This window comes from Indicator indicator, chromosome 7 (assembly GCF_027791375.1).
Source record: "Indicator indicator isolate 239-I01 chromosome 7, UM_Iind_1.1, whole genome shotgun sequence".
Taxonomy (NCBI): Eukaryota; Metazoa; Chordata; class Aves; order Piciformes; family Indicatoridae; genus Indicator; species Indicator indicator.
The window spans coordinates 320,246-464,127 of NC_072016.1; the positions used below are offsets into that span (position 1 = coordinate 320,246).

The 143,882-nt window shown below is 46.5% G+C and overlaps 1 protein-coding gene across 1 annotated transcript; it reads left to right on the forward strand.

The window, feature by feature from the left end:
* The first annotated feature begins 42,136 nt into the window (after nucleotides 1-42,136).
* CPXM2 (carboxypeptidase X, M14 family member 2) lies at nucleotides 42,137-115,190 on the forward strand. The gene is made up of 13 exons (XM_054382227.1): nucleotides 42,137-42,476; nucleotides 71,588-71,697; nucleotides 76,067-76,206; nucleotides 87,958-88,042; nucleotides 88,536-88,686; nucleotides 95,746-95,834; nucleotides 101,105-101,228; nucleotides 102,634-102,830; nucleotides 103,703-103,879; nucleotides 104,787-105,084; nucleotides 108,374-108,513; nucleotides 109,011-109,110; nucleotides 114,937-115,190. Exons 1-13 carry the CDS (start codon nucleotides 42,146-42,148, stop codon nucleotides 115,188-115,190), a joined length of 2,196 nt encoding a protein of 731 aa, XP_054238202.1. The 5' UTR covers nucleotides 42,137-42,145.
* Nucleotides 115,191-143,882: the final 28,692 nt, after the last annotated feature.

The window sequence follows — 143,882 nt, forward strand, 5'->3', positions numbered from 1 at the left end:
AGCAGACTGTGCCACTGCCATTCACTGGCTTCACTCCAGCCTCACAGCACAGTCTGCATAGAATGAGGATCACCTCAAGTTCTCCCAGTCCCCTTTACCTTTCTATTGGCAGGTTTAGCTGTGAAAGGTGGCAACATTTTTGTTATTATCCCCTGGAGCACTAAGCTAACCTGCAGCCCCAGCCAGTGATTTGCTAAGGAACTGGACTTACTGCCAAGAGAGCAAATGTTCATGCTTGCCAGAGCATAGCAGTGGTTCCTTGCAGAGCCCTCACAAAACGTGTCTCATAGTGTGTTCTCTCCTATCTCTGCTGAACAGAAGCAATCAGGCAGAGGTGAGGCTTCCCTGAGTGCAAAGCCACCAAGGAAAGAGCCATTTCCAAATTTCTCACTGCTGTTGTGGAAGAATATGAAATGTGTTTCCTGCAAGGCCTTGTGTCTCTGGGCCAAGCATCTTGGTGTACTGGGAGGAGCAGAGTCGAAGCAAAGGATGTGGTGCTGAGGCCAACAGGCAGTGTCAAGGATGGTGTGTCGGTGTGAGCTGAAATTCCCCCCCCCCCAACAATAACCAGGCTAACCCAGTCTGGAAGCAAATGAAAAGCTGTATTTACAAGCAGAGTCTAAAATCTACAATGAAATGCAATGAATATGTACAAATATACAAAATTCACGACTTTCACAAATATATACAATCAACAGAAAAGCACAACCGATCTCCCTTTGCTTCCCCCCAAGGGGACCCTCCCAAAGGGGCCTCCCTCTCCCAGAAGCTTCCCCCCAGACCCCCCTGGACAGAGAAGCAGAGCTAGTTAAGCAGAAAGTTGTTAACTTAGCTGCCAAGATCAGTACGTGTTATCTTCAGCCAGAAGAGAAGAAGAAACAGCAGCCAGACAGCCCAGCAACTGCCCCCACTGCCGAACGCAGAATGTGCCGAATGCCTACTTTGTTTTGGGTAATAGTTCTTAAACATTTCTATCTATCCAATGGAAGTGTTTAGAACAATCGTTATTTTGCTTTCTTACACCCAATAGTGACTTATTTACATTCATTTCACTTTCTCTGTTCTGAACTTTGCAAGGAAAAAATTAAAAAGACAGTTTCAAACCATCACAGTCCACCCCTTCTAAACAATTCCATTGGCTGCTACTACCATTTATCTAATCTAAAATAATATCTACAACAATAGGTGAGTAAAGATCATAGTCCATTCTGGCTATCTCAGATGTAGATGATTCAAAAGAGTCAAATCACAGGAAAAACAGCAAACAGCTTGTTTCCTCGCAGATGGAGCGAAGAAAGGAACAGGGACTCTCAGGTGGCTCAGGGCTCTCAGGGTTCGTGCACCGTAGATCTCATGGTCTCTCCTCTTGGGCGCGATGCTGTATCTGCGCAACACTCTGACTTTAACCTCTCTCAGCCAAAGTCAGATTTCTTTGTGGAATACACTGAATTTCACCATTTTCTTGCATCACCCAATAGGTGTGACCAGGACCTTCAGCAGAAACCACCCCTCGGACAGGTTTGGCCTCTCCTGAAGGAGAAAATACCCAAACCGTTTTGCCTAACAGATTCTTTTCTCTGATAACAGGAACTCTTTCACCTTCCTCCTTTCGCAACAAATCTGATTGGGCAGGTCCAGCTCGATTCACTGAACCTCTGCTATTCACTAACCAGGTTGCTTGTGCTAAATGTTTCTCCCAGTTTTTCAAAGATCCACCCCCTATGGCTTTGAGAGTGGTTTTCAGCAAACCGTTGTAGCGTTCGATCTTCCCTGCAGCTGGTGCATAGTAGGGAATGTGGAATATCCACTCGATGCCGTGCTCTTTGGCCCAGTTTTTTACAAGATTGTTCTTGAAATGAGTTCCGTTGTCTGACTCAATCCTCTCTGGAGTTCCGTGTCTCCACAGGATTTGTCTTTCCAGATCAAGAATGGTGTTACGTGCAGTTGCATGAGGAACTGGATAAGTTTCCAGCCATCCAGTACTTGCCAGAATAGTAGCATAATTAGGAGGAGCAAGCTTAATGAGCTTTTTGGCAAGGCCTGTTCCAACAGGAATTCCATCAGGATTCAGAGTCTTATGATCTCCATACATTACTTCTCTCACAGCAAATTCTCTCAGACACTTGATTCCCTCATCTATTGTGGTCCAAGGCTTAGGGTTCCATGGTAAATCATCTCTGCTGGGGTACCTCAGCGAGACTGCCAGTAGGAGGCATGCCCACAGAGAAACTTTACCAATGCACTTGCCTAGGTGCCTGTCTATGCCTGTATCCTTTGAGAGCATCCCCAACTGAGAGGCCGACTTGTCGCCTACCACCAATGCTGGGGCTCCCATATCAAAACACCTGGCTAGCCAAGACTGGACTGGCTCATTATCTCCTCTGATGTAATCCTTCCTCACATGTCTAATTTCCTTTCTGGGTGCATTAGCTGACTGTATGTCATCCTCATCATCCTCATCATCATCATCATCGTCATCCTAAGGTTGCTGTCCCCATATTCCTATTGTAATCCTCCGTTGAATTTCCTTGAGTTCAGAGGCTCTGCCAGCAGTTGCTAATCTACCAGGGTCTACACCCTGACCTACATCTCCATCATCCATGTGGGGTCTCAAGAGGTCTACCAGAGTTTTAAGGCTAACCCTCTCTTCCTCATCAGAAGGATCTTTCTTAACAGAGGGACCCTGAGTAGAAGGACCCTCATCTCCATCTGCACCATCTCCTGCAGCATCTGCATCTCCTCCTGCAGCTCCTTTACGCTTTCTGGTTACAGTGGCCACCAAATTTACTGGCTTGGTTTTCACATTCACAGCAGAGTTGGAAGAGCAAGTAGCCTTATGTCTTTCTTGACACAGTGCTATCAGTAGCCATATGATTATTCCAAGAAGCAACAAAATTAAGATTAAGGCTAGCACAAGATATCTAGGGTACCACTGGTTCCAAAGACCCTCTGTAGTTGTAAGAGGAGTAACAAACTCAAATGTGTCTGCTAGCAGATCCATAGTTGAGTTACCATAGCTTCTTAGCCCAATAAGACCACAACAGAATTCACCAACATTCAGTAACTTGTTCTTAACCCAAAGAAATGACTTATATGCCACATATCTCACAATCTTGTCTATCATGCAGGAAACAGCCCATCTGTAAACAATCACACTGATAATAGATGAAATAGAATGACTCAGAATCCAAAACAGCTTCATTTTGCTTCCTAATCTGAGCAGAAATAAATCACAAGCAATCGAGCCCCACGTTGGGCGCCAAAAATAAAAAGTGTGTCGGTGTGAGCTGAAATTCCCCCCCCCCCACCCCCAACAATAACCAGGCTAGCCCAGTCTGGAAGCAAATGAAAAGCTGTATTTACAAGCAGAGTCTAAAATCTACAATGAAATGCAATGAATATGTACAAATATACAAAATTCACGACATTCACAAATATATACAATCAACAGAAAAGCACAACCGATCTCCCTTTGCTTCCCCCCAAGGGGACCCTCCCAAAGGGGCCTCTCTCTCTCCCAGGAGCTTCCCCCCAGACCCCCCTGGACAGAGAAGCAGAGTTAGTTAAGCAGAAAGTTGTTAACTTAGCTGCCAAGGTCAGTACGTGTTATCTTCAGCCAGAAGAGAAGAAGAAACAGCAGCCAGACAGCCCAGCAACTGCCCCCACTGCCGAACGCAGAATGTGCAGAATGCCTACTTTGTTTTGGGTAATAGTTCTTAAACATTTCTATCTATCCAATGGAAGTGTTTAGAACAATCGTTATTTTGCTTTCTTACACCCAATGGTGACTTATTTACATTCTTTCACTTTCTCTGTTCTGAACTTTGCAAGGAAAAAATTAAAAAGACAGTTTCAAACCATCACAGATGGCCAGTGGTGGTTTGCTGTCTGTCGAGTGCAGAGCACACACCTGTACGCTTCAGCCTAATAAACCAAAGAGCAAGGATGAGGCTATCACAGCCCTGAACATCTCCTGCTGCCAACAACTTCAGCTGAGCCAAACATTCTTACTACAGGCCAGGCACAAGGGAGCCACAGTCACTCCTGCTTGGCACTGCAGGACACCCATCCCCGTGCTGCAGGACACCCATCCCCGTGCTGCAGGACACCCATGCCTGTGCTGCAGGACACACATCCCCGTGCTGCAGGACACCCATCCCCGTGCTGCAGGACACACATCTCTGTGCTGCAGGACACACATCCCCGTGCTGAAGGACACATCCCTGTGCTGTGGTACCATCTGGTGGTGGGCGGTGGAGAAACAAATGGCAGGAGCCGAAACAAAGCAAGAGTCATGCTCACAGCAACAACTTGCCCCTGCAGCTCTGGAGCTGGGGTTCTCGTGGAGAAGCACTGACTCTGCACAGCCCCAGAAACATAAAATCGTATAATTTAGGTTGGAAAATGGCTTTAAAGACTATCGGAGTCCAAGCATTAACCCAGCACTTCCAACTCCACCACTGCAGGTCCCTCAGCACCACAGCTACAGGGCTTTGGGATTCCTCCAGGCACGGGGACTCCACCAACCCCCCAGGCAGCCTCCTCCAGTGCCTGACAACCCTTTTAAGGAGAAATTGTTCCTAATGTCCAGACTAAAGCTCAGCTGGTGCAACATGAGACTGTTTCCTCTTGTCCCATCACTCACTAGTTGTTCCTCTGGTAGTACTTCCAGTCATCACCAGGCAGTCATTCCAGAGCAGCTGCTGTACCACTGTCAGGTGGGGGCCTGGCAATCCCAGTTGGCAGAGAAGCTGCCAACAATACCATCCTGTCTGTCCATACCAACGCTCCACTTGCAATCAGGGGAAAGATCTCACCAGCAGCTGAAGCCAGTGAGATGCTCAGCCTTGGTTTTGGCAGTGCCCTGCTGAGAGTCCTTGCTTTAAGTCGTCACAGCTCTTGTAAAAAATTGCCTGTTCTCTGGGCTGCCTCAGGCAATAGAAAGCCCCTGAAAGTGATAGCCAGCATGGTAGGGGCCAAATGGCCTGCCAGGCTGAAAGGTGCTGGGCAAGTGAGAGGCCTGCTGTGTGCACTAACCCACAACTAGCAGAAGGTAAGGTGGGTAAGAGGCATGGAGAGTAATCACCCTGTCACAATCCAGGGGACAGACACTTTCCTTCCCTCAGCCTTGTCATTGCTCAGCAGACATTTGCTTGTGAAAAGACCCCTCTAGGGGTCTTGGTGTCTCTGCAGCTGGGCTGGCAGGGGCAGGGGCTGTTGGGACACCAGAATCTTCATGTGCCCATCTGCTTTCTCCTGCTGTCACCCACCAAATGAACTTCTCTCCAACCAGGTATGCAGGAAGAAGGAGTGAGCTTTGTGTTCACATCTGTATCAGGGTGACTGCATTTTGACTACTCTGATACTCTGAGAAGTGAGAAGTCCCAGCCTTGTGATGTGACTGATTCACCACCTCCAGTCCCTGGAGAAACAAGCCCCAGTGGGTGGTGTGAGTGTAGCTGGTTCCTGGCTCCGTACCTCCAGAACAGTCATGTCCTTTGTATTCAGTCTGAAGGTCCACAGAAACCATCAGGAGGGCTGGAAGCCCTCTACTGTGAGGTCAGGCTGAGAGAGGTGATGTGACCCTATAGCAGGGCAAGGAAGCAAAGGTTGCGATCCAAAAGCTGCAGAAAAGGATGGAAGAGAGGGAAAATAAGAAAGGGATCCTGCAGCTGAGCCAAATGAAATCCTGGCACTGTGAGACAAGTCAGCCAGGCAAAATTGCACAGAAGAAAGTAACCCCAAGAAAGATGGCCAAAAAAATAGAGGAAATCAGACAGAGAAATAAGCAGAAAGAGGTGAAGAGCTGTCAGGTGAAAAGTGAGGGCTTTACCACCTGAAAAGGCTTTGGAAAGAAAAATAGTGATATAACCTGGGGAGACTGTTGGCTTGGCTGCAAAGGCATCGACTCACTGCAGACTTGGCTTCTGCTTTGTGTTGCATTGGGAGGCCTAACCTCAGACAGGAGGAATGGGGGTAAGGTCTGCAGAAAGGTGGGTACCTCACCTCCCTCTGCCCCAGCTCCTTCCAGAGTCCAACACTTAAGAAGGAGCAAAGTGTATTAAAGGGAATAGAACTGTTACCGAGGGGAAGATCTGGCAAAAGTGTAACAACAGTGTGCCAGGAGGTGTGTGCAGCTGGCAAAAGTGCAATACACCTTTTATTTTAGACTGGTTGTAGGAAACCACTTGTGTGATTTTGGGTAGTGGGGTGTAATGCTGCTAGTGGAGACAATACGGAGTAGGAGCAGAGAGCCGGGTGCAGCACAGCTCTTGCGGAAACCTGCGGAAATGCGCTGCCACCGCATGCTCCCCGGCTGCAGCTTTGGGGGTCACCAGGCGTTCATCTGCTAGGCACCGGCAAGAGCTGTGGTAAGGCCAGCAGGTGCCACCAGAGGGCAGTGCAGAGCCGAGAGCATGGCCGCAGCCGGGGCTGGGAGAGCTGCTGCGGAGCGGCCGCGTCCAGACGCGCTGCCCTGCGGAGCAGCCACTGCAAAGCACATCCGAGAAGAGGCAAAAGAAACCTGGGGGAAACGAAGGGACATGACTGATGGCGGCTGCCGCCGGGGAGTGGGGGCAAAGCCTGCTGCCCTGGCTCAAAGCCGGCTGCCCTGGCTCAAAGCCGGCTGCCCTGGCAAGAGCTATGCTCAGAAAAGGTCGTTATCAAAGGGCTTCCCCAGAACTGCACCGGGCAGTGGAAGGAAAGCGGCTCTCATCCTGCAGAACACACACAGCTCAGTACAGCTCCGCACAGCTCAGCACAGCTCAGCACAGCTCACAGAATCACAGAAACATGGAATACTTGGAATGGATCAGCTGGTCTGACCTTTCTCTGGAGCTCTTCCAGGCTGTCCACAACACTTTTGTACAACCAGGACCAAAACTAGACATGGAGTTTCAGATGTGGCCTGACAAGTGATGACCAGAGATTATGACTTCTTTATCTCTGCTGCTGATGCTCTTGATGCAGCTCAGCACCATGTTGGCTTTCTCTGCCACAGCAGCACACTATGCCCATGTACTGAGCATTGTAACTCATGCTGACCAGGAATAGTTCATATGTAACTCAGCCTAAGTCACACATAACTCACACACAAATCATCACAACTCAACATAACACAAAGGACACAGAGAGCCAGGCAAAAGGACCAAAGTATGCCCACCAGTACAGCTTGCACACAGCATGGCATCGATGCCATTCACATAGAGTGATTGGTATCACAGATTCACAGATTTGCATTGCATTGGGTTGGAAGGGACCCTCAAAGGTCATCTTGTCCAACCCTTCTGCAGTCAGCAGGGACACCTCCAAACAGATCAGGCTGCCCAAGGCCACATCGAGTCTGATCTTGAATGTCTCCCAGGATGGGGTTTGAATCACAACCCTGGGCAGCCTTTTCCAGTATTTCACCACTGCCATTGTGCAGAACTTCCTCCTGATGTCCAGCCTAAATCTGCCCTACTCCAGTTTCAAACCATTGCCCCTCATCCTATTCAACCCAAATCCCCTTTCTCTCTCCTGCATGATGAGACCAGGGCTGGGGAAGTCCCCACTTTTTAATTCACTCTGATCCATGCTACCAAATACAAATCCTTCTGAAACCTCAATTCAACTAAGATGGATTTTGAAGGAACCAAATGAAAACCCTTATTGCAATGAGCAAACATAAGCCCATCTTCTTTGTGTTTATTATTCCAGTGGAATCTTTAGTCATCCTGTAGCCAGGAAAAGGGCATGGGAACCACTGACCCCCACTGAAAAATCCTCCTTGGGGACTTCCACATTAATTTACAGAATCACAGAATGTTAGAGACTGGAAGAGACCTCCAGAGGTCATCCAGTCCAACCCCCCTGCTAAAGCAGGGTCACCCAGGGTAGTCTGCACAGGAATGCATCCAAGTGGGTTTGGAAAGTCTCCAGAGAAGGAGACTTCACAACCCCTCCAGGTAGCCTGCTCCAGGGCTCTGTCACCCTCACTGTAAAGAAGTTTCTCATGCTGAAATGAAACCTTCTCTATTCAAGTTTGTCTCCATTGTTCCTTGTCTTATTCCTGGAACCACCCAAAGGAGCCTGGCCCCCTCCACTTGACACCCACCCCTCAGATATTGATAGACATTGATAAGATCCCCTCTCAGTCTTCTCTTCTCCACACTAAACTGCCCTAGGGCTCTCAGTGTCTCTTCATAGAGGAGATGCTCAAGTCCCCTAAGCATCCTTGTGGCTCTCCCTTGGACTCTGCCTAGCAGATCTCTGTCTCTCTTGAACTGGGGAGCCCAAAACTGGACACAATATTCCAGGTGAGGTCTTACCAGGGCAGAGCAGAGGGGGGAGAAGAACATCCCTAGCCCTGCTGGCCACACTTTTCTTGCTGCACCCCAGGACCCCATTGGCTCTCTTGGCCACAAGGGCACATTGCTCTCCCATGGAGTATTCAGGTCAGTACTTACTTAAATTATGAAACAGTATTTGTGAAGGGCTGTTGCCTTACTGTGATGTTACCTAACTGAGTGGTGTTGAAGAATGTTTTCCTTCGGTACTATCAACACATGATAAAAAGTTTCTTAGCCTGACCAAAAAAAAAAAAAAAAAAAGCCTTCTACTTTTAAAGAACACCTTCCCAAAAGGTACCTATGAGTCAGTCCTTGATGGTGCTGTGTCATATGGCCCAGGTTGAATCCTGTAGCCTGTTTTCCCAGCCCAGATGTGCGTGGTTTAGTCTGTACTGACTGAAGAGTGGAGTAGGTGATGTTCTGAAGCTGGCAGGTGGTGCTGCAGAGCTGTCCTGTCCTACCTGTGCCTGGGCTTTGGTAACACTGGGTTATGGCAAGTCCTGAATGTACACATTTCCATGAAGCTGGTTTTCAAAAGCTTTCTTCTTTCTCTGTGTGCTACAGCAGTGGCTGCTACCCTGTGCACAGCCTGGCAGGTACCTGTCATTGTGTGATTAAAGCCTGGGGGGGGGCAGGGGACAGCATGGCATAGGCTAGGACAGGCACTTGAAACAGAGTAATTCGGCAAGCAATCCAAACCAGGAGCTTCTGAAGCCAGAGGGTTCAAAGCACTTGGACTAGCATCGGCCTCTAGCAGGACAGCTTAGGGCTCAGCTTGCCGACCCTCACGCCTGGCAAACATCAGCAGACAAACCAGCTGTGCTGGCTTGGCATTGTGCCTAAAGGAACGCTCTCCCTGGGAGGAAAAGCTCACCAGCAGTTCCTTGTCTCATGGAGCAGCTTGGCACTGCAATCAGAACACACAAGTTCTGATTTGCAAACCCAGCCTGGGTATGGGCAGCAGACACAGGTGGCTCCACATGAGCAGAGAGCAGGTCAGGGCTTGCATACAGGCAGGTGGAGAAACTCCTCCACTGCAGGGAACCAGCCTGGTACTTGCTGGCCTGGTGGCTTCCAAGGCCAAGGCAAGGGTGACTGGGAGGGATGTAGCTGATTAGCATAGGTAGCTAGAGCAGTATCCTGAAATTTTTCATACCTGAAGCTTTCCACAAGGCATTGTGAAGGTTGCCAGAAACTGTCTCTTTAAAGCCCAAACCCAAGAAAACATTGGGGGGTGCATGATTTTCTATTCTGGGAAACCCCTTGTTCAGAAAGTGTCCCTTTTCTGCTTAATTTCTGTCCCCTCTCCTCTTTTTCCTGATAATCAGTAGAAGTAGGGCCCCACTGCATTTCATATAAACATCTGCTATTGCACTGGGCTTGCAGCAAGGAAGAGGGCAATTTTCTGTACAATTAGTGCAGAAGGACACCTTCCACTAGACCAGGCTGCTCAAAGTCCCATCCAACCTGACCTACACCCTTATAATTTTGATCATAAACTGGAACAGACACCCACAGCCTCTCTGAGCAGCCTGTTCCAGTGCTTCAGCACCCTCACAGTGAGGGATTTCCGTCTTTGCTGCCTCACAGCACGTTTCAATACCAGAATCCTCTCCTGCATTCTGTTACACAATATTGAAGTATAAATAGTTTTTTTTCTTGAATTACACTCTTTCAGAGCTATTCCACATTTAGGAGAAGGAAAATGTACAGTCAGAGATGCAAGCCCAGAGAATGCTACCTAGGAAAAGCAGCTCTGAGTGAGTCATGATGTGAAGCCTAAGATACCTGAATTGCACATGTGGTGATGTTCATTGCAGTTTAAAAATCATTTCACATGCTTAGAGTCCATTTGAATGGGACTGTAAGGGGTTAAACTCCTCTTTCCAGGATCTGCTGTCTGTTTTCTATCATTCATTGAATGTAACTGGGAAGAGAATTTCCACGTTGTTCCAGCATGGACATCAGGTGAAACCCAGCCCTGCACTGTGTGTTCAACGTGGAGTTTGCACGTGAAGCCTAAGCACAGCTAGGGCTGAGTAGAGCTGAGGGCTTCACATCAGCCACCCCCTCCCCAGCCTAGGTGTGAGCTGTTCTTGTTCTGCTGGCCCCAGCCTGGAGCCCTGCCAGGGAGGGAGACAGTAGCAGGAAGGTTTCCCACAGCAGTGAGCTGTGGAAATCACAGAATGGTGGCGGCTGGAAGGGACCTCTGGAGATCATCTACTCCAACCCCTCTGCTAAAGCAGGGTCCCCCACATCAGGTTTCTCAGGATCACAATGGCCAGGCAGGTTGGGAATCTCTAAGAAGGAGACTCCGCAACCTCTCTGGGCAGCTTGTTCCAGTGCTCCAGCACCCTTGTACCAAAGAGGTTTTTCCCTGTGTCGAGATGGAACTTGCTGTGCTACAGTTTGTTTCTGAAATGCTTTGGAGCTGGCATGTGGGAAGACAAAACAGAAGCTCAGTTGTTTGGCAACCCTTGCAGCAGGATTTTGTTGCTTGATCAGAGGCCAGTACTGCTGGGGACTTAATGCAGCAAAGTCCCTGCACTATTATTCCTTTCCTTGGAGCAAGGATGAAGCAATTCAGAATACAGCCAAACCCTGAGCAGAGCTCTCTGTCTGGAACTAGCAGGCAGCTAGCAGCAGCTCTGTGATTTCTGCTGCCTTGCATTCACCTGCTGGCTGGCTGTGCCTATTGTGTGCCCAGGTTGACCTGCAGAGAAGCACAGCTCTGAGACTTCAAAGGATATAATTTCTGGCTCAGGATTAAATGAAAAATCAATCAACATCACAAGACAGTGTTTTGACTGCAGCCACTTGAAGTTCCACACAGAAAATAAAGGATGCACAAATAATATTACAGACTGGGCAATACAAAATGAAAATATGTGATACAGTAAAATAAGGAAAGAGAAGATTTCTCTATATGTCAGCCCTCCAGACACAAGCAGGAGTGAAGTGCTGGCATCTGCAGAGCCTCTTTCTGCCCTCTGCTACATTCATGCACATTTTGTACAGATGTTCTCTTCTTGGCCCTGCAAGTAGTGCTTAGAAAATAATTCTACTGCTAATCCACTGGGAGGAATAAAATCCTCCTTTGTCCTTTCTGATCACAGGTCAGTGAGATCCAGCAGGCAGAACCAGGGAGAAAGTTTCCAAGGACTAGAAGCAGGAGCTGCATTAATCCTCAGACTGTCAGTCTGGGGGTCACAGATGAGCAGGTCCCATATTGGGTAGGAGATGGTGCCCCTGTATTGCAGCTCAGCAGCATGGATGTCCCTCCTGGAGATAAACCCCAGATGTGCACCATGGCTATGCCTGGTGACTGCACAAGAACAACAGGAGAAGGTGGGGCAGTGCCGAAATCATCCATGGAGAGAACAACAGAGGCTCCTGGGAAGCTCTCCAAAGCTCTGACCCATGCCTCCTCTAGGTATTTACCTTGATGAACAGAATCTTTCTTCCCTGCTGAGGTGTGAGGGTGGAATGGCATGAGGCCCACTCCCTTGCACTGTGGGGATCTGGTGCTTTGCAGAAGCAGCAAGTCCTAGCTATGGGAGCTGTTACCATGGTGGTGGTCCCACCACATGTGGAGGTAAGGTGACAGCTCAGCAGGTCCTGAGCAGAGAGACGTGCACCCAGCACACCTGCTGGGACTGCCTGGTAAGCAGCAAGGTGCTTGGCTGCTGCTAGAAAGGCTTTTCTCACAGCAGCAATTTGCTCTCCCCAGGCAGCAGCTCCATGAGGAAGCTGGGCTGGTTTGAACAGAGGAGGTGCTTCCAGGGTCAGTGCTGAATCTTCCCCACCCCAGGAGAACTTGTCTCCTGGGATCTTGGCCTTGGGATCTTGGTGGTTAGTAAACAGGGCATTTCCAGGTGTATGTATGACAAAAGATTGGAATGCCATAAATGGCTTGTTCAGGTTAAAGAAGAGCTGAGGAACGTACTGGAAATGCATGGAAGTGTATGTGCACACGTGGGAATTATATCCAACAGTAGAGCTGCTGCTCTTGCAGGGAAGTAGAGTAACGGGGAATTTTCCACTTCTCACTTCAATGTGAGGCCAGTCCCACAAAATGTGAGGTTGAGTAAAGTCAAGCTTTTGGGCTGTCCCTTTCCCTGTTATCCACGGGTTTCCTGTTTCATTCTCATGTTTGCCTTCCCAGCCACGCGGCTTAGACATAAACTTCTTTTTCAAAGGCAGATGATACTTTTTACACATGAAATAAGTTCAGCTGATGGACCTCTAAACAAAATATGCACTACCAGGCAACATGTACCAAACTCTTTCCCCAGTGGCATATTTTGTAGTGCTGTTTCTCATGGGCTGGCTCCTCCAAGTGCTCAGTGTACCTTGCTCTCAGGTGGCTGGCTGACCCTCAGCCCTCTTCCAGGATCAAGGAAAGTGCTGGAAGCCTACTCAAGGAACACAAGTCCATGGACTGGTGTCATTCCTGCTGCAGGTGAGTTGATGTTCCTCAGGAGCCAGGTACTTGCATTCATCCCTTCTCACCAGAGATTCTCCTGATACTTTGGAGCCTAAAGCCATGTCTTTGTCTGCTTTCACCACCACAAACACTATACAAATGCATTTTTGTTAGCATCTGAGACAGGAAATACCAAATATATGCTGAGCTAGAGGAGGAGCTGCCAGCACAAGAAAACAGAGCACGCCTTGAACCAATTAGCATCACATATATTCATGCAATGCTTTGATTGTGGTTTCTATTGAAACCCAGAGCCTGCCCAGCTGCACAATGCTATCCTTTTGTGGATGGCAGGACTGGAACTGCCAATCCAATGGTTTGGATTGGTAGTCCAGCAACTTTTTCATGTTGCTTTCTCTAAGGTTAGAGAAGCAGAATGAAGCTGCTCCTGATGGTTTAGAAGGACACAAGTACAAATGTTGTATACCAGCAGCTGAGCAGCAGCTGTACAGGAGAAGTGAGCTGTACACTAGGATCCCTGAGTTTGATATATCGTTTTTTAGAAAATTCAGATCTAAAATTGGAATTGAGATCTGTTTTTCCAATGAAAAATACTTCTGATGCCTGATCTCATTCTGCTTAATGCCTGGGCAGGCTACAGACTGAGTTCTTGTTACTGAGAGACTGTTTATTCGAATCACCACAAAATCACAACTGTCTGCCAACAGAGCACTGGAGGTTTTCTGCTGATGAGGACAAGGACCACATCCACAGTGGCCTGAGTTTGGGGTATGTGATTCCTTGGCTGTATCATTCTAAGTTAGTTAAATAGCACAGTGATTAATCAGAAAATTGGATTAATTTTTCTTTCCTCCAAATGAAGTCAGTGGGACACCTGTCCCTGACTGCAGCTCTGCATCACCACATTCAGTAGGTTGTCCTTGTCATATACCACACAGCATACTCATGGCATCAGTACCTAGCAACCTGGTGGTGAGCTCCCAGACTGTCCCATGTCCTTGTCCCAGGCAGAGAGGGATGCTGAGTAATAACCATGGATTTGTTCCTCAGCAAATGCTGACATCTTATGCTGAGGACCACAGGGTGCTGTGTGCTAAGGTCCAGCAGGGGAAAGCTCTGCAGGAGGTCATCGCCTGGCTCCACAAAACCTGAGCTCTGTGGGTACTGCATCAATTTCTTCCCAGGAAACCTTCACACAAACAGAGTGCACTTCCTCAGCTGGGCCAGGGCAATCAACTTCCTCAGCTGGGCCAGGGCAGTCAACAGCAACCAGGACTCCAAGGGACAGACTGATGAGTGCCACTGAACTCTCCCTGCTGGGCTGATCTTTGTTTTTCTTGACTTCATTTAAAGAAGGTATCTGGATGTGCTTTTGTTGCTGGAACAATCTCTGGAAGGCACACAGTGACTGCAAGCAACAAAGCATCTTTGTTAAAGTACTGTGAGTGACCACCAAGACATGGCTGCAAACTTGAACATGAAATCTGAAGAAGAAACCACAGCCTCATAGTATAGCAAATAGAGAGGATCTGTTGTAACTTGCATGGGAAATTTATTTATGCACTGACGTTTTGAGGCTGTAACTGGGAGTTTTGTGAGAGTAAATACTATTATACAAAGAAAAAGAGAATGTAAGGGCCTGACAACACTGATTCATTACCTTGATTCATTACCTCGATTCATTACCTCGAGGCATTGCCTCGATACATACCTTGATTCATTACCTCAAGGCATTCTGGCATGTAAACAGAAGCCCCCAGACCCACTCCTATGTGCTACTGGACTTGGTCACTGCTTTGCTCTGTCAGCTGGATGAAAGTCAGGCCACTATGTGTTTAAGGACAAAGCTTTTTATTTCAGAAAGCATATTCCCCAGGAAGTCACCAGAGAGCAGCCTGTAGAGTAGCCAGTGCCATGAGCTGAGCTCTGGGGTGACCCTTGCCACAGGAATACAGGGGCAAATGGAATGCATTTGCTCACCAAAGGAACCTCTGCTTTCCTTAGACACTCTGTGATGAAGCCACAAGATACCAGCAGAGTTCTTTGAGAAGAGGATTAAAGGACAGATGTGGTGCTGAGGGGTTGGAAGGGATCTCTCAAGAGCAGACCTTGTTAGGCAGTGGTTGGGCCTCAAAGGTCTCTCCCAACCATTCTATGATTCCATCCAAACCAGCACTGAATTCAGTGACATCTGCATCCAAAATGTGCTTCCCTAAGAACCCCTCAGATGCCTGTCATAAAAGTATTATGACTTTTTCTTGGAGACTCAAGATATTTTTCCCTCTAAACCCTCTCTCTTTCCAATATTGAAATTCACATGTTCTGCCACACACATCTCAGACTCAACCTGTACCACATAGTGGGGAGGGTAAAGAAGACAAACCAGCCAGACAAGTCCAGCTCCCCAAGACAAGGGCAAGTAGGACAACTCACCTTCAGTTAGCCTCTTGTATCTTGGGAACATTTGGGATACTTCTGCTCTGGCATTTTCCCAAAAGCCAAAACTGTCCAGACATGCTAAGAAAAATAAAGAAAAGAGAGAGAGAGAGAACAATCCATTTCATTTCTAACCAGAGCAGGTCAGAAAACACTCTTGCATTTATTTTTCTTGTCCAAGTCCCAAACAATGTTCCTCAACCCTGTTTTGATTTTGTGAGACCAAAGTCAGACAAAGAATGAAAAGCAGCCAAATTTATATTAGATCTCAGGAAGAAATTCTTCACAGCAGGGGTGGTGAGACACAAGCAAAGGTTGCCCAGAGAAGTCGTGGCTGTCCCATCCCTGGAGATGCCCAAGGCCAGGTTGGATGGGGCTTTCAGCAACCTGGGCTAGTAGGAGGTGTCCCTGCCCATGGGAGGGGGTTGGAGCTGGATGAGCTTTAAAGTTCCTTCCAACATAAACCACCCTGTGAATCTATGATCTTCAAGGCCTCTTCCAACTCACCGCATTCTATGATTGAACACTCAATACACATTTCTCAGGGAACATGCTGGTGAGAGTCGATACATGACAACTCTTTTGAAAGTCAGGGGAAACCTTCTTGTTTCAGAAGAATTTGGTGGAGGTTTTTTAAGAAGTGTTTTCCAAAGGCAGTAACCACTTGAGCCTTTCACACTTCTGGTAAAGGGCTGTCACCTTTAAAGATGTCTTCCATGTTTTCTGATTAGCTGGACACAGAATCACTTCAATAATCTTTTTTTTTTTTCTTTCCAGTTTAGATGTGATTTTTATTAAGAACGGCTTTTCCATTAAAATATTCTCTGTTTTCAGTCTTTTCTTAAGTTGGACTCAGTGCTGTAAAGGTAACTCTGAGCTTGTGGACTGCATGGGCTATGGCTTGAGACAAAGTTTGGCCAGTTTATCATTCCAGTGAAGAACCTTTATTAAATATAAGGCAGAGATGGACAAAAAGAACATTATTTTGATGTTTCTGAAAGAAAAGGTCACAGGCTATAGAGCAATGACCAAGATTAAGACACTAAAATTGGAGAAGGTTTCTCACCTCCTCACCTGGCAAAATGCCTAAGATGCAAGGATTTGCCCCTGTCAGTTTGTATCCACAGCACACTCCTGGCTGTTTGGCACAGGCTGAACGCTGTGCAGGCAGCAGATTGAAGCCAGCATCTCACTAAGCTTTTTTCAATAGTGGTCTTGGCCACCACATGCTGAGAAGATGATTTTAATTGTCAGAGAAAGCTGGAAATTGCTGTTCTAACACAGTGCTCTCAGCCAACAGGTTTATTCCCTGTGCTTCTGAACTTGAGATTTAATCCTTTTCCCCTGGAAAAAAATCCCTGACTGCTATAGCTGAAGTATTCTAACCAGAGGAAGGGAGAGAGATGAAAATAGGCAAAGGGAAAAAATACTTTGCCTAACCCTGGCTCATTAATTGAGGTGAGACTGCTAACTGCCTCACGTACTCACTCCTTCATGCCTTTCCTCAGTCACTCACAGCCTCAGTCAACAGAAATGATGTCAGCACACATGGCCTCCCCCTCCACCACTGCCATCTCTGCAGAGCTGGGGCAGCCTGCCCAGCCTTCTCCCCCAGCCTCAGTTGGGGGTTAAAAGTGAACATGTCAAAGTCTGAGAATAGCTTTGGCTGCACATGGGGAAATCAGCAGGGCTCAGTGCAGCACCCTGCTCCTGTGGCACAGTCCCATGGCAAGGCTGCTGGAGGCATGGTGTGGCACAGCTGGCTGGCAGTGGCAGCCACAGCAGGACAAGGTCGCTGATGGATGTGCAGGAATATTTCCTGCATGTTGCAGAACCTGTGCCACTTCGACAGAAGCTGCTATTTTCTTTTGCACTGGCTGGTGCTGAAGATTCCCTAGGGCCCAGTGGCTCTCCAAGCTGGTGAGCTCCTGAGACTGTTAATAATCAGCAGCTATTCCTTTGTGGCTGGGCTGATAGACAGACTGACAGATCTGCCCTCGAGGCAGAAAGTGTTCTGGAACTCTAGCAGCAGCACCAGGGACTGAGTGGGGAGGTGCTGGGCTCTCACAGCTGCCTCCAGTTCTGCAGGGCTGGGGTTGCTGTGTGCTGGTGCAGGGTAAGGGCTGGGCAGAGAAACTGAGCTGCAAACAGCCCCAGTGCTTCTATTTCCTTGCCTTTTCCCAGCAAGCAAGGCCTCCCTCCCAGCTTTCCACGCCAGTGGGGTGGTTTATACTAGTCAATGTAAATTCTATTCCTTACCCCAGTTGTGTGGAAGCTCAGCAGCCCAGCAGGCTGAAGAGAGGTGATGAGTGGATCAAGGAGTTAACCTCCTGGTTAAATGCCACAGTGTGGCACTTGCACCACCAGCTCCCAACATGAAAAATGTGCCCTTATCAAGGAGAGGAGACTGCAGGCTCAGCACTGAGTTACAGTTCTGAGCATAGATCCAGGTCAGCAGTGCAGATGACTGGCTGAAAGCAGTATTTACCTTGCTCCTTAGGCCTGCGTGTGCCAAACTGTACCTGAAGCTGTTCTCCCTTGTGCAAAGGGGAAACTTACATCCAAATGACAGATAAGGCAGACCACAAATCAGCCCTGGAGGAGTAGCTCTGGCACAGGAGCTTTGCTCTGAGTCCACCTGGTGGCTCCTAGGTGGGCTTCTTGCACATTAATGAGGGCTGAAGAGCATCTTACTTCTTTCCTGATGTTCTTGAAGAAGAGACAGATCGTAAGAATGACTAGTGAGGACCAAAGGTTTACTCTATATGTCCTGAGTTCCTTGTGGATTGGCCAGCTGTGGCAGCAGCTCTTGCTGAGCACAGGTTCCTCCAGCACAATCCCCATCGGGAATTGTCTCATGCCATCTTCTTTGGCTCACACCCTTTGCTTTAGCTGCACCAAAACTGTCCCACAGTGAAGCTTGTTGTGTAATGACTTCATAACAAAGGTCCTTGCTGCTCCTATGACATTCATAGGCATGACAAGAAAACACAGCAGGTCAGTGCAGCAGTAAGCACAAAGTGTCTGTCTTCTCCCAGCCTGAGGAGTGCTACTGCACGGAGACACCCCACAGTGAGCTGTGCAGGGCTAGGTGTATCATGTACTGCACTCTGCTTTGCAGCTAGACCCTGGAGAAAGATTCTCTCACTTAAAGAGAGACTATGTCATGACCTTTGTATGCTGAGGATCCATCTGGAGAATTTTAATCACTCAGACAGCATGAATGATTCCAGTTAGCTCCATTCATGATCAATTACAAAGTGTAAGCAGCTTTGCCTTCAGCACAGGCCAGCAGAATATGTACCTCAATAGAAACAGAGCTGTTGGCACTGCATGCTGTAATACCTCTCAAGAGTTATCTTTTTTCTGATATCAATCAGGATATCAACCCAGATCAATACACAGCAGCAGTGACAATGTCAGGATAAACTGGGATTGAGAAGCAATGCAACAGGTTTTCCCATTTATGAACACCACCTTCTATGGACTTCTTAAGAACCACTTTGTGGGATACTCTGCTCCCCTTCACAGAGCAGCACAGTGCCACAACCTCTCCAGCAGCCTGAGTCAATTGTCCTGTTGCTCAGGCCACAAAGGCCAAAAGAGCCAGCACTGACTGAGAAGTTTGCTCTGAAGGGTTTGTAGGGTCCTCTGTCAGCTAAGATGGATCTGCATTACACAGCAGCATTGCTTTTGGTCCCCAGGCAGAGGAACGTACTCAGGTAAGAAGGGGGAAGAAGGAGATGAAATGCATAGGAGAGAGGCATTAGATGGAGAAATTGTAGTTTGGATGGCAATAGAAACAAAGATGGAAGACATCAGAATCACAGAATCACAGAGTGATCTGGGCTGGAAAGGAGCTCCAAAGGTCATCTAGTCCAAGCCCCTCTGCAGTCAGCAGGGACATCCTCCACTAGATCAGGAGGTGTTATGGAATGCTTGTGCTGCCTCCACCCTCTGGAGGTTTTACACACAGCTGTGCATTTCTCACACTCATTAACAGCCACTAGACTCCAAAAAAAAAGAATAGCTGCTTCTGTCTTTTCACAGGCTTGCCAGCTAAGAGACCAAGAAGGTCTCTTTTCCCTTTTCTAAGCATAGAACAGATGAGAGAGAATTTGATTAGCTCTGTAATTTGCAAAGAAGTTTTCAGTGCAGAGACTCTCGATCTTCATTTTGTTAAGTAGGCCAAACCTGAAGTTTCTCATTATAAGGCATCTCTGGTAGGGTTTGAATTATGTACTGCTTTTTAAAAGTTCTTTTAGAAGAACTTCTTTTGCTTCTTTTCCTTCTCTTTGTAGAATTCCATTTCACTATAGAACATCTTACTCCCAATGCCCATGAAAATTAGGGCTTCACACTAGCTGTAAATATCCTGGCTTAAGAGCTTGGAGGTATCACCAGTGCCTGCTACATTCCTCCTGATCCATCTTTCTTATCTAGGAGGCTTTGAGGCCTCACATTTGGTAACATGCAGCCCCCTCAGCCCTGGGGTCTGAGGTACGTGAGGTCACCACTGGTTAGCTTGTTCAAAAGTAAACCAGATACTGTTATGGCCACTGCTTAGAACAGGCTATTGCCATTTTTCCTGTCCCTTTGCCCTGACAAAGATTTTGTTCCCAGTTAAAGCACTGTAAGTGGTGATGTATAGAAAGCAAAAAACCTTTTTCTATCCTCAGATAGTGAGGCAGCTGTGTCCTTTTGCTCTGGAGCAGCTCAATACATTTCCCTGAAAAACTAACTCAGGCTCCCTGCATCTGTAGGAGATTAATAGATTGTACTGCTCATTGTCAGAGGAGCAAATACTGATTCACCAAGACTCACAGACCAGAAAAGGCCAGGAAAGAAAGCATAAAGCCCACAGGTAAGGAAAGGCCACCAGTCACATCCTTGGCTTTGCTGGGAGCTCAGACACAAACTCTGGCATTGCTCTGCACTAATGACCACACAGGATGCAAGCAGCACCAGGCAGGCAGGAGTTACCTCCAGCCCCAGCTGGCTGCACAGCGAAGTGCTGAAGGTGAGCTCCCCTCAGAAGAGGCAGAAGACTCTCACCCTCCCCACACAGCAGATCCTTAGGCCTGGGCACATGCCATGCCTGCCCTTCCCAGGTGAATCTAAGCCCTAAGGGAATGTATTGCACAATCCCACTTGGGCCATGAGTCAGGAATTCAGTGAATAGCTCATCTCTGACTTTCTTTACATACCTCCTGTCACCAGCAGAGTTTGCAAGTTATTTTCTGGAACATTAATTCAGACTGAGGGAAAAAAAAAAATAAAACATTTTCTCATCATTATTTCAAGACTTAATTCTGATCCCAGTGTCTGGAGCTGAACAAAACCATTTCCCTTCATTATAACTCTATGGAAAGATATTTCATCTTCAGCTGCAGCAGAGCCAAAGAGTCTCCACCTCTGCAAGCCTCCTCCATCTTCTGCTTTCCGATCAGAACATGATGAGGCAGTCATGGAGAGATGCAGATACCTACATGGTCTCTGGAAATTCCTGCAGGGGTGATCTTATCAATGGGGATCTTCTCCAAGCTGATCAATTGCTCAAGGGTGGATGTCAAGAGGATGGGGCCAGACTCTTCAGTGGTGCCCAGTGATAGGGCAAGGAGCAAGGGGCACAAACTAGAACACAGGAGGTTCCACCTAAACATGAGGAAAAATTTCTTTCCTGTGAGGGTGCCAGAGCCCTGGAGCAGGCTGCCCAGAAAGGAGGTGGAGTCTCCTTCTCTGGAGAGATTCCAAACCCACCTGGCCACTGGGATCCTGGACAGCCTCCTGTGGGTGACCTCTCCACCTGCCATGCCATGATTCTGTAATTCTGTCAGAGGTTATTTCTTTGTCTCCTCGTTGTAAGAACTTTTCATAGGTTTGGCAAGCTCTGCTACAATGATGCTGATCTGGAGTGGCTGTGGAGCCAGTGTCACTTGGCCCCTGCAGAGTCTGTGGGGTGGAAGTCCCTGCAAATCAGCAGGTCTCAAGTATCTGCACAAATATGGAGACAGCAGCAGCAAAAATCCTGTGTAAGCCTTCTCCCAGAAATCCTTGTGATGGCCTTTGGGATAGCTATGGTAGTGATTAAAACAGTGACAGAGCGTTGATTTGGAATCCTTGATGATTTCCTTGCCAGAGCCAGACTCTGTGCTCTGATGGCAGCAGACATGTGGAGCCAGCAGGTGGTTAAGAGCAGCCTTTATGGGCTAAGCATGACTCAGGTCTGATGCTGATCACATTGGGAAACATGCAGATAGAGCTGGGGCCTGAGAGAAATTGGAGTCCTGTATTCCTGCAAGGGAAAAGTAAATAAATAATGTTCCGTGTCAACAGCCGCAGGAAATGCTTAGATGTCCCCTTTAATTTCCCTCATCAGTCAGTTCAGATTGCTTTTAAATGGGGATCATAGAGGAGACATATGCTCAGAGAGATTCTAAACAGGTGGTTCAGTTGAACAGAGCTGAACTTGCTCCTTAGGAGGCTAATTTTTCCTTGAGGCTGCATTCTGACTGAATTTCCTAGCAGCTGGTGGTCCATTACATCGTGCAAGGGCCATTCCAATGGGCTCCACAATGAAGTGGCAGAACAGCTCGTCTCACCTTCTTCTAATTGCTTAAAACATCTCCATCTGCCAACCAGAGCACAGAGTTCAGCAGGAGCTGTCATGAGGGGAGCTGCTCAGATCAAAGCTAAAGCTTGCTGTGAGATACTCTGCTCCCTACAGAAAGAAAGTCCTCTGTCACAAGACTCAGAAATGTGCTTTGATCTGCCTTTGGCTCTCAGGAGAATGGTCCTTCCCAGGTGGGTTCTCATCCCTCAGTGCTCAAAAATTGTGTGAGCTCTCCCATCCTTCCCTTTAACCTGCAGGGTCCTCTTCTGTGCAGTTGCGGCTCTGCAGCACCAATCGTTTGAAGGAGCTCATGCATGCGGGTCCTGGCTCAGATCACTTTGTGTGTGAAGATCTGCAGGCTTCCAAAAGGAACAGTCAGCTCTGGAAAGCTGCTGGCACTGAAATTCCCACAGCTCTTTTAAGAGAGAAATATTTACAGAGGTCACTTCTTCATCCTGGGAAGGTTGAGAGCCACAGAATCACAGAGTGGTAGGGGTTGGAAGGGACCTCTGAAGATCATCAAGTTCAACCCCATGGTAGATGTTCAGATGCCATGAGTGTGACAGAGAAGCAGCAGCTCTGCAGTACATTGAGAAGGTGCAAAGTGTGGTGTCAGCTCGTCTGCAATCAAATATCCCAGAAGGGAAAACACTCCACTCTCCTGGAGTTGTTTCTTTGTGTGACAGGAGAAGCCAGCCCAAGAACATAGACTGGGAGAATTAGCAACAAGAGTCACTCTGCTGCCTGGGCAGGGTAGCCCAGGAAGGAGAAGCAGTCGTTCACCTGCTCTTGCAAGGGGAACAATTCTGCATCAGCCTCAGCCCAGCGGCAAAATCACCTTGAAGGAAGAGGAGAGCCAGCAGCTGAGTCTAATGGAAGTGCTGGCACTGGGCATGGCATCAACACAGCATGTTGCTCCTCTCAGGAGTGTGTAAATCAAGACCAAATCCATTCTGAGTAAGACTGTTTAGTGTGGAGAAGAGAAGGCTGAGAGGGATCTGATCAGTGTCTATCAATAGCTGAGGGATGGGTGTCAGGAGGAGGGGGCCAGGCTCATTTGAGTGGTGCACAGTGGTAAGACAAGGAACAGTGGGTTCAAACTTGAACACAGAAGATTTCAGCTCAACATAAGGAGAAACTTCTCTACAGTGAGGGTGACAGAGCCCTGGAACAGGCTGCCCAGGGGGGTTGTGGAGTCTCCTTCTCTGGAGACTTTCCAAACCCACCTGGATGCATTCCTGTGCAGACTACCCTAAGTGATCCTGCTTTGGCAGGGGGGTTGGACTGGATGATCTCTTGAGGCCCATTCCAACCTCTAACATTCTGTGATTCTGTGAGAGATAAGATTCTAAACCGCTGCACACAGAAGGGGGAAGGCAAAAGGCCTCAGCTAACAGCTTATGCTCTTTGCAGCCTGCAGCAACAACTCGCAGCGTGAGAGAGGTTTTCTCCAGCAACATCTGGTTCCATAGTGCAAACAAAACAACTGTTTACACAAGGGCATGTGGAAAGGTTTGACAGATGGCATTCACTGAGGAATTTCAAAGAGCTGCCTGTGTTCAGTTTAGACTCAGATATTCCCTGTGTCCCACACGCAGGCTGTGTACATCGTAGCATCATCTTGGGGTGCCTACACGAGACGCTGGGCTGAGCTGTGCCCTCTAACTGGCAGGCTGAGATTAAGCAGAGTTTAACCACAATTGCCACACAGTACAAAGGGCTGCTCAATGTCTTCCACAATAAGTATCAATAACAAATTCAGAAAAAAACTATCCCAAACACTGGCAGAGGACTAGACACCAAATAGATGCTTACAGGCAGCAGCTTCTTGACATGGCATTAGGCATCACACGTTAACACCAAGTTTGGATCCAGAGTGGCATCGAGGCTCCCATCGAGCAGGACCACTTTAGTTGCTTAGAAGGAACACTGGAGCACTTCTCATAGCGCTTGCCCTGCTGAGAGGAGTTGAAGTGTGCCTAATCAGACAGAAGTCAGGTCAATGCCAGAAGCTTGGCTAAGGTTGTGGTGAGCTCAGCCACCCCAGGTGTATAAAGTTTCTGTGTCTATATCATCGTTCTGCTCTTATCTTCCAAGATCCAGAGTCGATGTTGTGACCTCAGGAAGAAAAGATGCATGACTAGGTAACATTTTTTATTACTTAATTACAGATCTATAATGTCTACTCCATGCCCCTATGATAAAACAAAATATCATTTTCCAGTGACCAGGAACCCCAAGTTAGCTGAAATCAGCTGCTTTACCCTGATTTCTCTCCAAATGTTAAGCTCAAAGCTTGGATGGCATTTCCAAATGCTTTGTAAATATATCAGGCTCCTGAACTGGTGTAGCAAAAGCCAAGTCAAACAGGAAAATTCCATGGGCATTTCCATTGGAACAAATTTCCTGCATACCAACATATAAAATGTAAAAATCAGGATCTCGTGAGTGCCCCATGCTCAGCTCACGACATTTCCCATAGAGGAAAGAGAAGCTGTGAATCTGAGATGGAGTTTTATGGTTATCCATTCTGATCACTACACAATGCAGGCTAGAAAGGGACTTTTATTGGGTTATTTCTAAACCAAAATTCATAACTTTTAAAGACATTCTCATTTTTCTAGCATATCTGTCACCACTTAAGTTGCAATAAAGTTTAGTCTTGCAGTTAAAAATTTGCAACTCATTTCTGTTCTGCTTTTTATTCATTTTATCAGTCGTTTTCAGCTACTAGAGCTGAGAATTCCATCGTCTGCTGAGCCAAAAGAGCCCTCTGCTGTTGGGAACCTACTTCCACCAAGGGGGCCTCTAGCCCACAGCCAAGTGTTCAGTTGCACAGTGCAGAGAAACAGAGGGTTTTCAGGTTTGGGTAGGAAATGTTCCCTAGTGTTTGGCAGACAATGTTTCTCGTGGTGGCATCCTTCTTGCAGCTCTGTTCTAGAAGGGCTCTAAAGCTGCCAACGGTTGCATGGGTTGGCATTGCAAAGAGTGGCATTTAGATTGCAGTGAGATTCGGGAACTCTTTCTCCCTTGTCTCCCTTTCTCCATTTTTCCGAGTCTCAGATTTCACTCTGAAATGGTTATCCTTCAAACTGACATTCAGAAAAACAGCTCAGGTTGGGATGTTGTCTTTAGTGTGAACCAAGCAGCCAGGAGCTGTGTGCATGGCACCCTTCACTCTCACAGCGAAGGCATCTTCCTGCAGCATGTTTGATTTTGCTCTGTGTGTGTTGTAGCTTAGCCACTTCATCCAGGGTAGAAGACATGAAGTTACAAAACTGTAAGATGATAGTGCCTGCAGGTCTAGCAAGAGCCCAAGGGCTGAAGCTTTCTAATTCATTTTCATGGCTCTTGTGAAAATACAGCTCTCATGGGGGGTGTGGAAATGGACCTCTGACCAAAGGAGACCACAGGGAGACCACTTTACTGCTTGAAGCTGCAGGTCTGTGTTCATTGACTGTCAGCTATGAGAGTTTTTCTGTTGCAGTGTTGCTACACTCAACCTGACTGCCGGTCCTGGATGCCCTTGGGCTTTCTCTTGCATCACCCAGTTGAATGCTCCATCCTGCTCCAAGGTCTTCCAGAGCAATCCATGGTGAAGCTTGCAAGAAAGAAGGGCCCTTTCTAACAGGTGAGAGCAGTGTCACAGCCTGTTGCATCCCCCTGCCCACCACGAGCAGTAAGGGGCACATAAAAGAAAAGAAAGAAGTGGCAGGGGCCATCTGGCTGTGGACACATGGTTATGGAGTCTGTCATCTCTTCAGCAGCCAGCAGAGTGAATTCATGTAGTGGGAGCCAGGACTGGGGCATCTACTCCAGCAAAGCCAGGCAGCAGAATGAAATACTAATGCCCTCTGCATCAGACTTACAGCAGCTTACACCTCCATGCGCTGCAGTCCTGTGTGATCAGTCCAAAGCAGCAGGCTGTGGCAGCACTGCTGGTTCTCAGCATGAGCTGTGCTGCAGGCTGGGGAGATGAATGTGGATGGTGCTTGCAGCTGCTTTCATCATTAATTACACTTCTGCAGGATCTTATTTAAATGGATCCAGCATGTCTGAGATGATCTCAAGGAAGCGTTCAAGAAGCTGAAAGGAAACAGGGTCCCTGAAGCCACAGGCTGACCTTGGTTTGGTTGCTGTCACCAGTGTCACTGTGGAGATCTCCATGGCTCACTTGGTTTGAACAACAACCTGATCACAAGATCTTCCTCACCTTTTCCTGACATTCAAAGGAGACCCCAGAGTTGGAATCTATTGTCTCAAATCTTCACAGCATGCTAATTGTGCATGTGATTAATTTTGCTAGTTCTCTGGATGCTGTTATCAAACTCCAGTTTAATTCTCTAATTAGCCTGTTTTGTAAATTAATTAGGCTTTTCTATCCATACTGTGAGGGTACGTTCTCTAATAACCTTTGCTGCAGCTGGCATGGCTCATATTCTCATTTTGACAGAGAATAAGGAGGCTGCAGAGATGTGAAGTTCCTCCAATTTCCTGACCCACATTCTTCATTTTCTGACATACAGATTGCTGGTGGGTCAGGAACAGCCCAAAGCCTCAGCTGCCTTCTGCACAGGCAGCAGAGAACTGATGTGGGGAGGCACGTTCGGAGTAGCTGGGTCACCATGGGAGGTCATCAGTCATAGTTTGTATTGCAGGGGTTTATTATGGGATGTAAACTGTCACAATTTCTGTTCTAGGTTTGAGACGTGTTTGGAATGCAGCTACTTCTTGGTGTCTGCCCACACCAGCCCTGCTCAGTGCTGCCCATGGACTTTGGCTGGGTTCCATCTAGTTCCAACCCTCATGCCATGGGCAGGGACACTTTCCTCTAAATCAGGTTGCTCAAAGCTCCATCAAACTTGCCTTTGAACACTTCCAGGGATGTGGCATCCACAGCTTCTCTGGGTGACCTGTTCCAGTGTCTCACCACCCTCACAGTGAAGAATTTCCTTGTGTCTATTTCTAATTTACCCTCTTTCAGTTTAAAGCCACTACCCCTTGTGCTCCCACCACATGCCCTTGTCAAAAAGCGAGGCTAATGCAGCTGGGAGGCTCCAGACCACCCATGGCCGTGGGGTGAACCCCCTGAGAGCAGCAGGCTGTACACACTAACATACTAACAAAAGAGGGGGAGATACAGCACAGCTCATTGGCTGGGAGATGCCCCATCCCTGGAAACATTCTAGGTCCCCTTGGATGGGGCTCTCAGCAAACTGATCCCAGTCACAGATGTCCCTGCTCACTGCAGAGGCGTTGGACTAGATGACTGTCAAAGGTTCCTTCCAATACAAAACATCCTATGCTGCTGTCATCCCACGAACATCGTGGGGAAAGGATGGAAATTGGTGTTTAACAACACAAACCATGAGCTGCCACCATTAGCTGCTCCTGAAGCAGCTGGGAATGCTGAAGTGATCTGAAATAACTGGCAGTGACTCCCCCAGCACATCTGCCCCGAAGCACACACCGAGGGCCTGAGGAAATCTTGGCGTGGATGATGGACAGCACCCTTGGGGTGCCCATCCAAAGCAGACAGGGCTCCACAGCCTTGGGGTGCCCATCCAAGGCAGACAGGGCTCCACAGCCTTAGGGTGCCCATCCAAAGCAGACAGGGCTCCACAGCCTTGGGGTGCCCATCCAAAGCAGACAGGGCTCCACAGCCTTGGGGTGCCCATCCAAGGCAGACAGGGCTCCACAGCCTTGGGGTGCCCATCCAAAGCAGACAGGGCTTCACACTCCTGCAGCTATTCTGACATGAAGATGGCTTCTAGCTTGTTCACTGGGCTGATTCACTGCCCCTTTGGGGGATGTGGTAGCATTTTCCAGGCATCTCCTAAAAATTCCATTTACAGTTTGAATTAATCCATCAGCCCTGGGCTTGTCACAAGATTCATGCTGGAACTCTAACAGGTTTGGACAGGAGGGAATATTTCTAGAATAAACAGAAATGCAATCAGAATGATAGAATGGTAGGGGCTGGGAGGGACCTCTGAAGATCATCTAGTCCAAGGCCCTGCTAATGCAGGTGCACCTGGATCAGGTGGCACATGAAGACATCCAGGCAGTTTTGGAATCTTTCCAGAGAAGGCTCCACAACCTCACTGGGCAGCCTGTTCCAGTGCTCTGTCACCCTCAAAGTCAAGAAGTTTCTCCTTAAGTTCAAGTGAGACCTCCTGTGTTCTCATTTGTTCCCATTGCCCCTTGTCCTATTACTGGCCATGCTCATGACCTCCACCCTTTAGATACTGATCAGCATTTATAAGATCCTCTCCCATACCTATGTTTTCCAGGCTGAGGAGCCCCAGGTGTCTCAGCCTTAATCAAAGAGATGCTCCAGTCCTCAAATCATCCTCATGACCCTCTCTCTCACAGTTCCTTGTCTCTCTTGAACTGGGAAGCCCAGAACTGGGCATGATATTTCCGGTGTGGTCCTCACCAGAGCAGAGTAGAGGGAGCCTGCTCATCTCTCCTCTCATTTGGACCTGCTCATCTCTCCTCTGAATGCAGCCCACAATATCATTGGCCATGAGGGCACATTGCTGGTTCCTGGTGAACTTGTCCCTCATCAAGAAGCAACAGCCCCCCTGAAACTGCATCTCCCCATGGAGAGAAGGCTTCCCACTGGTTGATGCTAATGACCCCACATCACTGTTAGCATTGAGCCCCTTTGCACCTTAGACTTCAGTGATGGCTTGGCCCTTGTTTGTGTGGGGTCGTGATCTGCATCTACCTGGGGGTGCAGCAGCAGCAATCTGAGCTAATCCGCCCTCACCACTCTTTTGTGAGAGATCCCAAGCCACACAGAAAGGTTACTGAACACTGTAGGCACCCACACATGGCACCATTTCCTAAGAAAAAGCTGCCTGATGGCATCACCTTCCAGAGTGGCAGTAGGCATTTTTAGGAGCTCCTGCTGCTTTTGTCTCCCCTAAGCTCCTGTACAGGGAGTTAGACATCCAATTATAGCAATTTTTCCCATCCAGATCATGAGCCTCCTCTTCAGAATTAGCCTGAATTAATGCTAAATTTGGAGAAAGCAGAAGTTACACATCATTATCATGTTTGTCTGGACAAAACCAAATCCCTGACCTCAATTCCAAACCCTCATTAGCAGCACTTGTAAAGGAGGTCAGGCTTCGGTGCCTCCTGCCTGTCACAGCAGACAGCAGCTGTGGTGCCCAGGGCACACTGTCCATCAGGCTCAGGAAGCCAGAAGCTCCACCACTCACCTCTTCTTGATGCTGGGCAAAGACTTGACAATCTACTTTACACCTAAAATGGCAAGGATTCATGGCCAGTGCCTCTGGGAAATCAGCACTGACAGAGCCAACTACCTAGGAGAAGTCCAAATTATACAGACATTGTCCTCCTGTGACAGCAGCTCTGAAGGCAGGAACTCTGAACCTTCCAGAAACCTGACTTCTCCTTTCTCTCCCTTTTCTTTCTTACATCCACGCCCTCCCTCTCCTGAGGTCTACCTAAGAGCTTGTCTGGTGACAGCAGCCTTCAAAATGTGTTTTGCTGGCAGAGTCCACTTGTGCTGGCAGCTTCATCCTTGCTGTTTAGCAGAGATGTGTTTCTTAATGCTCTTCGTGATTAGGTTATTGTACCTAAGGCATGCAATGTACCTTACGGTTATACATTTGCACAGTCACCATCATGTGGGGACAATCTTTTTAGCAGGATCTTTTGTGACAGCAGAAGTGGTGATAGTGTGGAATTAAAAGAGGAGATTTAGACTGGATAGAAGGAAATGATTTCTTACACAGAGGGTGGTGAAACAGTGGCCCACGTTGCCCAGAGATGTGACACAAGCCCTATACCTGGAAACATTCCAGGTCAGGCTGGACAGAGCTCTGAGCAAACTGATCTACCTGAAGATGTCCTTGCTGACTGCAGGGCAGTTGGACTAGGTGACCTCTCAAGGCTCCTTCCAAGCCAACCCAACATGTAACTCTATGATTCTACATAACTTGATTCAACGAACTCTACACTTGAAGCCCTCACGAGTTCTCTTCTGCTATATGCATGAAGCCACTTTTTGAGTAGAACTCCAAACTGTCTCTGTTAGGGGAATATCCTACCCTCAGTGAAAAGGAGAAATGTTCAAGTCTGCTTCATTTCCTTCAGCAAGCACCTTTATGACTCCTTTATTAATAGAGCTGACAGCTCACCAGTTCTTCTTTTCTCTTTGTGGCCCAGCAAAAGCAGGACTGCTCTTCATCACCATTTTAGCCAGGAAATTTGCACTGAGATGAGACCTCAAAAGCTCTCTTAACAGCTGGGAGCCTTTTACAGTCCCTCTTCTAAACAGGATGTCTATAAAACTGGTTGGCATCTTACAAGCTGAAGGTTCTTCAAGAAATAATTTGGAGAACAGACTGCAACCAGGTGAGGCTTTGCTGAACAGATGCCACAATTTTCCCTGCCTTCTCCTGGTCAGGATGGTGGAGTACCACTCACAGTCAGCTTTTTAATTAACAATCCTAATATAAATGTTCCAAACCAAAACCATCTGGTAATATTAAAGTTGTGTTCCCATAGAGTCCCAGCATGCTGGGGGTTGGAAGTGACCTCTGGAGATCAGCTATCCCAACCTCCCCACCAAAGCAGGTGGGAAGGTTGCCCAGACTGCAGTGTCCAAGTGAGTTTGGAATGACTCCAGAGATGGAGACTCCACAACCTCTCTGGGCAGCCTGGAGGCTCTGCCACCCTCAATGTAAAGAAGTTCCTCCTCATGTCTGGATGGAACTTCCTGTGGTCCCCTTTGTGCCCAATATACAAATCCATATTAAATCACAAGTGGATAATGCAAGTGCTCTTATCAGCTGCCTAAAAATGCATTTTTCCCAAGGAGAATAAAGAAAGTCATGTACAGAAAGTTAAGCAACAGAGGCAGGTTCATGCAGCAAGTCAGTGCCAGAGGTCAAAGCATCACAGCTCCGCCAGTCGCTCTCTGTGCTCGTGGCTGGACCATGTGTGGTTGCTAGTGCAAAGAAGCTGGACAAAGGGAAAAGAGACAAGAAGCACTGCTGTGCCTGGGGAAAGGGAGAAAATCAGACCAGAACCAGTTTCCTTTCTTTTGGGCCCTAAATCTGATTTTGAAAGAGTACAGCATTATGGCTGCTCCTCTGTGGAAAGATGAAGAGGAACTCCTGACACTTCACAACTAATACCTTTTGGCATTTTATTTTTAGAAGCACAATTACAGTCTGCTCCACAGAAACAAGGACCACAACTGTCCCATTTGAAACCTTTCTTTAGAGCACAGACATTTATTTTCTGGCAAGGAGATGAAAGAGACTGACAGGCCAAGCAGAAATGTCTGTCTACAAAGGCAGTGTTTCTGTCAGGTTGATAACAAAACCTTCTGGTTCAACTCTGTTTTCTTAGCAAAAAGCAGTTACTGGAAAAAATGAGCACTGTAATAAATGCAGAAGGAAACTACATGAAATGCTGCTCAGTATCTAAAAGGCAGGTGTCAAGAGGATGGGGACAGATTCTTCAGCAGTGCCCAGCCACAGGACAAGGGGCAACAGGCACAAATTGCAATACAGGAGGTTCCAGCTGGACGTGAGGGTGACAGAACACTGGTGCAGGCTGCCCAGAGGGGATGAGGAGTCTCCTCTGGAGAGATTCCAAACCTGCCTGCACATTTTAGCAGGGAGGTTGGACTGGATGATCTCCTGAGGCCCTTCCAACCCTACCATGCTGTGATTCCATGATTCTATGAAACGACAGCGCAAGCAGTAAGGAAAAAAATGACAGAACAAGTGGGTTTCCCGACAGGGAATTGAGACAGGACTCGAGGGGGCCGTGAATCGATGGAGCCTGAAGGAAGTCAGCCTGGCCCAAGGGAGCGCAGGGCTGGCTGGGCACCGCGGGGCTGCGTGCTGGGCAGTGCTGCGCCACCAGCGGCGAGCTGCAGGCAGGAGCTGGGCTCTGTAAACACCACCTCATTAGGCCCTTCTGACAAGAGCACTGCTGTACATTGGAGCTGGGAGCCATGTCTGCACAGGGCTTGAGGCTGCGGGCTGGCAGCTCTCGGGCAGGAGGAGGCTGTGGCTGGCGTCTGAACATCGCAGGCGCCGCCGCTGCTGGCCCTGAGCTGGGTGAGCAATGACAACACTGTTTGCTCAGCAGCAATGGCAGGGGCAATGCTCATGCTTGCACAGGAGTAACTACTGAAATGCTACAAAGTGTAAATCAGCAGCAACTGACACCCACTTCCCACAGCTTTAGAAATTGCAAGGATTCCCCCCCCCCCTCCAGATTCATGATTTTTGGTGGAATTTGGCTGCCTGTCTGGAAATTCCTGAATCTTGCTTTGTCTTTCTCTACCCTACTGCTTTGTTTTAAGCTGCTGATGTTATCCAGGGCATTGTCAACATTGCCTTTTACATATTTCTTTCTTTCATGACAGTCTTAGACAAGTAGGCAGGAGGAATTTACAGGGGATTGGGTGGAATCCTAATAAATATTTTCCACTGCAATTACAAGGTTGGCCTCCTCATACAAATTAGTTATGGAAAAATACACTTAATGCCACTACCCAGATCTTCCAAGATAAGATGAAGCTAACGTTGCTGCCCTGCAGTCCATTAGTCTGGTATGTTCTATGGACCACAGTCAGAAGTGAACCATGTAGAAAGTGGCTGTAAGTGATCCTCTAGCTGACCTGAACCTCTGAAGCTAATTTTCCACTACCAAGGTGAAGATAAATCTGTTGCAGCAGAAGAAGACATTCTAGGCACATCACAGCCTTCTGGCCTGCTGTGCTGGCCCTCAGGTTGCTTGGACACAGTTCACTATGTATTCCTGGAGGCTTGTGGATATGGGAAGGCTCACAACATGGAGTATTTCACACAGGAAAAATGAGACACTGGAAGCCTCTTAGTTTGTCTGTGGGGGTTCTTGAGTGTCTTGAATAATCAATGCTGCCCTGCAGTGAAATGCTGGGACACGAGGAGGTGTATGGCTATGGAAGGGGGATGACCACCAATGAGCCTCACCTGGGCATTCTCCTCCTCCTTACTGGCTTAGAGGCTTTCACCCATATTCACACACTGCCAAGAGACTCAGGACAGAGAATGACTTTCCCACCCTGCTTAAATGATGCTCCCCAAGGTCTCTAAGCAAAAGATCTGCTGAATTGAGAATGAAACAAGGAAAGGATTAAAGAAACCCTAGCTGACAGCTCAGCTTATGGTAAAACTGTGGGGAAGAAGATCTGTTCCCAAAGACTGAATTGAGGATAGTTTATGAAACCAGTCACAATGCTCACAGCTGTTAAACAGCCCAGAAGTTCTTAGCTATGACCATATCCCACACATGGCAACTTCATTGGTAGGACAGGTCTGGTGAGTGAAGTTTTCTTTTCCCTCTGCACTGGAGATGAATCTGTGTGCTTTAACTCCAATGTGCCTACACAAACCTTCCCCTTCCATGACATGCTGCCTGCCTGTCTGGAAGCTCACTTCCGTCAGTCTGCTCCCCTGCCCTGGCTGTCAGCCTTGGGAGGGACGTGGAAAACACACATCAGACACGTTGGAGCAGACAGCAGCTTTGGACTGTCATTGACTCTCTCATGAAAAGAGCAGCAGAAGCACTGCCCTACAATGAGGCATTTTCCACCAGACCTGACACAACATTTTGGCCAGCAGTGGAAGGACTGGAAGGCCACAGTAGCCTTTGGGATAATGCAGAAACAAGAAAAATACCCTGAACTTGTAGTGAGAGTCCTGGGGGGACTTGAGGTGCAGGTAGCATGTGCAGCAGAAAGGATTCTGAGCACAATTTCTTCTTCATCTCCATTCTGTGTCCCCTGCACGGCTCCACTCTAATGACTTGATGCCTATGGCTGCTCCTCTCTAATGACTTGATGCTTCCCTAACACCTTGGTTGGAGGTAATCCAGATGTACAGGGAAGGTGTGAGATGTTGATGTGATCACAGCATTCAGAGGAGTGTTTGCAAGGAACTCCCATAATTGGTAAGACATGCTGACCTCATGTGACTGGCAGCTCATGTGAAACAGATGTCAAGTGCCCTTAAAACTGAACGTTGCCACTCAGCATGAAATAATCAAAACATGTGAGTGCATGAAGCAGCTCCCTGGAGACAGAGGAACTAAGCTTTCATTTTTCCTCCTCTGCTGACAAAGAGGCCTTCAGTAATGGTCCCTGCAAATGATCTGGAACCTTTTGTGAGTATCTGCCAGGATATTGTCCAAAGTTAATAAAATCTGCTTGAGCTGGGCTTGCCATAATCAGTGTGAAGGAAGCAAAACCAGCCTGAGATGCACCATGGGAAGTATGTGGCTAAGTTTCAGTATTTCCAAATTCAGCAACCCAAATGTCAGTGGTACTCTTTATGATGTAACTCTGCCAAAGCCAAGGAGATCTCTAACAGTGCTGAACCTGTTAATGAGTGGGATATACAACCACACTGTGAGAAACAAACTGCCACAGAAATCTTACAGTTTAATCATACAAAGGAGATTAAAAAGGGAGATGTTGGTCTCTTAAAGGTCCTTTTCAATCTAAGCTATTTTATTATTTTTTAAAATTAAATACTTAAAATAGATTAAAAAATACAATGGTCACCATCCTGCTTCCTTGGCAGAATTAGTGCCAAGGACCTGTGTGGAAAACCATGTTGGTGCATTTCACTGCCAATATTAGTGCAGTTCATGGTCAGGTTGGATGGGGCTTTGAGCAGCCTGGTCTCATGAGAGGTGTCCCTGCCTATGGCAGGGAGTCGGAACTAGATGGTTTTTAAGGTTCCTTCCAACCCAACCCACTCTGCAATTCATAGTTCAAACAGCTCAGTATTTGTCATATGAGATGGCAAGAAAACCTCTCTGTAACTTTATAGTTTTTTTCATACCACCTATTGATAAACATTTGCATGGCCTTAAAGCTTCACTTCATCTTTAGAGCCCTTTCAAACAGCTTTGCCCAATGTGCTGGCACAAGCCAATCTTAATGGCTATTAGTCAAGCCCTAACAAGTTGCTGACACAGCTGTGAAATGATATTGGCATATCTGGAGATGTAAGTCTGACAGGGATCTTTGATGCCTTCTGTGAGACAAAGAAAACTCAGTTCAGAGCTTTCCTTTCCCTTGAATTCTTGCACTTCCACTGTTCTACCAAGTGAGTGCCTTATGGAAGGGACTTCCAGCATACTGCCAAAACCATATGATTATGAAGGTAAATAAAACCAGCTCTTCCCACCTTCAAACAAAGATATTAGATATAAATAACAAAAGTCCACTAAATTACGGTGAATCTGTTTGGATTTGGACACAAGCTGAGCAGAGATGTGGTGTTCATGTGGGAGTATCACTGTGTGAATTCATTACCCCAAAGGAATCCCATCCACTTCTACCTGCAAGGAACAGTTTCCTGCTATTCTCTTTAAACCCCAGTCCTTACATACAGGAATGTTAAGAAGTACTCTCTGGTGCTGCTGCATTTGCCAGCTCTATCACATTTAGCACGACAAGCAGCTACTACATTTATGTGTCCCCTTCAGTTCCCACTGGACTTCCTCCGTGGCTTCTCACTGAGGCTGTGTGCACTGAAGCAAGCCCAGGGAAAGAGGCCTTTGAGCAGGTTTCAGACAAACCCCACACTGCATTTCCCTGCTGCTGCCTGGAATGTGTTAAGCATACTGCTCACACTCTGCATGGCACACGTACAGCAATCCTGGTCCAGGAAATACCAGACTGAAATGTGAGAGTTGTTCCTTCTCGAAATGCGAGCACTGGCAGGGGGTGATGTCCATGGGAATTTGCTGGAAGTGGCTGTTTTCCTAGGAGTAAACCAAAAAGGACATTTCAGCTGCATATCACCCACAGCCTGGCTGTGTGCACAGTGGGGACATTTCATTCCATTTCTCCAACTGCTCCATAAAGCTGCTGTCATCCACTCATCTCTCTTGTCCTACTGCTGGCTCAGTCTCACAGCTAAAATAAAATGCACATAAATTTTTCCCATTCCACAACACAAAAACCTCTAGACCATTGCCTAAGGCAGACCTACAGTCTTTCAAATGCTGATAAATCAACCAAAAATGAATAGTACAAAAGTCTTTTGGGTTCTCCTTTTTGCGCTGCTAGCATTATAGACTTTCTAATCACAAGGCAACCTCTTCAGTGCCTTCCCTGTTGACAATCCTGCTGGCTTTGATCCAGCAGCAGTTGCCAAATGTCAGGGCCAGACATTCTGGGGCATGAGGAAATGCTGTCCCCATCACAACAAAAAAACCCCAAACCCTATTGCATTCTTTGCAGAAATGCCAGCCATTCTTTTGAGCTTTGTTTATGTCACTGGTTAATGCTGGCTTTCTTAAAAATGCTGCTGCTGATCTGGTCAGCACAGAAGGACAAAGTAAAGACATCTCTGGAGAAGGGCACACAGAGATTTTTTGTTTCTCCAGCAGAAATGTCCTGGTGCAAATGTATCTGATCTAAACAGCCCTAAATAACAACAATGATGGGTCCAGGCTCTTTTCCACATTCCAAGCACTTCTGCTGTGAGGGGAGCCATCACCTAGAGGGTGAGGTGGGGACGCTCAAAGCATGACAATCCCACAAGTCCACTGCTTGCTGGTAAAAGGGTTCAGGTAGTGAAAATGATGTCATAGCTCAGGGAAGTGCAAGAGAGCAGGGAACTTTTGTTTCCACGGCAATGTGAGCTCGTTCTTCAGATACAGAAGCAGGGTGCTGAATGATTGTCTGAAGGCCACGTTGTCAGCAGAAAAGTTAGAGAGACTGCATGGGGCTGGCTTCCCCCAGAAGGATGTATGCTGCATCTCTAGCCAGTTACCAGAAGGACTCGCTGGAGGAAACAATTGCCTTCAGTTGTGCTATCTGCTTACTTTAGAGTCTGTTTAGCTAAAGGAAACAGCAGGCTGCTCATGGAGGAGGGGAGCATCACTGGTTCTTCTCTAGACTCACTCAGATTTTGTACCCTTATTTGATATACTCAGGGCCAAACATCTTTTGGGCATCCCTCACCTGGTAAAATCATTACATTCCCTCTAAAGTCAAATGCCTCTTAAAAATGAGTGAAATGCCTCCTAATGAGAGCCTGGGTTTATTTACAGTCACTTTTGCAGTAAGAGGCACTCTTTCCGGGATCTGCCTTACCAACAAGTGCAAACAGGCTTACCAACAAGTGCAATGCCTGGAGACCCCAGGGATATCCAGAGGTGAGCAGAAGGCCACCTAACTAGTGTCTGTCTCTGTCACATTTGTAAGAGACAGGCACCTAAGAGACACAGAAATGACTGCATTTCCCATTGTCAGTTTCAGGTTCCTATCTCCTCTGAGATCGTCTGACCTTGTTGACAAGCAGGGCCAAATGCTTCATGCACACCGGAAGATGGCTGTTTAAATAGTGTAATTTCCTTGTCTTGCTCCATGATTTACTACCAATCTGAGCTATAAGGGAGCAGAAACTTCACTGCTGCTGGGAAGTTATTTTTAGTGTCCTTTTCTTGCCAAGCATATAGAAACCTTATGTGCTACCTCAGAAAGTTACCCTGGAACAGCAGTGAGAGAGGGATGCCTATTCCTTCACCTTTTCCTTCCAACCACAAAGCTGTTCTCCAATTCACAAATGGTGCACATATTCCAAAGGAGAAGCTGCAGGGGTCTGCTTGAAGTTGAATTAAGCATAAATGTGCAAGGTGTAGTATAAATACAAAGAGCTTGAATCAGGATGGTTCTTAAACAACCAACTCTGCTTCTCCTCAGTGCAAACTCGTTCCTCAATCTGAACTTCATGAAGTTATGGCTGTTGACAGCCAGACACAGCGAAACCAGGCTGCAGAGGTGTGAGGGAAAACGTGCCACCGGTAGAGCCCAGTTGCCCAGACACAAACCACCAGCTCCATAAAGCCACATCTTGCTAAAACGGTGCACCACAGAATCACTTAAAGGCAGGGGTTGGAAGGGAGCTCTGGAGATCACCTAGTCCATCCCCACTGCTAAAGTGGGTTCATCCAGAGCAGGCTGCCCAGGATTACAATGTCCAGGCATGTCTGGAATCTCTCCAGAGAAGGAGACTCCACAACCTCTCTGGGCAGCCTGCTCCAGGGATCTGGCACCCTCACAGGAAAAATTTGTCTCCTTATGTTCATATGGAACTTCCTGTGTTCTAGTTTGTGCCCATTGCCCCTTGTCCTGTCACTGGACAGCACTGAAAAGAGTCTGCACCCCATCCTCCTGCTCCCCACCCTTTAGATATTGATGAACACTGATCAGGTCCCCTCTGAGTCTGCTCTTCTTCAGGCTCAACAGCCCCAGGGCTCTCAGCTTTTCAAAACAAGAGCTGGGAAACACCATTCCAAGGCAGAAGAAGGGCAGGAAAGGATGGCTCAGGTGTGCCCCCAGGCTGCTGGCACCTGATCATCTCCAGCTCAGGGGTGACGTGGAGACTGGCCAGGCAAAAGATAACTCTATGCCGAGGGGTGAGGGTGAGTTGGGAGAGTCTCTTTATCCAAGGGTGTTGTAGAAACTGGCTCAAAGTGCATGGCTTGAGAAGTGTTAGCTCAGAGGGTAAACCATCATCTTTCAAACAGATACTTCTTGGGAACAGACAAGCACAGCCTTGATCGTTTAAAGACAGCAGCTTGTTGTGTTTCACTGCAGCAACACAAAGATTTAAAGAAAAGTGCAGAACGACTTCCAGGTTACTACTGGCACCAGCCCAGGAGGGGAGGGTGATGCTCCTTACAGTTGTTCTACACAAACACTGCTTTGCTTTATCTCCTTCCACATCAGCTGCAAGTTTTTTAAAAGCTTTTGTGGTCCTTCACAAGCAAAACTAAGGAACAGCACTCAGGCTGAAAACATCTGAGCCTTTGGCAAACTTAAAACTCCCGTGCCACTCCAAGAAGAAAAAACATTTCCTTTCCTGTAAGCTGGATGTTGTTAGGAGCTGACACAGAGGGGGAAAAAAAAAAAGGAAAACAAAAAGTGGTAAAAACATCTTACATGGAGAATGACCAAAATTCTGCACAGAGACAGGCTTCTGTGTGGTTCCAGCTGGCTGGATGCACCCCCGCCAAATGCACCCCTGCTGGAAGGAGCAGCAGTGCATTCACACCCATACCCACCAAAAGCACCACAATGCAAGAGAAAGAACTGTAGAGGAGGTGGTTATTGACACAGGCTGAGACCCAGGAAGACATACTGATAAGTATATTTGGGTGAAGACACCTTTCCCAAGGTGCACACAGAGTGAGAAGAGAGTTCTGCAGGAGGGGAACTGGGTGTAGCACTGCCTTAAGTCCTGCAAAGCACTTTTCTGCACAAAGGGAAGTGTGCAAGGAAAACTGCCACTCCTGGAGTCCCAATTGCTCACCAAGCTTCTCTTCTGGCTCAGGTGTCCCAAGAGGCATGCTCGAGTGTGGCTTCCCCTGGCTCCAGAAATGTGCAAGCTCACATGATGACCTTTTCCCTCACATCAGCCCTTGCAGGGATTCTCAACAACGTGTGGAAGCTTCACTGAGATATTCTCTGCTTTGATGCACCTGCTTGGAATCTGCTAGAAAATTCAGGAACGATTAGGGGCAAGATGAAAGCACCACTGGCACAGGATGTGGCCCCTAGTTTTACCATCAACAGCTCACCTCAGCAGCATGAATGTGAATGATAAGGTCCTGTGAATTGTCACCTGTAGCAAGTAAGTACCTGTCTGATATTGGCAGGAGAAGAGTTTGCTACATGAATCTATAGTCATGCATCTACATATATACAGCTACTATGCACAGTCACCTATTAAAGAGGTGCAAACCCAATCTAGCATGTGTTAAAATACAACAGCCCAAACCCAACCAAGCCCATGTGGCTGTCTCTTTACAGACAAAGCATTGCAAAGCAGAGGAAATACACCATGTTTACATACACACATCCTTGGAAAATACACATGGAAGGTTGCCAAGAGCAAATAATGCACAATCCCCCCAAATCACATCCCCCAGGGACTTAACTGATGAACACTTGTCTCTCTGTGTTATGAAAATATTTCTTGTTGTGCTTGGAAATGTAAATCCTCTTCTGTTTCCATGTATCCTTCTGCCACCACTGCAATGAGTTAAATAATAATTTGCAACTAAAGCAAAAAAGAAAAGAAAAGGCCCAGAGTCATGAATGGTGTTGTGGAAAAGTTCATTTTTCTATTTCTGAGTTGGTGAATGTCCACAGTATTTGCAAAAAAAAAAAAAAAAAGTGGTTGTGTGCAGAAAGTAACAAAGTGATGGCCTTTTTCTGTAGCTTCTGCTTTGCGCTCAGAAACTGGGACCAAGGGAGGAGAGGTCAGAGACATCTACACCAGACAGAACTGGCTGGAAAGTTGGATGTGAAGCAGCTTTCCATCAAATGAAATGTAAGATATACACATATATAATTCAGTAAAATAGTGAACAAGTAAATTATCCTTTATTCTAGTCTCAGGCAATGAAAAATCCTACCTGTAAAATAGAAAAAGTCTTAGCTTTCAGATGTTAAAAGCATAAAACTGAAACAGTGAGAAGTGTCAGTGAAAAGCTGTTTGCACTGATCTAAAAGGAAGGACCATATGCACAATAAAACCATGGCATTGCTTTAGGGATAATGAGTAAGCCAGCAAGGATGACCATTCACTGTACAGTCTTAGAATGGCTAGGGATTGGAAAGGATCTCCAGAGACCACCAAGTCCAACCCTCCTGTCCAAGCAGGATCTCCTAGGGCAGGCCACACAGGAGCATGTCCTGCATGGGACTGGATTACCTGCAGTCTGGAATACCTAGGTACTGGAATATTAGATTATGCCTAGTGTGGTATTAAAGTGCTGAGAAACACACCAAATGTGCCTGCAAAGAATACAGAGTGGGGGGACAGATGTAGCACTTTCAGTTGGCTGAGTGGACAGTGGCAAGCACACCACCACGATGAAAACGTGAGCCAGTGTTTTCAGCACGTGGGTAAGGAGTCCTGGTTCATGTAAGCCAAGTTCTGTCAGCACAGAAGTTTATTTCTGAGATATGAAAAAGATGAAAGAGAAGATTTCCTTCTCAGACAAATTGATCCCATTTGTTGCTGTGGGTTGTGTGTGCGCAGCTGCTATAGTACAGCACATCCCAATCCGTGTGGAAGATGTTTCAGAGAGAACAAAAGTCAGGATCACTCCGAAGAGTGATAAAAAGGGCCTCTGATGAAACATGTCCTTTGTGGCCTTCAGCTGGGCTGAGGCCAGGGAGCTCCCATACAACCTAGGAGAAATCTCTTTTAACTATGCACATGCTCTGAGCTGAGTAGTATTGGTTATGCCATAGAATCACAGGATGGGTTGGACTGGGAGGGACCTTAAGGATCATCTAGTTCCAACCCACCTGCCATGGGCACCTTTCACTAGAACTATGTGTATGTAAACATACATTAAAAACTAATCTATATTTTTATATACAAATGAATATATTATATATAAACTCTATACAATTTACCTATAGAACTGTCCCCCTTCGTTGCAAGGGGAGCTGGACCTTTAAAGCTGTCTTCCAACACATGATTCTATAAAGTTATATAAGGAAGGGAGGCTGAGAGTGGTGCTGGGGAGGGATCTTGCGTTTGTAAAAGCTAAAAAGAAAACAGAACTGGAACTACCATGAAAAGGAACATAGCACACGAGGGACAGAATGAGGGTTATTTGTCACAGACCCGTGCCACACGTACCCAGGTACGTGGCCAGGGTCAAAGCCCAGGCGGCCGAACCCCTCCAGCCGCGGGCAGGGCTCATCCCCGGCTCTGCCTGCCCACCCCCATCTGCAGAGCATCTCCTGGGGGAGGGAAACGCGGGCCGAGAGGCGAAGGCTGGCTGCCAAGTTTACTTTTCTTTGACTAAATGCTCTCTCGGATCAGCCACGAGAGGAGGACTAAAGAGAGTCTCCAGTGATTTAGCGGAAAGCGTATCTCTGTCTTTGGTAGAGAGTGGCAAGAGCCACAACAACAAAATGAAAGGCAGGAGGGGAAAGGCAGCAAGATAAACGCACTGCACAGCCCACCTGCCAAGTGCCGGTGGAGCAGTGCCCTTGTCCGTCTGGCTGGCTGCGGAGCCCGAGGATCACATGCACCCCCGCCCGGCCCCCTCAGTCCTGCTGAGCTCCTCGCAGCTTCGGCGAAGGCAGCCCAAAGCGGAGGCAGGTTTTGCAGCGGGCTCCTCTAGCCCTCTGTGGCTCCTGCAGGGCGGGCCACCGGCTGCTAGGGCTCTCTGGTCTCCAGATAAAAGTTCTGGGACTTGCAGAGGGGATTTCTGCAAAAGCAACAGATGATGATTGCCCTAGGCAAGCAAAGCTCCTGTTGTGCGCAACTCTGCCTCCCTCTCTGCGCCTTTGGGCTGGCATTGCTGGGGGACGTGTGCGGGGCCGTCTCCCTGGACGATCAGGATTACTACCTGCAGGAGATTAGCAACAGGGATCATTATTATTCCTTTCCGTATCCCGGTGAAGAGTTTTTTCCTTCCACGGAGCAACCTGGAGGAGAAGGACCTATCCGTGCTGCAGAGACAGAGGAGCACCCAGGGTTCAAACCGAACAGGAAAGAGTTAAAACCGAAGAAAAGCAACAAAAAAGGAAAAGTTATTCTCGAAACTCCACCAGGTAACTTTCCACTTCCTCCTCCAGCACTTGAACCCCGGTGCATCTCGTGCTGACGGTGACTTGTAGCATTAATGATGATCAGTTAATGGCAGTTTAGTAACCGTAACAGCGGCGCTCGTGGTGAGGGTGACAGCTCATCGACTTTTAATGTCCCACAGAACAGAGCTACGCAGCTTCTGTAGACTTTTTAACTCTTCCCTTACTGAGTAAAGAGATTTCGAAGTGGCAATGTGTTAATTATGCTGCACATGGAGTTTTCCTTCTTAATTACACTTGACAACTGCCTTGCTGATAATGTTGCTGTTCTGTAAGAAAACTGAGGCAGGTTCCGTAGTAAAAGCTTACTGTATATGGTGCCACCTTGCTTTATCCCTTGCCATTTTAGTCTTAAGAGGAGTTCCTAAGTTAATTTTACTTTTAAACCTGTGACCTTTGAGATTTCACTTTAAAGCCCTCCAGAGCAAAGATCTTCCTGTCAAAAACTGAAGCCATAGCAGGCTCAGTTTAATTACTGACCGGTAAAATGAAGACATTCAACAGCAACAGAAATGTCCACCCTTAATTCAGTTTTCCGTTCTCTGCCTTTGATAGGGTGAAAACAGGCAATTAATTGTTTGCAGGTACTTGAGCAACTTTTATCGTCCATTTGCTCTCATTAAGAGCTAATTGCAGCACCCTGAAAGGGGAATAATTTCTTTCTGCATCTCTGTATGGTAGGTACTTCACTAGTTTCAGGACTTTAGGAGTGAGGCTGCCCCATAAACTTCAGAGCTCTAAAATCCCACTCTGCTACAGCTGAACTCTGTTTTATTCACGGCTGGAGCTATGGCACAAAGTTTGCAACTCCGACGGGGGATCAAGGCTTCTAGGGTGGCTTTGGCTTTCCCCAGTCACATCTAGCAGAGAGCAAGCAAAGCATTTGTGATTTCATGTTAGCACTAGCAGAAATTAATTAGCTTTTGATTGGAGAAGGTATGAGCTTTTGCTGTAATTAATAATGATAATAAGAGGCAGTTTCTGAACTCTGGAGACCCATTTGCAGGCAGGCGTTTTGTGCTGCCCATATAACTCAGGGCTGATGTGGTGGGTGACAGCAAACATGGCTTGTCTGGGGGAGCAGACATGAGACATCTGTGCCCACAGCAGCTTCCAAACTGGATATCTCAAGGACTGACTCACTAGGTTTATTGGTTTACTATCTAGCCATGAGCAACCTATGCACTTCAGAACTCCCCAGTTAGGTGCCAGCTCTTTGCTTCTTCAGGAGACAATTTCTTCTGCAGACAACAATCTCCTTCTTTTCTGGACCAACACAGATTTCCAGCTTGTCATGGGCTGTTCTGCAGTTCAGATCTGCTTTCACTTTCCTCTCTGGCTGCTTCCCAATTTCCCCAGCACCATGGCGCCAGACATACTCCACCAAGCATGACAGTGATGAGGATAGCATCCAGTCTGGGAGGGCAATGGTCATTTACTTGTTCTACAGCCACTCTGCTGGGCACCTTACAAGTGCAGAGAAGGCAGCAGACGTATCAATAGCTACCTCTGTCACGATGGAGCGCTCATCCCTTCCAAACCTGGTTTGGTTTATGCTCTGTGGACACATCAGTCCAAAGTTCAAACCCCATGACACAACTACGAATGTTCTAATTTTACAGTGGAATTACATCCATTTTTCTATATTGGCAATTATGGAATTGGAAAAGGAAAATTACCTCTTCAAACCTTCCCCAGAAAACACTCCATTGTGTGACAACCATTTGGCTTCTGCAAGTTTCATCCTCTAAGTGTCTGCTCTTTACTTTCTACCCTATCTGACTGTCTAAATTGAAGGAATCATTTTGCTTCTGCACTCAGGTGAGGTCCTCCCTCAGCCTTCTCCTCTGCCTGAGCATGGCTAAGGACAAAGCCAAGGTGAGCATGGAGAAGTTTGTGAGGCACCACCAAAAGCAGCTGGAAATGGGTCAGTCCCTCTTGCCACAGCAGGTTTGTGCTCTTTCGGCAGAGCCCAGCTCCCAAGCTCTTAGCCTTCACCAGCCATGTGCCACGAGGGGCTTTAAAGCCTATGAGCTGCTGAAAAAAATAGCCAGAGATACAGCAAACAGCTGCTCCCCACCACCACAATGTCATTCCTTGCTCCAGCACATAGAGGCTTGACAGCAGCTCAACAAACTGGCTGTTAGGTGTGCTTCAGTATGGGAAAGCAGCAGATTTCCTCAGGAGCAGCTGAACTGCTTTGACTGCAATAGTCAAAATAAGCCTTAAGGCAAACACCCAGCCAGGAGAACAGTTTCCATTTGGTAGGGATGTCAGTGAGAACAGGAGGGGTTTAGCAGGAACTGTCAGGCAACTTTTACTGCAGACAGTGTCAAAAGCTCTGGTCATGACAGTGGAAATACCTTTCTCCTCTGCCAAGGGCCAGGTCCTGCTGGCTCCAACACTTAGTGCCATGTCACTGTGGCATCAGTGCCACTGGATACAGGGTAGTGAAGTACTGCAACAGGCTGCCTGGAGAGGTGGTGCAGGCTCCATCCCTGGAGACATTCAAGGTCAAATGTGATGGGGCTCTGAGCAACCTCATCTAGTTAAATATGTCCAGTTAAATATGTCTAGTTAAATAAGGCCAGGCTGGATGAGGCTCTGGCGAGCCTGATCTAGTGTGAGGTGTCCCTGCCCATGGCAGGGGGGTTGGAACTAGATGATCCTTGTGGTCTCTTCCAACCCTGACTGATTCTATGATTCTATGATTCTATGTCCCTGCTCACCCCAGGGTGGGGTTGGACAAGATGACCTTCAAGGTTCCCTTCCAACCTGATGCATTCTATGATTCTATGGTATTATTATTATTTGTTATTGTATTATGTAATCACCTATATTATAGGTACAATTACATGCCAATAACATCTCACATTTAACCTGTTAAAAGGACATCTAGAGGTGATAGTAGCAGTTGCCAAACAGATATCCAGAGCTGGCCACTCTAGGTCTGGTTGTGTAAACATGAAGGTTGTGCACACATGTATGCATTTATCTGTTAATACAGATATCCAGAACTGGCAGTCATTTATCAGACATGCAGTAAATGCAGTAATACAGGGGGTTGTGCAGCTTGCTGGCAGCTGGGGCATGTGGGATTAATTAGATGTAGCAAACAATAGCCTGGCTGGGAGCTGGGATGAAGAAATCAGAGGAATGGGAACGTATGATCTGCCCTTTGCCTGAGCAGCTGATACTGATCAGCCCCAGCCAGGAATCAAAGTGAGAATCAGACATAGCATCTGAAGGACATGGCACAGGACAGATGACATAGACTCAGTCTATTTAAGCTAATTCCTGAGCATGGTGAGAATATCACAGAATCACAGAATCCATCTGGTTGGAAGAGACCTCCAAGCTCATCCAGTCCAACCCTCAACCCAGCACTGAGGGGTTCACACTAAACCATGTCCATAAGCACCAGGTCTGAACACTGCTTAAACACCCCTAGCACTGCCCTGGGCAGCCTCTTCCAATGTCTGAGATCTCTCTCTGTGAAAAAATATTTCCTAACATCCAGCCTGAGCCTCCCCTCATGCAGCATGGAACCATTTCCTCCCATCTGACCATGGAGCAGAAGCTGCCCCCTCCTCAATCTGCCCTCCCTTCAGGGAGCTGTAGAGAGCAATGAGGTCTCCCTCAACCTCCTCTTGTCCAGCCTGAACACCCCCAGCTCCCTCAGCCCCTCCTCTCAGCCCAAGGGCTCCAGGCCCTTCTCCAGCCTCGCTGCCCTTCTCTGGACACTCTCCAGCCCCTCAGTGTCCTTCCTGCAGTGAGGGCCCAGAGCTGAACACAGGTGTGGCCTCCCCAGTGCTGAGCACGTGTTAATGTGGAGAGAAATCCCCCTGATACCAGTGGGGTTGCAGTGTTGGTTTGGGTTTTAAAAGATATTATTAGGATCCATATTTGCAAATAGTGGAAGAGAGAAAACCGGCAGTCTGCCTCCTTCCCTTCGAATGACCCCGTCATGAAGTGGGACCAGGTCACCCTTGGAAGGGAAACAGTCAGACTGACAGGTTTCTGTGTATATGTATTTCCATTTTCTAATTCCATCCTTGTTTGTTTAGGCTTCCATCCAAAGCCTTTTCCAGTCTGTGGAAAGAGTCTTGTTAACATCAATGTTTTCCTTTTAGGAGGCCTTTAATGGAGTTGAACACGTTGACCTCTAAGACCATTGAGCCCCATTACTAACCCAGCATAGCTGAGCCCACCATTAAGCCATGTCCTCCTGCACCACATCTACATGGCTTTGGCATCCCTCCACCGAAAGGTTCCCTGGGCAGCCTGCTCAGGGCTTGACAACCCTTTGGTGAAGAAGTTTTCCCTAATGTCCAATCTAAACCTCTCCTTCAGGGGTGATCACTGCCTTTCTCCTGCTGGCTGCTCTCTCTCTCTGATACAGCCCAGCATGCTGTTGGCCACAGGCTGGATCACCTTCAGCCAGCTGTCCATCAGTACCCTCAGGGCTTTCTCCCCTGGGCAGCTTTCCAGACAGTCTTTCCCAAGTGTTCATGGGCTTGTTGTGACCCAAGTGCAGGACCCAGCACTTGTCCTCGATGAACCACACACCACTGGCTTTGGTCAATCCATCCAGCCTGTCCAGATGCCTTTGTAGAGCCTCCCTCCCTTTGAGCAGATCAGTGCTCCTGTCCAACTCGGTGTCATCTGCAAACTTACTGAGGGTGCCCTCAATTCCCTCATGCAGGTCCCTGATAAAGGCAGAGCTCTGGGGATCTCTGTGTATGGCAGTGCTCAGAAGTGATTCTGTATCTTGTACAGGTCTTCCATCCCTGTGCAATCCAACCTATACATGTGCAACAGTCATGGTTTCCTTTGTCAGTCTGTTCCTTTTCCCAGGTTTGATGCAACTCCTCAGCTGCCACACTATTTGTCCCATATTTGGTTGTTTTTGTGTTGTGTTGCCCCTGTTCAGCAATGCAGTTCTTAAAGTTCTGGGGTTGTTGGTTTGGGTTTTTTATTCTTTTATATACAGCTCAAGAATCTTTTGGATGGACCAGGAAAGCAAAAAGAGGCTGAAATGGCCAATGCAAGCAACCATACAATTGTTTCACAGGAAGAACTTGAGTATAAAAATAGTCAGATAGTGAGATGTTTGTCAAGATAGGAGATCGTGGAGGTCTGGAGCCTGATCAGTGAGGGAATGAGGAGGAAAAGCTGAATCACAGAGATGTGGAAAGGTTGTAGTGCAAAATGGTGATGAATCTCAGAATCAATAAGGTTGGAAAGACCTCAAGGATCATCAAGTCCAATCTGTCACATGAAGATCTGAAGAGGGCATGAAGTTAAAACCATGGCAAGTTTGTGGTGTTACTGGCACTTGAATGGTGAATTTGTTCCCTAGACACAATCTAGGAGGAAGAGATATGTGAGGCTGATGTGACACCTTCCACTGTTTGCCCAGGCAGGTGCTAGGGTCACCATCCCTGGAGGTGCTCAAGAAATGTGGGGATGTGGCAATTCAGGACATAGTTTAGTGGCCATGGTGGTCTTAGGTTGACAGCAGGACTCAATGATTTAGAGGTCCAACCCAAACAATTCTGTGATTCCATGGTCTCACAGCTGAAAGCACTTAAGAAGAGCTCAGCCAGACACACCAGGTTTCCAGCTGGAACAGAGTGAAACACAGAAGGAAAAGGTACCCTGTGAGTCACCATGGCTTGCCAAAACTGGGGTTTGGATGGGATTAGCTAAAGCAAAGATGAAAAGGGGGAGACTGAAAACAGACAGGCTAAAGTTGTGCCTAAAGAGTTAGGAGGAAGTCCAGGAGCAAAGAAAGTCATGAAGACATTTGAAGTCCAGCTAGTTGAACTTTGCTGGCATGCTGGAGATGGGACAGTCAGAGCCCTGGATGGGAAGAAGTCATTAGAAGCACTGGCAAGGTGTCTGTGAGTGGAGCACAAGGGCCAAGAGTCAGGCAGGGTGTGCGAGGGACCTAGGGGTGGCAGGGAGCAGAGCCAGCAGCTGCTGTCAGCAGCCTGTCAGCAGCTGAGAGGAAAGGTGTGAAGGGAAATGGGGCTGGAGCTGGAAACAGAAAAGAGTTTCAGGGGGAACAGGAGACAGACTTTCAGGTTAGGGAACTGAACCAGAGGGTTAAACAAAAATTGGGGGATGACATGGAATCATAGAATGTTTTGAGTTGGAAGGGACCTTGAAACATCATCCAGTTCTAACCACTCTGCCATGAGCAGGGTGCTCCCCACTGGGCCAGCTTGCTCAAGGAGCTGTCCAGCCTGACTTTCTACACTTCCAAGGAGGGGGCATCCACAACCTCCCTGGGCAACCTGTCCCACTGTCTCACCCTAATATCCAGTCTGAATCTTCCTCTGTCCAAGTTAAAGCCATTCCCCCTCAACCTATCAATACAAACCCTTGTCAAAAGTCCCCAGCTTTCTTGTAGACCCCCTTGGTGTTCTGGAAGACCACTAAAAGGTCTCCTCTCCAGTCTGAACAGCCTCAGCTCTCACAGCCTGTCCCCTGTAGGAAGGTGCGCCAGCCCTCTGATCATCTGTGTGGCCCCAGTCCTAGCCCATAAGCTGGTACTGAAGTGAAAGCTTTTTAGTGGTGCATGACTCAGATAGGAACAAAGAGGCAGTAAGCAGAGAGGGACCCATATGCTGTGGAATTATCAGCACTATGGTTTCCTAGCCCCTTGGCAGCCTTGTAGCTGCCTTCCCTTCCTGAGCAGCTCAGAGAAAGGGGAGTACTGCTACCACCTAGGATGGAGGTTGTGACTTTAAAGCTTTTATTTAGACGACTTCTATTAGTAGCTGTTACAAATGAACTCATTGGCCCTAGGTGTATATCCCATGAATTTTAATATGACCTGCACCACATCCTGACTGCCAGCTGTGACAAGCAAAGATGAAAACATGTGGCTTTTAATGAACTTGCTTTCATCCACCAGCCTCTATTTTCTCATCAGCACTTCTGCAAACATGTGGAATGCTGGAATGGAACAGGGCCCTTCCATTTAACAGCCCATCCTTTAGAGAATGTCACAGCAAAAGAGCACAAAGGATGACTAAGAGTGAATAATGAGCAATGCCCTCAAAATAGGCTAAAGCTTTTTGATTAGCATCTTTCCTTACCCATGGCTTCAATTAATAGTGTAACATGAGAAAAAAAAAGTGCCAGAATAAACACATTTGATTATGTCAGAGAAGCCATTTTCTATGATAATTCTCCCAGCAGCCTTCTCTGAATTCAAACTAGTTTTTTAGGTGAGAAAAATACCTCTTTAAAAAAGGGATGGTTTCACTGAATAGATTTTAGTAGTATGAACCTGAGTGTAGACTTGTTCTGAGATGCATATCAGAGGTCACTCCTGATTTCAGCTCATTCTTGGGGTTTGGTGTTATTCTCTCCTCAGTGAGCTGGCTGCACAGGCCAGTCCCATGGCTCATAGTCAGATTGCACTTACTTCTGGTTTCTGAGCCTTCGGTCAGCTGTGTTGACTTGAAACCTGTCAAAAGATGAAGTAGTGAAAGATATGGAATCACAGAATTGCTTCAGTTGGAAAGGAGCTGGAAGATCACTGAGTTCCACTCATGCAAAAGGAGGAATTTCTTCCACTTTTGACATCTGAGCCTTTTCTTCCTGGGATTTTTTCCTCGCCCAATTCCTTGTCCATGCAAAAAGCAGACTACCAAGGGACTTGCTGTCTGGTGCAGAGGTGAGGTCTGATTCTCATCCTCCCACCTAGCAGTTGTTTGTGGTGTTAGTATGCAAAGGATTGGTTAGCTCTGGCCTTGTCCAGCCTCTGTCCTGTGTTCTGTAAAACCAGGCTTCTGGACAGGAACACGTCACGTCAGGGAACCAGCCAAACTCTGCTGAAGCCAAAATGCTTTTCGCTTTTCAATCCAGCCATTGCACATTCAAAACACTGCATAGTCCTAAAAGCAGCTCAAACAAACATTCCCTGAGGGAGAGCAGAGGTGACAGGAATGATCACTCATCTTAGCAACAGACACTCACCTTTCATCTTCCTGTCCCTGGGAGCTACCCTAATGGACAGCTGAGTGCAGTTCGGTCCAAGAGACATGAATCAAGGTGAAAGCTGAGTTTCCTCCCTTTGTGCAGGGGGTTTCCTGCAGGGATGGTCATGGCCAGCACATCTGTGCAGCTACATCTCCAGTGTACAGTCGTGGAATCCTAGAATGGTTTGGGCTGGAAGCGGCCTTTAAAGGCCATCTAGTCCAACTGCCCAGTGGTTAGCAGGGACATCTTCCACAAGATGTGGTTGCTCAGGTTGAAATGGAGAGGTTATTTCTCAGTAAGCTGCTTAAGTGAGCTGTCCACATCTGGCAAGAAGAGGGTGTCTGAACAAAGGTGTCCAGAGGATGCTGTGGCCAGGCCCAAGATGTCTCTAACACTACTGCTTACTTTCCTGATGGGAACTTCTTTTCCTAAGCTATCACTTTTCCTAAGCTGATCACTGACCACATCTACCTCTTTCAGGGGCTGCCCTTGCTCCTTTGGAAGCCTTTCTCTGCCTCAAGGCAGAGAAGTAGGCTTCAAAAGGTGGTTTGGATGTGGTGCTTGGGGATATGGTTTAGGGGTGGAACTTGTAGAGCAGGGTTCTCTGCTGGACTTGGTGATCCTCAATGTTTCTGTGATTCTGTGATTGTATTTTTGCAATTCTGATCATGTAATGAAAAACACCTACATGAAACCATTAGTAAATACACTGCAATGCTTTTCATTACTTCTGATGGAAATATTGCTGATTTCCTTGTAGTGCAGCAAAAAGAACATTTATGATTCCATTCCTCTGTGGTTTTATCATCTCAGTGTGGGGAGAAACAGGACACTCTGAATGTCTGCTGTGTGCTGGAAGGGGTAGATCCTCACCAGAGAGGAGCAAGGCATTTTATTCTCTGTGCAGTCACCAGGCAGTGCTAAATTAACTTGACAGGTGTAAAAGAAAAAATGCTTCTCTTTCCTACCCACAGCTAAAAATGGCAACAAAAAAAAGGTGGGAAAAACAAGAAGGGGAATGAAGAGGTGCCGGATGGTGACTCTGAGAGTCAGAGAGCCTTTGAAGACATCAGAGGAAGTGTGTGAGAATCTTCTTTCCTTGGCTTAGCTGTTAATCTCTCTAGCCCTGCTTGAGAGTCCAAAGGAAAGCCTGGGGAATCTTCTGCTGGGTACCTGAGTCTTCCTTTGATGGAAAACTTATTTCTTCTGGTGGGTAACAGCACAGTGGCACTGGTGAGCCAGGATTTGTACAGTGTTATTATTGCCACAGCAATCTACATAATTCCTTTTTGAACAAAAGAGGCTTTGAAGTAACTTTCTGATTCTGGAGGGGTGTTTGAAGGCCCTTTGCTGTACATGGGAGTCAGGTCCAATGCGATGCAAAGTGTACTTTAAAAAGAGTGTCTGGTAAATATTGTATGAGATACCATTGGTGTGCCAGAGCTGGAGAATCAGAGAATCAGAGTCATTTACATTGGAAAAGACCTGCAAGATCATCTAGTCCAAATGTTAACCTTACACTACCAGCTTCACCCCTAAACCATGTTCCTCAGCACATTTGACTCTTGGATTAGGGCGACTGAGTGATTTTCTGTTCCAACAGGAGTGAGCCCCAAACCTGCACTGCCTGGCCTGTGTGGGCTGCTCACAGTATGTCTGCTGGGCTTGGGTGCTGCAGAAAATCACAAAGAGGCTGGCAAGCTTCAGCAGGCTAGAGGGGTTCCAGGAACTTGCTCATGGGTGACAATGAGCAGGATTAATCTCCTCTTTACACTGTGGGAATCCTGTATATGGGCAGATCTGTATATAAGAGCAAACGAGAGAGCTCTGCCCCTGCTTGCACACAGGCATCAGCAGGATGCTCTGGTTGCAAATGTTCTGCTGCATCCAGCAGGCCAAACAAGGAATGCAGTAGCAGTTGTTGCAGCAAGTGTTAGTTTCTACATGAACATTGAACCTGATCAGTGGAGCTCTCTGGTTTGGCTTTTTGCAGTTGATCACAGATCTATTTTGTACTTTTTTTTCTCCAGCTAATTGCCTGACAGCCTTCTTGTACTTCTCCCCATCAGCCTTGGGCTGCCTGTGTATCACACGAGGGCTGTACTAGCAATAGTATTGTTCTGTCACCACCATGAGTCACAAGGACCAGGTTCAACTAACAGTGTAACTTCATGAAGCCAATAGTAAAGGCTTATGTACATATGTAGAGCTAGAAACTGCTAAAAATATGAGAGTTTGGAAAGAGGTGTGAGCTTGAGAACAGCTTGCAGCCTGAGAGAGCAGCTCCTGTTCTTAGCAATACAGCCCCAGGTAGTGACTTGGTCTCCTGGAGGCCGTGGAAGCCGTGGTTGATGCATCTCTTGATGTATCTATCTTTCATTCATTGAAAATAATCATCAGGGCAGGTTTCCTCATCCCCCAGCCCTCAGATTGGAGGATCACACTCATCTTTGTTCTTGTCTTTGCTCTCCAGCTCCCAATCAACCCCTTCTGAGCTTTATCAAAAAGAACTGTCTCCTACAGCATGGTCTGACCCTACTTGCATGCCTTAGGGGCTTAAGGTTCAGCAGCTTCCCTGCAAGATGTGAGTTCCAGACAGCCCTGAGAGTGCTTTAGCCACATGGGACAATGTCCCGTACCATTGTCCTGTCTGGAGGCCACATTTCTCCCAGAGCTTGCTCTGTTGGACATGTTTGCAGTGTACTGATCCCTACAGGAGGCACAGACAGGCAAATGCTCAGTTTTGAAGCCTGACAGATCTGCCTGACATGGCAGATAGATCTTGTTCATCCAGAAGGAGACACTACTGTGTCTAACTTGGTGATCTTGAAGGTCTTTTCCAGCCAAAATGATTCCATGATTTCATAGTCCTACTGGATACACTGGGGTCAGCCTGCACCTGCTCCTTAGTGAGACTTCACCTGGTTTGAGCACTAGAGTCCTGTGTTTAGGTTGTTCCTCTCTCTATTGGGTGTCAATAGCTCATCCAGAGAATGGCTAACAGAGCTTCCTAAAATCTGCCTTGCTTGGTTAGATCATGAGTCTGGAGTGCTTTCTATAGGTGATTTCTTCCCCACACTCCCATGTATCCCAGGGTTAGTAGTTTTCTTGTCATTTTCCTTCTTTTTGGTTCTACAAGGTTGAGCCTCCTGTGGGACCTGAAAGGGAACCTGAAGGGGACCCCCAAGTATGTCTGCTGGACTTCCAGGGTTTTCTCTGGCCTACAGAGGGGCTCAGGAGGATCTGAGGTCCCTGTTGCTCCAGATTTGCCCTTTACCTGTTTCCTGGTATGAACTTTACAAGGCAAAGGAGTCTGCCCTTTCAAGGGGAGAGACAAGAGAGCCAGGAACAAAGCCAAGCATCTCCTTCCTCTAACACATCCAAGTAAGCTGCCTGGGTGCATCACTCAGCAGTGTGCTGGAAGAGGGCTTTGTTTGCAGTGGCAGAGATGGAGGAACATCTTTCTCATTCATTCCCAGAAATTAGAGTATTTTTATGCTCTTCAGATACAGTGTTTCATGGTGACAGCTTTATGGCTCCTCTCTACTTGCAGGGTCCTCCTAACACATCTGTCAAATGAAAGGAGAAGTTCAAAGCGTCTTAGAAGAGCTGATCTCAAATCTGGATGTAAGCACTGCCTGCCATCACCATTACAACCACCCATCATGCCAGACTGGGCTTTAACACCCCACTCCCAGGATATTTTTCACTGGTGCAATGAGTTTGCCCTATTCACAGACAGAGGATGTCTGAACACAGGACCAGATTTCAAAGATTTTCATTGACTTAGAACAGAAACTTCAATTTCATCCAAAAAACCTTTCATATGTGATTGCCTAAAAGCAGAGCTTGGAGCTTCAGCCTTTTACAACATGATTTTTCTCTTTTCCCCCTCAATTACTTATGTACTGTGAAGTTACAGAAAAGATTTCAGAAACAGAATTCTCTTTGCCATCTCAATCTGGATGGCAAGTACCCTGCTCCAGAAGACAGACCCAGTTTTATCCCACAGAGTATTCTAACTGCATTTTCTTTACACACTTGAAATTCCAGACAAAAATTCCATTGAGAACTCTGCCAAGAGCATGTCTGGGCTATTTATGTTTCACATACATGGCTGGAAGGTTAAATATGGTTTATATATGTGGCTGGAGGGTTATATGTGGTTTGCATCCATGGCTGGAGGAATAGAAATTATTTGCATCCATGGCTGGAGGGATATAAATGATTTACATCCATGGCTGGAGGGTTATATGTGGTTTGCATCCATGGCTGGGGGTTATATGTGATTTACATCCATGGCTGGGGGGTTATATGTGGCTTGCATCCATGGCTGGAGGGTTATATGTGGTTTGCATCCATGGCTGGAGGGTTATATATAATTTACATCCATGGCTGGAGGGTTATATGTGGTTTGCCTCCATGTCTGGAGGTTTATATGTGGTTTGCATGCATGTCTGGGGGCTTATATGTGGTTTGCATCCATGTCTGGGGGCTTATATGTGGTTTGCATCCATGGCTGGAGGGTTATATGTGGTTTTCATCCATGGCTGGGGGGTTATATGTGGTTTGCCTCCATGTCTGGGGGGTTATATGTGGTTAGCATCTATGGCTGCGGGGTTATATGTGGTTTGCATCCATGGCTGGGGGGCTATATGTGGTTTGCATCCATGGCTGGGGGGTTATATGTGGTTTGCATCCATGGATGGAGGATAATATATAATTTACATCCATGGCTGGAGGGTTATATATAATTTACATCCATGTCTGGGTGGTTATCTGTGGTTTGCATCCATGGTTGGGGGGTTATATGTGGTTTGCCTCCATGTCTGGGGGGTTATATGTGGTTTTCCTCCATGTCTGGGGGGTTATATGTGGTTTTCATCCATGGCTGGAGGGTTATATGTGGTTTGCATCCATGTCTGGGGGGTTATATATAATTTACATCCATGGCTGGAGGGTTATATATAATTTACATCCATGTCTGGGGGGTTATATGTTGTTTGCCTCCATGTCTGGGGGGTTATATGTGGTTTGCCTCCATGGCTGGGGGTTATATGTGGTTTGCATCCATGGCTGGGAGGTTATATGTAGTTTGCATCCATGTCTGGAGGGTGATATGTGGTTTGCCTCCATGGTTGGGGTGTTATATGTGGTTTGCATCCATGGCTGGAGGGTTATATGTGGTTTGCATCCATGGCTGGAGGGTTATATATAATTTACATCCATGGCTGGGAGTTATATATAATTTACATCCATGGCTGGAGGGTTATATATAATTTACATCCATGGCTGGGAGTTATATATAATTTACATCTATGGTTGGAGGGTTATCTGTGGTTTGCCTCCATGGCTGAGGGGTTATATGTGGTTTGCATCCATGTCTGGAGGGTGATATGTGGTTTGCCTCCATGGTTGGGGCGTTATATGTGGTTTGCATCCATGGCTGGAGGGTTATATGTGGTTTGCATCCATGGCTGGAGGGTTATATATAATTTACAACCATGGCTGGAGGGTTATATGTGGTTTGCATCCATGTCTGGGGGGTTATATGTGGTTTGCATCCATGTCTGGGGGGTTATAATTGGTTTGCATCCATGGCTGGAGGGTTATATATAATTTACATCCATGGCTGGGAGTTATATATAATTTACATCTATGGGTGGAGGGTTATCTGTGGTTTGCCTCCATGGCTGGATGGAATCCTGGGGTTTCCCATAGCAAACATGGCCATGGCTGTGCTCCAAGGTGCAGGGGAGCCAGCAGCATGGGGACATGCCCCTGTCTGCAGTGCATGTCACTAGAACAGGAGGAGGCTTTTCCTAAGGTGAAGCAATGCTCTTATGCTGCTGGGGAATGGAGGAGGATGTGTAGCCAGGGCCAGTTGAAGCCAGGGTCCAGTGCACACCATGCCTAAGACAAGGAGAAGAGCATCTTACAGCTCTTCTGGCAGATACTGTTTTCTCAGAGTGCTTTGGGTGCTTTCAGATCCCAGCAGAGGACTGCAGTCCAAATGTCTTGCAGGCTGGTCAGGTGAGTATCTCATATCTGATCCTGTTTCTCAGCATCAGGTATTTTGTTAGACAGATGTGACAAAAAGAGGTCCAGAAAGGTCTTATGCTGTAGTGGAACAGACAATTGAAGGATCATACATAGAGGCACAGAGCTGTGAGTCCTCTTCCAAAGACCTTTGAAAATGCTGACAAAATGATCCAGGGTACTGCAGAGCTCTGGAGATGCAAGAGGCTCAGAGAAGGAAAATGGATGAATTCCTCAGGTACTTAACATGCAGCCCGGGAGGAATGAGGGTTGAGGTATCTGGTGGTTGGGATCACAAGGAACAGCATCATTTCTCTGCCTGGGCTGAAGTCTTTCTTTCAAAAGAGAAGAAAACCTAAGGGGCAATGTAGTCTTGATCCAATATTTTTGCAAACCTGCTGCTTGTTGCTTAGTGTCTGAAAAACTTCTCCACAATGAGTGATGTCCATTTGCAAACAGCAGTGCAAGCCCACAGTGAACAAGAAGCAAATCTTCCAAGCAGCAGCTGAAAGCACTCAGTGTTATTTTGAATTATTAATTGAAGAGAGAGGGGAAATGTCTTGTTGGTCTGTTTGATGAAGAATCCAGTGCATGCTGAAGGCTAGCAGCAGGTGAAGTGCAAACTACTGCAGGCTGTTACTGCTGATAGAAGACAGCCAGGATGTACCTGGGGGGTTTGGTGCTTAAATGGTGGTGTGAAGCCCCTACACTCTTAGAAGAGGAATGCAGTGGGAAGCTTTGCAAACTATGATTACAAAAATGGCTAGTATGGTGTTAGGCACCTAGAGGGGAGAGAAAATGGCACAGAGCTGTTCCTCTGCAAACCCATTCCACATTTCTCTTCATTAATTCTGAATCTCATATTTTCCCTCTGTGATGGTTTGAAACTGTCTTTTTAATTTTTCCTTGCAAAGTTCAGAACAGAGAAAGTGAAAGAGTGTAAATAAGTCACTATTGGGTGTAAGAAAGCAAAATACTGATTGTTCTAAACACTTCCATTGGATAGACAGAAATGTTTAAGAACTATTACTCAAAACAAAGTGGGCACTCTGCACATTCTGTGTTCTGCAGTGGGGGCAGTTGCTGGGCTGTCTGGCTGCTGTTTTCTTCTTCTTCTCTTCTGGCTGAAGATAACACACACTGACCTTGGCAGCTAAGTTAACAACTTTCTGCTCTAACTAACTCTGCTTTCTGTCCAAGGGGGTTCTGGGGGGAAGCTCCTGGGAGAGGGAGGCCCCTTTGGGAAGGGTCCCCTTTGGGGGGAAGCAAAGGAGATCGGTTGTGCTTTTCTGTTGATTGTATATATTTGTAAATGTTGTGAATTTTGTATATTTGTACATATTCATTGCATTTCATCATAGATTGTAGATTCTGCTTTGTAAATACAGCTTTCACTTGCTTCCAGACTGGGCTAGTCTGGTTATTGTCGGTGGGGGGGGAATTTCAGCTCTCACTGACACACCCTCCTAGTTGAAAAAGTCGAAAAATTTGGGGTCTGTTAGTTTGGGGTTTGTTTTTGTTTTTGTTTTTTTATTATTCTCAGAGAAGCTTGTCTTGAAGCTTTCTCTATTCCACAGCTCTCCAAGTGCAGAACACCTATGCTCAGTAGATACTTCCAGCTGCTGTGAATGGGATAAGCTCCAAGTCATGGCCTGCACTTTTCACATTAGCACATTGATGTTTTGCAGTGGAGACATGGACTCTCTTGGTGACAAATGGGCTATTGCTGGGCACTGTTCAAACATCAGTCTCCAAGTCCTACCAGTTGGGGTGTATCTGAATGCTCTTCTGTGCAGTCCTCATCAGCTCCACAGACTGCTAAATGAATCACAGAGTGGTTTGGGAAAGGCACCTTTCCAGGTCACCTAGTCCAATCACCCTGTAGGGAGCAGGGACATCTGCAATTCGAGTAGGTTGCTCAGTTCATCCTTAATCTTCAGTGCTCTTGCTTCAGCCTTGAGCAAGAGGCTCAATGAGCTTGCTCCTTCCCTGCCCATGGTGGGGGGGTTGGAAGTGGATGATCTTCAAGGTCCCTTCCAGCCCAAACTATTCTGTAATGCTCTGATTCTGGTTATGCATGCAATTTAAAATCCATTAATGACCCACCTCTCGTATCATTTGAAGCTTCTGTCACACTTAGCTTTGAATCAGTGAAACCTCCTCTGTGATAAATGTTTAGCCTGGGATGTTGATCCTTTGCTGGACCGTGGCTGAACTGCTAAACAAACCAGAGAAAATGTTTATATAGAATGAATTCTGGGAAGCTTTTGCAGGCTGCATAAAGCTACAAGATCATAGGAAGCTGGAATAGGGATGAAGGACCTCTGAACACTCAGTCATTTGAGTTGGAGAGGTGCCCACCCTTTGAGCTATTTGTCTGAACCTTGCTTGAACTGTTTCAGTTCCTTTGCTCTGTGCCATGGAGCTGGAGCTCCGTGGCAGTGTCCCTGCTGAACCTCTCGTTCCTCCTCCTGCTCAGTCAGAAATAACGAGAGCCATGTCTTTCTCATGGCATTTTGAGCATTTCTCTTCTTGCAGGCAGGAAGCTCAGAGGCCTCTGGCAGTGCTGAGAGCTCAAAATCTAGAAGATATGAACTGCATCCTGGTGCTTGCTTGGCCTGGAGACATTTCTTTTATTTGATTTTTCTTTTTTTTAGTTCCCTCAATTCAATCTTCCAAGACTAGTTTGAGGGCAGGTAGAGAGGGGTAAATAAAGTGGAGGAATGTGCAAAGAGACCTCTGCAGAACAGACAAGCGAAAGCTGGAAAGTTATCTGGAAGCTGAAATGCTTTACGAAGAGAGCAGAAGCTTTGGGAAGCAGAGCTGGTGAAATGTGGAAAAGAGGAGAGCCTGACTGCAGAGGATGTGGAGTTTCTGAGCCCCTTCAAAATCATCTCTTCTCCAGAAATTCCTTTGGGGAATAACTGATTCCCTTTGCAAGCTGGACTTAGATTTCTTCCTGAGTGGTGCATTTTCCAGTGAAACTCCTGTGCTCCCTAGGGTTTGTATTCCCACAGTGAACCCAAACTCCAGTCACAGACCTCTTCCCAGGAGAAGCATCCCTCCTGCACCCCTCCTTGCACCCCATCAATTTACTTCCCTGCTCCTTCTGTTTTCCCTTATTGCTTCGGGGTGGGTAATGCCCACACTGAATGAATGGCTTTCATTTTCTCAACTCTTAGAGCTTTCATTGTTTCTGGGAGTTTTACTCCTTGTTGCTTTGAACTCTTAAATGCTCTGCTCTCAGAGTACTTCCCAAGGCTGCAACAGCCTTGGGTGCTTTAAAGGCAAGAAGAAAGCTCTGTTATATGAGTTCCTAAGTCTTTTGCTTTTCAGGATATACTTCTGGATATATCAGGATATACTATCTGGGTATATCCACCCAACCTCTAGCTATTCCCTGTGTGCACTTGGCCAATCTTTTTATCCCCTCACTGAAACAGTGTTCCAGTTTGGGGCTTTAAATGTATTAGCCACTCCTGGCTTCTTAGTACTGTCCTTATTAGAAATGCACCTGAAACAGCCAGGCAATTAAAAAACAAAGTCCATCAAAAAGAGTAATGCAGTGAAAAGCAAGCAATTAAACTTGGCTTTCTTTTACTGTGCTCTAGAAAAGACAAACTGATTCTCTTCTCAGGCTTGGGAAGGAGCACAAGGTTGGAGTTCAGGTTAATTGTAACCGCAGAGCTTTGTTCTGCAAACACTGGCTGCCCACTGTGACTCCTGTGCTTTATGATAAGTGTTTGGTTTCATTCATTCCCTCAGTATTTCATATCAAATAATAACAACAGATGTCCAAGCTGACTGCTAGGTGTGCCAGGCATGCCAGGTCTCCATGAAGCTGAGACTTGCCCTGGTTGATTTGAAACCCAGGTTGGATGGATTTTAGGTATTTCCTGTGGCAGGCTCTCTCTATTGGTTGAGCATTTAGCCCAGACGTGCAAGCTGGAGGAGAATGAAGCAGCAGTTGAGCCTGGCCTGTGCAGAGCAGTGACTCACAAATAAAACTTCAAGGGCTGAGCAGTCACTGCCACCCCCTCAGTGATTTTCCACCATAGTGGGCAGCACATTTAGCATCAGGGAATCATTTAGGTTGGAAACCACCTCTAGGATCATTTAGTCCATGCTGGCAAGAGGAGAAGGGAAATTACTTGCAAGGGTTATGAATACAGTTGGCTTGGCAACCTCTGCTAGAATGGTCAGGCTGCCTTTGAGGGTCTTCTTGCTTGTGTGTGGAGGTTTGTTTGCAACTGTGTGTTTGTCTACACAAAGAGCAGGCAAAGTTTAATGTCACTTCTGAGTAGCAGCATGTTCTTTGGGAAGGTGTAAAACTGAGGAGGATTAGTTTTTCACAGGCCAGTGGGAATGGCTCTTGGAAAAACCATCCTTTGCTATCCACCTGGGTGTCATGGCAGATATGGACTCCTCTATTCTGTTGTTGAATGAGCATTTTTAGTTTGAACTGTGAAAAAATGCAAGCTGACATTTCAGCTCCCAGCTGAGCTGACTGATGACTGCTGCCTAAAGGCGTGGCTCATGCTGCTTCATCATGCTGGCTCTCAAGTTTGCTGGCTCCCATCAGAAGCTAATGTGAGAAAGCTAAACTGGTAGAAAACAGCCTACTATGGGACCCATAACTGAAGAGTAAAATGATTCTGTCTTCATCCCTGATTTCCTTGTGCTGGGCTGCTTCATCAAAGGAAGCCAGTGCCTGCTTCAGCAGCATTGCCAGCAGGTTTGCACCTTACAGGAAAGTGACAGAAATGGGGTTTGGTCTGTGCTATAGCTTAACTTGATTACCAGTTGAATAAGCTTGAGTGGTGCTGACTGGGAAGAAGCTGGTTTGAGTCATTCTCAAGTATGAATTTAGCACTTGGGAGTGGAAGTAGCTGTAGTAGTGGTGATAAAATGCAATGGCTCCTCACTACTAACCAGACCTCCTTCACCACCTCGCCAGTTTTCCCTCCTCTGTGTGGTTGGGGGGGCTCCATGTGTGCTGGGGAAAGTGGGAAGCTGAGAACTTCTCAAAGCAGTGCCAGCTCTTGCAGTGAAATTAGGTGCTCTTGGAGAACTGCTGAAGCTCTTCATGTGTCTTTAACCAGCAGGTTTACTACAGCCCCAGGGGTGTAATTCTGATCCTCCTATGTCATTCCTCTGGTTACTTTCCTTGTGCTGTTTGGGATCCCTGTTTTGTTCCAAAATCGTGGCTCTGCTGCAGAATCCTTACAGTTAGCAGAGGTCTTGGCAGATGTGTACTTGCAGGGCTGTGGGCATTTCCCACGTTATTTATGTGTAAGGAATTTCCTGGCTGTGCTGTCACAACTGCATAGTGAATGTGCTGTACCTAGCTATGAATATATTTACTTCTAGAGAAAGTAGCTACTACAGCTTTTGGAGAGGGGGAGGAAAATAATTGCACCAGAAGCCATTTTTATACTCCTACAATTGGTTTTATGCAGTTGTAGTATTTTGGGTAAAATACACTCAAATGGGATTGTTAAAATGGTTAACTTCAGCACTTTTAAAGTGCCTCATTTACTGAGCCAGGGACGTATCCCAAAGAGCTATTTTGGGTTTGTACTTGTTATTGGGATTCCAAGTTTCAAAGTTTATTGTTAATGGCTGCAATTAATATTCTTGTTGCATAAGCTCTGGTCTTTCAGTATCCCTCAGGGATTTGATATTTTCAGCTGTTTGTGACCTGAGGACATTGGACAAATCTGTGGTTCTAATGGCAATTCCAGTCCTGTACCAAGGCATTGTATGAGCAGTCCATCTCAGGTTTTTTTTTGCTCCACTGTTTGGCTCTGGAAAAAAAGGATGGTTCTCATTTTTGATGGCTGTGCTCAGTTTTGTGGCTTTAGCTGGGACTGCAGAAAGTCTTCGTTCTGAGCTTCAGGAAAACATCAGAGGAGACATTTCAAAATCAATAGCACAGGATTCAGCCTTAGTCAAAGCTCATCAGAAGTTAAGAACTTCTATTTTTCAGGCTGTATGGTTTGGGTTTTGGTCATTAAGGGCAATAACGTATCTCTGCTGGAGCAATTAAATACACCTGTTCCTTTGAAAAGAAAGAGGACAATTGCCAGCTTTGGCTATTGAAAGAGGGTACCCAATGCCACCAGCATCTGGGAGCCTTCCCTGGGCTCTGCCTGTGGTGATGCTGAGGCACCTTCACATGCTGCTGGTGCACACTGCATACAGCTTCTCACAGTCTCACAGTATATCAGAGGTTGGAAGGGACCTCAAGAGATCATCAGGTCCAACCCCCCCTGCCAGAGCAGCATCACTTAGGGTAGTCTGCACAGGAACACATCCAGGTAGGTTTGGAAAGTCTTCAGAGAAGGAGACTCCACAACCTCCCTGGGCAGCCTGTTCCAGTGCTCTGTCACCTTCACTGTAAAGAAGTTTCTCCTCATGTTGAGGTGAAATCTTCTATGTTCAAGTTTGAACCCATTGTTCCTTGTCTTATCACTGTGAACCACCCAAAAGAGCCTGGCCCTCTCCACTTGACTCTCACCCCTCACACATTGATAGACATTGATCAGATCCCCTCTCAGCCTTCTCTTCTTCAGACTAAACAGCCCCAGGGCTCTCACTCTCTCTTCACAGGGAAGATGCTCAAGTCCCCTAAGCATCCTCGTGGTTCTCCTTCCATCACTGCTTTTGTTACTGGCCTGGATGCCATGCCCAGGGCTGCAGTCTGATTCCTACCCTTGTCCTCCCCACTGCAGGTCGGTAAGGTGGCGTTCCCCTGGGCAGTGAGTCTCTGTGTGCCTGCCTGCACCTTCTCTTTTCCTTTCTCCTCTGTGACTTTCTATTTTCCTAAAGAGACATAAGGAAAGAGAGAGGAAGCCAGGTTAAGACATGGAAGAGCTGTGGACAGCTCTTCCATGCTGAGCTATCTCTCCACCTGGAGGAGGCTGCTGCCTGCAGGCATGGATGGTATGGTTGCTTCCCTGAGGAGATGGAGCACAGGCAGCAAGAAAGAGCCAGGAAGAATGAAGGGAAAGCTGCTTTTGCCAAGCATGCTGGCTTTGTACAAGCGGCACTGGGCTCCTGCAGTGTCCACATCATCAGTCCTAAGCAGGCTGTACCCTGGCAGCAGCACACAGCTTTGGGAAGGTGTAGGTATCATCAGGAATTTACATCAGCCTCTTGGGTCTGAAAGCTTGGCCAGCAAGCTCCCAGAGAGCAGACTTGCTAGAAATCCCTGCTTCCAGCTGGGCCAGCAATAAGAGAAGCTCTGCCTGCTAAATGTGCTCTCTTCTTTCATCTAGAACCACTCACAGTCTAGGCTTGGAGGGAGGAAAACCGTGAAAAGTAATGAAAGAAAATAAAAGTGTGCTTTCTGAATCTTAGAAATGCTTGGGTTTGTTTCAGACCTGACCTAGAGGACGAAGATAATCCTTAATTTATTCTTTATTTGCCAAAAACAAGTTGCCCAAAGAAGTTATGGTTGCCCCATCCCTGGGGGTGTTCAAAATCTGAGCAACCTGGTCTAGAGGAAGGTGCCCTGCCCATTGGCAAGGGGGTTGGAACCAGATGATCTTTGAAGTGCTTCCCAACCAATTCTATATTTCTAAGATACCTCTATTATATGATTAATTGCTGAGTTTTCTCTCTTTTACCCCTACACACAGACTGTACACTGCAACTTTTAAAGTAACAGCATTTGTTGCTTGTCCTGCAGAAAATACACAGCTTTGATGAAACATTAGAGAACAATTACTGTTACCCTGGGATCGATCTGATTCTTTATTTGATCTTTGATTTGAGACTATAATTCAGTGTTTTAACAGATAGCTATACACAAGTTATACAGCTAGCTAGGTAAATATATGTATGTGTGTATAAATAGATAGCTCTAGATGCACGGATAGCGGATTTGTTGTGAGTGCCTGTTTCCTGCTCTGTTCTTTGCAGTGCCCTGGGACTGGGTTTATAAGAGAAAGCAAATCAACCCAAACTAGGATGGCTTCAAGAACCTTCACCTGCCTGTACTGTTTTGATTAGTTTGGGATGCATGGGGGCTGAATTCAGGCCAGGCAGGAGCCCAGTATCTGTTTCTAGGAACACCTCAGACTTGCAGAGAGTCAGACTGCGATCCATAGACCTGTTAGCAGGGAAAGGTTGGGCCATAGCCAGCTCAGAGTGTGACTCATGTACATATATGGGAATTTCACACTTTCACCATCACATTGTCAAAACAGCAGATTTTAGCTAGACCACATTCCCCCCACAGATGTCCTAGGACTGTAAATATAACCATTTATTTAGAAAATGGAGAGGTGTGTTCTGTTTAATGCAGCCCCCACAAAGGCTGTCCTTCACAGGAAAGGAGTTCAATCTATTCTCAGCAAGCAGCATGTCAGCAGAACTGTGAAACTGCTCTTCCTTCCCCTTTCAGGTGCACTGCAGTAGCACAATACTTTGAGTACCACTGACCCAAGTACTACCTGGGACACAGGAATTAGTTTGGCAGAGTTTCCATTTTTCAAATTGAGGATGGTGAAGCACTGGCCCAGGATGCCCAGAGAGGTGGTAGAAGCCCCATGCCTGGAACCATTCCAGGTCAGGTTGGACAGGGCTCTGAGCAACCTGCTCTAGTTGAAGATGCCCTGCTCACTGCAGGGGTGTTGGACTGGATGAGCTTGAAAGGTCCCTTCCAACCCAACCATTCTATGACCCTTATGATTCTACATTCTTCTGCTGGCTTCAGTGCTGCCAGCTCAAGCTTCCCAGGCAAAGTTACAGATATCAACAGCAACAACAAAAAATCCTGGCACTGAACCCATTTTTTATGTAGAGATAATTCAGTGTTAAGTTACTGCCATCACTGCCTTGACCTCCTATTGTCTTCTCTGAACTTCTGTCTGTGTCATGTAAGACCCTTTCTCCCCAGACAAACATTGTGAACCACAAAGCAATCCTCACCTATGTAAAAATGACAAAGCACCTGCAGCAAACCCACATTTGGGATCATGCAAAATCAACAGCCTGAGTGCTTCCTGCCTCCAAATGCCAAGGAGACTGTCAGGCTGCAGCAGGCTGGTATGTCCCCAGTTCTAGAACCGAGTGTCCCTGTGCATGAGCAAGGCACAGACTTGTGGGAATTGAAAATGACTATAAGTATGGCTCTTAAAAACATAACTGAGGAGGAAATATGATGCTTTTTAGTTGTTTTTTTTCCTTTCCATTTGAAAAAATGGAATATATTCCTAAACTGATGGGAAATATTCTTTACATAAAACAGCCATTTGTCTGCTGTGCCTCCGATAGAGCAGCACAGAGTGATTTGCTAAATGCATCCTTATTAGATACAAAAGCTATAAAGACAATCTGTGCTTATCTGAAAATGTTGATTTAGACCAGAAGAAAATAAAACAAATTAGGAATTTAGTCAATAGAGATGATCAGAAGTGTTTTCCTTGCCCTGCTCATACATACAACTCCTGCTTAGAGCATTAATATATTGCTAAGAATGCCTGCTAATAGGGCTGGATCATCCAGAACAGCTAGAGCTGCAGCAGAGCAGCTGGAGTGGTACTGCAGGTGTACAGGCAGCCAGGATGGCTCTGCAGAAGGTGGTTTGTTGATCTGAGGCTCAGTGGAAGATGCTGCATCTGTAGGGCAGAGCCATCAAGAGGCTGAGACTGCTTTCAGGCCTGGGCTAATAGCCTTGCACAGAGCCACTCTGAGGTTGCAAGCTGGGCTGATGCTGGCTTGAGATCAGGAGCTCCTTCAGGTACAGACAAACTACATTATGAACAGTATATTCAGATTTCAAAAGAGGAGGCTGTGACTGAAGTGATTCTCAAGTGTTTCCCCCTGCTGACTTCAAGGGACAGGTGATGGCTAGCTGCACTGCAGCACCAGAAATCCCTTGCTGCCCTTAGCTGGGATGCAATCCTCTGAAGCAGAACTGAAAACAGTGGCCACTGAGGTACAGCCACTTAACACAGCTAATGGGAAGGCTCTTTTGAAATGCAAACTTCACAAGAGCACTGCTCAGGACACAAATGTTACTAAGTCTGTATCCAAGCCCCATCACTTTTTAGGTCTATTAATTAATTAATTTGATCCAAAGATCTTACTAATGGCTTGTATCTAAAGTGAGTACCTATTCATGCTTGCACATCACACACAAAATCGTGCCTGGTTGTGTGCCAGGAAGGGAGAAATCTCCATAGCTCAGCCTCTTCCCTGCACCTTGGTGCTTGCTATCCATCCACTCTAAGACAGAGGCTTTAGCTGTTGCTGTTAGTAAGTTGCTATGTACATACTGTGTGGATTTAAAGGCCTCCCCAAGCCAGAATGTATTTTTCCTGTGTGTTATAGTGATTACTTTCTCAGCTGGTTAAAGAAATGACCAGGAGCTGGGTGATTTGCAGATGAATCTGTAAGGTAGAACCACTCTGATCGTTCCTGATACCCAATTTCTGTAGCTTCTGCAGGTGTTTTGCAAACCAGCATGGAGCATGCAATAATCATGAGGAAAGTTATTGATGATTGTGTGGCATTTTTCATTGTTATGTGGAAGATCTCTTGAAGTTAAATAAAATATATTAAAGCAATACATTAAAAGCTAAAGTCTTTATGACTGCCATAAATCAATTTCTTTACCTGTATGGTTTTCAAAAAGAGGTTTTCCTGATTATCTCCAGTAGCCTTAAGAAGCAGTGAGGACACAAATCAACAAAAGAGTTTATCTAAAATTGAATTCCCAGCATGACTCAGGGTTTGTGTGGTCTGGGGCTTTTTTTCATTAGTGAATTGTCAGCTTGAGGTGGAAGGTGTTATATTATGGTGAGTAACCTGAAGTTAATCAGATGAGGCTGTGCTGAAGCGTTTGCCCCACCACCTCTATCCATTGCAGACTGAGGGCTTTGTCACATATGCTCCTCTTCTCAGCACTTTATTGATGGTGCAATTCATAGGAATGTGGAAAAAATTAAGTTCCCTGTGCTGTAAATAGTCAGACATTTCACTGAAAAGTAAAATCAAAGATCTTCTCTTGTGGAAACCAACACAAGGTCTGTATCTCAGAGCTACTCTAAACAGTAGGCTTGATGACTTCCAGAGCACAGTCCCTGTGCAGAGCTGCACAGATGCACACAGCCATAGGTCAGGAGTCTCTTAGGAGAATCCTGCTGCTCCCTTCCTGGTTCAGGATGGTCACTGGAGAAAGAGAGGCCAGGGCCAGCTGTGTGAAAGAAAGGCTTTGCGTTCATTTTCAGTCCAGTCTTGGAGCAAAATAGTTGATTTTTCTTACCAATGAAAACAAAAATTCTTTATGTGACTTGGTTAGTGAAGTGACAGCCAAAAGTCTATTTCACTTCCTGAGAAAGCAAGTTGAGTGTTCTCCTACTGGTTTATAGCAATAACAGTAAAAAAGGAATTCCTGGATACTATTTGAGTTAGGATAAAGACCCTAATGACTTCAATACAGTAAGGGTTGAGCACACTGAGAAAGGGCAGTGTGCTGTTTACAACTGCAGAAAGACCTGTACAGCATCACAGGCAGCTCCTGCCTGCTCTGAGAGCCCAATCTTGCCTTCCTGGGAAGCTGCTGGAAAACTGAGCATTGCATCCTGTTGGCCTTTCCATCTGAGGTGTCCACAGACATACAGACCATGCACGAAGCTTGCAGCAGCCTGCTCTAGTAGGAGCTGTACCTGCCCATGGCAGGGGGGGTGGAACTAGATGATCCCCATGGTCCCTTCCAATTCAAGCTGTTCTGTGGTGATCCTTGAGAAGCAAAGAACAGTCACCTAAAGTGTATGGGCAGCAGAGCTGGGAAAGGTCTGCAGAGCAGGTCTGCTGAGGAGCAGCTGAGGGAGCTGGGGGTGCTCATCCTGGAGAGAAGGAGGCTGAGGAGAGACCTCCTTACTCTCTATTAATAACTGAAAGGAGCTTGTAGCAAGGTGGGGGCTGGTCTCTTCTCTGTGGGAACAAGTGATAGGATGAGAGGACACGGCCTCCAGTTGCACCAGGGCAGGTTTAGGTTGGATGTTAGAAGAAACCTCTTCACTGAATGGTTCTCAAAGTCTGGCACAGGCTGCCCAGAGAGGTGGCTGAATCCCCATCCCTGGAGACATTTAAAGAGGCAGAGATGTGATGCTGAGGGACAAGGTTTAGCCCCAGCCTTGGCAGAGTTAGAGAATACTTGGACTCAATGATCTTAAAGGGCTTTTCCAACTGGAACAATTCTATGATTCTAAAAGGAGGGCTTGCAGGAGACCTGGAGAGGGACTTTTCACAAGGACACATAGTGACAGGACAAGGGGTAGCAGTTTCAAACTGGAAGAGGGTCAATTTACTTTAGCTATTAGGAAAAAGGCTTTCACTGTGAGAGTGGTGAGACACTGGAAGAAGTTGCCTGGGGAGGTTGTGGATGCCCCCTCCTAGGGAGTGTTCAAGACCAGGTTGGATGAGGCTTTGAGCAACCTGGCTGGTGGAATGTGTCTCTGCCCATGGCAGGGGGTTGGAACTGGGTGATCTTTAAGGTTGCTTCCAACCCAAACCATTCTGGATTTAACTGAGATCCATATGAACATTTTGGAGCCTATTCTCAGGTTTCAGTTACCCTAGAAACAGATATAAAATATGCAAGTATAGGCAGGTGGTTTTTTTTCAGCTATCTTGCAGTCTAAGAAACCCTTCCTAAATCCAGAGGCAGCCCAAGAGCAGTGCAGTTTAATAGCAAGTCAGTCACATTTAAGTCTGAATTAAACCAAGGCCACTGCTTGTGCATACACTGACAGGTGAGTGTCACTCCAGGTACCTTCAGCCAGGTGTGACAGGCAGCTGCCAGGCTCAGAAGTAATGAATTTCCTCCAACTCTCTCTCCATGGTGAGGAAACGGACTGCAGATCTCAGGGCTCCATGAGCCCTTGCTGCGGTTCAGTTGCAGAGAGTAGGTTGTGGAATGCAGTCTGGAGGAGACTGAGCTTCTGTGGGTTTCTTGCTGATGCAGCTGGATGTTCATTCTGTGGGATGTTTTCTACTACTTTTTTAACTGCATGCAGTACTTGCAGATTGTCCCTTATGCAGCCTGAGGTAAATGATGTTTTGTGAACTGAGTGTGCAGCTTGCTTCTGTGTTCAGCTCAAACCTGGCCTGAGTACGTCTGGGTAGCTTTGGAGTGCTTGGGAGCAGTGGTGCTGTTCTCAGAGCACTGCAGTGCACAAGTGTCTGCAGGCTTACACCAGGAGACTGATTTCCAAACCTCTCTTGAGGACTGAACTTTTTAAGGACAGGCAGGCAGTTACTCCTGGCAGAGATCTGTCAGGGACTTGAGACTTCTCCCAGTCGAAATACAATGAAAGATGAAACACTCTTTAAGGAAATGCAATTAAAACAATCAGCCAATGAAACAAAAATCCTCTGAGCTATTCCTTCCTTTGTCTTTCCTTATACATCCTGTCTCTTTTCTGCTTTGGATAATTAAATTGAATGCTCTTTGAAATGAAGAACTGTGTACAGAGAAGAACTCTCTCGTGTAAGACTAAGATCACTCTTGGTACTTCAGAAAACACATTAATATTTAGCAGTTGTCTTTACTGCTTCTGACAGAGCCATTTGGCCCTGGATTTGTGTGAGAACTTTTCTAAGGATGAACAAAGTACTAGTGTGAACTGACAGCACGTGAGCTTTGTTTCCTGGGGGATTTTAGATTGTTAGGAGCTAAGCAGGGGAACTCTCCTGTGCTTCGCCAGCTTGTGCACACTAATGCAAAACCACACCTAAAAGTTAGATATGGCCAGGATGGGACTATCAGCTGCCTGCCCTCCTGGCATTTTGGTGAGTGATTAAAAACACCTCTGCAAGTGGAGTACAGGTACAGAGCATGGTACTGAGCTCTTCAGCAATTCTCCATCCTCTGTGGCAAAAGCAAGCTCCCAGACCCAGGCAGGCAGTGAGGAGGGATATAGTTTGGGGACTGGAATGGCCTGGTTTGGAAAAGTGGCTCCTGCCCAGCTCCTGTCTCTGTCACAGCCCATTGTGCAGGTTACAGCTGACTGCAGAAACCACAATCTGTCCTCTATCCAACCCACAAAGCTACATGGCCACATCAGTGCAAGGTCTGGTCTAACCCAACCGGCACCTGACCTATCATCCATGCAGCACAGCCTTCCACCTCTGCCCCATGCACACTTGTCAGTTCCAGCTGACACTTACTTCAGGGTCCCTAAACTGTGCTCTCCTGTACAATTTAGGTGCTTCCCAAGTGTTTCTCTGTGCTTTTGTTCTGCTCCTTCCCCACCTCACCAGGGTATTCTGAGGGCAAATGTGGTAGGCATTGTCAGGGACTAAAACTCTGTGGTGGCCAGGGGCATTTTGGAGCTGGAATATGTTTTTCATAATCATGAAGTAGACTCTTTCCAAACCCAGAGCTCCAGGCTTTAGTCTGCTGCATTGCTGGCTAGCTGCTGAAGTAATGGCTTCCTCCTTTTCTTTCTTCAAGGCTTTGCCCAATTTGGAACTTAAAGAGTTGTTTGTTTCACAGTTGCCCTCTTTGTGCTTAGTCATTACTTCCAGAGAGCTCGGCTGTGCAGCCTCCCAGCCCTCTCTAACAGATGCTATTGTGCAACAGGAGGGACAGTGATTGCCATTTCCAGAACAGATCTTAATTGGAAACATAACTTCATACAGTAGCTTGGAATGAATACGGGAGAGGGAAAAAAATAAATCAAGAGATAGGGAAGGAAAAAAAGCCCAAACAGGGTAAAATAGAAGGACATTTTACTGATATTTTGTACTAAAAATCATGTTCCAGGAAATATTGTGCATGCCTGCGAAAAACTGAAGCATAGAGCAAGCAGTAATAATTATCTGAGCCCCTCAAAGAGCCAGATCCTCCTCTGGGGTAAGGCAGCTCTGCTTCACTGGGTTTGTGAGAGCTGCCATTCCTCATTGACCTCAGCTCAGGACCCCAGCTTGGCACGCTGGGAATCCAGGAGCTTTGAATACTTGTTTGTTTTGTGTTGGGATTTCTCCCTTAATTGCGTTTTGATCAATCTTTTGTTTTGTAGATTGTCCTCCACTTGGTCTGGAGACATTAAAAATCACTGACTTCCAGCTCCACGCCTCTACAGCAAAGCGCTATGGCCTGGGGGCGCACAGAGGAAGGCTGAACATTCAGGTAACATCACTCTGCTCCTCAGAGGGGGAGAATGGCTTAAGGCTGTGCTGCTGTACAAAGAGAGCCCAGGGACGGTTATTGGTTCTGACTGCTTTGTCAGCCCATGTAATTCAAATGAAGGGGAAACACCGGCACTGGGGAGAGGAGGAGGCTGATGGACAGCCTTAGGCTTGGAAAAAAGCTCCACACTTCATGTGCTGAGGGTGCAAATCCAAAGCAAAGGTGGAGGCAGCCCAGAACTGCTCCCTTTCCAGCTTTCTTCCCAGCTCCCTTAGCAGTCAATCTGGAGCAAAGCTCAAACAGAAGTTCCATGTTGGTCGTTTGCCTGCAGTTAATGGCAGTGGTTAATTGAAACTGTGGTTTGCAGTGAAGCAGTTGCCCTGAGGCAGAGTCTCAGAGGCAATGATTATAGTACCAAAGAATGCTTCAATTCAGAAGTCAGTATCACATAATCTGTTTTAGCTTCTCTTGTTTAGGACTGAAGATGTGCTTAGATGCTTTGCAGGACCAAACTCCATTTCCCCATTTCTTGTGTTTCCTATTCCCTCTTTGTTAGTGCTGTTTCCTGATTTGCAGCCTTGGCCGTTGTCAAAACACTGCCTTTGTATAATAAAGAACATTGAAATCTCAAAGTGATAGACAGCATGCTGGTACCAAGTTAACAGTGAGGAATCTCTACAGTTTATTTCATTTGTTACCCTCCATTAGATTATTTTTTTTTCTCCAGCATAAGGTCTTTGCCAGTTAATGGACTGAGAAGGATGAGCTCTAATCTGCAGTGCAACTTCACATGGTGCAAGGTGATGGTGTAATGGTGGGCAGCTGCTGGAAGGAGGTTAAAACCCTGCTGTGCACCTTCCCCTCTTGCCTCAGCTTCTCTAGAGTCGCTGTGCAAACAGCTTTGTCAGCTTCCCTCCAGGGAAAAAAAAAAAAAAACCCGCTCTCTCCCCTCCCTTATTTCTTTTCCTTGTTTGTTTTGATGAGTTAATGTTGGCCAGAAAGCTCAGTGCACTCTGCTGTGGAGCCACATGGACAATGGAGCCAGTGGTGGTAAGTGGCAGGACACACAACAGGGAGGTAGAACCTGTCCCCTCTTTCCCAAGCCAAGTGTGCAGGTACATTAGGTTGGGTGTGATGTGAGATCTTACCTGCAGCCTTCAGATTTAATTTTGAGATCTGAGTGAGGTGTTTTGCTTCTTTGCTTCATATTGTCTGCTAGGGAAAGCCCCATGAGCACAAAAGTGGTGTGCAGAGGAGGTTCATGTGGGTTCTATAGGACTCTCTGCTTAGCATCATTGAATGGTTTGGGTTGGACAGGACCTTTGCAGGTCATCTAGTCCAGCTTTCCTGAGGTGAGCAGGGACATTTTCAAGCAAGCCAGGAAGGACTGGGAATGTTTCCAGGGATAGGGCATCTGTCACCTCTCTGGCCAAGCTGGGCCAGTGTCTCACCAGCTTGGTTGTAGAAACTCTTCTTTTCCATTATGCCTACTCTAAATGTCCCTTGGGTGTCAGTGGGTGATTTTCCTTTGCATTTCAGCAGTGTTTCACAGGTAGCTGTTATCCCATGGAGCAGAGGGGCTGGTGTGTCAGCTCGGCAATGAGGGCCCTGGTGGTTTGTGTGCTGCTCAGCAGGGCAGGTTGTGGCATGCTGGGCAAAGGCACAAGGCACTGGTGTTTAAGCAGCTGTGTTTTCATGCTGTTCAGTACTGCACATGGGGAAAAAAAAAAAAAAGACAAAACAGCTCACTTGGCCCAAGTCTAAGAGGCAGAGGTGCCAGTGAAGTCTCACCAGAGCACTCAGCTACATGTACAGTGATAAGCAATTATTGGGCTGCTGCCCTTGGCCATGGTCTGGGTATCCCCACAGTGCCATCAGGACGTTCATGTAACTCTTCTGTTCCTCCCTGAAGAAAGGCAAAATCCACTTTCTGCTCAGCCTCATCACCTGATGTGAAGTCAGCTGAGAGGCTTAGAGCTCACCCCAGGTAACTGGCACTGCCTCACTTCACAGGCAGTCTGCACAATAATGAAACTTTTCAAAGGCTCCTGAGGGTTATTTTTGCTGGGCAGATTGTTTGAAGCATATAAAATTAATCAGTTGGTGCATGCTTTGTCCTGAAGAAGGTCTGGATAGGGCCTTCTAGGATCTGCTCCCCTTGTGATCTTGCACTCTGGGGGACCTGGCCTGTATGAATGTGGTGACCGTGTTGGGACCTCTTAAGAGCAGGAGCACTGCTGCTAGAGTCCTGCATATTGGAGATCCACCCTGCAACTGCAGTATAGCACCAGTAATTTAATTACAGCACCAGCTGTAATTTAACTTTATCAGGAAAATTCATAGCCTGAAATAATATTGGTTGAGGGACTCTGCCTTCAGGGGTGAAAGTCATCAGTATTTGTCACTCAGTCACAGTAACTATCAGCGGTGAAACCCTGAGGTAACTACTCAAGTGATGTTTCTTCTTCTTCCTCCTCCTCCTTGGGGGAGAAATTCGACCAGCGCTGGGGATTAACCATACAAAGCAGTGGTTTGTATGCAGATAAGCAGGAGGCTTTTTGGTCTCTTCTGTTCTTTTGTTTCACTGATTCTTTGTAAAAAGCTCCGGCATCAAAACACAAAAGGCAAATCATGTAGGTTCTACTTTCAGCCCTTGTGCTCCAATTCTTCTCTTTTGGCAGTGGTTGCTATAAATACCGAGGATGAGTAATACTTTGGGGTTTTTTTTGTTCTATTTTTCCCTCCCAAGCTTCCTATGGCAAAATGGCTTTTGTGATCACCCTGCTGGGAATGGAGAAGAATTGAAGCAGAAGTGGTTTGATACTAGGTATGGTTTCACTGCAGCTTCAGGTGGCTTGTGCTGGTAGACTGAAATCCCTTTCTTCATTTGAATCCCTTTAGGCAGTGATATCGTTCCCCTCATGGAGTAAAGCTTTGGAGCAGGGATAATTGCAGCAAGTGTTTATTCTGCCTTGCACATGTTTGACTCAGAAGAGAAATGTGAATTGAAATCAGAGTCATATAATTTGTAAAGGAATTGTAAACCTTTGATTTCCCCTCATCTTAGCTTCTGGGTACATAATAAGCAGCTGATTTTGTTTTATTTTAATTACAATTTGCCACATTCATATTTATAGATAACTTATTCAGGAGCAACAGAGACAAGTCCTTTTTCTGGATCAAATATCTGGTGGTTTGGTGTTTTTGGTTTGGTTTGTGTGGGTTTTTGTTTGGGAGGTTTTTTTGTTTATTTTGGTTTGGGGTTTTGTTTTGTTTTGAAGACTCTGCGTATTGAGAAACGTTTTTGCTTTTGTCCACAAGTGAAATTGAATGGAGAGTTGCCTTCTTGGGTGCTTCATTTGTTCTGCATGCACACAGGCACCAGCTGCAGGCATCCCACTGGACAGACAGTAGCTGTCTGCCAGACCTGTAAGATCTCTCTCTAATATGGACTTGCAAAGTTTTCCATACTCATTTCTATTTGGGAAACATTTAAGAATATCCACTCTCAGAATTGCATGGGTGTCAGTGACAAATGCTCATTAAACACAGATGAAATGTGAAAATACACACAGCTGCAGAGGATCATATGGAAAAGCTTCTGTGCTCTGTATGGGTGTAGCCAGCTTGGTGCCAAACACCTCCTGGGCTTCAGTAATCAGACAAATCTCTCAAGACCTTGGAGGCTATGTTTCTTTGAATGCTGTTTCAGATGGATTTGGGACGCAGCTTGCTCAAAATCCCCTGCAGCCATTGCTTTGACAGATGTTGAGGAGGCTGTTGGTGGTGTTCTTACCAGCACAAACTGGGATGTGATTGGTACAGGACTTGGAGTACAACTGGGCATAGCTGCATTTTTAACCTTTGACACCTTAGTGATGAAAAATAATAATTCTGGGGCTGAAAAACTGATGGGAAGCAGTATTATTGTGTCCATATGCACTGTGCTCTCTTCTGCTGCTTTCAGGAGGAGGAGGGAGGTTACTCCAGCACAGACCATTATTGGCATGGGTTGGGTTTGGCTTTTTAGGACTTTCATAACTCTGAAGATCATGTGGATATTTTTTCTGGATAAAGGCTCTACCAGGCCACAGGCATGGAGAGGTGGAGTAGCTTGAATTTCTTTGAAATGGTTCTTTGTTTTCACAGGGGCTCTGCAGAGTTTCCCTCCCCTCTCTGAGTAAGCAGATATTTTGGTCACTCTATATAGCTGTTGGGAGTGACACTCTTGGGGGCCTTAAACTAGAACCAAAGGAGTAAGTGGAATGAATAATGACTCCATGGTTTTGGTTTTGGCACCCCACCTTCCCTGTGAGAGACCTTCAGTTTCTTGGTTCTGATGATGAAGCCAATCTTGCCTTCTTTCCAGGCAGGTGTTAATGAAAATGACTTTTATGATGGTGCCTGGTGTGCTGGCAGAAACGACCCCTACCAGTGGATCGAGGTGGATGCTCGCAGGCTGACGAAGTTCACCGGCGTCATCACGCAGGGAAGGAACTCCCTCTGGTCGTAAGTGCCTGCTGGCTTTTCCCCAGGGCATCCTGAGCTTTGCCTTCTGTTGGGGTACTGCTTCAGGGGAAAATCAAGGGTAGAAATGCTGTATTCCATCAAGCAGCTGGACAAGGGAACGGGAAAAGACAAAGTGGTGTGATGGGACATAAAATGTGAGCTTAAAGGTAGCAGATTTCTGTAGTCTTTGTTCACCTCTGGCAAAGGGTGCAGCAAAATGCCCTCAGGTGATGCACCTTTAGAATGCCTCAGCTTGGCAAACTTGCTTGTGTTAAACTTCCTAATTATTTTCCAATATTTAATGTGATTGCTTTATCATCTCAGACTGGTCAGTGATCTTTGGCATTTCCTAATACTTAGGCAATCACCAAGGAATTGGTAAAGTTCCAAACCAACCCTCTTTTTTAATGAGCTGTTAAAGCAAACTTACATCTCTACTCTCTTGTTCTGTAGAAGAATTGAGAATATAACTGAAAAACATAGAGTAGCCTAGGCTGGAAGAGACCTTAGAGATCATCCAGTCTGAGCTCCCTGCCATGCAGAGAGTGTTGCCCAGGACTCCAGTGGGCAGCAGGCACATTGTGTTGTGCTGATGGATGCTCGGAATGCTCTGTGCAGTTGAGCCTGCTGGCTAAAAACCTTTAAGGAAGGAGTACTTGCCACAAATGAGGCAGCTGCCTTGTTCCCAAGGTCTGAGAAGGCAATCCAGACATGCTCAGGCCAGGAACTCAGGTGTGGTCAGATGGTGCTGCTCACTTCCAAAGCTGAAAGCATTCTCAGCTTTCTGGTTGCAGGAGGAGCGTGTGGCACTGGGAAAGAAGTTTTGCACAGACTCATGTGCATCTGTGCTTGGTGATAGAGCTGGCAGTGATGGGGCAATGGTTATCCTCGAGGCCTTCTCCAACTAAAATGTTATGGTTCTGTGGTCTGCTCATTGGTGACCTGCTCCTGAGTGTAGCTGCCCAGATTGCTCTGTGATACAATAATGTGAATGAGGTGAGAGCTCTGCATGAGGGACACATCAAGCAGCTGGAAGAACCAGGGCCTGGAAATGATGCTTTCCTCTTTTCCTGATCTTCACATATTTGTCCCATTTCTTGGGAGCCTTGTTGCCTTACAGGACCAAATAACCCCACATGTGCTGCTAGGCCTGTTGAGCAAGTATGCAGGAGAGGCACTATCTTAGACCCATGGCTGCTCAGATCGGCATCACTGCATAACGTTGTTTTGCCATGTAATAAAAGGCAAACCAGAGAACTTGTCACTGTAAGAAAAGATTCTTTTTTTACCTCTGCTATAATTTAATATTCTGAGTGTTGTTTTTTGTTTCTTTGAGTGCTGCTGTGGGAGTCAGAGCCTCTTTGGCAATAAGGTTTCTATATTTATTTCACTGTTCTGTGTTGGGGAGATAATTACTGTGGTAAAGGTTTATTCTTTTCTGTGTTCACACTCTTGACATTGCTGTTCCTGTCCACACCAGTGCTGCACTGCTTGGTCTTCTCATATCTCTATTCTTAGTTCAGCTCTACTGCAAGTTTACAGCAGGGATTGACACTGTTTGTAGTTGGCATTCACAGTTGTCTGGCTGGTTTGGTTTTTAAGTGACCTGCTCTTGCTTTGGCCCTCTTGCCCCATTAAGAGTCAGTCAAGAGACTGAAGGTCTGCAGTAAGAGCAGGGTTGGTGAAGGGAGAGCAAGTGGAGGCTCCTCCTGGATTGCTACTCAGATTAGCAGAGAAACAAGCACAGCTCTGCCTCGTGGGAGCAAAGATGGTTTGAACTGGATGAGATGCACTGAGGGGCAGGCTAATGTCTGCTGGAAAGCATGTCCTGTAAGGCTGAGCTCTGCCCCAGGGAGAGGCTGGAGGAATGGGGAGAAACAGCCCAAGGAAGGGGTGAGCTCCTTCCCTACCTCCAGCGTACACACAGGGACTGCCGTGGAGGTGGCTTCCCTGGTCAGGAGGTGATGGCCACTGCATCCCTTGCTGTCCCTTGATACAGCCTTGGCTGTGGGACTGGCTTCCCTGGAGACCACCTCCTCCTCCCTCTCCTCATCCAACTGAGCAGATAAAATCAGTGTAGCTGATGTTTGTGTGCTCTGTTTCTGCATGTGGAAATCCTTAGATTTCAAAAACTACGTGATACCCTCTGAGGTCCCAAGGGAGATGTTTGTGCTGATGCATGCAGCCCTCATCCGGGCCAGGAGTGGTGTCCTGGGGTTTCCAGGGTCTTGGCACCAGGGAACATCACACTCAGGAAGATGGCAGATGCTGCTTTCTGAATTACTCCTCTTGATACATCTGAAAGATGATCTCTGTAAGACTTCCTACCCCAATTCCTCCAGCGGTCAGGAAAGTGAGGAGAAAATGAAAACAAAATCCTGGTGTGACAGGAGCTGTGCGAAGGGAAAGCCAATCCAGACAACAGCAGAGGCCTTGAGCTTGGAGTAGAAGCTGCCTTAGGGTGGGTTTCACAGGCACCTGTGGAAGCTTTGGTACTTGTGGCAAACTCAGGAGACGGTGACCTCACTGCAGTCACAGGGGTTGTGTGCCATGAAGTGCCTGCTGTAAGCCAGCCCAGGAGAAACAGGCTGTGAGGCTTTTGCTGGTGTGGGCAGGCTCCTTTGGGACTGGTTTGCTCTCCTGGCCACTGGAAGGGAAGGAGGTTGATTAGTTTCCTTCTCATACTTAGTTACTGACTGTGATGGTATCAAAAAGGACTATTTATGATATGAGAGGCTGTGCCAAAACGATGCCATTCTGTTACCTGAGCACCTTCCCAGCTTCCTGAACTCCTGCAACAAGAGATGGAACTTTCACAGCTAACAGGCAGATGTGGGAGAAGGGGCTGATTTCAGGTAGGAGAGAATACAGCCACCCCTCTACACCCCTCTGATCTGTGTTGTATTAGAAGCAAGAGCCTGCCAAGCTTGACAGCCAAGGGGAGATTTTTCTTTAAGCCTTGGAGGCTTTCCCAGCAGTACATGAAAGAAGATCAAGAAAGTAGGATATATGTTAGGTTCACCAGATTATGTGATGGTGACAATCAGAAAAGCAGCCTTTTTAATTTGCCTCTTTGAACTGAACAAGAATCTTTAACAAAGTGGAACTGAAAGTTCTCTCTGAGCTTCTGCCTGGATCAGATTTGTGCCTGGTCCCCCTTAGCTTCCTGCTGCTGCCTTAATGGGGAGGTGTGAATGACAAGGGAGGGCAAGCGAGGACACCCTGGTGAATCCTGCAGCCAGTGGCTTTTCCCTGTGACTGCAGGACTGCAGTGTTTGGGTTGTGAGCAGCCTGGCACTTGGGTGTCTGAGTGGTAGCCAAAGCACGTGGTTTAATGGCCAGCATGGTCCTAGGCTGACAGCTGGACTCCAGGATCTTGGAGGACTGTTCCAATCAAAGCAGTTCTAAGATTCTATACATAAAATGTAACTCTTTCTTTGGCTTTTTTTTTTTATTGTACTTTTTTTGGGGGTTGCTGGGGTTTTGTTTGTTTGGATTTTTTGGGTTTGTTTTGGGGTTTTGCTGTTGTTTTGTTGTTAGTTGTTTTTTGTTTGGTTGGTTTGTTGTTGTCGTTTCCCAAAAAGTTTCAAAGTTTAGGACCTGAACATTCTGCCCAATTACTTCATCCATGGTTTTTCTTATTGCTGCCATTTTACTGTTTCATGGGGTGCAAAGAGAGTGCACAACACTCAAATACTTTAAGAAATGCATTCTTACAAACACTCCTGACTTGCTGAAACCTTGTATCCTCTTCTGAAAACCAAAGCATCCTCTGGCTGGAGCAGCCCGAGGTTTTCCATTAGCCAGCACACCTTCTGCAGACACATGGGCTTGATACAAAAGGTGGTGCTGAATTATCAAACAACAGTCTGGGGTGTGGGAAACATCTTTCCTCTGGCTTCTAGATTCTTGCCAAACTGCTAGAAGTGATGTGTATTTTTTTCCCTCTGTCAAGAGGTTGCATATTTCACCCCATCACATCACTGCTGAAAATGGCAGAGTTCCACAGTGAAGCTTCCCCAGCCCACTCCACAGCCTTCTGAGCTGCTCTTTAAAGATGCCTTGTAGGACTGAAAGAGATCTTTTATACATAGTGATTGCACTCAGTGCTCTGCAAGGGCTTTTCTAGCAAAACAATTCTGTGATGTATTGGCAGCAGCATAAAGAATTCCACACTCTATTTCTCTTCCAAACATTCAGCCATAAACCCTGTGTAGCCCAGTTATGGCACAATCCACCTCTCAGGGAAGGCTGCCCCAGGCTTCTCTAACAGGGCACACCACTCTCACTTTCTGTGGCCTAAGAAGGCAAACCAAAGAGCTCTGCAGAGAGATGTCACTGATGCCTGTCTATGGACTGTTGGGTATTCATAGTGAGAGTCTGCTAAATGCCTGGACACCTTGATCTCCACATGTTCCACTCATACACAGGAGCATCTGCCCACTCTCTGTTAGAGCTTTTATTCACATCAGCCAACCTTGGGCACTTCTGAATTCTGGGTATCTTCACTGTAAAAAAAAACAAAAGATGTCCTGGTTAAAAGTCATAGAATCAGTCAGGGTTGGAAGGGACCACAAGGATCACCCAGTTCCAACCCCCCTGACACAGGCAGGGACACCGCACACTACAGCAGGCTTGCCAGAGCCTCATCCAGCCTGGTTGCAAACACCTCCCAGGATGGGGCCTCAACCTCCTCCCTGGACACCCCATTCCAGGCTCTCACCACTCTCATGGGGAAGAACTTCTTCCTCATGTCTAGTCTGAATCTCCCCACTTCCAGCTTTATTCCATTCCCCCCAGTCCTGTCACTACCTGATAGCCTAAAAAGTCCCTCCCCAGCTTTCTTGTAGCCCCCTTCAGATACTGGAAGGCCACAAGAAGGTAACCTTGGAGCCTTCTCTTCTCCAGACTGGACCGCCCCAACTCTTTCAGTCTGTCCTCATAGGAGAGGTGCTCCAGCCCTCTGACAGGACAAGAGGAGGCAGCCTCAAGGTGCACCAGGGAAGGCTTATATTGGACATTGAGAACAATTTATTTCCTGAAAGGGTTGTCAAGCCTTAGAACAGGCTGCCCAGGGAAGTGGAGGAGTCACCATCCCTGGAGGGATTTGAATGATGCATGGTTGTGGTGCTGAGGGGCATGGTTTAGTGGTGGACTTGGCAGTGCTGGGCTGGACTAATGGTTGGACTCAAGCCTTCTGCAAGCAGAAAGATGCTGTGTTTCTCAGGGTTAAAATACACCACCAGTACAATGCTGCTTTTGAAAGCATGGTAGAACAGACTCTACATCCTGTCCAGATCACAGGACAGTTTGTTTAACTTCCATCCCTGTGCCATGTGAATTTTCCACCTCAGTTCTTGTATCCTACACAGGGTTTTGGTGACTCACCATCCAGTCCTGGTGCTGGGGAGCTGTCTGTGTGGCCAGCTCAGCTGATCCTGTGGAGGGGGAGTTCTGACAGCACTCCCCCAAACGTGTTTATGCTTTCACAAGGTAGTTTGACAAAGATGTCAGAGCTGATGATGCTCTCTTGTGGGTGTGATTTGTCATGGTGCTCTTGCTCCAGCTGTGACTCTTTTGCCAAGGGCTTGGTGACTCACCACATAGCAATGGGAGGGAGCAGGTCTCTGCCATCCCACGAGGGCTTTTGCATGGTAGAAATCATGGAATGGTTCATAGAATGGTTTGGGTTGGAAAGGACCCATCTAGTCCAACCCCCCTGCAGTGAGCAGGGACAGCTTCAACCAGAGCAAGCTGCTCAAAGCCTCATCCAACCTGAACTGGAGTGTTCCCAGCAATGGGACCTCTCCCAGCCCTCTGGGCAACCTGAGCTTAACCACCACTTTGGACAGCAGCAGGGTGGTGTCATGTGGAGAGAGCCTGCTTTGCACATTGAGGCTCAGCAGGAATGCTCAGAAATCTTTTTAACTGCCTTGGAATGGCCTGCAGTGGGCAGGTGTAAAACAGCTGAGCTGAAGCCTCTAGGAAAAGGATCCATCACATGGATGCTGCAGCTGCTGCCACAAGTTAATCACATTAACCACAGCCTTCATCTCTGTTAGTGGTGTGTGTGTGCACTGTGACTTGTTGCAATGAGAATGATTGAGAAGGAGGACATGAGTACCTAGGGGACATAATTTCCTCTCCACCCATGCCCTGTGCATCCTTCCTGAGTCAACATCCCTGCTCTATTCACCATGATGGCCACACCTTTGTGTGCACTTGGTAGTTGTGAGCCCCTTCAGCATTACTGCAAATGGTCTCACAGCTGAGCACACAAGGGACAGCATTTGCTGGTTGCTGTCATAGCATCATAGAATGACAGGGGTTGTAAGGGAGCTCTGCAGAGCTAGACCCCAACCTCCTGATAAAGCAGGGTGACCCACAGCAGGCTGCCCAGGAACACAACAGCCAGGTGGCTCTCCAAAGAAGGAGATTCCACAACCTCTCTGGGCAGCCTGCTCCAGGCCTCCAGCACCCTCACAGCAAACAGATTTCATGTCAAACCTCCTGTGTTCTAGTTCTCACCTGATGGGCCTGGTCCTGTCCCTGTCAGAGCTTTTGATTTTCCATTGCTTCAATATCCATGGGAAGGAGATCAGAAGAAATAGTGAGGCAGCACCTGTGTAGTCTGCATCTTTCTCCTCCAGTGTGAGACTGCTGTGCAGGGGAGTGATCAGCACACACAATAATGGGAAACTTCAAAGGTCACAAAGGGAGGTTTAGAGTCACAGTTTGGTTCTTTAGCAGATAGAGGAGGTGTGAAGGGGGAAAGTCTGGTGTATGAAGAATTTCAAATAGCATCAAATTTTTGGGACCCCTTCAGGGGTTAATGTCTGAACAGCAGAGGGAAATGCCCACATCTGGCACCAGATTCTCTGGAAAGGTCAGAAAGAGATTGAAGTCTTGTCCACACCTGGCTGCAAGTGGCAGACATTGGGTGGGAAATGCATCTACAGCCTCAGCCTCTTCTCTCTGAAATGAGAGCTTTGAAGCATTTGGGCTCCCTTCGTTTGAACAAGTGAAATTCTGGCCCTGAGGTCTCCTTTATAGCTATGGCCTCCAGAGAGGCAGATTTCACAGCAGTGAATTAATTTAAGTCAGTGAGAAGCCATTTTAAAAATTAAACCTTCAAGGATTTCAATTATTAAAGCATTTTAAAAATGCCCTTGCTGGCTAGTCAAGCTCCAACCTTGAGAGCAGATTGAGTTTAATTAATTTGTAGAGCTTGCTGAGCTAGCTGTGGTGAGCCTGAGCCTGCTTTGCCTTGGCTTGTTTTGGGAGCTGTTAAGCAGAGGGTATTTTAAAATTTTATCAACATAAATATTATTATAGAATATTAATTCTAATGGCTTTGTGCTTAATTGTATGAGATGACAAATTGCATCTCCAAGTAGCAGGCTGTGTAATTGCCAGCATGCTGATTCTGTTGCATGAGTACAGTTTAATCCAAGGGTTCCCTGGCATTTTCCTGGTACAGCAATTCTATTGCAAATCTTTTGGCTTGTCAGTTTCTGCATTATTGGAGGATATGCAGCTGGCTGCCTGGCTCCTTCTATTTTCCATTCATTTTAGGGGTTTGTAATGCATCTAAATCAGATTACAATGACAGCAGAAGGATAATAATACAGTCAGCTGGAGCTAGGGCCATTGGTAGAATTCCCATTAGCATCATCTGCAATATTTGCTAATCTTATCCACTGTGGACTTGAGCTTCTGCTGACTGGCCCTGCCAACCTTCCTGCTTTCTCTCAAATCATGTGGAGTTGAGTAGTGTGGAAAATCATCCTTGGAGACTAGGATAGGATTATCAGATTGATTTCACTTCTGCTTATTCAGCTTTCCATAACTGAGAAGCTTGGCTTTAAAGTATTAGATGCAGCAGATGCTGTGCAAACCAAATCAAACCCTACCCAAATAGTCAGAAGTCCCAGCTGAGGCTGGGCAGCCAAAAGCCTGGCATTCATCCACATCTTCTGCTTGAGCACTTGCTGTGTGTTGTGCTGAGCTGGGACTCATCTTTGTGTTTAATGCACGGAAAGAAAACCAAGCAAATTATCTTGGGGAAGGCAAGGCAGAAGGATTTCATTGTTCTGGATATCTTTGCCTATGCTCAGTAGCCTGATGGTGTGGTCAGATAAGCAAAAGCTGATTCTCTGGGCAGGTACCTAGGGCTACAGGAAATCTGTTATGAATCCTCTGTTTTGGTTCAGATTTCCCCTCTCTCCCTGGGGAAATCACTGAATTCTTGTTTTTCAGATGGAAATGGACAAACTGCACTGTGTATGCACCATGTGAAACTACAACTGAGGATGTTCAAATAAGCCTGATCTAAAGCTAATGCCTGAGAGAGAAACCCTAACTAATTAGTAAGAGTAATAATTTAAACATCCACCACATGAAGTGACTTTGAATGGTATTTTGAGTTTTGCATTGATTTTCTGTGCATGGAATTGATGTTAGCAATAGCTGCTGAGATTCCTCAGGTTCTTCCTGAAGAGTTCAGACTGGCATGAGGTTTAGAGGAAGGTTAGTGGGAAGGACCTGGGTGCATATGGTTCCTGTCCCCTCTGCAGCTCGTGATCCCTTTCTGGCCTTTCCCTGATGGAACTCCTGAAGCAGTCATGTGAGCAGCACTTTGTGCTGGAGCATGATGAACCAGAGGTAACCTCGAGTGCTTTTGAAGGTACTGTCATGCGGTAACTCCTAGACTGCCAAGCTTCCTGCCAAGCAAGAGCTCAGTAATTAACACATTCTCTCTTCCACATGCTGGCATACAACTTCCCCTGAATTATGGCTCCTTGCCTCTAAATCAAACAAATAGCTGAGAAATATAATGGTAGGGCCAGGGAGATTTTGCAGAATGAAGTCAGAAGAGCTTCTACTAAAAAAACCCAAACAAATGGTTGGGACCCCTAACTGCTGGAAAGCTTAATACCTTTTTGTCAGCTTTCCTTGGATAGCTTCACCATTCAGTGCTGACAGCCCCAAAGAGGCTGGATGTGCCATGCTGCAGAAATGAGTGTCTGCAAATCCCAAAGCCAGGGAGATGGATCTCCTTGTCAGCAGGTAACAATGTGGGTGATGGTCCCCAATATTTCTTCTAGCTGAGGCTTTGCTGTAGCTGCCGTGGTTGTGTGATGGATTTCCCCAAGAGCTCGAGGTTTCTGCCCCACGTGGGTACCAAGCCCTGCAGCTCCAGGAAGCATTGTGCTCGTGCAAGCAGCCTGCCTGTTAATTCCAAGGTGTGCAGCACTTCCTTCTGCTCTCTGGAAGCATCAGATCTCCTGTGCTGCGCATGTGTAGACATTCTCTAGCTTTCAAGGAGATTTATTATGTGACTGCTCCTCTGCTGGTCTGTATCTGTGGAAATAGCTGGGACTTGAAGATCCTCCCTGTCTGGTCAGAACCTCTGTGTTAGGTTCTGCAAGTTTTCCAGCCACTGACTGCATGGATACATGCAGAGCTCCCTTCCCTCTCCCTGGGGAGTTCAAGGCAGAAGATTCCACTTCTGAAGGGAATGTGAACTTCCAGCAACCTTCATAAGATTGGCAGAAGCTGTTTTTCTTATGACATAGGAAATAAGGAGGAAGAATGTAAGCTCCTAGGGGGTTGTGTTTAGGGCCAGAGGGAGAAGCATCTGGTCAGCCTGTGAGGGTTTTAGTCTGCACCTCACCAAATGCAAAGTCACTGTTTTCCCTTACAGGCAAGAAGAGTCAGTGGGATGTGGTGTGTCACCTACTATGTTATGATGGTTTGTTTCATCCACTGCCCCTCTGTACTCCTTCTGTGTTGCAGCTGTAGAAGGCTGGCTGTGGTCCCAGCTGTGGTTCACCTGGCAGGCTGCCTTTGGGAAGCATGGCACTTGTGGCCGCTGTGGGTGGCGAATGCCTGCTGTTGGTGAATATGCATCTTCGGGGGGAAGCTGGAGCCTGGGGAGTGAGGAGAGTAAAACATGGGAAAGAGAAGTCCTAGCTTGGAAATGTGAGTGTAATAGGAACATAATAAGCTGGTTCTTCTAAAAGCTTTCTACATGTGCCATGAGTTTCTTACAAAATTCTCAGGTATGAAGAATGCCCAGAAGTGTCCTGGCTTTCTGCAGCTGTGATGTTCTCTTTGAAGAGGAGGAGGGGCTTTTAAACACTTAAAGGGATGGGGATTCAACCACCTCCCCGGGCAGACTGTGGCACTGTTTGAGAACTGTTTTAGTGAAAGAGTTTCTTCTCATATCCAATCTAAATCTTGGTGCAGCTTGATACTAGGGAGGAGATGGGCATCCACCTTCCTACAGCCTCCTTTCAGGTAGTTGTGGAAGGGAGATCTCCATTTGTACAAGACAAAGCTACTGATCTTGTGGGTGATGAACTTGCTCTTATTCTGCCCTTGTCCAGCCCTTGGTCTTCACTGGAAGGGAACAGGTAGAACCTAGTTTGTCCCTTTAAACACAAGCCCAGTTGGGTAAATGTGTGTGTCCATAGGTAGTTTGTTAAGATTGTTGATTTTGGAAGAAAGAAAAGCAAACTAATTGTGTTTGTGTGGATGCAGGACAAGGGGAAGTTCTTCCTAGGAGTGTCTCTCTTCCCAGATACTTTTCTCTCATCCATGTGCTCCTGCTGCTTCTCCCATAACTGCTCAAATTGCCCCTGTACTTCTTTCTAGTCCCAAGAGCTTTGCTTACCCTGATTTCACTGCCAGCAATCCAGCCATGGAGCTAAGAACCTGTGCTCAAGAATGACTGCTCTGAAGGACTGCTGGTTATGTGTGATCAGTTTATATCCATGAGAACAGAATGTCATCATCCTGGGCTGAGCTTACAGTGCAAAGAAACCTCCAAGCCACAACTCTCCTGCCAGCCACTGAATGTGTTAGGGGGAAAAATAAATTACTGCTGCCCTTCCAGACCACAAATCTGAGAGGAGAGTCAGGGCATCACCTTCTCCAGAGCTGTCTAACCATTACCATGGGCAATCCCCAGGCAGTGTAAAGGCTGCATAGCTTTACCTCCACTCAGAACATGGGAAGCAGCATTTGATTTCTTCTCACACTTTTCTCTAAGTGAATACAGGCAAAGCACAATTCAAGTATGAATGCAGATTTTGCTTGCAAGATTAAAGGTGGGGATTTTTTCTGCAAATGTGTTTTTTATCAGGTCATCAGAAAGATGAAGATGGAGCTGGGTATTGGAGCAGTGCAGAAGTACTGTGATCAGTTGGGCTTTGCTGTGCAGAGACAGAATTGTCTCTCTTTCCCTACCTCCTGCTAATAAATACAAGCAGGACTGCAGCCTCCTGTCATTCTTGTGTTGGAAGAAATGGAAATTTTGCTGGTTGAAAGTCACGGGGTTTTCCTTCTGGAGGATTTACTACTTTTCCCTCCATCCCTTCTGATAACAACAGCAGAAACAATTTAAGTTCTGTAGCTGCAAAGATAAGGTTTTTTGAAGACTAGATACATCTGCTCTGGGTAAGCCATTTATCCCCAGGTCTGCATATAAAAGGAAAGGAGAGCAGGAACCACTAACTGCTGCAATCCCAGAATATTCTGGTTTCTTTTGCTTCTGTGTGCTGGGCTGTGTTAATTATCTGTTGAATCTTGACTTGCACATCACTTTTTCAGCCAAGTGCTGACATGACTTTGCCAGCTGGGGTTCCCACTCCTAGCAGTCTTACAACATCTATTACACTAAACACAATTTGCAGCTATCCTAAAGCCATGAAAAATATAACTTAGAAACTCTTTGTCCTTTTCAAGGAGTGACTGGGTAACCTCTTACAGAGTGCTGGTGAGCAATGACAGTCATGCATGGACTGCTGTCAGGAATGAATCTGGAGACGTGGTGAGTAGCATGGAACAGAGCTTTTTATGAAGAGCAGAAGGGGGGCTGTCTGCATGGTGCTTTCATTTGCCAGGTTGGTGAGTGTAGGACTACAAGGCAAAGTCTCTCAGCAGTCCCACGAATTGTAAGAGCAAATCAACTAACATAGAGAAGGATGCAGAATATCCTATGTGACAACTGCATGTGTCTGCCTGTGGGTGCAAATGCCACACTGGCCTGGCCTGTTTCTTGCTGTATGGCCCCTGCAAGGGTTAGTGTCAGTCTGCTGGCCCATGGGGACTCCAGGAAGTGCCTTTTGTTGGAGAGGGGGTGTGGAGCTCAGGCTCCTTTGTTCCTCTCCAGGGGGCATGGCAGAGTGGTACTCTTGAAGAGCAGTTCTGGCCTGAGCCACCATCAGGCTGGCCCTGTCCTAGGTGACTTTATTTACCAAAATGCTAACAGATTTTGTTGAAGAACTGCTTTTTTCCCATTTCCCTGTGTTTGGCCTCTGCAGATTTTTGAAGGAAACAGCGAGAAGGAGATCCCAGTGCTGAACACGCTGCCAGTGCCGTTGGTTGCGCGCTACATCCGCATCAACCCTCGCTCCTGGTTCGGGGAGGGCAGCATCTGCATGAGGCTGGAAGTCTTAGGCTGTCCTTTGCCAGGTGAGACTTGCTCAGCTGATGCTGACGTGGCTGCTTGTGCCAAGACTGAGAAATTTCACTTCCTTTGAGCTTCTTTGCTTTTGATAAAACACCTGTCTGTAGGCAGCATGCCCAAAGTCTCAGTGAGCTGCACCAGCGGCTCCTCAGGTGGTAGCAGCTGATAGGGAGACACCAGGGAAACTCCTTAAGGGAGGTGAGGGCCTCTCTCTTGAAAGGGAACACAGCCAACAGCCCAGCTGAAGACTCTACACTAACACAGGAGTTGTTGGAAGCTACCTTGCTGATGGAAGGCTATGACATAGTGGCCATTTCTTAAGTAATGGATTGACTGTGAAGAGATGTCCCTGAAGAAGAGCCACGAGCAAGTTGAGAGCTTGTGGGTAGGAGTTAGAGATCAAGACAACAAGGGGAAAAGGCAGCATGGCCAGCATATGGAGAGAGGGGATTCTGCCAGTTTGCTCTGGTGAAACCTCACCTGCAGTGCTGGGTCCAGTTCTGGAGCCCTCAACATGAGAAGGATATGGACCTAATGGAGCAGGTCCAGAGGAGGCCACAAAGATGATTGCAAGGGTGGAACAGCTCTGCTATAAGGACAGGCTGAGGGAGCTGGGGTTATTCAGCCTGCAGAAGGCTCTGGGGAGACCTGATAGCAGCCTTCCAGTACCTGAAGGGGGCTACAAGAAGGCTACAGAAGGGCTGTTCCCAAAGACCCACAGGGATAGGATGAGAGGCAATGGTTTGAAACGAGAAGAGAGCAGATTGAGATTGGATGTGAGGAACAAGTTCTGCACCATGAGGCTGCTGGAACACTACAACAGGTTGCCCAGGGAGGTGGTTGGGACAGGTGCTGGACAGGGCTCTGGGCAGCGTTATCTAGTGGAGGATGTCCCTGCTGACTGCAGAGGGGATGGGCTGGATGAGCTTTGGAGGTATCTTCCAACCCAAACAATTCTGTGATTCTGAGTTGTGCAAAAAGGAACCAGTAACTGCCTGGGTGCATGGGCAGTATCAGGGTAACTGTCCAAACACAACCACATGGTATCTACAAGCAGCCTTATGTATGAAATAAGGTGGCATGGATGGATGTAGCAAGATCTCTCTGGGCTAAAATGCAGGGCAATTAATCTTACTGAGTGCACTGGTGCTAAGGAAGCCGTAGAGTTACATATGGGAACAGGCACTGGCAGAAGTCTTAAGCTTCTAAAGCAGGATAGAACCATTATAATTATGTTGTCTGCAGCTTATTTCCTTTTAATTCATTGTATAGGAACAGGACTTCCCTGAATTAATTTGAAGGCAAATACTATGGCTGAACTAGCAGTTATCTGCTAGTTATCTGGGAGGGAGGGGAATTTGGCATGTAAAGAACTTGTAGCACTTTTCAAGTGCTACTGAACCCAATAAGATCCTTGGTAAGCCTCAGGTGCAAGTTTGTGCACCTTCATCCAAACCCAAGGCCAAAGATCCATGAAAGAAGTTGTGCAACGCTGGATTTCCCTCAACACCTGCTGGGACTTGGGTTATGCTTGCAGTCTCAGCAGGAATGAACAAGGAATCGAGTTGTCAGGAGGAGCAGTTGGGCTGTGTGTTAGAGCTCCCACATGCTGTGCTCTCCTGAGGCAGTGCCAATTCATGGGCAGGTAGGGTGTAGGAAAACACCTCAAGAGGAAAAGGGTAGGGTTGCAGGAGAGCAGGTCACTCCTCATCGCTGTGGATTCCCTTTCGTGTCTTTTAAGCCTGCACCTCAGGTGTGCTTCTGAGAGGGTTTTTAGGAGTGCCAGGTAAAGAAGAAATCTTAATAAGGGATTGGTGTTCCGAGCAAGCTCCTCAGAACCAGCAGAGTGGGATGGAAATAGGAACTGACAGCCAGGCCTCACTGCTGAGGGTGGGACTGGGCAGTAGCATGCTGCCCAGTAGCTGCGTGTGCTGGGTGCATGGCAAGTTGGACAAAGCAGGAGGAAACGCTGGCAGATAACTGGGACAGGGCATTACGTAAGCTGATTGTGATTTTTATCAGTGGAACGCTCACACAGCCTTCATAAAGTACACTTTGGATGTGTTGTGGGCTAGTTTTGGCAAACAGCTGTTTCTAGACTGTGACAGTAGCTCTGCAAAGGGAGCTGTGTTATCCAGCTGCATCAGTGCCACACAAGTGATTTGCTGCTTCACCAAGGGAAAAACTTCTAGCTGTGCAGGAAGGATGCCAGGAAGTCCTGCCCATGGCACAGCATCCTTGCTGCTGCTTCTCACTGGGGAAAAAGAAAAAAAAGAAAGACAGACAGAAGCCCCAGCATTCAATTCTCTCTCCAGTTTTCAAAACTGTAGTGTTTGTGTGGATGCAGATGGACACACAGAGCCTTTTGTAACTGCCTGAGAGGGATGGATGTGCACTCCTTGCCTTCTCTTTCTCAGACCTAAGGAAAATCAAAAAGAAGCTGCATATGATCAAAAGCACCTAGAGATAGGAGAGAGAAAATTAGCTGAGCTCCTCATGCATTTATTTATACTGTAGAGTATTGAAGACAATTATTTTAATGGATTAAATTTGTGATGGAATTTAATTTGTAATGGTTCTTCTGTAGAAAATCACGGGTGTCATGATTATGCCATCACTTCCACCCCAAGATAAACGGTGATCTTCACTGCTTTGTAAGGGAGTGTTTGTAAGGGTGTTTTGTAGCAGATGCAGCATTCAGTCCTGTTCTCATTCCTTCTTGCTTTCTGCCAGGCTGCCTGCTCCACATGCAGTGTCTCATTGTGTATCAAACTGTGACTTCCTACAAGTGGCTTTCATGACAGGTGATGGTGCTTGCAGCAGTGCTCAATTCACTCAGCTAATCAGGAGAGAGCATCCTGGCTTGGAGCGACAGCCTGTTCCTGGGCTCTGCTTTTAGCATTGCAAAGCTAAAACCTAATCTTCATTTAAATCTTTGATTGAAGGCTGCCTGAGCCAAGGCAGACTAAAAATGGCACCAAATAGCTAAGTCCCTGGGGAAAGGCCTCTGGATTGCTCTTTCTCACTCTTATCAACGTGAGGTGTGTAACATGCCCCAGCCACACAGTGTCTTGAAAAGTTTTGCTTTCATATTTCCTTTTTATAATGAAGTGAGCCATATTGCCTGTGTTCTTGTAGTCAAGAAGGCCAGTGGTGTCCAGGGGTGCATTGAGAAAAGTGTGACCACCAGCTCAAGGGAGGTTCTCCTCTCCCTCAGCCCTAGTGAGGCTACATCTGGAATACTGTGTCTGGTTTTGGGCTTCTCAGTTCAAGAGAGATAGGGAACTCCTGGAGAAAGTCCAACAGAGGCTGTGCAGATGCTGAGGGAACTGGAGCTCCTCTGTGATGAGGAAAGGCTGAGAGCCCTGGGGCTGTTGAGCCTGGAGAAGAGAGCAGCCTGAGGGGATCTCACCAACATCTAAAGGGTGAGTCTCAAGTGAGTGGGGCCAGAACCTTTTCAGTGATGCCCCATGACAGGACAAGGGGCAACAGCACAAACTGGAACACAGAAAGTTCCATCTTAACATAAGGAAAAACTTCTTTCCTGTGAGGGTGTCAGAAGACTGAAACAGGTTTCAGAGATTCCAACCCCACCTGGACATCATGATCCTGTGCAACCTGCTGCAGGTGACCCTGCTTTAGCAGGGGCGTTGGACTGGATGATCTTCAGAGGTCCCTTCCAATCCCGTTCTGTGATCCTGGAGGAGTATTAGCAATCCTCAGAATTACCAGAGCTGTACACAATGATTAGAAACAGCAATTTTTGGTAGTAAACCTTTTAAGAAGTAACTACTGCAGGTTAAGAGTTTGGTGGTTTTTTCTCCTCAGCATTATAATGACTGGAATTTGTGGTGTGGTGTTTGGAGTGTACATCGACATCCCGAGAAAAGAATCTGTCTGTAGTTGCAGCAGGTTATTTCACTGCTGGTTTGGGGGGTGGTGAGGATATTCATGGCTGTCATGAGACAGATCATGTGGAACAATGTTTGCAGTCTTCTGAGGTGTGCCAGTGGAGTGTGGCAGAGGTACAGGTGTGCTGCCTGTGCCACGTTCGGTTCTGTGGGGACAAGTCAGATTGAAACAGAAGGGGAAACTCAGTCATTGGCAAAAGGTCGCAGGGAGGGTTTTAAGACAGTCTAAAGCATTTAGTACAGACTGTTCTTTTCTTGTTAAAAACTTCTCTAAGTCGCTTAGGATCACTTCATTATCTTGTCCATTTGGAGTCCTGCATGAGCACAGCACACCTGAGCTTGCAAGCAGAATGGTACCTCTGTGAGAATGAACCATGAAGAAGCCATGTTGGGAATAGAGTTTTGTTTGCTAAATGAGAATATTTTGATTTAAAGTTGTTTCAAAGCTCTCTTCATACCTTCCCAGTGCCAGTGAAAAGAGCACTGCAAACTAAAGCAGTTAGAAAGAACCAGCACAAGTTTTAGCATCATAATTGGGAAGCATCAGGACTCTGAGGCTTAGGGTGCTGCATAGAGCTGTAAAGGAAGAGAACATCCCTCTGTGTGTCAAGCTGCAGAGCCATTGGGTCTCACTGGTCTCTCTATGGGCATCCCCAGAGTTCTCATGCTGGAGAGTAGCTGGGCATTTCACAGCTGCCTTCTCACCTGTCCCTCTTTACAAAGAAGTATGATGGCCGCAAGCTACCTTTCTGTGCAGCTTCATGACCTCTGTTGGCATTGTAAAGGCAGAATAGCAGTAGAAAACGTGAACATTTCTCCTTGGAAGAAAGGGAGAGTGTCTGAAGCAGTGCCATGAATAAATGAGTGGATTTCAATTCTAATTCTTTTCCAGTTGGAGTTTCTTCATCTCTTATTCTCTGTTTTATTAAAGAAAATGTTGCCACAGCAGTCCCAACCAGCTGTGCACAAGGCTTGCTCGCCTTGCAGCATTTTAACTTCTCATTTTCTGCTCTGTGTTCCTGCTGCAGCAGAATTCCTGCCAGGCAGGCAGACTCCCAGCAGAGCCTGGCAAAATCCGAGTGTTGATTCTCCGGGGAGCTGTCAGATTGTGCAGTGTTTTTGAGGGAGGACCAGAGTTACAATCATTCTCACTCTGCAATTCTCTTCAGTTTCCATCAAGTCTACAGCCTTCACAGCCACTCCCAGGAGATTAGTGTTTGATATATGGCAACAGTGGCAGACTATGAAGGGAATGGGATGAAAGGATTAGGGGAAATATCGGTTGCTGTGTATTTTGGCTTGTGGTGATAGAGAAAGCCTTGAGCAGCTTGGCAGTTTGATGATATTTATTTTTATAGCTTTGCCACAGAGGGATCTTTTTACAGGGATGAAGACAGTCTGTGTGGCACTGAACACATTGTCCCTTTCTGGAAGGAGCAGGGTTTTGTCGTGATTTCCATTTCTCAGTCATCAATATATTACTGAATGTTTTTATGAACTAGCATGTGTTGGCCTTTAAAGGTTTGCTATTCCAGAGTCAATTGTGTGGTTAGTGCAGCATTGCTGCTGTCAGTGGACTTGTATCAGTTCAGCTTACAGTTAGGTTGCAAAACAGACCTAAAAATCACAGAATCATAGAGGCTGGAAAGGACCTCTGGAGATCATCAAGTCCAAACCCACCCCCAGCAGAGCGGGTTCACCTGGAGCAGGCTGCACAGGATGGTGTCCAGGCAGGCTTTGAATGACTCTAATGACTCTGGAGATGGAGACTCCACCACCTCTCTGGGCAGCCTGTTCCAGGGCTCCACCACCCCCACTGTAAAGCTCCTCCTTATGTTTAGATGAAACTTCCCATGCTTGAGTTTGTGCCCCTTAACACTTGTCACTGGGCAACACCAAATGAAGCCTGGCCCCATCCTCCTGGCACCCACCTTGCAAGGAGTTACAGGCACTGCTAAGATCTCCCCTCAGCCTTCTCTGCTCCAAGCTGCAAACCTTCAAGCTTGAAGGTGTGCACTGTTGGTGCTAGGAGTTTTTCACAGTTTCCTGATGTGTTTGTTGTCACAGGATGGTATCTGCAGATTCCTCCTACTGGTAATTATTACTTTTCCCTCAAAGATATCACAGCTGATATGTGGTGCTGTTTTAAGAAAATAATTCTTTTTTTTCTCCAGAGAGAGTGTTCTTGGCTGTGTCACAGTCAGACAGGATGACATTTAGGCTTTCATAATTGGCCTTTTTTCCCCCCAATCATTTTAAACCAAATAAAGATGATTGTCTGCAAAGAGAAACAATTTTTCATACCAGCCTGACAGCCACTGGTTTGACAAATGATTATTCAAGATTCCAGACATCCCAGGTATGGCAGATGAAGGAATATGTCCAATGGTTTCCAAATAGACTTGTTTATCTCTAAAAATAAATCATCTTATCTTGGCCAGAAGCACATATATCCAGAAATAAAAAGCTGAGCCCTAACTGTCTTGGCCTGTTTTCTCCCAGGTGAAAGTCAAAGAAACCAAAGGGCTTTGTTCTATCCCTCTATTCTCTTTTGATGCTTCAAAACACACAAACTGTAAGTTACAGCTCTATAGAAATTAATATGTTAATTTTGGAGTAACAAAGGCCTCTGAATTCCACCAAAAGGCAAATAATCAGATCCTTTCTGTATTTTGCAAGCAGTGCCTGGACTGAAAATACTCATCAAGAGAAGTAGAAAAGAATTCCTTGCACTAGTGGACTAATCAAGGAGACATGAAACATTTACTGGGGCTCTTTCCTCTGAAATGGTTTTTTTCACTCTTTTATCTTGCATCTGACTCATTATTTTCCAGTGTCTTTTGCCCTGCTCTGTAGCCTGAGGATGGCCTTCTGCTTTTCTGCTGAAGTTCAGTTGTTCATGCAGAGCAGATGTCTATTAAACTGATCCCTGCTGCCTCCTTGCTGCTTTGAGGATCTGGACAAGCTGATTTGTGCAGCAATTAAAAAGGTTTTGAATTTGTTGTTTCATTGTGTTGTGCTTGTGAAAACTTGATTTCAATACATATAGGACACTGGGATTCAGATTTCCACCCTCCTTGCATGTGTTATGGATAAGCACCTTTGTATTTCAAATCCATGAGCACGTGAAAATTCCTTTCTTTCTTTTTTCAGACCCCAATAATTATTACCACAGAAGGAATGAAATGACAACCACAGATAATCTGGATTTCAAGCATCACAACTACAAGGAAATGAGGCAGGTAGGCAAAGAGGCTGATGTGTGAGCTCCTGGATGCAGGGTGGAAGGGTGCAGTCTTTGGAGCTCTTATGGAACACCTGTTAAAATCAGTATTAAACCATATCTGCAATCTCTTTTAATAATTGTGTTTCTGTTTTAATCTCTTAAAAGCAGTAACCTATTAAAATCCTAAATTCTTAATATATCATCTGACCTGAAGCAGGTGATGCTACCTGGTAGAGGGAGTATTTGCACATCACATCAGTTTTCTTATATGTATATTAGAGGAAGAAATTCTTTAGAGTGAGGGTGGAGAGACACTGGAACAGGTTGTCCAGGGAGCTCATGGATGCCCCCTCCCTGGAGATGTTCAAGGCCAGATTGGTTGTGACCTTGTGCAGCCTGGACTAGTGAGAGGTGTCCCTGCCCATGGCAGGGGGTTGGAGCTGGATCCTTAAGGTCCCCAAACCATTCTGTGATTCTATGAATGTTGTAGTGGTGTCTCCTTTCATATTCTGACTTAGCAATCAGAATTTTCCTAAATTCCAGTCTTTTGGGTAACCACAACAAACTCTGCAGAGTCTGACTCTGTCTTCACTGCTGTGAAAATCAACAAAAACTCACCAAAAAAAAAGGGGAGAGGGAGAGGGAAAAAAATCCTGTTGCTATAATTTTAAGCCTAACAGCCTTGTTAATCTTGTTCCCTTAGCTGCAGAGAATCATAAAACTGTTTTGGTTGGAGAATACCTTTAGGAGCATCAATCCCAAGCATTACCTAATTGCCAAGTCTCAGCTTTGTGGTTGGCTTTGTTGCTGTTTTTCAAGGTGCTGTGTATCAGCACAGAGAAGAGTGTGGGCTGTCCTGGAGGAATGTTTCCACCCCCTTCCTCTTCAGCTCTGGAGATGATATGTTTGGACTTGAACTGTGTGAATCACTTGCTGTGTGCTGAGCTTTCAGTGTATTTATACTACATGATTCACCCCTGGATTTTGTGGAGCGATTGTGTACTGAGTCAGGGCTTTATTTCGGGAGATATCCTGTGGTCTAGATTTCTTAGCACAAGGATTAGACGAGTAGAAACTCAATTGGCATAATTCCTGTCAAGAACAATACAATGAAATGCATTTTAGGCTCTCATTGCAGAAAGACAGGTTGGGCAGGTTAGAAATATTGTGGGGGAGGAACGCCCCTCAGCTTCATGGCAGAATGTCCATTTTCATACAAGGAGGAAACTTGGGACTGGCTGAGAACTGGTCAGCTGTGAACTGCTCTGGGCTGTGTTCTCCCCAGTTCTGTTTCCCCTGTGTTAAATAGTTAATTTGTTTAGCTCATAGAATTAGACTTCTCCTTGTGGTAGGGAGAATGTTGTGGGTTGGACTGAATTGCAATAATTCTTATGTCCTCAAAATCAGCGTTAGAGCTTTGTCATTTCAAAATTTCTGTCCTGACTAAAAAATGGAACAATAACTATGAATTGGTAGAGTTGATTTCAATTAAAAAAACAACCAACAAATCCATGTTATTGTGAGGGCTGGGGACCGGAGCACCTCTTCGGAGAGAGTCGGAAAGGACAGCTTCAACTAGAGCAGGGGGCTCAGAGCCCAACCTGACCTGGAATGGTTCCAGGAACAGGGCATCTAGCACCTCTCTGGGCAGCCCAGATCACATCTTTCTTAGGAAGTAGGAGTGTTCATTTTGAAATCTCTTTGACTGGATGTGACTCAGATCCTTGGACAAGCCAGACTCCAAGCACTCCTGAAGTCTGGTGTTGATTTTTGTGTTTATGGCCATGATTTGATGATCATACAGCAAACTGAAGTGCACTGTCTGTGTTACCAGCTGAGCACCTCTATCTGAGGATGAGACAGCCAAATGTAAAAGGCTAAAGCAACACCCAACAAACGTCCTGGGCTGCATGGAGTGCCAGGTTGAGAGTCTCCAAGATCAAGGAGGAGGCAAACTCTGTTTTGTCTTGCAGCAGAACAAGAAATACAGTGACTTTTCTCAGTGCTGGGTTTACAATTTGACTCAATCTCAAGGGTCTTTTCCAGCCTAAATGATTCTACGATCTCCATAGGAGATAAAGAATAGGTGAATGGCATTAACTGAGAGTGCTTTGACCACCTCTAAGCGTAGATGCCTCTTAGACCTATGTTTACTTCACCTTTTCTGCAAAATGGAGACATTGAACCTTCAGAGACCAGTTTTGAGAGGCTTCTTCAAAGGCTGTATGCAGTCTTTTTCCAGGGCACTAATAGGGTAAATAATTGGTAGTGACAAACAAACAGGGACTGTCAAATAGGACCTGCTAGTGAGCATCGCTGTGGCAGTGTTGTGCAGCCCTGCTGGCTGCTAATAGAGCCCTGCCTGGCTGCTGTCATCAGTTGCCTGTGACAGTTTGCACAAAGCATGACATTTCAGGTGACCTGTGGTGCTGGCTGTAGGAAGTGGGTATGAGAAAAGCAGAGAGGGAGTGTGTTTATTTTCAATGTGTATTTACATGTAAACATTTAACTACATTATTATATCCATACTGTTATCAAAAGAGCCACAGTGGAGGCTACTACAGAGGCCCTAATTCAGGGAAGTTTCTTTGTCTGACTCAGTAATCATGCTTGTAATTAAAGAGGGGATGGGGAGTTAGCTGGAGCAAATACAAATATTTCCACTGATTGTACTGTACTCTGACCTTGGCATTTTTCTCACTAGTAATGAACATTTAACATACTTTTAACTACTTTCCTAAACTGTTGTGTTTGGTATCCTGTGTGGACTGAAGTGCCAGGCACATCTGGAGAGCTGCTGCTCTGCAACTTGGTTTCAGAGGCAGCTCTAAGAGGCGACAGGCTCAGGTTCCCTATTTCACTTCTTGGGGAGCTGCATGGATGCAACGATAGATACATCATCCAGGAGGGAGTCTGCTGCAGTTCAAAGAGGGTGTGAGGAGAGGAATTAGTACACACAGTGCTGAGACAATAACATTATTTATGCATGTTTACAGCAATATGCTTTTAGCCTTCTAAAACAGAGCTCCTTTTAATGCAATATGTACTCACTGGCAGGGTGAATAAACCAGCATTTGCCTCTCTTGGAGAAAAACGTGGTGTCTGATCCAACAAGAATTCATTGCCTTATCTTGCCAGGAGGGCATGAACTAATAATCCCCACACAGCAGACCTTGGATAAGTTTTGGTGTGTGTGAGGCTGTAGCAAGAGGTCCATAGCTCCATATCCATTGGTAATATCTTTGGTTGGTTATGAGCAGGTTGCCCATGAAGGTTTAAGGAAGTCTGTCTCAAGACATTAATCATTAACTGGTTTAAACCCAGTGCTATCAAACGTAAGGCAGTGTTCTCTGGCCTCACCTGTGTGTTTCAGCTAGCACAACAAATGCTGACAAACCCACTTATGCGTGCCCAGAATGTTAGAAAGGCTTCCATGGACACAGCATGGCACCAGAGGTGCCCATCATGCCAGCACACTGCTGATGGTGACAGTGGTGAGAAATAGGAGGTGTGAAAGCAGGCAATGCACTGAGAGAGCAGCACTGCCTGCATTTTTCAGACCAGTATTTAGAGTTACAGAGGAAATTGTCTCCTGTGTACGAAGCCAACAAGTGAGAGGAACAAAGGTACAAACCCAGCATTTTGTCAGTTTCTTTGCAAGCTGATTACAAACAAACATGAAGCTTTTTAGAAGAGTAATTTTCATGCTGCTCTTAGCAACCAGAGTTGTGTTTTCACTTAGATGTGCTAAATGGTGTCATGGGAATTGGACATGCCTAATGGTTGCATTTTTGAACTGATCAGCCCTGTGATTATTCAATATTGTTTCTCTGTGCAAGCAAAGAGTGTCTTTGTGCTGCAATATTTCTTCAGTAATGTATGCACCCTTGTTTATGAAAAGCTTGCCTAATTAACAGTGCCCAGGGTTCCAATTTACAGTGAAATCCTCATTTCTTCCTTTAGTATCTTGCAATGAAAAAACTCCAGATAGATTAAACCTCTTTGCAATAACTTTTTGTCATTAGCACATAGATTTCATTCTCCTTTGTAAGTTTCAACATTCACTTGGAACGCCCCTAGGAAGTGATTGTTAGTGGCACAATTGAGGCTCCAGATATTCTCCTCTGGATGACATCTGTGTAACTCCCTCACTTCAAACAAGACTGTGCCCTTGGGCATGACCTTCCCTATGCAGTTCAATAAGCACTGAGGCTATTTGATTGTATTTTGACTATGTCTAGCAATATCTGCAGCTGGGAGGAACATCCAGCCAGGCTGGTGGCATTTCCTTTATTAATTCTGGTTGTACTGAAACTTGTTAAGCAGAGTCTGGGGAATCTGGTGTCTGCCAAAGGCATATATCCTGCTTTGTTTATGGCATCATTTGGGTTCTCTCTGTCTCACCATTTTCACCACATCAGCACTGCCTTAACTGATGACTTTCCCCTGTGAGATTTACCACTGCAGGGTTGGTTTCTAGCTCAGCAGAAGCAGGTGTCCTCAGAATTCATGGTGAAAACAGTGTTTAAATGGGTCTCAACCTTCTTTTTTTAAAATCTGTTTTGGAATAACCTTCTGCTGCATAGGGCAAAGGTGAGAGAACTCTCCTTTACTGGGCAGAGGGTGTCTGTGGCAACCTGTGATGTGCGTGCATTGCCACGCCACAAACACTCTGGGTCATCTTAAGTCACTTACAGGATCATAGAATCTTTTTGGTAAAGCCCTTTAACATGGTGGAGTGCAGCCACTCTCTAACTCTGCCAAGGCTGCTACTAACCCATGTCCCTCAGCACCACATCTTTGTGTCTTTTGAACCCTCCAGGGATGGGGATTCAAGCCCCTCCCTGGGGAGCCCTGGCTGGAGTAAGTGACAGCATGCTGCAGAAAGGAGTGTCCAACTGGCCGATCACTCTCCATTACATGATGCTTTAAAACTGTGGCTTACTACCTCCTTGTAGTACAGCAGGAGAGATTTTTTTCTGCTTTTATTTGTGTTGGGCTTTTCCCTCACGTTCTTAACCTTGTGAAAATGTAGCAAATATGTCTCATTAAAAGGTCTTGAACCTCACCTACCTCTCTGTTTCAGCAGACAGCATTCAGCTTTTTCCAGGTAAACAAACATCATGTGTGATCAATTCATGAGCTGAAAATACAACTTTTACAACTCAGAAACAACCAGAAGAGGCTTAGCCCTAACCAGTTAGGAATGCAGTTATTAATAATGGATGTATTTGGCTACTGTGTTGTCTAACTCTATACCTAACTGCTTTATTTTTTCGTTGGCAGTTGATGAAAACTGTGAATAGAATGTGCCCAAATATCACAAGAATTTACAATATTGGAAAAAGCAACCAAGGACTCAAGCTGTATGCTGTGGAGATTTCGGACAACCCAGGAGAACACGAAGTTGGTTAGGATTTAGTCTAAGTAAATCTGGTGAAGGGTGTTGGGATTTGGCTCTTTTTCTTTTTTTTCCTCCTTATTCTCTGTCTCTGCAGTAACTGTCACTGGCAGAATTCTATTTGTGACAGCAAAGATCGCAAACATACATGGGAGGAACTTGTGCTTTGTGTTTCTAAACTGGGCAGGGGAGGATGGACATGAAGAGAAGGTATTTTGGATGTGGGATCAAATTCTTTAATGATAATGAGTCTTATTTCTTGTGATGACAAAATGCAAGTGAATTCATGCTGGAGAACAGATTTCAGTTGTGGGGATCTGTGTAGTTTTGGATAGAAGTTTAGCTTGCCTCTGTTTTTTTTTTTTTAATGGGGTGATTGCATTGCAAGCAAGGAGAGGTCAGATCTGTTGGGTTTGGAGATACAATATCCTACTGTGATGTTCTTCAGAACAGAAACTTACTTAGTCTTTGGTTCTGCTGTGGAGAGAAATAACGATCCTACTGCTGGAATAAAGGGGATAAAAGGGTCTTGTTCTTTGCCATGCCCATAAACACCCTGGTATGAGTGCAGTGATGTGCTCCTAAGGCTTGTCTCTGCTTTGCCATAAGGGATGGAGCACAACAGCTGGGATGTCTCAGTTAGGTTGGGACTGCCCTTAGGCTGTCATCTCTGGATCTCAGGTGATAACACCAGCACAACTCAGTTGCCTTGTCCTCTTAGCTGGTTTTGAGAGTACTGCACAACACATGTAAGGAGTGTAAAAGGGGCCAGGCAAACTAGGAGGGTGACTCCAGCCACAGGCCATAGCTCAGTCAGTTTGGGTCTGTCCAGCTGCTGTTTGCAAGTGTCATTCATACAAAGGACAGCTCCATTAGGTGGCTTTTAAAAAGAAGTGGCACCATTCCTAATCACCTCTGTAGGTGAGTGCCAGTGTTGTGGTATTTAGTGTAACCCTGACAAACATGTGAACCTGGTTTCTGAAAGGGTGTGTGTGAAGTCACAGATTGCTTCTGTCTTATCTTTTGAGGCTATCTTTTAAGAGCCTTACCATCAGTCCCAAAAACTACTAGCAATGTGCTTTTCTGCTTATTTTTAGACTATCAGAACTTAAAAAAAAATCTACTTCTAGCATGCTGAAGTTGAGAGTATCATCAACTGTCTGTTTCATGGGAAATGGGCTTAGGAGGTTTTACACAGTGGCTTTAGAAGTCACTGACCTATGAGCCTGCTCTACAATGGCAAAAGAAAGTAACAATTTGTTTCTGTGCAGTTATGTTTTCATCTGTCATTGGTTCAGTTCAGGCATTTCTCCAGCTCTCCTGCAGTGAATGTTGCTTACTGACATGGGTGAAATTGGGTCAGACGTTTGGTTTGCTGCCCTGACTCTCTCCCTGATCCCTCTGTTTCCAACAGGTGAGCCAGAATTCCGGTACACTGCTGGAGCTCACGGGAATGAAGTGCTTGGCCGTGAGCTCATCCTTTTGCTAATGCAGTTTATGTGCCAGGAGTACCTGGCTGGGAACCCACGCATCATGCATCTCATTGAGGACACCAGAATCCACCTCCTGCCCTCGGCCAACCCCGACGGGTACAACAAGGCCTACCAAGCGGTAAGGTGCTCGCCAACACAGCAAGGAGTGATTTCCTTTCTGTTAGATGAATGAAACAAGCTCCTGCTGTCATAATTTGTGATTTCTCTCAAAGATATCTCTTACAAGCAATTAATCTAAACAAATGAAGCAAGAACGAGTCAAAGCAAACAGTAGCCTCTGAAACATCTTATTCACAAGACAAGCTGAATGAAAATGTGTTCCACCTGACACTAGCTAGCAGGGAGCTGTGTGTGGAAAGGGAGCTTGCAAAGACTGCCAGAACAAACCATGCTGAGGTGCGAGGTGCAGAGATCAAAGGGAACACCACTAGGGAAAATGGAAAATTCCTGCAGTCTGTTTCTCATGAGAAACCAAGCTAAGCACATGAAAATTTGTGTTCCTTCACAGCTGAAATCTAATAGAGAATCTGTTCAGGGAGAGCAGGGTGCTGGATGTTGGAACAGTGCTGGATGCTGGAAGGAGAGGGACACCAGGAGGAACAGCTGTAGGGGCTGGAATGCACTGGAAAATCTTCCAGGACAATCTATAGAAGACTGGGACACAGAAGTCACACTCATAGCATTGGGAGGAAATGTGTGTCACCTCCACTGAGACCCAGGAGAGAGCCAGTCTTGAATAGAAACCTTGAAAAATAAACCAGAACCTCTGGGCTAACCTCAGGAGTTTTCCCTGTGTTTTGCTTCACCTCATTCAAGGTTTCGCACAAATTAATAATAACAAAAAGCTAATTATTCATTTTAGCTAATGAAATAATTCATCCTGTCACTTCTCTGTATAGAATTACCTTTGACACATCCTCAGACACTCTGCTGAGGGCTCCCAGGTTCTGTTCTAAATTAACTGGTTTGTTTGGTTTTTTTTAATTTCAGGGTTCAGAACTGGGGGGCTGGTCTTTGGGACGATGGACTCAGGATGGGATTGACATCAACAATAATTTCCCTGATTTAAACTCTTTGCTGTGGGAGTCAGAAGACCAGAAGAGTAAAAGAAAAGTTCCAAACCATCATATCCCAATCCCAGACTGGTACCTGTCCGAAAATGCCACTGTGAGTAAGAGCAGAGAGAGGAGAGCACAAAGGCTGGGGCATGCTTAAAGAGGGAAAGGTGTGGGTAAAGCTGCAGACCTGACCTGAGCTACTCACTTTGGCCAATGGAAATAAAAATGGACCCCAGAAGTATCATTCAGCCCCATAGTTTAGAGGCAGCCCCTAAGAAGGGAACTGTTTCCCGCAGCACCCTCTTTTCCCTGGGCTGTCGAAAGAACCTGGAGGACTTGATGCCAAACTTTTAGGCAGCAGTAGGTAAAATCAAAGAATGATTTGGGTTCAAAGGGACCATTGAAGGTCATCTGGCAGGTGGAGTCTCCCCAGAGCAGGGGGGGTCAGAATTGCCTCCCTTGACCTGCTGGCCCTACTGCATTTGATGCAGCCCCCAGGGTAAGGTGGATCTTCTGTGCTATTCTTGCCTTACACTCAGTTTTTTCATCCACCAGCAGCCCCAAGTCCTCCTCCTCAGGGCAGCTCTCAATCCACTCATGGCTCAGCCTGTACTTGTGGTTGGGATTGCCCTCACCCAGCTTCACTTCTTGCCTCCCTGAAAGTGTCCAGGATTGGGTTGGACAGGGTCTGGAGCAACCTGGGCTGGTGGGAGATGTCCCTGCCCATGGTGGTGGGGCTGAACTAGGTGGCTTTAAAGGTCCCTTCCAACTGAAACCATTCTGGCTCTATGCTCTTCCTGCTCCATGATGTGCTGTCATGAAGGGTTTGTTCGTTTTGCTGGGGCTTTGGTGACCTCCCACACCAGGCTGTCAGACTGTAACTCCAGGAGACCTCCTCTCTGGCTGCAGCTGGTCCTGGTTGCCCAGGCCGTGGCTGCCGCGCCTGGGCTGTCCTTGGCAGGGAATGCTGCGCTGGCGCGGGGGCCGGAGCTGCCTGCCTACTCTCTTTGCTCCAGGTGGCCGTCGAGACGCGGGCGCTCATAGCCTGGATGGAGAAGATCCCCTTCGTGCTGGGGGGCAACCTGCAGGGAGGGGAGCTGGTGGTGGCCTACCCCTACGACATGGCGCGGTCGCTGTGGAAGACACAGGACTACACAGCCACCCCTGACGACCACGTCTTCCGCTGGCTCGCCTACTCCTATGCCTCCACGCACCGCCTGATGACCGACGCCCGCAGGAGGGCCTGCCACACCGAGGACTTCCACAAGGAGGATGGCACCATCAACGGCGCCTCCTGGCACACCGTGGCTGGAAGTAAGGGGCTGCCTAGCCACGGGGGGCAGGTGTCTCAGTGTCAGTGCCACAGAACGTTGGAGGTTGGAAGGGACCTCCAGAGATCATCCAGTCCAAGCCCCTGCCAGAGCAGGGTCACCCAGGAGACTGCACAGGAATGCATCCAGGTGGCTTTGGAAACTCTCCAGAGAAGGAGACTCCACAACCCCCCTGGGCAGCCTGCTCCAGGGCTCTGTCACCCTCACTGGGAAGAAGTTTCTCCTCGTGTTGAGGTGGAACCTTCTCTGTTCCAGTTTGTCTCCATTGTTCCTTGTCGTGTCACTGTGAACCACCCAAAAGAGCTTGGCCCCCTCCACTTGACACCCACCCCTCAGCTATTGATAGACATTGATCAGATTCCCTCTCAGTCTTCTCTTCTCCAGACTAAACAGCCCCACGGCTCTCAGTCTCTCTTCACAGGGGAGATGCTCAAGTCCCCTAAGCATCCTCGGGGCTCTCCCTTGCATTCTCTCCAGCAGGTCTCTGTCTCTCTTGAACTGGGGAGCCCAAAACGGGACTCAGCATTCCAGGTGTGGTCTTACCAGGGCAGAGCATAGGGGGGAAGAACCTCCCTAGCCCTGCTGGAAATGAAAGATAACAGAATCTTAGAATGTTAGGGGTTGCAAGGGACTTCAACAGATCATCTCGTTCAACTCCTCTGCTGGAGCAGGGTCACTAAGAGTAGGTTCCCATCTCTCCTGAACACTCACTGCAGCACTCCACGCAGTTCTTCACATTTGTACTGAAAACCAGAGCTGTGCTACCAATCACCTAGTTCCAACTGCCCTGCCATGGGCAGGGACACCTTCTTCCGGACCAGGCTGCTCAAAGACCCAACCAGCCTGGCCCTGAACACTTCCCTCCAGGGGGCATCCACAGCTTCTCCAGGCAAACCTGTTCCAGTGGCTCTCCACCCTCACAGTTAGCCTTGTTGACTATGGTAGTACCAGCACTGCCTGGTGTGCATTGCAGAGGCAGTGGTGGTGAAAACATGTCCCAGGAGGAGTATTTCCCCAGCTGAAAGTCTGTTCACTGCCTTTCATCAGGACTGAAGGAGACTGCATCATTAGTAAGTGATGACCATTTACTTCTGGTTCCCAAAAGTGCACACACAGTTTTATGGATTCTGCACATTCAAGGAGAAAACCAACCCAGTCCAGACTCACTAGGAGGGGAAGACCTTTGCTAGCTCTCAGGGTCCCAGCAGAGAACTGCCCCTGAACACCAAAGGTAGCTAATGCGAGAGCCAGCGCAGCGACGTCAGGGAGAGATCCCACTGACCCTTGGATAAGAAAATGATGATACCAGCCTCCAGCTTGGTCAGCTGAGTCACAGACCAGCCCCCACTCACATCCACTTCAAGTTGTACAAACATGCCACCAAAAGCTGCTGCATGCCACTGTCCTGTTGTTAAATGCCCTGGCCAGCCTTACACTTCAGCTGTGCATGGGCTCCACGGCTATTTTCGCTGCCAGAATCAATTACAGCCTGCAGCATTCACCGTGTGCCCAAGCCTGACCACTGTGAAGGAGCACAGGGGGAAAGCTGTGTGCTGTGGTGCAGCCAAAGCATCAGTTTGCAGGGAATCCCAGTGAGAAGCACTCATTTAACAGGAGCATGATACCTCTGTGGGTGCACAGACTGGGAGCCAGGTTCGTTCATCACAGCTCTGCTCAGAATCTTTGGCTTGTGTGAGTACCTTGGTTGGTTAACATGCTGTGGAACTGAGAAGTGAGCTGTGCCTCTGCCATCACTTCAGTGCGAGCAGCAGCAGGGCAGCAGCTATGAGGGAGGGTCTGTGCAGACCCTGTTTTGCTGGAGCACGTGTGTAATCTGCAGACACCTTCACTGCAGGGATGTCTAACTTTGGTGCACAGCCCAAAGGCTTTTCTCTTGGCCCAATTGATGAGCTTAATTTTCCTAAGTGTTATTAGAAACATGATTATGAATCGAGCCAGAAAAGATGACATTGGCTGTGCCACTGACAGCTGTCATCCTAATTGATGATGTGCAACAGAGCTGCTGAGCAGTATCTTGGTTTCTTGTTCACATTGCATACTGGATTTTGGTTCATCTGACTTGTTTCATTGCTTTATCCTGTTTCTCATCACTCTTTGCATCCTGCTTTCTCACATTATAGCAAGATTTCCAAGACTGTCTTTGGGGAAAGTTCTGGAATACTGTTTTCATTTTCAATTCCTCACATCTTGGACTCCAGACTAAACCTCAAAGGATGTGGTTTCCTTCTGAGCTCGGCCTCCCACCTGCAAGATGGCTTCAGAGCTTCTGTGCTTAGCCAAAGGGAAGAGAGTGCTGTGTATTGCAGATAGGTGTATTAGACACAGATGTATCTATTGCAGCTGGCACCTGCATTGTACAGCCTTGTCCAAATGCCATTCCTGATCCAAAGACAGATGCCTCCTGTATTTTTGTCCTCTGGAATTCCATGGCTACACAGATGCAGTTTTATAGCTTACTCCCCTTTCTCTGTTCCTTTACTTCCAGGCGAGCACAGAACACTTTCTTCTCCTAAACCCCTGGGTGTTTAAGGTTTGGCCTGAAGGTGACTCAGCAATATATTGGTGGCAGAGAGCTGCCCCACCTGTCCTTTATGTGTGGCATCTCCTTGCTGTACCACAACTTGAAGCTGCCCATCTCTCTCCTGATCCCCCTACTCCCTGGCCTTGTGGTGACCATGCATGTATACTGTTAATGAGGGAATTCATGAGGCATTCTTCTAAATCCTTTTCAACACCAGAGAGTCCCTGGGAAGTGTGTGCAGCACAGCTACCAAACAGCTCCATATGTCTGTGGAACCCAGCCCCAGTGTTCCCTGCACATGCCTTGGACTGCAGTGAGTGCAAGTTCTTCTGCAGATTTACACACAATGTCACTGCACTGGGTGACCTCCACAGAGGCAAAGAACAGATGAATTCAGTTTTGTCTCCAGTGATTTCAAGGCCTGATCTGCATCTTCAGTCACTGCTCTTGGCAACACAAAGTTACTGTCTTTAAACACACGTATTATCCCTGAGCAGTTACTGTGTGTTGCAGTACAGTTCACAACAGCCTAATCAGGCTGTGACAGAGAGGAGGACAACTCTGGCTGCTTCTCAGAGGGCAGGGAAACACAGAGCAGCAGGTCTGAGCCAGCCAGATAAAACCCCAGTTTGTGATTAAATGTCTTATATTACTCTGCATAAAATATTAGACCTCATCCAGAGAGTAAAAGAAGCTATCAAATAATTTCCCTTGTCCCCTCTACTGACAGGCATAAATGACTTCAGCTACCTGCACACAAACTGCTTTGAGCTCTCCATCTACGTGGGCTGTGACAAATACCCCCACGAGAGTGAGCTGCCCGAGGAGTGGGAGAACAACCGCGAGTCCCTCATTGTCTTCATGGAGCAGGTACCCGACACAGGAGGGACTTCTGAGCTGTTTGGTGACTCCTTTCAGACCCAAAGGGACTTGAAGGCTTCTAGTACTTTCCTTGAGTGATGAATTGCAGGATTATTGGTGTTTGTGCTAGCAACTTTACCTACAAGCAGTAGTGGCACATCACTTCACACCGGTTTGCTTGACTTAGCAGAACAAAACAATGAGGCTTGCTAAAATTTGACATGAGTGCCCAGCTTGCTGGAAAGGATTGCCAGAAGAAAAGCACCTATGGCTGGTGCTTTATCTGCTGCCTTTATCTGTCCCTTGAATTCGATGCCTCAGGAATCTGTAAACTGAATCGTAGGCAGCTGATGCCTGGGAGGCTGACACTGGGTTAATAATGATGCTTTGAAATAGCATGAGTGATGAAATAGGAACATAATCAGTGTAATCCAACTAATGATTTGTTGTGTCTTCGTACTGACAGCGCTGCTCATGGCTGGGCTGTTTGTTTGTCCTCCCGACAGGTCCATCGGGGCATCAAAGGCATAGTGAGAGATGTGCATGGGAAGGGGATCCCCAGTGCTGTTGTTTCAGTGGAAGGCGTTAACCACGACGTTCGCACAGGTGAGAAACACCAGCACAGCCCCAGAACAGCAGGGCACTGAGCACATCTGTGGCTTGAAAGCAAGGAACTCACTGCAACTTGGAACTCATGTCTGAGAGAAGCCAGCAAATGGCATGTAGTCCAAGGGCACTGCTGCAGAAGGAGGTACATGAAGGAGGAGTCCACTTCTTTCCATGGTGCAGCTGGGTAGGCAAGAATCAGGGAATGGGTTGAGTTGGAAGGACCCTTTAAAAGTCATCTACTCCAATCTCCCTTGCAGGCAACAGGGACATCTTCAACTAGAGCAGGTTGCTCAGAGCCATGTGCAGCCTGACCTGGAATGTCCCTAAATCTCTCTTTATCTATTTTAAAGTCCAGTTCCACCAGGCCCTGCTAAAAAGATTGTCCCCATCTTTCTTACAGGCCTCTCTCTTCCTCTTTCCACCTCTTTAAATTGGGAGCAAACAGCCTTTTGGCTGCTCAAAATCAGTAGCCTGAGTAAGGCTGTGTCAGAACTTGTACTGCTCCTTTTCTCGTACAAAGGTAGTACAGATCTCACCCAGAAGAATTACAGCCCTGGAAAACAAAGCTGTCAGTGATGCCTTGCTGGGCAGAGAGTGTTTCTCTGGCTATTCACAGTTACAACTCTGTGAGCCTGTTGGAAATGTGGTTTGGAGCTGTGTCCAGAGGAGAAAGAGCTGTTGCAGGGCAAAGAGAGCCTGAAGAGCCTCCTGAAAGCATCACAGCTTTCCAAGAGATCATTTCATGGGGCTCAGAAGAGCCACTGCCTTGCACAGGTGACTGCTAGCCCAGGGATTTACTTTCCAGTATATGTATTGCCAAAACAACTGACAAATGGCTGTTTGCTATCATGGGCTGGATCTAGAGCCAGGCACAGGCATGTGGCAACTCTGAGCCTGCTTAATGGCCTGGAAAGTAGTTATGGCACTAAATAAAGAACTGCTTTAGATAAACACTGGGCAATTACAAGATTAATAGTAATAGCTGGGAATTGATGTTGCCAGGTAGCAGTGGGGTAGTGTCCAGTGGCTGCTGTGTTTGTGAGGGCACTGTACCATGATTTAAGACAGAGTCACCTTGGCTGGAGAAACAACAGAGGCTGGAGAAACAACAGAAAAGACAGAGCATGCAGAGAAGCATGTGGAAAGAAGAGCAAAATAAGGTGTCAGCAGGAGCCTGCAGTGATTGATTGCACTCTAAGAACTGGCTGCAGGAGGTTAAGAAGGTTTCTCTTGTATGGCTATGGCAGCATGGTGAACCAGCAGACAATTCATATTGTTGTATCCTCTGGGTTTGGTTAAACATTAGAAATAGAAACATGAATTGTATGTATTGTTTTTACATCCCAACTGGTATTCCAGGTCTTTCATTTGCTGTCACTCTGATGTGCTCTGCCACTGGTGACTGATGTCAGGCTATGAACTATCACAGAGCTTTAGATAAGAGACATCCAAGTCTTTAATGTTTGCCAGACTAGATTATCCAAGCCAATAATAAATCTTGGACTATCTAACTTAGTTTGTGATTAATTTTATTTCAGTGCTACTGTGTCTCTGCTGTAAAAGAAAACACTGACTGACAGATACTTAATTAGGCAATAATGATTCTGCCTTAAACATTTCCAAATGTGACCACTGGGAAATGGTAGAGGGAATTAAAGTCATCAGTTGCCTTTCCCTTGTCTTGGAAGCCTTGGCAGTCTTGAAAGACTGCCATAAACTGTGGGTTGTATGACTCTGTTAACAGAATTGATCTATTGCTCTGGTTGGGGCTGAATAAATACAATAGGTGATTAAGCTCAAGATCTCTGATTGCCACCTGGGACAACAAACAGGAGTTTACAAACAGCAAACCTGCACACAGAAGGGAGTCCTGATGGCAAGTGCAATAAATGTGCAAGGTCCCAGAGTCCACCTTGTAAGCCTGGGAGGATTTTGCAGCTCTTTATATCTAGACTCAGAGCTGAGCTTCTGTGGCTCAAGACCACCTGCACTTGATAGTGAACACCAAATGTATTTATTTCAGTCTTTTCAATTTTTCTTGTAATGAGAGGTTTTGGCTGCCACCCTGTTTGGGATTCACTTTGTAGGTGGGAACATAAAAGCTCTCTCCTGTTTTATATTATACAGATAACAATGCATGTCTCATCAGTCTTTGAAACTAGAGGATGTGTGTTGGAGCCAAAAACCTGAAATGACAACTATAGCACCAGAGGAAGAAGGCAAATTGTCAGCAGTCTTCTTTCATTTATACCTTTTAAAGTGCAGAATGGATCCATTTAAACCTCTGAGTTGCTTGATAGAAAAATAGGCCAAGCAGGAGAAGAATTATGGCCACTGTGCATGTAAGTTTTGTATCAGGTCACCTAAGCTGGAAGGTCTCCAGTGTTTCTTTGATACATGAGGATGGTTGGCTACCCTCTACAGACAGACAGCAATCATCTGTAAAGGCCCTCTGATAATATTTGCTGCAGAAAATGTCTCTGCTCTTTTCCTGTGGACAAAAAACAAACAAGCAAACAAAACAAACAAACCAACCAAAATAAAACAAACAAAAAAAGCATGGAAAGTATTTTACTTTTTTTTTTCTCACTTCCTCTTGACCATGTATGTGCTGTGCAGAGAAGGCTGCTGACACTAAGCTAACGATATTAATGGGCTAATTGAAGGCATTGATTGTGAGAGTAAGTGCTGTGTGGAAAATGATTCCATTTTCTCTGGATGAGGATGTAACTATTGATTAAGTCTGAGTGATCACATGTGGCTATGGGTAGATGAGGACTGTGCTCTATGAGATAACCTTTGGAAAAGAATTCATTGATTGGATGACCAAATGTCACCCGGACACCTGGTGGCGCAGAGGCAGTTTTGTGGATTCCTTCCTGCAGCTGTACCTTTGGGGAGTCTCACAGCAAATACTGCTGAAGAAATGCACATTTTCTTTCTAGGAAACCATTCTGTATCTCAGACAGGCTTCAGACAGGTGCAGGTTTCTGTGTGATGTTTTGCATAAATCAATTTCACACAATGGTCAGAGGGAATTTCATTCATGCTTTGGTATGTTTTATCTGAGTTCTGTACACATTGTGTAGCCAAAGCCAAGCAGTTTGAAGCACCAATGTTTAATAACATCAGCCCAAGCTGAGCACAGTTCTGCTGCTACAACTCCAGCCTCGTTGCTGGCTGCCTGTTCATCAGAGCAAATGTGTTACAGCTAGCAGCACTGTGGCTGCCTTTCCTGGTGAGTCTTTTGTAACAAAGCATTAAGACAGATCTTTAATTGAACTGAGTAAGATCTAGCACATTGGAGTGCAACTATGACACATGATTGCACCAAGGTCTGTCCTAGCATGCTGAAAGAGTGCTCCTCTTAGCTGGGGTGTTTATGGAGTCGTCTGACACATTGGCTTTGTGATGCTGCTGTCATAATTCATGCATGATTATTGTATCTAAGCAGACATGGCAATCCTTATCCAGACCTAACAGGTGCGGACAGATGTAGTTTGCCTCCAGCCTGCTCCTGCTGGAGCCTGTGATTGTATTCTTTTAGCAAACCTGTTGTTTACTAAATCCATCTGTGTTTTTAATTGTGCTTCTCTTGCCATCTGCTCTGAAATTTTCCCTGCATTTAATCTGATTTTTCAAAAACAAACCCCTTTCAGTCTGGTATTAAATTCTGGGCAATGACAGCTGACAGAAGTTCTAATGTCTGTTCAGTAGTAAATGGAAAGGAGGTAAAATACATCCTGTTAGCAGCTTGATCTCCAGCTTTCTAATCGTTTCCCTGTGGTCTGTGAGTGTGTAAATATTTTTTTTCCTGGCCTTGTGTGGGGTTGTGATGAGCTGCCTATAAATGTGCTAGGAGAATGTGGGTCAGTTTTGAACTCCAGGGGCTCTCAGCAGGGATGCCACACACAGGGTGATCTGTGGCCTTTTGCCAGCCCTGTAGCATCACCAGAGCAGCTCCAGCTACAAAATGAGCTCTTAGGGATAAAAGTCAAGAAACCTGGGAACGTTTTGGTTTGTCTCTTGGTTAAGGTGCCAACAGACTCAATAGTAAGAGACAACTGGCTAAAGAGCTTCTCAGAGACCCCTTCCAAAAAATTACTGTATCCTGAGAAACAGAAATCTGGACCATGGCCATGAGCCCAGGAGGAGTCAAGGTGGCTGAAAGAAGAGCTTGAGTAGGCTGATGTGCAAGAACTACCCTGATGCTGCACACAAGAACCAACACATTGCACGTGATGTCACAGCTGCATTTAGAGACTGCAGGGACAGTTGATAATGACTCTTTTGCTAAGGCTTGCTGCTTGCAAAGATGATTTTTGTTTTGCCAACCCTTAAATTAAGCCCCTGTTGCTTTAAGCAGGGACTGGCTAGCCCAACCTTTCCCTGAACAGAACATTTGTGTGCAAATCAGCTTTAGTTTTTGCAGCACACTGCACTGCAAGCGACCCAGGGCTAGTGATAGTAACACTGTCAGTGCTCATCAGTGTTACAAGAGCTCAACCCAGCCTCTTCCCAGAGATGCTGCACTTCTATTTATAGAGAGCTGCAGATCTGAATATGCCCTTCCATTCTACTCTGGGTTTTCCCAGGACAGAGTGCAAAACCAGTGGTAGGTCTGAGTGTTTCACCTTTCCCAGTCCAGAGCTAAACATACTTGCTAGATACCATAATGCTGTGGAAGACGTTCTAAAATCATCCTGATGTAGGCTTGGGGAGCCTGAGATTATTTGTGGAGGAAAATAAGAAGAAAACAAAGTCTTGATTGAGAAAAGACTGTTTGGGACTGTCCAAATCCATCCTGCTTCGTGCATGGGTATTGTAGTTGGTTACAGGAGCCCTGATGGTGGATCTTAATGGTAAGCAAGTGGTTAAGCACCCTGATGAACTGATCCTTGTAGGAATGATAAAAGTCAGTGTAAGATGCTACAGAAGGAGATGCTCTCTAAGAGCCTTGACATCATATATTCACACTCTTTGCATACCAAAACACGTGTGTCCAGGTGATCTGGCCAGGATCATGAGTGTGCTGTGGGTAATCCACTGGCATTCCTCTTGATCCATTAGTAAGAATTAGTTTGGAGAAGGTCCTTGATACCCCTTAGGAATCACCAACCTTTACAAAGCAGCCGTTTGCCTCAGGGTCTGCCTGAGTTCCGATGACAAAAATCTTACAGAATCGTAGAATTGTTTTGGTTGGAAGAGACCTTTAAGGTCATCAAGTCCAACTGTCAGCCCAGCACAGCCAGGTCACCAATAAGCCATACGCCTCAGCACCACATCTACACAGCTCTTGAATACCTCCAGGGACAGTGACTCCACCACTGCCCAGGGCAGCCTGTTCCAGGGCTTGACAGCCCTTTTGGGGAAGGCATTTTTGCTAATCTGGAATTTAAACCTCGCCTGGTACAGCTTGAGGCCTTTTCCTCTTGTCCTGTTTCTTGTTACTTAGGAGAAGAGACCAACCCCCACCTCACTCTGACCTCCTTTCTGAGAGTTGTAGAGAGCAATGAGGTCTCCCCTCAGCCTCCTTTTCTCCAGTCTGAACACCCCCAAGTCTCTCAGCCACTCCTCATAAGAGCTGTGCTCTAGACCTTTCACCAGGTTGAAGGCAGTGTGAAGCTCATTGTCCTTCTTTTATCATTTGAAAAGTAGGTTTGAGGTGAGTTTTGCTGTGGGGTTGGCAGGACCAGGAGGGGTGCGTGTGATGGGGAGCAGCCTCCCTGACACCCTCTTGATGTGAGGATGCAGGGTTGCTGCATTGTCATGGATTCTTCCTGAAGGAGAAAGGGTGCTGCAAACCCTCTCTTTTGTCCCCAGGAGCCGACGGTGATTACTGGCGCCTGCTCAACCCGGGTGAGTACGTGGTGGACGTGAAGGCTGAGGGCTACACCGCTGCCACCAAGACCTGCGAAGTTGGCTACGACATGGGGGCTACCCAGTGTGACTTCACCATCTCCAAGACCAACCTGGCGAGGATCAAGGAGATCATGAGGAAGTTTGGGAAGCAGCCTCTCAGCCTGTCAGTGCGGCGGCTCCGGCAGAGGGCTTGGCAGTGGCGGCAGCGGCGATAGACCCCGGCCCGCGGCGCCCCCGGCGCTGCCCCTGCCAGCCCAGCTCTAGTCGTAGTCAGAGCTCTGTAGCACAGCTCTTCATGCATATTGCTCTGCACCAGGCCTTGCTCGTAGTGCAGCTGGCGAGGGGGCGTCGGGTTGGTGAAAGACCAGAAACAGAATTCAAGTCGAGCCAAAAGAAGCCCAGGGTTGGGAGGAGAATCAGGGAGGATGTGGGAAGGTATTTTGCATCAACCTGGAATGGAGGTTTTTGCTTGTTGGGTTATTTAATCCTTTGTAAATCTGTTTGCTTTAAAATAGGGGGGAGGAAAAAGAGCTAGGTATAAAGAAGAGGGTTTTGAATGAAAACCTGAAACTCGTTTCCGCCACATAGAATTGGTACATTTTTGCAATTCAAAACAGATTTTGACAGACTGCATTTTATTCTCACATGGGAGGAAAGCTGAGAGGGGACAGCTTCTGCTGACTAGCATAAAAATTTGTGTTAAAATGTCACTCCTGCTTTTTATGCTGCAAGCCCTTCTTTTGCCAAGCACCACCAAACCTGGAGGCAACTCTGAAGTGAGTGACTCAACTCTGCTTTCCTGCTTGGCTTGGTTGTATTTACAGAGGTCTTGTGGTTCCAGGCTTTGATGCCAGGAGTGGTTTCTCCTCTGGGTCAAGGCTGCATTTTCACTCTGTGAACTAGAGCTCATGAAAAGGGCATAGGATAAGGACCACTGTAGAACTGTGGTGTGGCTCCACTTCTCCAAGCTGGGGGAAGGATGTGAAATAAAGCTTTTGTTGTAGGTACAGCCAGTTGTATCACATCTGTGAGAGGAGAGGCTTGGTCAGTGATGTGGCCACAGCTCATAAATCCACTGATGTAATCTTTTCTTCTTGAATTTGTGCCTGCCTAAAAGTGCCTTTTGTGCTCATGCATACCTTGTGCCACTATCTTGTATGACATGCATGGTCTGCTCATCTTGCTACTGCAGCTGCTGCTGCTGCTTTCCTGGCCTCAGGATGCTGTGGAAGCAGGATTTGGGCTTTTTTATTGGGTTTTAAGTAAAAAAATTGTGCAGCAGAATAGGACTGAGAGACAGGAAACATGCAGATCAGAGCTAAGGAAGAAGGGAGTAAAGAAACACTGGACAAAGTATCAGCTGGTGAAAATCAACTATGCTAGCTTCAAAGTTAGCACCTTAAGGATACCAAATGAAGGGCCAGCTGCAGGACTTCAGCCAGGCAGAAGTCTGTGGCTAGACCAACAGCTCTTAACGTGCTTGATACAGCAACTGTGGCATACACTTCCCAACATGACTCTGCTTGAAACGTTTGAATTGCTGTTGCAGTTTTTGCCTATCTGCTGTGATTGTTGGAAAAGATTCTCACCAAAGTATCATTCAAACCTGAGCAGAAATAAAGTGCAAGTAGAACACTGACTGTAAAAATGCCAGGTGCCATCTGTATGAGATCTCTTTCTTTTGTCAGCAAATCTCATCAACACATAAAAGGTAAAAGATTGCAGAATTAATAACCATGACTCCTTGCATAATAAAGCCATATTCTAAAATGTCTTACCAATTGCAGCCCATGCTTGTTCTGCAGGTGCCACTAAACAAGAGCAATGTGCTCAGCAGCCAGAGCTCCAATGAAACACAAGACTGCCTCCATCATTTTCCATAACTGACATGGTGGGACCCCAGCTCCCTGTCAGCAGCACTTAAATTAAGTAATAGAGGTAAACAACCCGATCATTCCACGGACATTTGGAATTATATGCTACTGATTTCACCCTTACAACATCCTTTATGCCATCTGTTGTGGTATAGCAGCTTCTCAGGAAGGGGTTTTTGGTTTTGGCAGCTGAGAAGGGATTACTGATGTCTTTGTGCAGGTAGCAATGTGAATAACTCTGGGATGTGGAGGAATGGCAGCAGGCAGTTTGTAAGCAGTTGAATCTGGTTTGCTCACTGGCATCTGCAGGTTTTGTTTCCACCACAATAAATCAGGACCATATGTGATGGTTTTCTATTACAAATTGATGGAGTTTCTTGGAGGGCTTCTCTCTAGGGCCCTAGAACAGCTACCCAGATGTCTTACTGGGGGTAGCTGGCATGCACAGCAGGATTAGCCAGGCAGGTGTAAATCACTCTGAGCATCAGATTGGAAGTGTAAACCCCCTCCCTGTGTCTTGACAGCTCTGTCTTTCTACCTTGAGACAGTGTTTCAGGCTGCTTTGAGATTGACTTCACAAGCCTAGAGGTCCCTCTGCTTTGTTCCTGGGTATGAGGTTATCTCAGTGAGAAGATCCTTTTTGTTTGATGACAAGAAGTTGATTTTATGGGAAATTCTTTGATGCCTAGTCACTAAAATTGGATGAACTCTGACAGCTGAAGATCTCTAACACCAGAGGCTAAAGAAGTGGCTTTGGTGACTGATGCCTACACAGACTTGGGCACAGCAGAAGTGTGACTAATGCAGGTGACCTTATTTCATTTTAGTCCAGGCATTACTAAACCAATGGCCCAAGAGCTGTCAAGTATTTGCCTGGGCTGTTATGTTTTGTTTGTCCTGCCCCTTTGCGCTGGAAAACACTCCAGGAGTCACACTGGGAACTTCGGGTGAGTGAGTATCTCATGATGAGATAAATCAAATGCCTATGCTTGAGCTGAGTGCAATGGTGCTGGACTTGAGAGTGCCCTGCTTCCTGCTATAAGTTATGCTTTCAGGAGTTAAAATGTTCATTTTCTTTGAGATGCTCAGCAGCCCTACTTAACCCCTAGGCAGATCCAAGCCCCAGACCAGTAAATCTAGAGAGCAGTTCCTTCTATTTGTATCTACCCTTTCCACATCTTTAGAACAGGGAATTTTTTCTAAATTCTGTGCTTTTAATCTCTTTTCCTTTCAGTGTTGTAGGCAAACAGGCAGCCATGCAAAAGGGACAGGAAATGAAGCTTGAGGATGGAGATGATTCTTTCTTATGAGAACTTTGGTAAACTCTGATCATCCCTGATAGGAAAGAAGAAAATACAGTCTCTGCCAAGTAAGGAGAAACTCAGCTGCACAATCTCACCAACACAGTAAAGGTTAAACAACTCAAAGGTTAAAACAAGACATATTCCACCCTCCTTGATAATACCAACCATCAGTCACCTGCTGCTCTGCAGAGCCCTGGCAGGCAGAAGGTGCTGGCTGGCTCCTCTTTGGCTATCCACACTGTGCTCTCCAGCTATCCAATTTTGATCTGTTTCATTATCACTGTTTTTATTCACCCCATAGCTCAGTTTTTCCCATCCATCTTGGTCACTACAAGTACCCTTGCTTCTCTGACTCCAGTATCTGCAAATCAGCCTGGGAATGTTGGAGCCAGTAAAACTATACCCACTGAAACTATACCAGGTTGAGGAACCTGGGCTGGTGGGAGGTGTCCCTGCCCATGGCAGGGGGGTTGGAACTGGATGATCTTTAAGGTCCCTTCCAACCTAACCCATTCTGTGATGTTCCAGCAATTCTATGATCTACTTACATTGGTGTAAGAGTAGTGAATCCTGGCAATCTCTACCCTGAATTCAATCTGTTGGTACCAGAAGCCTGTCAGGAGTATGTGAGTAACACTTTTACCAGGAGGTTGAGCTCTGTCTGGGTACAGCACAGGGATAGGAATGAATGCAAATGAAGTTAGTGACTCTTCTGGTGAAGAAACACTTTTTTTGTTGTTGTTGGATATTTTAAGCCTGTCACATATTTTTGGCTTTTCTCACCAACTGCTTCCCTCCCCCCCCCCCCTTTTTTTTTTTTGCCATGTATAACTGTGGTTTTTTTCCTCTAACTTCTGCTCACTATTTTCAGTCAATTTGAGACATCTTCCCAACGTGTGGATTTCAGCAGTCAGTGACAGTTATCCAGCCAGACTTCCTTGCCTGTTGTGTCAGGCTGTGGTAGGTGGGTGACCTCTGTGAGGAGCAGGAGCAGGGGAACAGAGATGAGTTCACTCGAAATGGAGCACTTTCACTGCTTAACTTTTACAGGTGGGTGTAGCATCTATTTGCTGGGGGAAAGGAAATGTCTAAGTTTTGAGGCAAAAGTGGCTTTTCTTGCCATTTCTCTTAGCCATTCAGTCAAATTGCAGCCATAAACCTGAGGAAGGAAGTGTAAAAGCACATAGAGGCAGCATAAAATGTGGAAGCATCACAAACTGTGGAAGCATCACCTCATTCAGCACCAGCATGGATGGACAGACAGCTCTGTGCCACAGCACCTGCCAGCCACCCAGCTGGAGCCCACACCAGCTCCATTCTATCCTCACTGAGAGGATTCAACCTTCCAAACATCTTTATCCTTCCTTACAGGAGCAGGTGTGCACACAGAGAGGGGCAGTGGTTTCTGCAGGTCGCTTCATGGACCATTTTCATAGCCCTTTTGCCTGTGCTTCTTTGTGCTATCACAGTTCCAAGCAGTCCTGCCCAGTCCTTAATAAACAGCTGAAAATGCTTTTCATCTTCTGGTGGTTAACTTACAGAAGGTTTATGTCTTTCTGGCATTTCCTTATGGTATTCTGGTATTGCCTTAATCCTTCTATTAATCCTTAAATTTTCCAATCTACACCTGGCCTCATCTGCTTACTAGCCTTTGATTTCTTTTGAGAGGTCATTTAGCTTGAGATGACATTTTTGTTATTTTACTGTTAGCCTATCATATGGTTTTGGAACCACAAGGTTTATGCTCAGTGAAGCCATGGTGGTGAATACAATCTCCTGCCTGGAACAGGAAGTCACTCAATAACCATTTTGTGCCATCTTTCACTGACACAAGCACAGTTTTACAGCATACAGTTTAAGTGAGACTTGCAAACCTGAGATTTGCAGGGCAGTTTTTTGATCAGTCATTGTGGTGGCTTCTCTGGCCTCTTGAACTCCATTTTATTTTGATGGAGATTTCGATTGCTGCTTCACATGAAGATTTTAATCAGTGCTGTGGTGCTCATTATCTGTTCCTTGCTCATTAGGCAGGAAAAAAAAGGGACATTTTTATGCCTTTCCTCAGTTTCAGAGGCGTTCTATTGACAGCTTCTGTTCTGACATTTCAACCACCTGAAATGAGTGTATTTGCCAGGATAAAATTCCAGGAATGAGGTTTTGGCCAGCCTGTGAAAAAGGTTAAGGCAGTGAACACAAAGGTACCTGCAGCTGCATCTTTGCATCCTCCATCTGCTTCTTCAGTTCTCTGAGTGCCTTCCACCCTCTGCTGCAGGACCAGGCTCAGTGAGGTGAAATCCATCGTCCCCTCTCCTGTGCCTGCTGGCTGGCACAGGCTGGGATAAACACTACCCCACAGCCTCTGCTCAGGGTGCTTGGCTTGAGGCTCTTTACTAAACTGATCTTCAGGGACCTGGCAAGCATCTACCTCTCCCCATTAACCAGGCTCCCCAGTGAAGGTCATCAGAGCATGAGTGGAGTGCCAGCACCACACCAGGAGGTAAGAGTTGGGCTCTTCAGGTGCTTCAGCACCTCTGAATGTAGGTTTCTTTAGCAAAATACCACAAAGTGTTTCAGGGCCCTGCAAATGCCACTCTTGTACCTTCACAATATTCTGAGGGAAGATGTGGGCCATTTAGAAAGCTCTGCTTTCTGAGCAGTGTGTAGGTAAAGCTAAAGGACTGCTGAAGAGCGGATGTTGACAGACAACAGATGCAAGGGTAGCTCCATCCTTTGCATTCAGATCTGGTCAGTTCTTCAAGACTTTGTGAAGAAGCTCTTGGTGTGTTTAAAGCTGCCTTGCAACACCCATAAATTCCAGATGAAATTAGTGCTTGTCCCCAGGAGCTTAAATAATAAATCCTTCTGCACTTCATCTTGTACTGAGGAATTGCAATGTCCACTGCAGACATGGCAAGGAAGCATCTCAGAGGGTGCAGAGTGGGTTTCAAGGCTAGAAGAAGTTACATTGGATATATACAGATCTAAAGACATACAGAAATGGACCCAGGATGGAGCTTCAAGCACTGCAGACAGGGAATTGCCTACAGGAAAGGCAAGTGCTGGAGCTGATGATCTCAGAGGTCATTTGCAGCCCTGGTGGTTATGTGACATGGAATGAGCCCAACCAGTGACAAAAGGTACGTAGGCAGAATGGGCTGTTCCATGAGGCTGAACAAACACAGGCACGAGGCAAAACACAAAGCAAACAAACACAAACCACCCAGAAAGCAAACCAAACCAAGCAGAAAACCCCCAACAATACCCACCCCCTAATAATAATAAATAATCATAATACAACAGAGCAACAAAACCAAACCAAAACCACACATACAAAGAAAAAAAAAACTGCAACACCAAACCCAACCCCAAAAATGATCTGCTTTGCTTCATGCCAGCAAAAACAGAACATGAAGCACCTCCTCTGCGTGTCTGAGGTAATAGAAATAACGTTTCAGAACAGCAATATAAATTATAACTATGACTAGGAAGTTGTCTCGTCTCTTTGGAGTTCTTTTCTGTTCCAAGGCTTGTTGATACGTCCTGAGACACTGCTGGTGTTTGTTAGTGACAGTTCCCCTCTGTTAGCTGAATTAGTATCAGCCACCTGATATTTCAATTACTTCAGCCATTAACTCTCACTTGATTTGCATTAGCTGCTTTCTAGACCTCCATACCCCACTTCTGTCAGCAGCACACCCGTTCTCACAAGCCCTATGCTGTCCCAAAGGGGACAAACCAGACCCCTCAGAACAAGCCATGACTTCAAGGTCTAACACAGTGCAGCCTTATTGTCAGCAAGTGAAAATATGAGCAATGGATTTAGTTTTTGTGGGTTAGATGTGACAGCAGTTGAAGAGCTGGGCTAATAAGCATCAGTGGCAGCATAATCTCCCTCAAGTGAACCAGGGGGATGTAAGTCTGAGATCTATTTCTTACTGCAAGGGTTGGGATCCGATGACATGGTCTCAGTCTTCAAGGTGTTAAAATCCCCTTCCTGTTTATTACTTTGCTTGGAGCATTCTTGCTCACAGGTGAATGGGATCACTAGTATGGTTGTCTTCTGGTGGCATGCTACAGCTCTAATCCAGCTCACATACCACTCATGGTGTCTGAGGGTGGATCAGGCTCTCACAAGCAGAACTGGCAGCTTTGGAGTACAACCTGGAAAGCAATGGAAAGTGAAGTGACAACCAGAGTCTGCTTTGATGATCTGCCTTGTATCTACTTAAATGCAAGAGGTCATTTTTATTTGGCTAGGGAATGGCCACTGGAGCCAACATCATGGTTTCTAGTAACATTTCAACTCCATGTTGTTGCACTGAAGGACCAAGACCACCAAGAACCCCACCAAAGGCAAAAGGTAAGCTGTTGAATCTACCTGTTTAGTTTAGTCCTGAATAATTTTGCTGTTGTTTGTTGCTATATTGCCATTTTTTAAAGCTAAAATAGGTTCCTTGAGTGTGCTGGGGAGGTTTAGGTTGGAAATTAAGGAAAATGTCTTCCCCCAAAGGGCTGTCAAGCTCTGGAACAGGCTGCCTAGGGCAGTGTTGGAGTCCCCATCCCTGGAGGGGTTTAAAAGACATGAAGACGTGGTGCTGAGAGACGTGGTTCAGTGGTGACCTGGCAGAGCTGGGTTAACAGCTGGGCTGGGTGATCTCACCAGTCCTTCCTAGCCATAACAGTTCTATGACTCCTTGGTTCAGAGATGTGCCATGCCTGTGGTACTGAAATTTGACAGCACTGCTTCCTTGCTCACTGTGCACCACTCTTGCTCTAAGGAGGTCACCAAGGATCAGTTTCATGGCTCAGAGTCACTATAAATTTGAGTGCCAGTGGTAGTGCATGGTCAGTAACCATGCCTCCTCCAGCATTAGCTCCTGTGCAGAGCATGCATGACACAGAGAAATCCAGCATAATACTGTCAGCTTCTTGCTGATGAAGGTCTCCATACAAATCAATTGAGGGATTTTCATCTTGCTTTCAGCAGCAATCTGTCATTCCTAAGGCAGTGTGGGTCCCCAGAGAGTACTTTCAGATGATCATGTTCTTTAGGTGTATTGTTAATTCCTTGATTGGCTGTTAGAAGACTGAAATGAAAATCAAATGCAGGAGGTGCTTGGGAATGGCAGGGATTTACCTGGGCACGTGGTTGCTGCTTTGCTGGTACTGACTCTGGGGATGCAGAATTAATGCAGAGTGAGATAAATAAAATACTATGGGCCAGGTCAGCACAAAATACACAGCAACAGAGCTTCACTGGAAGTCATCCTTGTAATCTGCTGGGAACCCTTTAACTTCTTGGAGGTCTAATGTTTGGGAAATGAGAGTAGAACAAGCATGAAAGTAGGGTGGGAGAAAGAGAAATGCTTCTTCAGAGGAAACCTGAAGCACAGAGCAGAAGATTCAAGCTGAAATCTTCCACTCCTCTGTTTGTCCTGAGCAATCTTCCCTGGACTTGCCTTTTCCTAAGTTTTCAGATAGCCCCTGTTGTGGAAGCAGTCAGTGGGATGAAAGCAGTGAGAACAGCCTAAGCAGTGGCATGTGAAGGTTTCCAGTCCAAGTGCCAGAGCTGGTGCTGGCACGTTATTTCCCCCAGTGCTGATCCCTCTGGCTTCCCAAACAGCACATTGCTCTGAGTCCAGGGGGCTGGCAGCAGGAAGAAGATGGAGTATCTGCACACCAGGGGACTGGAAGGGCAGTGGTGAAAGCTCAGGGCAGGAAGTGGGATGGCCAAAGGAGCATTCCTGTGATGAGTTTGTGATGTGACACAGATCTGATGCTCAGTGTGAAGGAGGAAATGTCCTTAAAGCCTTTTCCAGGCAGGGTGAAGGACAGCCAGTGGAGCGTGCATGGAGTAAGCCAAACCAGGGCTCTGCTTCCCTAATGTTTCCCAGAGTATTTATCCCACACCAGGCAGCAAATCCTCACTGTCCCATAGCAGAGAATACGGAGAGAAGGCTTGAGCTTACAAAAGCTACTGCAGAAGCAGCATGAAGTGCTGAGGATGTTGGAATGAAACGAATGTCTGTTATTAGAAGGAAAACAGCAAACTGGAGGGAGAGGAAGGAGCAAATAAGGATGTTAAAAATGAGTAGAAAGGAGTCTGTGTGACCCACAACAAAAGCAGAGCTGTGTTTGTGTGCCTCGTGTGGGCATGTTGTGTACCCTTCATGTGTTGATTTTCAGTAGGCAGCCCCTGGGCACATCAGCCCTGCAGAGCTGCCAACTGTTTGACATTAGGCAAAGCAAAGTGCAGGAGTATAGCCTTGTTACAGCAACAACCAGAGCAGAGCGTGGGAGTCTGTAGTATTTATCAGCTTCCCTGATTAGAGCTCCTTGAATTCCTTTCACTGAGGAAGCTGCAGCCCAAGAACTTAAATGTAAAGCAGAGGTTTTAACATCCTTCCCACCTAAGTACCACTGACCTCATGCAAACAATGTCTGTGCTTTGGAGGTCACTGTGATCACAAAGCACATGATGCCCTTCTGCCTTCGCCCCTTCTTCCACCTCTAAGTTATATGCACAGTATCTTACTCACCAACCATTAACCTCCAGAGACAGACCTCCAGTCCAAGTCCCTGCTAAAAGTCACCCTCTTTTGGTGGGGAAAGGGTTTGCAATGTTGTTCTGATGGCAAAAGGGGGAAATAAATGCAGCAGTCCCTAGAGAGAGAGGTCACAGTAAGGAGACGTAGGGACTGATGTGGATAACTGCTGCGTTATGGAGGGTACAGCACAGCTCCTGGAACTCAGCCCTGGCTGCCTCCCTTCAGCAGCCATCTGCACAAACTCAGCACTGCTTTGGGTTGCTGCAGCTGACTGTCACAGAAACTGCATCACCAGGGCTTGTCTCTGTATTATTTTCTTGTGAGCACAGGCTGGGAAAGGAGGGGTTAGAAATGGTAGCAGTAGCAGCCACAGCAGTGTTGGGTAGTTTTCAGGTCACTGACAAGCTGCCCCCAAAGCAGAGGCACAGTTTTCAAACTCCTGCAAGCTAAATTAGCTTCAACAATGCACTTAACGGCATGGTATAAACAATTCCATGTTGGAAAAGCTAAGAGACTAATTCGAGACCAGAACTATCTTCTGGAGTAGAAATTCACAGGAAGCATTCCTAAAGAGGAGATATCTTAAAGTTATAGAGCCTTTCAAATACCCCACGTGCAAGCACTTTTCTTTCTGCAAGGCAAAACCCTACAGGCTTCTTGGCATCTCAACATGAAAAGAAGTAACAGGGCAGGCCAGGTCTTGGCACTCAGTGTGGTGGCTGATGGCTGTCTTCTTATCACTGGTTCTTAAGAGCCACCAGAAGACATCTGGTCTGGAGAACAGCTCTTGTGAGGAGTGGCTGAGGGAGCTGGGCTTGTTCAGCCTGGAGTAAAGGAGGCTGAGGGGAGACCTCACTGCTCTCCACAACTCCCTGAAAGGAGGCTGGAGGTCAGTAATTTTTCCCAAGTAACTAGTGACACTTTCCCAAGTCCCAAGTGACTAGGACAAGAGGAAATTACCTGAGCTTGCCCCAGGGGAGGCTTACATCAGAGATTAGGAGAACTTTCTTCACCAAAAAGGCATCCCTGGAACAGGCTGCATAGCAAGTGGTAGAGTCACCGTCCCTGGAGGGATTATAAAGATGTGTTGTTGAGGGACTTGGCAGTGCTGGCTTAGCACTTGGACTTGATGATATTAAAGACCTTTTCCAACCTAAATATTGCTAAGATTCTGTATCTGAGGTTGTCCTCTTCTCTTTGCTCCGAGGCAGGAGCAGTGCAGACATACACCCACTCTGCCCAGACAGGCAAGGTATTGAAAGCAAGCAGTGACACCACAGCGAGTGCCACCAAACAGCTCCCTGCAAGCTCCCCTGTTCAAGGCACAGCAGCCAGCTGCACCAGAAGAGTGAGGAACGTGGTATGGAAAGACAGAAACACAGAGGCTCTGTGGAAGTCAGGGCATGTGTCTGTTTGGTGACTGCATGCTTCAGTGCTCTGTCCATGGGTGCTGCTGCTGCCAAGTTAGCATTCAGGCTGTTCTGTGAGGCTGCTGCTGTAGGAAGGCTCTGTACACACATGCTTCAGAGAGGAGAGAAACTCGGAGAGCCTCCCGAAGACCAGGCATGCCACCAGATTAGGGGCTGGTTTGCAAGGTCCTGGTGGCACTTTAGAAACTGTACACTCAGGTCAGCTCATTGGAGATTGCCTCCCCAGCCCCAAATGTCTGAATATCTGAAAAATATCTGAAAGATCTTGAACAACTTCAGTGACTCAGCAGCTCCTTAACACTGTGAGCAGGCAGAGGACAATTTGCAAAGAACCAAGGGAGCTAAATGCAACCAGCTGTTCACAACAGCTCCACGTGTGGAGTTACAGCAGATGATGTGCAAATTGTGGCAAACACACAATCACTTTAATAGGACGGTTAAGAGCTGTGCGCTCCTGGGGAAAGCATCTCAGCAGCCTGTGCACCTGCATCTAGAAAAGAAGTCAAACAGAATAACAAACAGCAGCTCAGCAGCCCATCTACAGGTCATGGCAGGGGCTGCTGGGAACGGGGATGGAAAGGGAAAGCACAGAGTAAGGCAGCCTGGCACTATGTGAGGAAGCTCTTGAGCGTGATGAGAGACACAGAAGGATGCTGCTGGTCCAGGTCATGCTGTGGGAACACAACAGTGGTGCAAGCAAGCTGAGCAAGGAGCATGAGACTGGGCACTCACGTGGGCCACACAGGGTGGTACCTCCCTCGGGAAACTCCTCACAATCAGTGCAGGGTTTGGGACACACAGGGAATCTGGGTCTGAGAAAGAAAAGGTAACATTAGACAGGCATTGGTAGGATTTTCAGCACCTGATCAACCCAATCTCATCTGCTGATTTGTACCATAGCGCAGGATCTGCCTCAAGCCCTGGAGGAACTCTGCAAGTTGGCCAAAACACAGAGAGAGAAACAATCTAATCAGAAGCTCTGGTGAGATGCTGCTTTCACTGCCTCTGTATATTCTTTGCTTGCCAGTAGGCAGCAATGTTCTTTGGGTCCTCTTGACACTGGAAGTGCAATTAGTTATAATTTCCAAATACTAACTTTTAAAAAATGAAAATAATTGACAAATTTTGAACAGATAACAGCCCCTACTGCCTCGGCAGTGTTCCTCTGGAGGACTGCCTCTGTGAAACAAATGCATATTAACATCTGCTATAAATACATCTGCCTGGAAATATGGAAAGTGCAGGGATGGAGATTCTCTTCCTCTTCTTTCTTTTGCATTGCAAAGGAGGAATAAAGCATGAGTGCAAATGCCTCCAGAAGGATGCTGCCTGGCTCCACAGGCTGGCCCAGAAGTCTGACACCACAAACAAAGCCAGGTCCAAGAACCTTATTAACTGTTTGCACAACCCTGGTAATTCCTGGCTGGGAAGCGGCATCTGGGCAGCTGCCTGGGGCTGCAGCCAGCAGCTCAGCTGACACAATCTTTCCCTGGTGAAATATTTGGGTTGCACACATGCCCTGTTTTCTGCCCTTCTTTAAATAAACTCCTCTGTAAGTCAGCACTTTGCTGGGTGGACCTGCCTGGGTGCTCCTGGCCTCTCAGGTTCTTTTGCAGGCACAGAGAGGAGAAACTGGACAGACCTGATTCCTCCGTGGGGCTTACTGATGAGACACCTTTATAATGCTGCTGAGCAGCCTTCCTGGGAGCAGGGCCTGAAGAGGTGTGCATCATTTGTTTGGCTTGTGCTGCTTTGTTTGTTTTGCCCACTAAGCACCAGGCCAGCTCTGCTGACTCAGTCTGGGCTGCAAACAGCCATGGTAGGGCTGCCACGGTCACAGAAGGTGGTGGTGTTTTGTGGGGCTACCAGTGAGAAATATCAGATCTAGGGGAAGTTTATTGATAAGCAACGTAGTAGAGATGACCAGGTGTGTCGGTGTGAGCTGAAATTCCCCCCCCACCGACAATAACCAGGCTAGCCCAGTCTGGAAGCAAATGAAAAGCTGTATTTACAAGCAGAGCCTAAAATCTACAATGAAATGCAATGAATATGTACAAATATACAAAATTCACAACATTCACAAATATATACAATCAACAGAAAAAGCACAATCGATCTCCCTTTGCTTCCCCCCAAGGGGACCCTCCCAAAGGGGCCTCCCTCTCCCAGGAGCTTCCCCCCCAGACCCCCCTGGACAGAGAAGCACAGTTAGTTAAGCAGAAAGTTGTTAACTTAGCTGCCAAGGTCAGTGTGTTATCTTCAGCCAGAAGAGAAGAAGAAACAGCAGCCAGACAGCCCAGCAACTGCCCCCACTGCCGAATGCAGAATGTGCCGAATGCCTACTTTGTTTTGGGTAGTAGTTCTTAAACATTTCTATCTATCCAATGGAAGTGTTTAGAACAATCAGTATTTTGCTTTCTTACACCCAATAGTGACTTATTTACATTCTTTCACTTTCTCTGTTCTGAACTTTGCAAGGAAAAATTAAAAAGACAGTTTCAAACCATCACAGTCCACCCCTTCTAAACAATTCCATTGGCTGCTACTATCATTTATCTAATCTAAAATAATATCTACAACAATAGGTGAATAAAGACCATAGTCCATTCCGGCTACCTCAGATGTAGATGATTCAAAAGAGTCAAATCACAGGAAAAACAGCAAACAGCTTGTTTCCTCGCAGATGGAGCGAAGAAAGGAACAGGGACTCTCAGGTGACTCAGGGCTCTCAGGGTTCGTGCACCGTAGATCTCATGGACTCTCCTCTTGGGCGCGATGCTGTGTCTGCGCAACACTCTGAATTTAACCTCTCTCAGCCAAAGTTAGATTTCTTTGTGGAATGCACTGAAATTCACCATTTTCTTGCATCACCCAATAGGTGTGACCAGGACCTTCAGCAGAAACCACCCCTTGGACAGGTTTGGCCTCTCCTGAGGGAGAAAATACCCAAACAGTTTTGCCTAACAGATTCTTTTCTCTGATAACAGGAACTCTATCACCTTCTTCCTTTCGCAAGAAATCTGATTGGGCAGGTCCAGCTCGATTCACTGAACCTCTACTATTCACCAACCACGTTGCTTGTGCTAAATGTTTCTCCCAGTTTTTCAATGATCCACCCCCCATGGCTTTGAGAGTGGTTTTCAGCAAACCGTTGTAGCGTTCGATCTTCCCTGCAGCTGGTGCATAGTAGGGAATGTGGAATATCCACTCGATGCCGTGCTCTTTGGCCCAGTTTTTTACAAGATTGTTCTTGAAGTGAGTTCCGTTGTCTGACTCAATCCTCTCTGGAGTTCCGTGTCTCCACAGGATTTGTCTCTCCAGGCCAAGAATGGTGTTACGTGCAGTTGCATGAGGAACTGGATGAGTTTCCAGCCATCCAGTGCTCACCTCTACCATAGTCAGCACATACTGCTTACCAGATCGAGAACAAGGTAGAGTGATGTAGTCAATCTGCCAGGCTTCACCATACTTGTACTTGGACCATCGGTCACCGTACCACAAGGGCTTGATCCGCTTTGCCTGCTTAATAGCAGCACAAATGTCACAGTCATGGATGACTTGTGTGATAGCATCCATGGAAATGTCAATGGATCTGTCACGAGCCCATCGGTAGGTTGCATCTCTGCCTTGATGTCCTGACGAGTCATGGGCCCACCGAGCTAAGAACAGCTCACCTCGGTGTTTCCAGTCAAGATCAGGATCAGGATCAGAGTTTGTGTCCACCTGGGAAACTCTTGCAGCTAGATCTGCCTGATGGTTGTGTTGTTGTTCCTCAGTAGCTTTGCTCTTAGGAATGTGAGCATCGATGTGTCTCACTTTCACTGGGATTCTCTCAATGCGAGCAGCAATGTCTTGCCACAGATCTGCAGCCCAGATTGGCTTTCCTTTCCTCTGCCAGCCATTCTTCTTCCAGTCTTTCAGCCAACCCCACAAGGCATTGGCTACCATCCACGAGTCGGTGTAGAGATAAAGCTTTGGCCATCTCTCACGTTCAGCTATGTTAAGAGCTAGCTGGACAGCTTTTACCTCTGCAAATTGACTGGATTCTCCTTCTCCATCTCTCGCTTCTGCAACTCTGCGCGTTGGACTCCACACTGCAGATTTCCATCTCCGCTTGTTCCCAACAAGACGACAGGAACCGTCTGTGAACAAAGCATATCTCTTTTCATCATCAGACAGATCACTGTAAGGAGGAGCTTCCTCAGCACGAGCTACTCTCTCCTCTGGAGGTTTAGCACAGCTTGTGCCTTCTGGCCAGTTTGTGATCACCTCCACCAAACCAGGCCTTTCGAGATTTCCCATTCGAGCTCTCTGTGTTATCAGAGCCATCCACTTAGACCAGGTAGCATCTGTTGCATGGTGTGGTGAAGAACCTTTGCCTTTGAACATCCAATTCAGAACTGGCAATCTAGGAGCTAGAAGAAGTTGTGACTCAGTTCCGATCACTTCAGAAGCAGCTTTCACTCCTTCATAAGCAGCTAAAATCTCTTTCTCTGTTGGAGTGTAGTTTGCCTCTGAGCCTCTGTAGCCACGACCCCAGAAACCAAGAGGACGTCCTCGTGTCTCCCCTGGAGCTCTTTGCCATAAGCACCAGGTTGGACCATTGTCACTCGCGGCTGTGTACAGAATGTTCTTAATGTCTGGACCAGTTCGGACAGGTCCCAGACCCATCGCTTGGACTACCTCTCGCTTGATCTGGTCAAAGGCTGCTTGTTGCTCAGGACCCCATTGGAAACTGTTTCTCTTTCGAGTCACATCATAGAGAGGTTTCACAATCTGACTGTATCCAGGAATGTGCAGTCTCCAAAATCCCACTATGCCTAGGAAGCGCAGAGTTTCTTTCTTGTTGATGGGATTTGCCATGGTGGAGACTCTGTTTATCACATCCATTGGGATGTGACGGCGACCATCTTGCCACCGCACTCCCAGAAACTGGATTTCTCTGGCAGGTCCTTTCACCTTGTCTCGCTTGATAGCGAAACCAGCTTGCAAGAGAATATCAAGGATTTTGTTACCTTTCTCGAAGACTTCTTCAGCAGTCTCACCCCAGACGATGATGTCATCGATGAACTGAATGTGTTCTGGAGCTCCACCTTTCTCCAAAGCATCATGGATCACTGCATGGCAGATGGTTGAACTGTGAATCCACCCCTGAGGCAAACGATTGAATGTGTACTGAATGCCTCTCCAGGTGAAAGCAAACTGAGGCCTGCATTCCTCTGCTATGGGAATAGAGAAGAAAGCATTAGCAATGTCTATGGTAGCATACCATTTGGCCTGCTTGGATTCCAGCTCATATTGGAGTTCCATCATGTCTGGTACAGCTGCACTCATAGGTGGAGTTACTTCGTTCAAGGCACGGAAATCAACTGTCAGACGCCACTCTCCATTCTGCTTTCTCACAGGCCAGATTGGACTGTTGAAAGGTGAATGAGTTTTGCTGATGACCTTCTGACTCTCCAACTGACGAATCAAGTTTTGAATGGGCACCAAAGAGTCACGGTTGGTTCTGTATTGTCTGTGATGCACAGTTTCAGAAGCAACCGGCAGCTTTACATCCTCTATCTCATGTTGTCCCACAACTGCAGATTCATCTGAAAGCTCAGGTCTAATAGACAACTTCAATTTTCCTCCATCAATTTCTACAGTTGCTATTCCAAAAGCCCATTTGTAACCCTTAGGGTCTTTAAAACGCCCTTCTCTCAGAAAATCAATTCCCAAAATACAAGGTGCATTAGGACCTGTTACAATAGTATGTTTCTTCCACTGCTTCCCAGTTAAACTTATATCAACCTCTATCTTAAACAACTCTTGAGATCCACCAGTGACTCCCTGAATAGTTATAGATTCTCCCCCTTGATAATTTGATGGTATTATGGTGCACTGAGCTCCTGTGTCAACCAAGGCCCTGTACTTCTGAAATTTTGAAGTGCCAGGCCACTGGATGTACACATCCCAATAGATTCTGTTATCTCCATTATCCCTTACCTCCCCCTGGCGGAAGGCAGGGCACCCCTAATGGTGGGGATTACATCCACATGTACAGCTGGCACAACGTCCAGCACCAGAATTAGGATCACTGTTGGAGCTATCAGAGTTGTTCTGGGAAACTGAGGAAGCGACAGCTACCCTCCTGGTATTGCTACCTCGGGATCTGCCCCTCTGCAGCTCCCGTAACCTCTTGAAAAGATCAGAAGTTGGTTGACCATCCCATCTGTTCATGTTCTCACCAAACTGATCACGCAGAGTTATCCAGATACTGCCACGTGATTGCCTCTGCTGTCTGTTTTGGTTTGACCTATTCTGGAATGGCCTTCTTGGAGCACGTCTGTTCCTAACAGCTGAAACTTGTATCCATCTGGAGGAAGAGGAATCAGAATCATCCCCCTTCATCAAGTTGGATATGGAGGTTTTAAGTTCCTCCTTCAGCTCTTTCATGCAATTCTCCATCTTTCCAGACAGAGCCTCAATGGCTGAAACCAAAGAAGTACGTGCAAGACTATCCTCCAACTGCCTCATTTGGTCAGTGAAATGGCCAACAGTAGGAGGTGCTCCACCATAATTTCTTGCCACAATCCTGCTTGCCAGAATAGTAGCATAATTAGGAGGAGCAAGCTTAATGAGCTTTTTGGCAAGGCCTGTTCCAACAGGAATTTCATCAGGATTCAGAGTCTTATGATCTCCATACATTACTTCTCTCACAGCAAACTCTCTCAGACGCTTGATTCCCTCAGCTATTGTGGTCCAAGGCTTAGGGTTCCATGGTAAATCATCTCTGCTGGGGTACCTCAGCGAGACTGCCAGTAGGAGGCGTGCCCACAGAGAAACTTTACCAATGCACTTGCCTAGGTGCCTGTCTATGCCTGTATCCTTTGAGAGCATCCCCAACTGAGAGGCCGACTTGTCACCTACCACCAATGCTGGGGCTCCCATATCAAAACACCTGGCTAGCCAAGACAGGACTGGCTCATTATCTCCTCTGATGTAATCCTTCCTCACATGTCTAATTTCCTGTCTGGGTGCATTAGCTGACTGTATGTCATCCTCATCATCATCATCATCATCATCATCATCCTGAGGTCGCTGTCCCCATAATCCTATTTTAATCCTCCGTTGAATTTCTTTGAGTTCAGAGGCACTACCAGCAGTTGCTAATCTACCAGGGTCTACATCCTGACCTACATCTCCATCATCCATGTGGGGTCTCAAGAGGTCTACCAGAGTTTTAAGGCTAACCCTCTCTTCCTCACCAGAAGGATCTTTCTTAACAGAGGGACCCTGAGTAGAAGGACCCTCATCTCCATCTGCACCATCTCCTGCAGCATCTGCATCTCCTTTACGCTTTCTGGTTACAGTGGCCACCAAATTTACTGGCTTGGTTTTCACATTCACAGCAGAGTTGGAAGAGCAAGTAGCCTTATGTCTTTCTTGACACAGTGCTATCAGTAGCCATATGATTATTCCAAGAAGCAACAAATTTAAGATTAAGGCTAGTACAAGATATCTAAGGTACTACTGGTTACAAAGACCCTCTGTAGTTGTAAGAGGAGTAACAAACTCATATGTGTCTGCTAGCAGATCCATAGTTGAGTTACCATAGCTTCTTAGCCCAATAAGACCATAACAGAATTCACCAACATTCAGTAACTTGTTCTTAACCCAAAGAAATGACTTATATGCCACATATCTCACAATCTTGTCTATCATGCAGGAAACAGCCCATCTGTAGACAATCACACTGATAACAGAGGAAATAAAATTACTCAAAATCCAAAACAGCTTCATTTTGCTTCCTAATCTGAGCAGAAATAAATCAAACAAGCAATCGAGCCCCGAGTTGGAGCGCCAAAAATAAAAAGTGTGTCGGTGTGAGCTGAAATTCCCCCCCCACCAACAATAACCAGGCTAGCCCAGTCTGGAAGCAAATGAAAAGCTGTATTTACAAGCAGAGCCTAAAATCTACAATGAAATGCAATGAATATGTACAAATATACAAAATTCACAACATTCACAAATATATACAATCAACAGAAAAAGCACAATCGATCTCCCTTTGCTTCCCCCCAAGGGGACCCTCCCAAAGGGGCCTCCCTCTCCCAGGAGCTTCCCCCCCAGACCCCCCTGGACAGAGAAGCACAGTTAGTTAAGCAGAAAGTTGTTAACTTAGCTGCCAAGGTCAGTGTGTTATCTTCAGCCAGAAGAGAAGAAGAAACAGCAGCCAGACAGCCCAGCAACTGCCCCCACTGCCGAACGCAGAATGTGCCGAATGCCTACTTTGTTTTGGGTAATAGTTCTTAAACATTTCTATCTATCCAATGGAAGTGTTTAGAACAATCAGTATTTTGCTTTCTTACACCCAATAGTGACTTATTTACATTCTTTCACTTTCTCTGTTCTGAACTTTGCAAGGAAAAATTAAAAAGACAGTTTCAAACCATCACACCAGGAAAGGGAGACAAACAACCTGCAGCGCATAGGGACTGCTAAAAAGGTTCCTCATCTGAATAAAGAAGGATGCTATGTCCCTCCTAGCCAAGGTGCCTGTCCTTGAACTGTCAGGGCACACTTCTTCAGGTGGAAGATCTACCTGCTGCTGAGTACCTCGTTACATAGAGAGCTGTCTGTGTTCACCATCATTTACATTTCCCTTTACATTTAGATACCATCTGCTGCTGTGTTTTCTTTTGCCTACTGCCAAAGTCATAAGCATGTAATTACCATACTCCCACTCATTTTTTTTCCTTGTTCTTTTTTATTACAAGCTTAATTTCAGTCATTTTTTGTCCTTAGCTTTCTAAAACCCTGCAATTATTAGAAGTCACCTAATGAGATCAGCAGCAGTATTTCGTGATGCAGGGATGTTGCTGAAATGGATTGCATGAGGACAGATGATAAAGGGCTGCAAGCAACCTTTGTATCAGAAAAATGGAAGAAAAAGGCAACCTTGTAAAAATTAGCATCCCCTGGCTTTGTGTTAAAATCTTTAAATTATTTTATTGATGTTTTTCTCATAGTGGTAAAACAGGAACTGGAAATCCTGAGCAAGTGTAGATCTTAGAGAACAGTCAGCGCAGCAAAGTGCCACTCTGCTCTTGCTCTTCTGACCAAGTCCAAGCCTAAAATTCAATGCAGCTCGAGCCTGAGCCTCAGAGGAGTGCCAGGGTTGGTGTCACCTTCTGGTCTGTTCTGCTGCTGGCATTTTGGTAAGGCTGACTGCTGACTTTTGAGGCCACTGTGTGCAGATGGATCCTTCTCTAACACTTGGTGACAATGGTTACTTTCTCTGCCAGTATTTCACCATTTCTGAACAGCACTTGGTCTTTGTAATTACTGTTTTGGTCTCCAGAATATCCTGCAATATAACTGCCAAGAGGCTGATCTGAGAAGCAAAGGCAGCAGGGGAGCTGTGCTTGGCTAGGAGTTGGAATTGACTAAATTTAGGTTGACCATAGAGAAACAGCTCCTTAGAGGGTGATTTAGGAAGAGCTCTGTCCTAGGGGCTTGGTGTACAGGGCTGGTCTGGGGAAGCCTTCATTTTCCCCTGAAGAGCTGTGGGGGTAGAGTCTGGCAGGCAGGTGGCTCCTGTAGAACCTTGGGATGGAAGTCTTGGAGATGGTTTCTGGTTGAAGTCTTGGAGATTCTACTACTCACACATCTCATAAAGCAAAGGGGGATGTAGATGTTCTAAAAACATCCTGGGAAAACAATGATGTCCCTTTAGGACATGTTCATCACATTTAGACAAGAGTATCCACCAAGGAGCAAAATGGGAGCTGCTCAAAGGAGAAGCATTTTGCTTATAAAAACCACACTGCAGCACTTCAGCCCTGATGGGTGACAGCACTTAGAAGAGATGAACTCCTGTCCCAGCTGCTGGGAGCTGCAAAGGAGCTCTCACCTGCTGTCAAGGGGAATATTTAGCTCCTCTGTTCCCTGACTACCTCACTTTAGTAGTAGATACTTGTGGCATGGGAAGTGCTGGAGACACCCCAGCACACAGAGGGGCAAGGAGGGAACCCCCCAGTGCTGCCCTTGTTTGTCTCTCACTGAGTTTTACACCTAACAGAAATGCTGACATAAAATACCACCCCAAAAAAACCATCTGGAGAGCCCTGAGTGGGGAAAAGCTAAGATTTTGATTAAGGGAGTAAGAAAAGTTTTGAGGCTGTGGGGATGATTGTTGGTTTGCTGTTGGGTTTTACAGTTTAAGACCCTGAGGTCTTTGTGAGCACCTCCCGTGGCACTGTTCCTGGGAATGATGCAGCTGGGCTGTGCCAGCATCCCATCCATATGCATGCAGACAGGGCTGTGCAGAGGTTCATCCACTGCAGAGGAGTCTTGTGGGAGGGGAAGGCTGGGGAGCTTTGTGGGGGTGTGTTTCTGAAAGTTTCCTTTATCCTTGCAGTTTCTTGCACATACAGCTTCAACTCTTGCAGTTCTGACCTAGTAGAATGTTTCCTCCTGTATCTGCATACAATAGAAGAGACTAAGAGCTGTACAGTTTGCAGCAAGAACTGGGACATGATAGAGAGCAACAGAACTAGGGGAGCAGTAAAACATTGACGTGGTGTGAAGAGCACGGAGGACTTGTGGAACAGCCCTCACTGGGAGCATTAAACCACAGGTGAGGCTGCTGTGTGCTGGAGCTGGATGAGTCATAAGGGAGCCTGGGGTCAGTGAGCCCCAAGTGCCTGATTCCCTGGGATGATCACTTCCTTTGATCATTTTTTCTTATGCTCCAGTCCCAGGCATTGCAGCTGGAAGTGATTCTGTTGGTGTACAGATGGCAGATGAGCCCTGATTGTGGATCCAGTGTTTTCTTTATGTTTTCTTGATTGCAAATAAGGAATTTGATAGTCCAACCCCTTCAGACCTGGGGTCTTACTCCAAGGCTCCCTGGACTCAGAGGAATGTCACTACAATATCCTGTCAATCAGATGCCTTCAGGCAATCTCTAAACAAATTTCTGCTCCTCTTGTCTGTAGCAATTTGGTTTCAATACTTCCTTACAGACCTAGAAGACTTTCAACTGCTTGGTATTAGTAATAGATACAACAGAAGTTACATCTAAAATAAAAAGTGTGCTCCATTGATTGGCAAACCACCTGACAGGACGAGGGGCAATAGACACAAAGTGGAACACAGGAAGTTCCACCTCAACTTGAGGAAAAAATTCTTTGTGAGGGTGTTGGAGCCCTGGAACAGGCTGCCCAGAGAGATTGTGGAGTCTCCTTCTCTGAAGAGATTTGAAACCCACCTGGATGCATTCCTGTGTGGCCTGCCCTGGGTGATCCTGTTCTGGCAGAGGGGTTGGACTTGATTCTACCATTCTAGGATTCTATGATTCTCTGAAAAGCAGAGATGTGTTAGGCAGGATGAAGCACCACATCCACTGGGGGGAAAATCTCCCTGGTAGAGAGGCAAAGCCAGAGAAGCCAAAGTGCCTGCTGAAAACTGCCCTACAAGGTAGACTCACCTAAAACTGAGTGGTTTTCACTTGTGCAAGTGCATGGGCAGTAGGCCAGATTGCAATAATTTATTGAGAAGTATTAAGCTGCCTCAAGGGAGCAGAAAAAGTGGCTTCCAAAATGATCACAATGCTAAAGGTATCTGACATGCTAATGGCTCCTGGCAACTTCTACACTGAACAGGAGGATGAAAATGCATTTAACATTTCTCACAGCCCTCTGAACCATGGTGCCTTTGGAGTGGCAGCCTGAGGATGTGGTCATGGAGAGGGTAAATTGGAGAAATGTTCCCTGCAAAACAGGGAGAGCCTGGCATGGAACCAGACGTGCAGGGGCATCCTGAGTGCTGGGTCCTTGCTTAGGCACCATGTCCTGCATTAGCCAGGGACCCAGAGTGGGCAGTCCTGGGGTGAGTGTGGGAACAGTGAAGATGACTGACAGTCTTTGAGGGAGAAAGTGCATTTGGGCTTCCTGGAATACCCGACTTTGTTTTGACTAAAAGCTGGTGACTAAGGTATGTTCTGAGGGGCTGGCTTTGCTGGAGTGGCTGTGAGCATCACCATCATCCTGAGCAGTATGAGGCTCCAGAGAAACCTGCCTTTAAATGAAGCCATTTGGTCTGGACAGGCTGCCTATGGGAAGTGGAGGGGTTACTGGAGGAAGAAGCAGGAACAAGAAGATAAATACAGAAATATTTCTGGTTGCATCTTGCCCTGGTGAGACTTTCCCTCAAACACTAGCAGAGTGAGAGTTTTATCCAAAGAGCATAGTGAAATCTTGTGAGGGTCAGTTTGGACAACTAACACATTCAGGAGTTGGGGTTCAAGCACACAACTTCAGACACAGAGGTAGAACAGAATAAACCAAGTCATCATTATTTTTCCCATATGTCATGTAAGTCAGGATATTTAATAGATAGCCCCAGGAATTATTGCTCTGATGGAATTATGCTTCTGGTGGAGTTCTATACTGGCAACAAACTGGAAGGGGTTAAGAGCTGAAGATGAATAAATTATTTCCCTTCTCCAGCTCTGTCAGCCTTCCTGAGAGCATGGTGTTAAGCTATGGTGACCATCTGAGTGTGTGTCTGTCTGACAGGAAGGGAGTGCACAAACAGAAGGATGGGAAACAGAAATTATTTGCTGAGCTGTTTAGAATACAGGAGGGGTGGGGAGGGGGGTGGGAACCAAAGATTCAGCACAAAGTAATCGTTTTGGTTACATCAACAATTATTCAATGCCTGAGAATTCTGAGCTCTTTTGGAGTCTCTTCTGCTTTTCTACAGCAGAGATTTCACACCTGGAAGGGAAGCAAGGCTAAATCTGTGCACTGGAGTGGAACTGAATCTTCAGCTCAAATCCATGTCTAGAGATCACAGGGAGAAGACTGGAGATGCTGTGATTTGAGGGAGTGCTTAGCCACAACTGAGCACTGGAGTTGGGGTGGTGTGACTAATGCACAGTTAGTGATTAAATCCTGTGAGCCAGCAGAAAAGCACGTTTATGGACTAAGAGTTTGGACTTTATATAGTCAAAAAAGATTTCTGCTCTGTGGAGGCTACCAGCTATTCCCTCTGCAGGGTATGCCTCTTGGGTGGTGTTCAGGAGGAGCCTGAAACCTCCAGAGACCTTCCTATGGGCACTTCATTGGGCAGGGATGCTCAGAGAACCCTATACTCCCACCTCACCCCAGCCTTGGTTTCACACCAACTCAAGATGCCCAGGAAGAGTTTCATAGGACTGTGTGTGGTAAGACTAAAAGTGCAGCAGGTGTTAAGGCTTTCCAATTGTTTCACTTGTGTAGCTCATACTGCAGTCAAGTCATCATGGAATCATAGCATGCTTGGCTTGGGAGGGAGCTGTAAAGGTCATCTAGCACTACCTTCGGGAATGTGCTACTGCAGTGGACTTGGAAGTGGCTTTCCAAATGGGAGCAGGACTGCTTGGGTCCCATCCCTGCTCAGGTCCCATCCCTTCTCAGGTCCCATCCCTGCTCAGGTCCCATCCCCAGGCTTGACTTTGGCAACAATGAAGTGAAACAGACTTTTTAAAGCAGTAACTTTTACATGAAAAAATAGCTCACACCAGGTAATTTCTCATGATCACATTTCATTAGCAGTAAATGTAACAAAAGCACAATATAGATATAGTGTATTTATTTTTATATATATATATATATATCACTTTGTATTAACAATTAACTCTATGTAAGAAAAATATATTGCAGCCTTGGATAAGTCTTCACAAAGCGCAAGCCATTGTAAACAGGGTAGGCAGCACAGGCCCCATCAGTCAGACATTTGGGTTTCAGGTTTATTTTATAGCATTGCTTTAAAGTGTAGGTGCTGCTAGAGCAGGACTCCACATGAATCTTTCTCTCTGAACTGTCTATTGGGAGACTTGCAGCTGAGCTTACCTGGGACCCTACAGTCTATGCTAACCTGGGAGCACAGTGTCACCACAGGTTGGTCTCTGCATCTCTCTGTCCATGTAGCTTAGGAAAGGTTTCGTAATATTGCCTTTTTTTTTCCTCTCTCTTTTTCTTTCTTTCTTTTTTTTTTTTTTTTTTTTTTTTTACTAGATAAATATCCCCTGGAATTACATCCCACTGGGATACAAAAAGAAATAAAAATAAAATCTAAAGGTATCTTTATAGCCATGCAATCAAAACATGCCCTATCTACAGCAGCTGATGTTAATGTGACTTCAGAGCTCTCTTCCTCCAGCCTGGATAGGTGCTTTCAGACATAGCAAACCATCTGTTCTCATGGCTTTCATCTTTTCATCAGTCGCTGTCCTGAAGGGTCAAACCCCAAAACCTGCCCCAACACTTCAGGACAGCTGCAAAACAAACTCCAAATTTTAAATCCACAGTCTGGGATTTTTATCCCTTTCATGTTAGGAACAATCCTTACTCACCCGAGCAGCCCCACTGCCCTTACAGCAGCCAGCCCCTAAGTTACTGGGGTTTGAGGATTTTTTTAAAGCAAATAGTCATCTAATTATCTAATCCAGGGGAAAAAGTTTCTGTCTGACTGTAGCTGGAAAGACTGCTAATACATTGCACTGCTGCAAGAATTCAGAAGGGAATGATTAGTGACTGCCACACAGATGGCATTTTTTATCCTACAATTATCTTCAAAAAAATAAGAATGCTGTGAAAAAAATCAAATGTAAGCTTTAGAAAACTGTCCTGTGTATAAATAAAAGTGACTCAAGGCACCTTTTAGTTACCAGTTTCTATTTTCCAAGGCAATCTGTGAGAATGTTTCACCTGTTTTCTCTGGGAAGCCCTATGGTTTCTGGTCTAAAGAGAGCCATGCTGTACTCAGGCTGATGCAGGTAGCTTTCTCTCTCTGAAGTGAGGCTGGCCTGGAAGGCAGAGAACAGAGAACTTGTTCCCAGCCTCACCATGTGTTTCCTATGTGACCCCAAGGGCACTGAACATGTAACTGGCATTTTTTTCTATCAAAAGCCATATGATTCGTGAGATTGCTTGTCTTTTTTCCCCCTCTCTGTAGCTCATTGATCACATTAACAAAGCAGGGGATTAGGATTACCTGTCTTTGCATGAGGAGTTCATGGTCAGAAGGCAATCTAAAACATGTGATATCCAACAGGGTTCCTTTTAACTCTTGTTCAAAAATCCCAAGGTAGCAGAAGTGCAATCTGAGTTGAGAGGACTCCCTGTGCCAGTCAGCAAGAGGAAGGCTCTAGCCAGCTTTGCCCCCTGGCCCAGGCTGCAGTGCCTCCAATATCTCACCAGGATGCACTGAACATTTCCTTCCTTTCTCCTTAGGAACTCTTGCTGGATCCAAATCCAGGGGGGGTGGAGGCTTTCCATTTTTTTGCTATCTGTCTGGATTGTGCTTTAAAGCTGTGGTTCTGTAACTCCAGTGACCAGAGAACGGTTTCCTAGTATTTGGTGATAACTCCAGGTGGAGATCCTTTTCCTGATACAAGTCCATATGTTATTGATCAGCCCTGTGCCTTGGTGCCTTTGGGTACATCAAGACCATGTGCAGCATCATTTCTTCAGCAATCCAAGCTGCTGCCTCACTGCACAGCTGCACACAGCTGCTTCTTGACACACACGTTCCTGAAGTGCACTCACAGCCTGTGGGACTGACCTTCTGTCTTACAAATAGAGACATCTATGATAAACCAGAGCAACCTCTCCAGCTCACTGTTACCTGCTCAGAAACCAACAAACCTGAACAGATATTTACATGATACACACCAGGACTACAGGGGAGAAGCAGACGTTTCACAAACACTGCAGCAGCTCTTTCCTCCATGGAAACTTTTATATCCCCCCACCAGGGTGGTTTTCAGAAAGAAACTTCACCCATCAGAGATTTTGGATAAGCTGAATGCTGAGACCATAACAAGAAAATGGAGGTGGGAGGGGGGGGTATATTTAAGGCTAAAATGTTTTTGCTCTCACTTGCTCAGACTTGAGCATGGTACAAAGATATTATCCCTGATTCTACAAATACACAAACCTGTGCTTAGCCCCAGCTACCCAGGGCTACCTGCTGAAGCAAACATATAATTGATTACAAGATCAAGATCTAACTGAGCTTTCTGTCTTGGAAGTGATATCCTGAAAAGTTTAGTGGATTTCAGGGTCAGGTAACAGCTGATATAGGTGCAAAACCCCTGGCTTTGCTTTTAGGCTTTGTTGAAGCACATTTAATGTGGGGAGAAGACAGCTCTAATTTCTGTGAAAAGAAAGCAGCTTCCAAAGGGTTTTTTCAGAGGTATTCACATGTCAAAATGTGGGGAATAAGACATTCAGAGATGTCTTCATCTAGGATTGGGAGGGGTAAAGGAAATATGAAACCTTAGGTGTGTAGGTCCAGAATAGAAGTACTCTGCAAGCTGCCTAAACCGCCTGGGCTTTGACCGTCAGAGCTGAGCTAAGGCTCACACAGATGTAGGTGGTTTCTGGTCACTCAAGCAGTGTAAGCAGTTCCCATACAGCCCATGTCTTAGTCTTCTCAAGCCAACAAAGGTCCTGCCATGGAGGCTGTGCCTCAGCCCATTCTGTGGCAGATACTGGGCTTGGACAGAAGTTTTATCTTTCTCTTTTGGGTGAGTGGATGCATGAGAGACTTGGAGAGCTGTCTGTGAAAATACGTCCCTGGGGAAGGCCTGTTGCAGCCAGGGTAACACATATCATTGGCAGCAAAACATTCCCAGGCCACCCGAGCATCCCCTTCACCCCAGTTTTGTAACCTCAAAAGCTGTTCTGAAGCAGCTGGTTTTGAAGCTCAGTCTAAGATGACTTCCTGAAATAACCTTTTAAAAAACCCAACCTCTCTACAGGAAGATTTTATTGTTGACTTGAAGCAGAATAAGGTCGTTTGCTTGCACTACTGAAGGGCAAACAGATGCCCTGGCAAAACCGAGGCAGCAAGCTATGGCAGGAGGCAGTGAAGTGCCTCTTGGGGGCTGGACAAGATACCTGCCAGAGTTCCCTTCCAACCTCAGCTGCTCTGTGATCCTGTGACACACACAACCGTGGCTGCAAAAGTCATCAGGCTTCATGAGGGTTTGTCTAAGACATTTTTAATATCTAGATTTGATCTTTTTCAGAAATAAAGGTGGTTATAGAGAGTCTGATGAAGGGCCAGTGAGAAGAGGGCTGTTGAGGTCTGAGGAAAAGGATGGAAACAGGGAGAAGAGTTATTTAGAGGGATGTGGCTGCCTGGCACTGCAACCAGGCACTTGCACACCTGGGGAACTCACTACATCCTGTCCACATCTTATCCATTGGTGATTAGCATTAAAACAAGGTCCTGCACTTTCAGAAGAGAGATTTATAAACCCTGGGTATAGCTACCTGCTGGGACCTGGCCCTCACGTGAAACAAAAACTGCTACCTTGATGTATAGCAAGGGAGGTTCTGGTACTTAACTCTTTTCCAGGACACTCTTCTATTTCTCTTATGGATATTGCCCACTGCACATACCTAGATCTTCACATTCTAACTGGCTCAAAACTGGAGCATAACCAGGATCCTTCTTCACAGATAGGGGTCTGAGGTTATATAATTAAAACAAAGGAAGGGAAAAGCTCAGAATCTGCAAAATGACACAGTGGACTGGATTCTCTTAATCATCTGCCAGTGTTCTGCCTGCCAAATTCAGAAGATAGGAAGAGAATGTTACTTGAACATGCATGTGAGAACTCGATATTGCATATGGCTGGCAGATACCAACAAGCTGCCTGGTGCCTGAAGCAGCTGCAGAGGGTGTTTTGCACATGCAGTTCTGTAG

Excerpts from the sequence above, each read along its gene's own strand:
- CPXM2 (XM_054382227.1), top strand. The coding sequence starts at position 42,146 with ATGATGATTGCCCTAGGCAAGCAAAGCTCCTGTTGTGCGCAACTCTGC. Across the intron at positions 103,880-104,786 it reads ACCTGTCCGAAAATGCCACT|GTGGCCGTCGAGACGCGGGC; the intron begins GTGAGTAAGAGC and ends TCTTTGCTCCAG. Across the intron at positions 109,111-114,936 it reads TAACCACGACGTTCGCACAG|GAGCCGACGGTGATTACTGG; the intron begins GTGAGAAACACC and ends TTTTGTCCCCAG.